The sequence below is a fragment of the Benincasa hispida genome, chromosome 2, assembly GCF_027475165.1.
Source record: "Benincasa hispida cultivar pf3 chromosome 2, pf3_genome.v1.1, whole genome shotgun sequence".
Classification (NCBI taxonomy): Eukaryota; Viridiplantae; Streptophyta; class Magnoliopsida; order Cucurbitales; family Cucurbitaceae; genus Benincasa; species Benincasa hispida.
Genome location: NC_143479.1, coordinates 41,477,745 through 41,621,923, shown reverse-complemented (window position 1 = coordinate 41,621,923; position 144,179 = coordinate 41,477,745). Strand labels below are relative to the sequence as shown.

General features: G+C 35.2%; 3 protein-coding genes, 2 long non-coding RNA genes and 3 pseudogenes across 7 annotated transcripts; 3 read left to right on the top strand and 5 right to left on the bottom strand.

Annotated features, from left to right (window-relative positions):
* Window positions 1–30,123: 30,123 nt before the first annotated feature.
* On the top strand, window positions 30,124–31,141 carry LOC150037899 (uncharacterized). The gene is made up of 2 exons (XR_016527555.1): window positions 30,124–30,381; window positions 30,668–31,141. It is a non-coding gene; the product is annotated as an uncharacterized LOC150037899 (long non-coding RNA).
* Window positions 31,142–44,036: 12,895 nt separating this feature from the next.
* Window positions 44,037–52,966, top strand: LOC120069163 (pentatricopeptide repeat-containing protein At4g32450, mitochondrial-like). Of its 2 annotated transcripts, none has more exons than XM_039020838.2 (3): window positions 44,037–44,243; window positions 44,684–47,056; window positions 52,723–52,966. In XM_039020838.2, the coding sequence occupies exon 2, from the start codon at window positions 44,802–44,804 to the stop codon at window positions 47,037–47,039; it is 2,238 nt and encodes a 745-aa protein (XP_038876766.1). In that variant the 5' UTR covers window positions 44,037–44,243; window positions 44,684–44,801; the 3' UTR covers window positions 47,040–47,056; window positions 52,723–52,966. The 2 variants fall into 2 exon arrangements, with proteins under 2 accessions (XP_038876766.1, XP_038876765.1); XM_039020837.2 differs by lacking the exon at window positions 52,723–52,966 and adding an exon at window positions 52,310–52,632.
* LOC120069164 (uncharacterized) lies at window positions 48,978–52,310 on the bottom strand. The gene is made up of 2 exons (XR_005479458.2): window positions 49,401–52,310; window positions 48,978–49,303 (listed from the first exon to the last, which is right to left on the bottom strand). It is a non-coding gene; the product is annotated as an uncharacterized LOC120069164 (long non-coding RNA).
* Window positions 52,967–62,493: 9,527 nt separating the features above from the next.
* ABCI13 (non-intrinsic ABC protein 11) lies at window positions 62,494–79,121 on the top strand. 2 transcript variants are annotated; one of them, XM_039020839.2, is made up of 10 exons: window positions 62,494–63,107; window positions 63,731–63,859; window positions 71,748–71,843; window positions 71,961–72,038; window positions 75,394–75,455; window positions 75,614–75,689; window positions 76,306–76,413; window positions 77,215–77,390; window positions 77,491–77,575; window positions 78,692–79,121. In XM_039020839.2, the coding sequence occupies exons 1-10, from the start codon at window positions 62,910–62,912 to the stop codon at window positions 78,728–78,730; spliced, it is 1,047 nt and encodes a 348-aa protein (XP_038876767.1). In that variant the 5' UTR covers window positions 62,494–62,909; the 3' UTR covers window positions 78,731–79,121. The 2 variants fall into 2 exon arrangements, with proteins under 2 accessions (XP_038876767.1, XP_038876768.1); XM_039020840.2 differs by lacking the exons at window positions 75,394–75,455; window positions 75,614–75,689.
* LOC150037898 (uncharacterized) lies at window positions 78,850–83,179 on the bottom strand (annotated as a pseudogene).
* A 1,043-nt stretch (window positions 83,180–84,222) lies between these two features.
* LOC150037897 (uncharacterized) lies at window positions 84,223–86,923 on the bottom strand (annotated as a pseudogene).
* Window positions 86,924–87,177: 254 nt separating this feature from the next.
* LOC150037896 (uncharacterized) lies at window positions 87,178–90,664 on the bottom strand (annotated as a pseudogene).
* Window positions 90,665–138,475: 47,811 nt separating this feature from the next.
* On the bottom strand, window positions 138,476–141,440 carry CLV2 (Leucine-rich repeat (LRR) family protein). Its single transcript, XM_039020844.2, has 2 exons — window positions 141,103–141,440; window positions 138,476–140,967 (listed from the first exon to the last, which is right to left on the bottom strand). Exon 2 carries the CDS (start codon window positions 140,934–140,936, stop codon window positions 138,672–138,674), a length of 2,265 nt encoding a protein of 754 aa, XP_038876772.1. The 5' UTR covers window positions 140,937–140,967; window positions 141,103–141,440; the 3' UTR covers window positions 138,476–138,671.
* Between the last annotated feature and the right edge of the window lie 2,739 nt (window positions 141,441–144,179).

The following is a 144,179-nucleotide window of genomic DNA, read 5'->3' as shown; positions in this document are numbered from 1 at the left end:
TCAAATCATTTTTACTAAATACAAAGTGGGCCGCATCCACTCTTATGTCTCCACATAAAGTTCAAATGCTCATGTAATAGCTATGGATCTTAGTTTATTGGATTTAGGTTCTTTCTAAAACAAAATTATCAATTCATACATTCAATAACAACTTTAGTAAATAAACCTTAATAACATCTTTATTGATAATCGAATAAGTTTATAGTTTACAAACCACGAGTTTTGGGATATAAAATCCAACAAACTCCTACTTGGACTAAAACTTCAGTGGGTTTACATATATACAAATATATATAATGTTGAGTATGAGAGAATAAATACAATAAACTAGGGTATCAGATACCCATTAATTCTCACACTTGCCCTAGATTTATCTATCTCGTAGTCCTAATCCGACTAAGTGATCCTCAAACACTTTAGCTGTGAGGGCCTTTGTAAAGGGATCAACTAAATTGTCTTCTGGGGCTATCTGTGTGACGATCACATCTTGAGGTCTCACAGCATATGTCATGGCATGTACACAACATGGCATACATCAAAATTCCAACTACGGATGCATAGGGAATTTGTTTCATAACCTCAACCTCTTGAGGTCTCTTAGGACATTGTTCCTTAGGAAAATGAATTCCATGCCTCAAAGGTAATATACCTCTCTTGAAATTTTTCATTTTGTATCTAGACAACATCTTATCTATATGAAATTCCTGAGATAATGCTAGCGTTCTATTCTTGCGATTTCGAACTATTTGGATTCATATAACATATTGTGCATCTCTTAAATCTTTCATTTGGAATTGCGATACCAGACACCTCTTAATGTCAGCCAAGAACCCTACCTCATTTCCAATGAGTAGAATATCATCAATATATAAAACCAAAAAAAAAACTATAGTCTTGCTGACAATCTTCTTGTAAACACAAGATCTGTCAACATTCTGTTCAAAGCCATAAGATTTAATCACAGTGTCAAATCTCATATTCCAAGATTGAAATGCTTGTTTTAACCCATAAATGGATCTTTTAAGCTTGCAAACCTTTTGCTCTTGACTCTGCTCTATAAACCCCTATGGTTGAGACATATAGATACTCTCTTCAAGATAGCCATTTAGAAAGGTTGTCTTGACATCCATTTTAACTTGTCGATTAATGTGTATGACCATCAAGGAACGTTTTCTACTGATTTCTCTTATTCCAATCAAGTTTTGACGACTTGTTTTAGCATTGTAAGGAGTTATAATTGCATCGAGTAAAAAGTTTAAAAATTTTATTCGATCTTCTGACTCAATTTTATCTTCAATTTGTGGGTAATTAGTATTAATAAAGATAGCATGAATTGTAACCTTCCCATGACATATAAGCTACTAATACATTTTTTCCCAAAGCAAGTTTGCCACCAACTGTAGCAACACTATTCACTAAAATTTTCCCTTTTTAATGCATTTACCTTGGTGAACTTGGGATTTTTGTTGTAAACAAGTATTTTTTGTTAGAACGTTGATACGCAACTAATGGAATTCTTTGAGTATACCCATTGCCTGAAAAAATGATCTTCCTGAAGGAAATCGAAATCGAGATTTCCATGAGCAGCGGAACAAGACTATTTCAAATTACAATCATGTAAACAATCATTTACAGTCGACTTAAAAAAAATGGTTATACAAATCATACAGAAATTACAGCATGAAAGTCTTAAAAGCACAAAGGGAAAACTATACAAACAATGGCAGAAGCATCTCTACGCTCTGATGCGCACGAACGCTCGAACAACAGCGACCACGAATTCTCGATCTACACGACCGCAACACCGCACTAACACTTTGCACTCATCTTCAATGATCTCCTTGGTCACGAACTCTTCCGCAACACGAACGGCCTCCACAGCACCATGAACGGCCTCTAGAAAACCTCGACGATGTCGAGTTGAGTCTGACACCACCAACAAGGCGATCTTGGTATTCTCGGTGTGAGAATCTAGAGGGTGGGCTCTATTCGAACTTGGTATGAAGCAGACGAACGGAGGAAACAATGATCGCATACACGACTGGACAAGTGGGAGATAGTGGAGACCTATCGTATAGGTCGAGTTTAGATAAAGCTATGCGATCGTCTAGAAAAAGCTATGCGATCGTTTAGCTCAATATGTCACCTGTAGACTCTACACGATCATTTACCTTAGGCCAGCGATCATCTAGCAAAGCTATGCGATCGTTTAATAAACACTACACGATCGTTTAACTCGTCCAGCCGTCGTTTAGTAAATCCGAATTTACTTGACGACTTCGTGAGTTTCTTTTGCGCAGAGAGAAAACTCAAAATCCTTTTCAATCTTTTGTAAAACCTCTTTTTCAAATAGGAAAACCAATTTTCCTTTTAAACTCATGGTTACATGATCCAATAACCACCCACTACTTTGGTTATTTAAAAGAAAAAGAATTAATTATCTAATAATTAATATTATTATAAACATAAATGATAACCAACTTATCATACTATATTTATAACCTATAGTTTTAATATTTCATCTCATGAAACATATAAACCATAGTTCTTTTTCTATTCCATGGTACTTAATGTAAATCTCATTTACATCAATCCTCCACTAGATGTATCTTATACATCATACCGATTATATCATATATAATCAAAATACCTCTTGTCAATTTGAACATTTCAAATCAACACCAAGAACTGATCTTCAACTGAATCCAAGCTACCAAGGGGACCTCATGGACCTGTAGCTCGAAGCTCCAACGGTACGTGAATAACTGACTAAACTCTTTAGTCACGGGATCTACCATCCGTTAACTGCCAAGCACTCCACTAAAGACCGACAGATGAACTCTCCTTACTACAGATATATTATGTGTCCATCTTAACCAATCAGCAGTGCGACAACCCTTCACAAATCGCTTGTAAGTACAGTTGGGCCAATAACCATTATGCCCCTGTAGTTACATCTGTCTCCTTAAGTACCACTCATCCCTCTAATGAACATAAGTCATAGTCCTACTATGACTGAGTCTTCTCTTCCAAAGAGAAGTTGTGGCCACTATGTTCAAGCCCCGAAATCAGCTGTTAAGGGAGCAATCTTTCTACTTATCCCTGCTTCGGGAAAGGAGTGAATTCCATCTTGTGGATTGAGTTCCTAGCTCCCAGATCAGACAAGTCCCCAAAAAGATAGGCATGTTGAGTTGGCAATCTGGCCACTCTCACCCATACTAATCAAAGGACCGCGCTCAAAGGAAGGAGTTCCCAAAACACTCAGGATTGAGGTCGTGTCACCTATGGTCATTTAGGTGAAATGTAAGTCTCTAGTATCAACGACGTTATATACAGAGTCTATTCATCTTGTGGTCCAGGTCTTATACAAACTCTTTGTATAGGACACCCTCGCTCCACGTCTCCACATGAATGATTAGGATCTACCATCGTAGTAGTTTACAATACTTGCAAACCTCTACTAAGCAAGCCGTATCTGTAGTGTTACCAGGATCAGGTATCCCAACTTAATCCTTATACTATAGATCGATTTAGGTTATCACTTAAGGCATGATCCACTTGTATATCACATATACATGCTTAAGTTCACATAAGATAACCAAGGAGCTTTGTTTATTGGATATGAGTAAATGCCAGAATTAAATAACAATTATTTTATCCATTGAACAATGTGTATCTTTACAAAACAACGAGACTCCGGGAGAATTAGGACACCAATCCCAACACTTCCCATATTTCATAATCATAAAAGGCAGCAATGGATAAAAGTATTCTAATTGACTTGATCATGGCAATCGGAGAGAAGGTTTTTCATAGTCCACCCCTTCTCTTTGGGTAAATCCTTTTGCCACGAGTCTAGCTTTGTAGGTTGATACTTTACCAATTTGGTCTCATTTTCTCTTATAGATCCATTTGTAACCAATAGGTTTTACTTCTTCTAGTTGATCTACAAGTTGCCAGACTTAATTGAAGTACATAGACTCCATTTCGATGTCCATGGCTTTTATCTATTGGTTACTATCCACATCTTCCATTGCCTGTTTAAAGGTTAATAGATCCTCTAAGCCATCATTAGGTATGACGACCTTAGTTTCTATCAAACCCATGTAACGGTCAGGCTATTGAACGACCCTCCCACTACGTTGAGGCACTCTCAATTGTTGAGAAGGATGTGAAGTACCAGTTCTATCAACAAGTTTTGTTGAAGGACCAGGTCGATCAACAACCCTTATTGATTTATCTATAGCTTCTGTGGATATTTCACTTAATACTAGCTTACTGCGAGGTTGATGATTTTTTATGTGGTCTTCCTCTAAGAATGTTACATTTGTCGATACAAATACTTTTTCATCTTGAGAATCATAAAATAGACCACTTTTTGTCTCTTTGGGGTAGCTTACAAATAGGCATACTTTTGAATGATGTTCCAGTTTCTTTGTGTTCTATACCAGTATATGTGTTGGACATTCCCAAATCTTGAAGTGACGTAAACTACTTTTACGTCCTCTCCATAACTCATAAGGTGTTTCTGAAATACTTTTCGAGGGAACCATGTTCAAAATATGCACAACAGTCTCTACTGATGTCCCCAAAAAGAATTAAGCAATCGAGCATAACTCATCATCGAACAAACCATGTCCAAAATGGCTATATTTCTCCTTTCCACCACCCCATTCTTTTTAGGTGTACTGGGTGCTATGAGTTGAGACTGAATTTCGTCTTCTATCACATAGTCTTGAAATTTTAAGTCCATATACACACCACCTCGATTGATCGAAGTATTTTAATGTTTTTACCTAATTGGTTCTCAACCTCTGCCTTAGATTCCTTGAACTTTTCAAGGGTTTCGGACTTATAATGTATTAGGTAAATATAGTCATATCTAGAATAATCATTAATAAAACTAATGAAATATTCATACCCTCCTCGTGCTCTGATATTCATCAGACCATAGAGGTTTGAATGTACGAGCTCTAAGGGTTCTTTGGCTATAAGACCTTTTTTCGTAAAAGATCTTTTGGTCATTTTACCCTTAAGATAAGATTCACATGGTGATAGAGAGTTGTCTTCTAACTGATTTAGGACTCCACTCTTAACCAACCTCCCAATCCTATTGAGATTAATGTGACCTAGTCTTAAGTGCCAAATGTAGGCATTAGGAGAAACTTTTTGTTCCTTATTCTAAGTTTCAGCTGTTTTCAACATCTCTACATTCCAAACAGCTTTTACCTCAGTTAATTTTAACACATATAAGTTATTTTCCAGTTTTACAGAACATATTTTAATATCTTTTGAAATAGTGAACACTTCATTATCTATAAAAGAGATATTATACTTTTGTTCTAGCAAACATGAAATAGATATTAAATTCCTCCTTATGGCAGGAATGTAATAAACATTTTAAAGTAAAATGAATCTATCTTCAATAAATAACTTTATATCTCCTAATCTTTTAGTTGAGACAACCTCCCCAGTCCTTACCTTAAAGGTTGTTTCGCTTTCTGTAAGCTGCCTCCAGGAACTAGTTCCTGAGCAAAAGCGTAAATGATTAGTGGCACCTAAATCTAAGATCCAGGTTAACTTATCATTTTCCACTAAACATGTCCTCAAACAAGTAAATCATATTTACTTTGTTGTGCTTTCTTGGTTTCCTCATGTATGACATTCGTGTTTATTACTTTTAACATATCCAAAACATGTTCATTAACAGAGGTTCTATCCTTTATGTCATGGTTATAAACTTCTTCGAGAATATCATTGCTGACAAATTGTCCAAATAATGTCTATAACGAATCCATGATTTCTTTAGCATAAACCATGTTCTCGAATTTCTTAGCTAGTATATCAGATATATTTGCTAAGATATGAATTCGAGCCTTTTCATTTGCCTTAATACACATGTAATATGCATTCCAAACTCTTTCATTTGTAGATGAGTTGAGAGATGGATGATATCCCTCTGTTAAAACAAATGTTAAATCACCATCTACTAGTATTGTGTTTATATCTGATTCCATGTTGAAAAATTAATACCATTAAATTTATCAGAAGTGAGTAATTTAGAAAAATTCAACATGTTAAAAATATAAATAAATTCTGATCAATATATTGTTTTTAAATCCAATCAAATTTTAGCAAAAGTAGTAATGTACACAAATTTCATTATTTATTTCCAACGATACTTTAATGAGTCAGAATAGATGCTACCAAGGGGCAGTCAAATACTCCTTCATTGAAGCAAGACATTCTTGACTAAATACTAATTCTAGAATAACTCTTATTCCTATAGTCATTTAGTTACCATTTTTAATCAAGAACTTACTAACTCTTAGTAACGCTTGTAAGTGTAACCCTCCATTTTTAGACCTCAAAGATCGGCCCCTAAGATGCTTCTGAATTGGAGAATCAAGGTTGGAAATGGACGTAAGAAATCCTATCCATTTCTGAAGTTTGAATTGTTCTAAACCCTATGTTACATCCCTCCGAAGGGTAATCACCGAAAAAATGACTGGCTTATATTGCCAGGCACAAGCAGGCACAACACAGGAATCTCAGGGTCTAAACTAATGGAAGAGAGCGCAGGATATGTTGACACACATCCTTCACCCACTTACTATGAACTACTTCCCCTATTCACCTTGTTATGACCTATGCAAACACTTTCTGAATGGAGGTTACTTCCAAGGTGACACGAAGCCGAGCATGAATCTCACGGTGTATGAAACCCGGATTTCCATTTTCCCTACTTAAGCAAGTGGTTAAGGAAATTAACTAAGTGAAAGTTAAATCCTATATTGAAGTGAAGGAAATTTCTAGTGTTGAATAGATTTTTCTTGAGTAGCTTTGAGTTAAGCTTTAATTGATAAAAATTGACTAAGTGTTGGACTAGGCATTGCTATGCATTGGCCATAAGATCTTGGAAAGATTACTTGGGCAAAGGGAGAAGTTGAAGTAGGAGTGACGCATGCGCTGCTCTTAGAGATTAAACCAACACATAGCCTTGATGGATGTGTTGCATATGTTGGACGCGGTGGAATACGTCCCTACGGCTGAAGGAAGATAGCCAAGGGTGGTGCATTGGTATGGCATATGGGCATGCGAGGGCACGAGGATGTGCCCGGACATGACGGTCGCGTTGGCCTCGATGGACGCGTTAATCCAACCGAGCGACCCATGCATCGATGCCTTGCAGCCGAGCACTCTTGCGTCGATGCCTTGCTGTCGAGAGTCCTATGCATCAATGCTACCAAGCGACCTATGAGTTGATGATGAGCGAGCTATGCGTTGATGCTAAGCAACCGTTCTATACGTCGAGGCCGTGCGACCATGCTATGCGTTAGAAGTTGACGATGGCATGCACGATGGATACGTTGGACATAGGCCATGCGATGGGCTAGGTTGGACGCATGGTGGTTGGCTCTTACGATGGTTAAGGCTTGTGATGACTGATAAGTTGGGTTGCGATGGTGCTGTGTTGAAAACCAAGGGGAACCAAGGGTTGCTATACGTTGACTGCATACTATGTGTTGATGACCCACTATGCGTTGATGATTACATTATGTGTTGATGGCCAACTATGCATTAATGGCATACTATGCGTTGAACATGCAAGGGTTTGTGGATGCATATGAAGGATGAGCTCATATGGAGGACGTCATCAGACATGTGTCTTGCTAGGAAGGAGTCTTAAGCCTTAAGGATTTGAGGTGGGTGCATGAGAAGACATGCAAAATTAAGCCCCATGCGTTGGCTATGTAGGAGAAGGACACCCAAAGTTGTGTTGATCAAAAGTTGCATTGATGGTGTGAGGTGAAGACACCTCAAGCAGGAGGTGGAAAAGGCTGGAAGTTGGCAATTGCTAAGGAAAACACTTAGATGAGGAGGTGTCGACCTTGGAGAGCCTTTGGACGCCTATAAATAGGGCTAAGGACTTCATATGAGAACTCAACTCTCTTTAAAGGACATAAAGAAGAGTTTATTTGGAGGAGGCTATGCGTTTATGGTAAGACCATGCGTTGGTCAAGAGGTTCCAAGAGGGGAGATGTTGTCGGACAGAAAGGTCAGAAAGTAGCATCAAATTAGGAAGAAGTGTTCACCCAGAATACTCGTGCGTTTGGAGTGATTCTAAATCCATATGAAAGCTAGGAGAGTCTAGTTTTTAGGGATGGTCTTCTGGATAAGAAGCTTCAAGTAATCAGGCTGGAGAATGACGACAAGATAGAGGGGTCGAGCTATCGGGTAAGCTGGGCCAGTCTTGATTTTTTTATGTTTCTGGCCAAATCAAGAGAAGTTATGAGCTAAGATTTTGAGGTAACCTTCCTGAGATATTTTAGAGCACATTTGTAGAAGGAAGTAACTCGAGATAAATCCTTTAACTATGAGTAGTTTGAGCTTTAATTTGAATCTAGAATTTAGGGTTCAAAAGAGGAGCCCGGGAAGATCAAGGAACTTCTAGAAAGAAAGGTTCCTAAATGACCGAGGTGAGTGGTTTTCTTACTTTTTTTATTTTGAGCATATTGTAAATTAATATGTTGTAGGATATGTATGATGTTAGGATAGTCAGGGGGTCTAAGGACCTAAAGCCTAAGCCCAAAGTGAATCCTCACAAGATAGTCAGGGGACCGAGGAGTCTAGTGCCTGAGCCTGTGGGATAGAGAATCCTTGAAATGGGATAGTCAAGGGGTCTAAGGACCTGGAACCTGAGCCCAAAGTGGATCCTTACAAGATGGTTAGGGGACCGAAGGGTCTAGTGCCCGAGCCTGTGGGATAGAGAATCCTTGAAAGGGGATGGTCAGAGGGCCGACGGGCCTAGTTTCTAAGCCCATGATAGGATCCTCGTATGGGATGGTCAGAGGTCCGATGGGCCTAGCTTCTAAGCCCATGAGCGGGGAGCTATGTGCACATAGGAGACAGAGAGAACGTAAAGAGTACGCGTTGTATTTAGTAGCAGTTATCTATCTATCGTGTGTGTAGGTAGACAGCATACTCATTCTAAGTAGTTATCGGTTTAGCTATCTACCGTGCATGTAGATAGAGTTGAGAACAGACTCACTCAAGGCAGAGGTTTAGATGTAACCTCATATTTATTATATGCTCGTTACTTATGAGTTGGAATAGACTCTAGAAGTTGCTTACCACTCACTGAGCTTTGTGAAGCTCATTCTGTTATTTCATATTTCTCTTCCCAGGTAGCGTAAGGTGAGAAGTTCCAGGGTGCTGCTAAGGTCAAGGTCTGCCACATGCCACAGTTACACTTCCAGAGGGTTTTACAGTTGTTGTAAACTTGTAATTAAGTCTTGGAGTTGTATAAACGTTACATTATTGTAATATAAAATGGGCCTACTTAATCAATTGTTGTTTGCCTCCTTGACATAATCAGTTGATTGTTGAATTTGTTCATTGGTATCAAAGTTATTTCCGCAAGAGTTTTTAGGCAGTAAGTGTCAACAAAAGGGTTGATAACTGCTGCAGTCATGCCTTTTCCTAGGCTCAGAAGGTAGTCTGGGACGGGATGTGACACGGTGTGAATTCTTAGGGATGTGAGAGCTAAGAACAAATATCGTATATATTATTAATCTCCCACTGAAGTGTTCTATTTATTTTGTGTAAATATTTCATAGGTATATTCTGGCTAATAAACAACCTAATTCTAGATGATTATCAAAGTATAACATTTATATTTGGATTTATCCTACGATGTCTAGATGATAAACATTACCTCATATTGCTCACACATGCTCATAAAAATCTGGTTAACAATGCTCAAGAACCTGCTAAAATCTCCAGGTAGTAGGTGATTCATAAACAGTCAACTTAAGTACCTCCAGCCTTGGACAGGATTTTAGCCCAAGTGAGTTTGCAACCAAAGTTTTACAAGATAACGACCTATTTTAACTACTTAAAACAAATTGTTATTTGTTAACCCTACGTGAGCATACATCTTATCTTTGTTATAGATTTTAAATGTCTAATCCATTTTTATAACAAAATATAAAACTATAGACATGTTTTTTTATCCATAACATACATCAAACATTTCACAATTTAATATAACACTTTATATTAAACATGAAACCCTAATACATACATACTATATATTATAACCATTTATAACATACTTTCAATGCATGCTCATGTTTTCTATGGTGGGATTTTAAATCTACATGGCATACTATATGCACATACAAGATTTATTTAGTTATAACATACATTCGTAATGAATAAATAATGAAACACACACTGATATGGACCAGTTTTGGCATCATAAGCAAGCAAATAGCCTAAATTATTACAATAATAAGGGGCTCTCTAAGTTTTTGATAGGCTTGAGGCCTGAGTTCGAGAATGTTAGATCCTCAATTCAACATTGAGTTACTCCACCAGACATTGAGAGAGCTGTTTTTTATGCGAGATCCGAGGAGACTCGACTTGAGCCCTCAAACTAGGTTGGGTGCAGGGGGTCGATCTTGATTTTATTACTTAGGGTGCTTCAGATCAGGTTCTTGCAACTGAACATGCTTCAGGACATCAACCCTATGGTTAGAATCTTCAATCTAGAAGCAAGGCTGGTGCATCAAGCCAACAAGACATGTCCAAGATCATATGCCAGTAATAAAACTAGGTATGTAAATACCTCATGGGTAACTGGAAAACAACTTTAAACTACCACTGTACCGCACGAACCGACTCGAACTAGACCCAAACCACCAGAATAGGACCTTCAAGGCTCCAAAATGGGTTGAACCAGTCTAAAACTGGCTTAACTGGAACTTCTTGACCCAAACTGACTAAATCGGTCCAGTTGAACCATCGGTCCGTTCGTACACGTGCTGGGCTAAGCGAAGCACGACGTTACAACACTTCAAAGTAGCATTGCAATGTTGCGAGGCAGTAGCTTCAAATGCTACAGAGCTTGCTTCTTTCTTGTTTCAGTTACAACCTAATTGCAACTCTATTGACTCTAACAAATTTACCCAGTCTTAATCACACATTAAGGCCCACAAACAAAGAGCCAATTACAACAATTATCATTGAATTGAAAAGGAATCTAATGCCAAAATTGAAATTATCCATATTAGCATCCACTTTCATACAACTTTTGAAAAACAACCACCATGCTAAAATTAACGAAATTGAGTGCTTAAAACATGCTCTGATACCAGTTGTTGGTGTTGACAATCAACAAGCGGAAGCAATTTGGATATTAAGCACTCTAATTCCATCAATTTTAGCAATGAAGCAAGCATGTTCAGATCAAAGAAATAGTTTTTATAAAATACCTCTGAAGAATTCTACAATTACTTCAATTCCAGCTTGAAATCTTCACTCTAATTAGTTGTAGACCACCACCTGATCTTCTCTACTATCCTTTAGGTCCTTAGACTGGATTGTAGGATCCAAAATGAGAATGTATATGGGAATATTGGAGAGAGAGTTTTGATTTGGTGTTCAATGGTCGAAGAGAAAAACTCAGCCCTTTTCTTTTCAGTAGCATGTCCTCATCTCTCAACAGATTAAGCTGATTTTTTCGTTCAATCATTTCATGCAATCAGATTGTATGATCACTTGACACCATACATGTTAACATTTAGTGGGAATGCTGATGTCCAAAGTGGGAAAAACTCACTATGGTTTTATTTTTCAATTTAATTGATTTAAAATCAAATTTCAAATTTTGAAATTCAAATTTCAATTTAATTTATTTTTAATTAAAAATAATTTGAAATACAATTTCAAGAAATTGGAAAAATTTATAAAATTAATTTTAACCAACAATTAATTCCAATTAATTAAACTATTTTAATTAATTAAAATTTGATATCAATATCAAATTACTAAACCATCAATTTCTAATACATGAATCCCTATTCATGTAATTAATATTTAAATCATTTTTAAATATTATCCAGTTCTCCAATTTCGTTTAATTCGATAATTAAATGTTAATTATATCACATATAATTAATAATACCCTTAATTCAAATTTCAAGGTTTCAAATTTTATAATCACACTATTCTAAGGTTTAATCTATTTGTGAGCTAGTAGGGGGACCTAATGGACCTACAGATCATGAGGTCCAACGATCCGAGGTTAATTGGTCAAACTGTTTAAACCAAATTAATCAACATTCATTAACTACTGAGTCACTCCACTAAAGTCCGATAATTGCACTCTCCTCACTGTAGATATATTTATGTTCACTTGATTTAACCATGATCAGTATGTCAACCCTTCACAGGTTATTTGTAATAACAGTTGAGTTAAAAGTTATTTTACCCGTGAGATTACATCTTGCTCCTTAAATCCTACCGATCCTCTAATGAACCATTGGTTTATGATCTAATCATTAAACAAGTCCTTGTCAGGACAATGAGAGGGTGTGGAGCCTTGTTCAAGACCCAAAGTCAGCACTTAAGGGAACAACCTCTCTACTATCCTTAAAAACAGGTAGGAGTGAATTTGGTCTTGCACCCTATGTCCTCAGCTATCTACCCAATCTTTCCCTTGGAATGAGGGCCTTATTAAGCCGACGCTTTTGGGCCAACCTTCAACCATTCAAATCTAAGGATAATTCTGAATAAACAAGAGTTCGTAGTTAGCTCAGGATTAAGCTCAAGTTACCCAGGTCATCGCTTTGAAATAGTCAGTCTTATACAATAAACAACGTTGTAAAGTAAGAGTGACGTATTTCTTGGTCCGGTCTAATACATACTCTTTGCACAGGACACACCCACTCATATGTCTCCACATGAATGATTCAAGATCACATTAATTGTACTAAATATAAAGTGGGCCGCATCTGATAGTATTTCCAAACTAAGGTACCTAGCCTGATCTGTATACTATAGACCGTTTTGGTTATCTACTTGAACTTGCTCTACTCTTATGTCTCCACATAAAGTCCAAATGCTCATGTAATAGCCATGGATCTTAGTTCATTGGATTTAGGTTCTTTGTAAACGAAATGGGCAATTCATACATTCAATAACAACTTTATAGAATAAACTTTAATAACATCTTTATTGATAACAAAATAAGTTTATAGTTTACAAACCACGAGTTTTAGGACATAAAACCAAACACAAACAATGCATGTTCATGGATTCTGTCCTTGGAAGTAGGAAGAGCAACCCATAACGGATATAAAAGTGGTTGTCTTTAAAAGATTATCCATTAGAGATTAGGAAGAAGGAATTTCGTGAAGAGAAAGAAGTTCCAAAAAATAAAGAAAACAATGTAAACCTATAGTAAATAAGAACTGGAACTATAAATGACTTGTGAAACTACCTTGTGAATAAATAACAGGGACTTTGTGTAACTTATTGTTCATTAGGTGTGAATGAATGAAATAAGATTTATATTATTTAACCAATATTTAAATACCTTGTAGGTAACCATGCTTAGAAGCGGAAAATATTAGAATCCACCCAATGTCAGTAGATCTAATGAGGAGAATGAGAGAGAGTCTGGCCATCCATAAAAGATGGTCAGACAGGAAGAAAGATTTTTAGATAAGTTCGTCCGTCAACTATAAGAAAGCTTAAGAACATACAACTTGATCTGAAAAAAGAAGTATGGAATAGAGTGCTTAAGATCATTGGGAAATATCGTGTTTGAAGGGACCACCGACCTCACTGATGTTGAAGTGTGGATCACTCAGCTAGAAAAATACATCAGGGTAATGCGATGCCTCGAAGATCAAAAAGTAATTCTTGCAACTTTCCTATTACAAAAAAGGGCAGAGGACAAGTGGAGAGTAGTTGAGGATAGAAGAAGGGAAAGAAGTTAACCAACCTGGGAGGAGTTTATCCTCGATCATTCTATGATGCAAAATGGAATGAGTTCCTATAACTCATCCAAGGTTGTATGACGGTAGCAAAGTATGAATTGAAATACACTGAACTCTCAAGGTATGCCTTGAACATCATCGAGGAAGAGAGTGAACGGTGTAAGAGATTGAAGTAGGATTAAGGAAAGATATTAGGACTCTTGTGACAGCTTGAGGTGACCATGAGAATAGAAAGAAGTATGATGGTTGAGGAACAAGGGGCAGAAGGTAATCCATCGGTAAACAAGGTGAATCAAGTGGGAAGTAAGAAGTTTGCTCCCGGGGTGGAAACTAAAGGATTTTTCAAATAGGAACATCAAAATCTGGATCAGGTTCAGGAGGAATGAGTCAATCGGGGAATTCTTTTGGAAAAACCTAACCAAAATAACTAAATGAATCTGTATCAAGTGCTAAGCAAAGGCCTTGGTGTTCGGATTATGGCAAATACCATTAGGCAAGATGTCCGGAAAAAGCTCACACCTGTTATAAGTTTGGATAAGTTGGACATTTTAAAAGGGAATGTCCCCAATTAGTGTCTAAAGAAGAAGGGAACGCTTCATAAACTGTCAACCAAAGGTTGAGACCTTCTGTCTCCAGGAGAAGATAATCGAGTGGGGAAAAGCAGAAGAAAGCAAATGGACAAAATCGACCCCAGAGTAGTTTGTATGCCTTGATCCAATCAGAAGACAAAGGGATACCGAAAGCCATGAGTCAAGGGTAAAACCCTAGAAATATAAAATGTAAAGTTAATCTTATAAATGACCCTTATCTATTAATAAAGCTAAGTAGATGTTGTAAGTCTATATACATGTGCTAGAAGTAGTAGTTGAATTTTGAGGACAAAATTTCTTAAAGGGGATGGATTTGTAACACTTGAACCTTCACAGGATTCCTTAGGCAGAGAGAGGAGCTCAAAATTCAAGCCTTAGAAGGAGAAGGTACCTAAGTATGTAGAACTATGCCTTGGAAGAAGTAAAAGTGCTTAAGAAAATTTCTAAGTATTGGAGATATAGTAGTTTCAAGTAGGATTTTGGCTAAGTATGTAAACTATGCTATGAACTCATGGCATAGTAGGAAATTTAGCTAAATGTTCAAACTATTTTGTGAACCTAGCTATGTTGTGAACTTGGAGGAACTCTAAGTTCATCTAGGGAAGTGAAAAATTGACTAAGTATCAAGGATATGAAGAGTAGGGGTTTAACCTCGGATAAGACATTTCAAGTGGAACATAATTTGGGAAAAGAAGGAAGACTTAGACACATACTAGAGTAGGATTGGACATGATGGACGCATACCAAGGGGCTTTGGATGCATGTGAAGTGTTATTGGGAGATGTTTAGAATTAAGTGGAAACAGGAGGAAAGAATTAATTTAGTATTGGAAGACTATGCATTGAATTATACATCACCAAGGGAGAAAATTAGGGTTAAAACACATAGGGGAATATTGGTGGGCGCATAGGGGATTCAAGGGAGAGAAGTTAGTTAAGCGTGGGACAACCTATGACATTATAAGATGAGGAAACCCTAAAGAATGTAGTGTTTGATGCATAGAGGGCCATGTGGACACATAGATGGGCGAATTCTTGGAGGAAAGTAAGAGAAGGAGGACACATGGTGATGCCTTTGAGTGTGAAAGGAAGCTATGCTTTGAGATGAAGATAGAAACCAAGGAAAAAGGAAGAAAAAGAAAGTTGGATGCATGGGGTTAGGGTTAGCACATAGAAGGCCTTGTGGATTCCATTTTCTGGGTCTATGAGAAGCAAGATGGAAGCACAAGATAAACCTTTAAGAAGAAGTTACACCAAGGAAGCTCAAGAACCCTAGTGGGGCGCATACCTAGGAGGAGAATTGTAGGTTCGACACATATCCTAGTTATGAGCCAAAGGAAGAAGCTATGCTATAAGATGAGAGGCAAGTTGGGAACATAGCTAAGAAACCATGCATTGATCACCTCATGGACGCATAGGAGAAGTTTATTGGATGCATATAGGGTGGTTGGTGAAGCAACCATGCGCCCGCATAGCTAGCATGCATTTTTTTTTAGTAAACTTGGGGAGCAAGGTTGTTTTGACAATAAAGTGAGGTACATGGCTCAACCAAGTGAAGTCTTGGCCGAGCCAAGGATGAGGTGGGTACATAGGAGGAATGAAACCTCCAAGGTAGCTATGTATTAGCATATGCATGATGAAGACACTTAAGCTCTGCATGCAAGGAGGAGATGTCAAGGGGGATGTATTGGAACCTCGCATGCTGTTAACACATAGACTTATCATGCAATTGAGGTGTCATGTGTTGGGAGCATTGAAAGGATGCCTATAAATACCCAAGGAGATTGCATTTCATTTCAAAACTAAAATTTCCTCAAGAAGACTTAAAAAGAGAGAGAGTTAGAGAGAATTAAGGAGCCCAGGCAGGGGTCTATACATTGATAAGGGGCTACTATGCACTGATTAGGCTTGCCTTGCATTGAAGGAGAGTTCCATGCGCCAACCAGTCTGTAGAAAAGTACCCTTGCGTCCACAACTATCTTGGTTTGTTCTAAAGTGTAGATTAGTGTCTGGTGGAGTTGGTAAGATAGGGCTAAGGCCAAAATTGTTGGGAAAGAGAAACTCTTACGATTGAACTATGAATGGTTTTATTTTTAAGTGCTTTGGTTGTACCTATATACATATATGTTAGGATATATATACATATATGTATGCATCATTTGGTAAGATTGGCATGCTAAAAAAATGTGTCTTTTCGAACTTAAGTTACCGATTTTCCATTGTATTGCATGAATGATTGTGTAACTTTTCTTTTGCTTGATAGCATGCTGATAAAAGGCAGAAATGCACGTTATCATAGTACTAAGTTCTTAAAAAATGTTGGCTTGCGTTGATAAAATGTGTTAGATTGCGTCCAAAAAGCATTAAGTTTATTACATTGCGGTCGCATGCATTCATCGCATAGAAACAGTGGATTTTTTTATTTACTGTAAGACTTTGCAGTGATTGTGTTCGCAAATATTTGCTCAAGAAGGATTGCCGCAACTTGGTGGGCGCATCTGGGTGAAAGGCATAATTAATCACGATGGGACAAAAAGCCGATGACGGTCGAATCCGAATTAAGTTGACAACCGCTAACGATAACAAGTACATTCAGCTTTTCGGTGAAAAATATTCGGCGCATCAGTCAGGGAATTAAAGCCATCCCATATGTGCAATCATAAGAGAGAAGCCGCCCTTTACCCGGAAGCTCTATAAATACCAAAGGCATCCTTCAGAAGGGGTTCACCTGTTCATCAATTTAAGAGCTTTAGTCATGTTCATAGTTTCCTTTTTATTTTAAGGAAGAGCAAGAGAAGAGTAGAGACGTCGGAAGATCGCTTAGGGAAACTCGAGAGAGAACCAAGAGGTGTAGAAGCAGAGAGTGGGCCGACTCTCGCGAGAGCGAGATTATCTTTTGAACACGAGTAGAAAAGACAATGTAAAAGCCTGGGAAGCAAGAGATTGCTACCAGGCTCTTTATTCTATTCTTGCATTGTTATTTTGTACTTCATCTTTATATTTATACAATGGAAGTTCTTATTTTACATCTGTTCACTTTCTTAGCACGCATGAGTAGCTAAACTTGTTGAATGGGTGAGAAGAACTAAGCTAATATGACCTAGGATGTTCATTTCTTGCGATTATCTTGTTTTATGTTGTGCCAAACATCCCTTTAGAGCTACTTGAGAGAGAGTCTAAAGAAATAACCTAAGAATTGAGAGAGCTAGGTTAGAATCTAAACTCGAGAAAGCAAGATTAGAACTGCATAAACAAGAGATAGGGACTTAGAGATAAGCTCTATTTGCCAACCTGCATCGCATGCACCCTAGAGATAGGTATGATATTATGTGGTCACCTTATTTGTGTGTGTGTTATTTCGTCATCGCATAAATAAGAATAGAGGCTTATATGTAGGTTCTATAGACTTATCGCATATTTCGCATGCATTCTAACATTAGAAGCCATAGAATTCGCATCGAGAGATGGTTTACTATTGTATGTGTGTTGCATGATCGCATAGCATGAACGCATCCTAGAGAGTGTTAGCCAAAACCCTTCTCAACCCGTTCACAGCATACTTATCGCATTTTTCGTTTGTCAAATCTCTTTTCGAACTCTGCCGCATTTGTTTATTTTTCATTACCACAATCAACAAAACCAAACAGCTATTGACGCATCTGGTTACCGCAAAGTTTTCTAAAAATTACCACTGCAATCTGTTTTCCCAAGTCCCTGAGTTCGACCCTGAACTTATCAGGAAACTCAGTGAGGTTTACACTTGGATTCCACTGAGAAAACTTGAGTGCTCAACGCAATTCTATCACCGCATTTCCTCTATAATTTTGCATCATAAAATAATGCATCAAGTTTTTGGCACCGTTGCTAGGGACTTCGGCAAAATAGTGTGCTAACGGTAATTTTTCTGATTTCTTTGCAGACTCTTAATCTCTAGCGAATTACGACTCAGAGATTGAGAGGACGTTCAGACGAAGACTGAGACAACCACCAACAACAAGACAGAACTCCAAGAATGGCGGAACAACCGGTAGAAAGGGCTGCGAACACGAACAATATAATGGCCAACTCCATCCTTCTGGTGAATGACCGCAATAAACCCATTCAGGACTATGCGTCGCCCAGCCTCCATGATTTCTCTCCAGGAATCATGAGGCCAGCGTTAGATGGATTGAGGTTTGAAATGAAGCCGGTAATGTTGCAGATGATCCAGGCTGCTGGGCAGTTTGGAGGAAGGCGTGGCGGAGACCTGCACGCTCACCTCCGAAGCTTTATAGAAATCTGCAACAGTTTTATGTTCCCGAATATCTCTACCGAAGAAGTTCAACTAACCCTGTTTCCATTTTCTTTGTGTGATCAGGCAAGAAAATGGGCAAATTCTCTCAAACCGAGGGAGATAACTTCATAGGAATAAATGGTGGAAAAGTTTATGAAGACGTATTTCCCACCAACTAAGAATGCTAGGAGAAGGAAATTAATAACAAATTTTGAACAAGAAGATGGCGAATCGCTCAGCAATGCTTGGGTGACATTTAAGCGGCTAGTAAGAGAGTGTCCACATAATGGCTTACCAGATTGCCTGCAGATGGAGATATATTATCAAGGACTGAATCCCTCTTCGTAGACCACTGCCAATGCGGCAGCAGCTGATGGTCTGCTTGACAAAGTATATGAGAAGGCAAAGAGTATACTTGATTTCATTTCCAAAAATCACGAAGATTGGCGGGAAAGCGATCAAAAATTAAGAATTAAAGATAATGACGCAAACAACGGGGCCATCGCATCCCTGCAAAACCAGATGACTGCGATGATGAGTTTGATTCAAGGCATTGCAATTAATAACACGAGAGCGAAGAAAGGGCAGGTCAACACAATTACTCAAACGACTGCAAGTTGTGTCATTTACAGAGATGCTCATTCGATGGAAGAGTGCCCAGAAAATCCGCAGTCGATATGCTTCATGAAAACTAATCCCTACTCTGATACATACAACCCCGGGTGGAGAAACCACCCAAATTTCGCGTGGAAAAATCAGCAACAAAGCTTTCAACTTGTGGCACAAAAAGGAGGGCCACCCGGATTTTTCTCACGAAATGAAGGTCATATGAGAAATCATGCCAGTAGTTCGCAATCATCGCAATCTTCGTCCTTAGAGAGCTTGTTGAAGCAGTACATTGAGAAAAATGAATCAGTGCTTCAGAAACAGGCAACATCCATTCGGAATCTCGAAATTCAGCTGGGACAAATTGCGGGCGAGCTAAAAAATAGACCGCAAGGAGCGTTGCCGAGCTCAACTGAGCTTCCTCGCAATGTTGGGGGTACCAGGAAGGGACAATGCTTAGCAGTCTCTGTGCTAAGCGACAAAATGACTGCGGAAGAAAGGGAGGAACCCATCATGACCAATTTGAATGCAGTGACAACCGAGGACCCGTTGACCTATAGTTCAGAAAAGCCCGAGAAAATGAACCTTGAAGTTTCATCCACCCTCAAGCCTCTAGATCTTGAGACAGAAGAAGTCTAACCACCAGCAACTCCATAAAGATTGAAAGAAAAACAAAATGATGAAGAAAATATCGTAATAGTGTCCGCAACGTAAAATGCTATGATTCCCACCAAAAATGTGCAACCCACGAAATCTTCACGATACCATGCTCCATTGGAGGAGTCTACAGTGGCCAAGCACTATGTGATCTTGGAGAAAGTATAAACACGATGTCACTATCAATCTTCAAACAATTGAATGCTGGCACACTTACGCCCACAAAGGAAACTCTCCTGCTCGCGGACAGATCTCGAATACACCCTGAAGGAGAGTTGAAAAATGCCGCAATCTCAATTGATAAATTCATCTTGCCGGCAGACTTCCTCATTTTGGATTATAAAGAAGACGAAGATGTGCCCATCATATTGGGACGACCATTCCTTTCGACTAGTCGTGCTTAAATTGATGTGCACAAGGGGGAGATTGTAATGAACATTCATAGGGAAAAGCTTCGAATTAAGGCAGTCAAGATCTCAGAGGACAAAGAAAAGAGGGAAAAGCCACCATGGACATGAAAAGACCAACTTGGAATAAGTAGTCCTTGAGTTACTATATAACCCAACCTCATCAGGGATGCAACTCTTTTGAATATCCTTTTTCCTACATCATTACTTCATGAACTTTCATCATACTCGTTATTATCTATTATTGCAATTACTTTGTTGTTATTGATTATCTATCTACACTTTTCTTCATTCTAAAAAAAAAAAAAAAAGATTGCGGTAAAAGAATGTTGTTTTGTTTAAAATTATTTGACCCTCTCTCTATTTTTCTTGCAACAATCGGGGCGCTGGATTGTGGAGGTGTTACACGATGAAGCAACTTATCTTATTCTGTCACCGCAATCCAAAGAAGATAGATCGCCGCAAAGAAGGATGCATCAATACACAATGCGAGCGACAGCGCAAATTTGGGGGTTGTATTCTTCCTTCACTTTATTTTAAATTTTGCACTATCGCATCGCATTTTAGTTTTAAAAGTTTTATCACCGCATCCTCTTTGATTACTGCAATCATTTGACATGGATAAATTTAGTAAGATACCACATACTGTCTCTTTTCCAAATATGATTTCAATGATGAAAAACATACTTCTTCCTTTCGTATATACTAGAGTCAATTTAATTTTAAGATAGTCACCTCATGAAATATTTCTAGAAGTTAGGGGTCTACTAGCTTTCTTTCAAACTCTCTTCACGAAACTTTCTAAGAACATCGCATGACTTCTTTCAATCTTTTGGCAATGAGGACATTGCCGCATTTTAAATTTGGGGATGAGGTATTTATTTTCGACTTTGCAATTCTGAAGGAAAAAAAAAAAAAGAGGAAAATTTTGAGAATAACAACTCCACTGTCAACGCAATGGGGAAACCCATGTTGATAAGAGTTTAGTTGTGAAGGGCACTTACCCGTAGTTGGATGTCCGCATGACACAAATGGGGGCAAGCCAAAACGAAAGTAGGTCGCCAGGATCAACGCATAAATATAATGACTGCAACTCTGCTGCCAAAAAGGTATGAGTTTAGTCTGAGAAAGAGCACATTGCTCTTAGTTGGATGTCCGTATGACACATGTGGGGGCAAGCCAAAACGAAGGCAAGGCACTTGGATTAACGAAAGGTCAGAAAAAATAATAATGTCAAGAAATATACAAGGATAAAATCATTTAACACCCCGGTGGAAAAGATTTCTTTTTGAAATAAATCATGTGATGTCCCGGAATTTAGTAAAGTCCTTTTGAAGGTTAAGCTTGCGGTCCCTAGGTCTTAGAAATATTTTAAGAAGAGACTTGAATAAGACTTAAGGAAATTTTGGTGTATAAGAGATGAATGAGGTATCCTTGAGAAATCTAGGAAAAGAACATTGCAGTCGACTTTCTAAAGGAAACCTTTAGCTTATGCTTGAGGACAAGCATTGTTTAAATTTGCGGGTGTGATAACGGGCAGAAATGCACGTTATCATAGTGCTAAGTTCTTAAACAATGTTGGCTTGCGTTGATAAAATGTGTTAGATTGCGTCCAAAAAGCATTAAGTTTATTACATTGCAGTCGCATGCATTCATCGCATAGAAACAGTGGATTTTTGTATTTTTATGCAGAATATGCATTGACGCAAAACGGAAATAGCGATCACAGAAAATCATTGGTCGAGTGCAGCATTACCGCAAGGCTTTACGGTGATTGTGTTCGCAAACATTTTCTCAAGAAGGATTGCCGCAACTTGGTGGGTGCAACTTGGTGGGCGCAACTGGGTGAAAGGCATAATTAATCATGATGGGACAGAAAGCTGATGACGGTCGAATCCGAATTAAGTTGATAGCCGCTAACGATAACAAGTACATTCAGCTTTTCGGTGACAAATATTTGGCGTATCAGTCAGGGAATTAAAGCCATCCCATCTATGCAATCATAAGAGAGAAGCCGCCCTTCACCCCGAAGCTCTATAAATACCAAAGGCATCCTTCAGAAAAGGGGTTCACCTGTTCATCAATTTAAGAGCTTTAGCCGTGTTCATAGTTTCCTTTTTATTTTAAGGCGGAGCAAGAGAAGAGTATAGACGCCGGAAGATCGCTTAAGGAAACTCGAGAGAGAACCCAGAGAAGCAGAGAGCGAGCCGACTCTCGCGAGAGCGAGATTATCTTTTGAACACGAGTAGGAAAGATAGTGTAAAAGCCTAGGAAGTAAGAGATTGCTACCAGGCTCTTTATTCTATTCTTGCATTGTTATTTTGTACTTCATCTTTATATTTATACAATGGAAGTTCTTATTCTACATCTGTTCACTCTCTTAGCACGCATGAGTAGCTAGACTTGTCGAATGGGTTGAGAAGAACTAAGCTAACATGACCTAAGATGTTCATTGCTTGTGATTATCTTGTTTATGTTGTGCCAAACATCCCTTTAGAGCTACTCGAGAGAGAGTCTAAAGAAAGAACCTAAGACTTGAGAGAGCTAGGTTAGAATCTAGACTCGAGAAAGCAAGTTTAGAACTGCATAAACAAGAGATAGGGACTTAGACATAAGCTCTGTTTGCCAACCTGCATCGCATGCACCCTAGAGATAGGTATGATATTATGTGGTCGCTTTATTTGTGTGTGTGTCATTTCGTCATCGCATAAATAAGAATAGAGGCTTATGTGTAGGTCCTATAGATTTATCGCATATTTCGCATGTGTTCTAACATTAGAAGCCGTAGCATTCACATCGAAAGATGGTTTACTATTGTATGTGTGTTGCATGATCGCATAGCATGAACACATCCTAGGGAGTATTAGCCAAAACCCTTCTCAACCCGTTCACCGCATACTCATCACATTTTCCGTTTGTCAACTCTCTTTATAAACTCCGCCGCATTTGTTTATTTTTCATTACCGCAATCAACAAAACCAAACAACTATTGACGCATCCGATTACCGCAAAGTTTTCTAAAAATTACCACTGCAACCTGTTTTCCCAAGTCCCTCAATTCGACCTTGGACTTACCAGGAAACTCAGTGGGGTTTACACTTGGATTCCACTGAGAAAACTTGAGTGCTCAACGTAATTCCATCACCGTATTTCCTCCATAATTTCGCATCATAAAATAACGCATCACATGCTTATAAGGATTTTTTTTGGAAACCAGAATTGTACCCGAGGTAAATGTTAGCATGTCTCTAACACGTCTAATGGGATTTTTTCGACATGTGCACATTCAGCAGACCATATTGGGTACTGGGATTGTTTCCAAGTTGGATTGGATTACATGGAAATCACATGATCATGCTAGTATTATCTCAACTATCAGGCTGGGTGGTTATGTCTTATTTCTTGACATTATTTATGATTATTGCTTGTGAAATTATTTCAACCAAGAGGATCTTATGGACCTATAGCTTGAAGCTCTAACGATACGTGAATAACTTACTAAACTCTTTAATCACGATATCCACCATCAGTTAACTGTCGAACGTTCCACTAAATATCGACAACTACACTCTTCGCGCTATAGATATATTTCCATGTCCATTGGATATAACCAATCAACAGTACGATGGCCCTTCACAAATCGTTTGTAAGTACAGTCGGTCCAATTTACCGTTTTGCCCTTGTATTTACATCTAACTCCTTAAGTACCATTGATTCCTCTAATGAACAATACATCATAGTGCTATTATGATTAAAATCTTCTCGGGCCAAGAGAAGATGTGGCACCACATTGTTCAAGTCCTGGAATCAGTCCTTAAGGGAGCAATTTATTTACTTACCCCTAAATCGAGGAAGAAGTGAATTTCGTCTTGTGTAGCTAAGTTCCCAACTCCTCAATCAGACGAATCCCCAAAGTGGTAAGTTTGAGTTGGCGATCTAGCCACTCGCATCCATACAAATCAAAGGACCGCCCTCATAGGCAGGAGTTCTCAACTCACTCAGGATTAAGGTCATGTTACCTATGGTCATCCTAGTGAAATGAAAGTCTCTGCCATGAACGACGTTATATAACAAGACTAAACATTTTGTGGTCCGATCTTATACAAACACTTTTGTATAGAGCATCCCCGATCGCATGTCTAATACATGAATGGTCAGGATCAGACCATTTGTAGCACTTTACAACACTTGTAATATCTACTAGGTGGGCCACACTCGTAGCGTCAACAGGATAAGGTTTCCTTCTTTAATTCATATACTACAAACCATTTAGGTTATCACTTAAAGCACGATCTAATTGTATGTCATCACATACATGCTTAAGTTACAACGATAACCAGGGATCTTAGTTTATTGGTTTGTCGTTAATGCAACTAAAATATCTCATATTTCAAAGACAATAGTGAAGAAAATATTTCATATTATTACATCACAAATGTTTGTCCATACACGTGTTTACAAACTACTGGACCCTACGAGATTTAAGGTATCAACCCCAACATCAACAACGGGTAAATCATATTTACCTTGTTTTTCTTTCTCAACTTTCTTATCTATGACAACACCGTTTACTTCTACTCTGATATCCAGAACATGTTCTCTAATAGAAGTTCCTTCCTTTATACAATAGTTGTAAGCCTTCTTGAGAGTATCATGCCTGATAGATGAGGATGGTTGTCCAAATATTGCTTGCAATGAATCCATGATCCCCTTAGCAGTGACCATGCTCTCATGTTTCTTAGTCAAAACATCTGATATTCTTGCTAAGATATAGGCTCGGACCTTTTCATTTGCCCTAACCCATTTTCATAGGCATCCCGAACATTTTAGTTTGCTGATGAGCTGGGAGTTAGAGGACATTTCTTTGTTAAAACGAACCTAAAGATCATCGATCACCAGTATCATGTTCAAATTAGATTTCCATGTTGTGTGGTTGTTTTCGTTTAATTTATTAGAAGCGAGTAGTTGAATGATTGAGCTAGACATGCTGAAAAATTAAACAAGTTCTATTAGTGAAATGCTTTTAAATCCAAGCAAGTTTTAGCAATAATAATAGGGTACCCATATCTCATTAATTTGCAACAATACTTCTGTGAGTCAAAATAACCACTACACAGGGGCAGTGAATTACTCCTTCAGTGAACCCAGACATTCTTGACCAAATACTAATACCATAATAAATATTATTCCTATAGTGTTTAGTTATCACTCTTTAGTCAAGAACTTACTAACACTTAGTAATTCTTGTAAGTATAACCCGCTATTAGATCCCAGAGATCAGTTTCAACAAGCTACCAGGGTGAAGACAATGTTGAAGATGAACCTAAGAGGTCCTATCCATTTTTGGAGTTTTCCTTGTTCGGATCCCCAAGTCACAACCCTCCGAATGTGTGGTTGCGTTAAAATGACACGAAGGCGAAACATGAAAATCTCACAGTGCAACCTAATGGAGAAGACCACAGGATATGTTGACACACTTCCTTCTCCCACTTACTATGAACAACTTCCCCTTTCACCTTGCTATTGACCATGAAAACATTTTCCGAATGGAGGTTGCACCCAAGGCTACAAAAAGTCGAGCATGAATTTCATGATGTGTACTCTTAGGGACGTGAGAGCTAGAAATAATATATCATATATGTCATTAATCTCTCACTTAAGTGTTCTAGACGGTTTAGGTAAACTTTTACTTAGGTATCTTCTGACTAATTAAATACAACATAATTCTAGGTATTTATCTAAGTATAACTTTTATACTGGATTTAACCTATGATGTCTAAGTGATAAATATTTTATCACATTGCTCATGCATGCTCATAAAATCGATTAACAAAACTAAAGAACCGGCTCGATCCCCAGGTTGCAGGTATTTCCTAAACCGTTAACTTAAGTACCTCCAGCTTTAGATAGGATCTTGTCAGGTGAGCTTGTAACTGAAGTTTTACAAGATAACAACCTATTTTAACTATCATTTATTAACCCTAGGTGAACATGCATTTATCTTTGTTATAGATTTTAAATGTCTAATTCATTTTATAACACTTATAACCTAGACATAATCCATAACATACATTATACAATTCATAATTTAATACAACAACTTATATTAAAACTTATGAAATCTTACACATGCATATTACATATTATAACACTTATAACATACTTTCAAAGTATGCAACATGCTTTCCTATGGTAGGATTTTAAATCTACATGGCATACTTTATGCACAAACAAGATTTAGTTTAATTAAAACATACATTCAAAATGCAAAATTAATAAACACACATTGAAGTGGATCGGTTCTGGCATCCTAAATAAGCAAATAACTAAATTATTACAATAATAACTCAGAATCAGCTCTAAACCACTCCCGAATGCTTTGAGCCGGCTCGAATAGGTTGAAAAAGAGCTTAATCGGACTCCAACGCACCAAAACTGGCTGAACCGGACCAGAATGGGCTGAACCGAGCCAAATTGGTCCTGCTAGATCGCTTCTCCTCGTGTGCATGTTTCTAGAAAAGTTGAAGAATAATGCCACGATGCTGTTGAAGGAGCGCTGCGACGTCACTTGGCAGAAGCAGCAACCTGCTGCTTTTCTTGTTGCGCCTTGCTTCGATTTCTTCCAATTACAACCTAATTTCGACTCTAATATCTCTAACAAATTTATAGACTCTTATTCACACATTAAAGCCCATACACAAAAGGTGAAAGCTCAATGAGCATGTTACTTACGAGAATGCATTCTAATGGTTTGTCAATTACAACAATTACAATAGAATTGAAGGTAAAACTATATGCCAAATCTGTAATATATCCACTTCAGCCACCACAACATTCATCACATGAATTAACACCCACCAAACTAAAATTAATGCAAATTGAGTGCTTAAAACATACTTTGATACCAATTATAAGAGTCTACAACGCGCATGTGGAAGCAATTAGGATCTTAAATACTCTAATTGCATTAATTTTATGATTAAAGCATGCATGTTCATTTATAGAAATTAGGGTTTGAATATAAAACTTTCAAAGAACTTCCAAATTTCAGTAATTTCTTGCTTGAATCTGATCACGAACTCATCTTGGACCACTGCTAGACTCTTCCCTACTATTCTCTGGCCTTATAACGAGTTGTGGGGTCCTTATTGTGTCTAAATTTGAAGGGAATTTTGGAGGAATTGAGAGTTTTGGTGTGGAGACTTTTTGAGAGAATAGTTCTCTTCAAATCAACAAGTCGCATGAACTTTACACCAGCCAAAATTTCTTCTATTTATAGAAGAAACCATACAAATAAGATTACATCTCAAGATGACACCAAATCAACTTTAAATAAGTGGGAAATTAGGTGTTTAAATTAATGAAGAAAGTGAGATTTTCCCACTAACCCAAATTTATTTAAAATATTGAATTTCTCAAATTCAATTTGTTAAAATGAATTTTAATAATTAATTCAAATAATTAATTTTAAATAAAATTAATTTCTTTTTAAAAATAACTTTAAATAAAAAGAATTTTAATAATTAATTAAATAATTTAATTAATAAAACACCAATCCCGAACGTGAATCCCCATTCACGTGTACAATATTTAAATCATATTTAAATATTTACAACTCTTCAATTTGTTTAATTCAACAATTGAACTATATATAATTACATCAATTATATCACATATAGTTCAACATTTATTCCCTTAACCGAATTTGAACGTTTCAAATTCTCATCACACTGTCTTAAGGTTTGGTCCAATTTGAGCTAGTAGAGGAGCCTAATGGACCTACAAATCATGAGTTCCAATTATCCGAGATTAACTAGTTAAACTCTTTTACTTAATTAACTAACATTTGTTAATTACTTAGATACTCCACTAAAGCCTAGTAGTTGCACTCTTCTCACTGTAGATATATTTCTTTCCACTTGATTTAGCGATGATTAATAAATCGATCATTCGCAGGTTGTTGCTAATTACAGTTGGGTCCAAATTACCATTTTACCTCTGTCATTAGATCTTGCTTTTTAAGACTCAATGATCCTCTAATGAACAGTTTATGGTTCAACCATCAAACTGTGTCCCTCTCAGACCAATGAGAGGGTGGGGCCCCTTGTCCAAGACTCGGAGCCAACACTTAAGAGAACCTATCTACTATCCCTAGAATCGGGTAGGAGTGAATTTCATTCTTGTAGGACTATGTCCCCAGCTATCTACCTAGTCTTACACTTAAAATGGAAGGCTTATCGAGTTGATGATATTGAGCCACTCTCACCCATGAAGATTAAAGGATAATCTTGAAAAAACAAGAGTTCATAGTTAGCTCAGGATTAAGATCGAGCTACCTAAGTCATCGAATTAAAACAGTTAATCTTATCAGTAAACAACGTTATAAGTAAAAGTGGTTGTTTTGTAGTTCGGTCTTATGCAAACTCATTGCATAGGATTCCTCTACATGCATTTCTCCACATGAAAGATTCATGATCACATCATTTATATCAAAAACAAAGTGAGCCGCATCCATAGTGTCTCAAGGTTAAGGTACCTAGTCTTTTCCTTATACTATAGTCTGTTTTAGCTATATACTCGAACTTGATAAATTTTAATGTTTAATGTTTACAAACACCCAACTTAGGATTGTTCCAAGCTAAGCACGCTTAACTTTAGAGTTCTTATGATTGAGCCATAGAAGAGTAAGATACACCTTGTTGGTATAGGTAGTAACTTTCAATTCTTTTAAGTCTTTCTTAACCATATTTTCATGTCCTCAGAATCCCTTTCATTCGGATGTGGTCTTGGTTCATTCATGTCCCCCTTCTAAACTCGAGTCATTACATGCCCACCATCTTCCACTTGGTTCATCCCCAAATAACATCTTACTAGGAGAGGCTCTGCTCTGGTATCATCTGTAACGTCCCAAGCCCAGGATCCGGAATCTGGATTCGGCATCTGATGGCCCCGACATTCCCCCCTACTTTCCCCTGCATCTTCTACGACCTGGCTATGTCATTCTTACTTGTCTTGTATGGTTACCCAACTTAGGGTTCCTCCAAGCTAAACGTGCTTAACTTTTTCGTTCTTATGATTGTGCCACCGAAAAGGAATGTGCACTTTGTAGTTCTTATGATTGTGCACACAAGTGTACGTGATCAAGTTATAGTAACCAAAATGGCTTAAAAGGTCGAATAACGTCCTCATGGATCAATTTAACAATTATTGTTTATCTATTTCATAATTGTATTAATTTTAGCTAAGGAATCGAAATCAAATTTAAATTTGTGATCAAAACAATAAACGAAAGCACTAAAAGTGTTTTGAAAATCTAAGAATAAAAGTGTTCTAGGGTATTGAATCTATTAATTACTTCATTAAGTACATTCTAGTCAATTCATGGAATCATGCATAAATGTTGTGCCTAAGTCTATAAAATTAATTCAAGATTATTTTCTCTAAAAAACAACTTATCCTCATGTAGCGAGGCATTAAGAATTGTCATTAACAACTTTCACTATTAACCTAATTATATTCATGACATGTTAATAATGATTTAATGATATAGATCTGGTTAAGTATTCAATCTCTCAACTAAACATTCAACCTAACAATCATCGATGGTTAATCAATAAGAATGTAACATCCCAAATTTGAGATAAAATTAAATTAATTACTTTAAATTTATTAGATTTTACGTTCTCTTGAATTTTAGTTTTTAAGCCAAATTTAAGAAGTTAATTAATTTGGACTTATTTAGCTAGAGAATCGAATATTGGGTTTATCTTAAATAATTTGAGATTATTTTCATTTAAATTTGAGAGTTAGGGAAAAATTAAGCTATTTTGGAAAGATAAGTTGAGATGTGAGATAAAAAAAGATAATTGAGTATATATATCTCTCTCCCTCTTCGATTGCTCCCTTCGACATCGTCGGTCACGTTCTGCCTAAGCCATCGGTCAACACCGTTAGTCAAAGCGTGGAGTCGTCGTCGGCCGTCACCAGCACCTCCATCGCATTGCCCACATCTCTACCGATTGCCGCCGCTCCGTGGGTTTCACCTGAATCGATTTTTGGGTTAGTTATCAAGTGTTTTTGGATTATTTTTATTGGTATTTGTTTATCCATTGGTTATTTTGGGTGTTTTTGGAGGTTAATTACCCATTCAATTTTGGCTTGGGATTTCTTTTTCCTTACTCATAATTTTTGGATGTTAGATTTGGAGATTTGAGATTACTAAACCACTGTCTAGTAGATTAAAGATCGGGTCGATGACTTTTTATGAGTTGTTATTTTGGGTCTTCTAAGATTTTGAGTATTAATGGATGGTTTGTCTATTTATTGTTTAATCGTGGTTATGCAGGTTTGATCGGAGGTTTGGAGGAGACTTGGAGCTATTGTCCAGCGAGTTAGTTGGAATCGAACTCATTTAGATTGATTTGTGTTGGATTTTGAGGTGGTTCCAGATTGAAGATACAATTTGAGCATGGTGTTTTGATTTTCTACAATGCATTTAAAGATCGAGGTTTATCAACAAAGACTGAAATTAATTTTAATTGGTTTTAGGTATTGGGGTAAGGAACGTTGTAAGCAAAAATAGTTTAAATTTGCTTCAAGTGCATTGAAATAAGTAATTTTACTACTGGAATTGCCTTCGTATAAGGTGACGTAATTAGAACGTTATTATTTTTGTAAGGTTGTTTGTCTGTTTTGCTTGAAAAGAGAGGATGTATGAGCATGATGTTACATTGTGACATATGTTATGAGGAAGCACGAGCATGATGTTAATTTTATAAGTTATGATATGAAGATGTATAAGCATGATGTTATATTTCTATGTTTTGGAATTCTAATTTATATTCCATGATAAATAAGTTAGTGATAATTACTTCCTAACCGTAGTCATGTACCCACCAGAGATTTGTGTTTCCTTCAGGATTCACCAGAGGTTGTGTTTCTTTTAGGATTAACCAAAGGTTAGTGATCTCTTTCAAGATCACCAGAGGTTTGTGGGCACATCTCACTTACGGTAGGGCGGGTTCAATTAATCATCTGATGACCATCCATTATTCATGGAGATCATTGTATGTCCCATTAGAATATTGCCTTTATTAGACATACATGCATAGCCTGATCCGAAACAAATATTTTAAGTTGTTTTAGTGAAATTTTATTAATTTTATTTGACATACAAAATCATTTTATTTTCTATTTTAGAAAAGGGTTAAAATTTTTATCTAAGGTACGTGTACGTATGTAGTAGTGTTCTATTAGTAAATGTTTAAAAGTCGAGTTGTTACAAAGAATGAAGCACAATATCATTAAAAAGCAATAAGTTCAAAAAAAAATCCAAGACTCAATTTAACCAAAATTCATAATAACTGCATCAACATCCTGAAACTATCAAGTTTAGCAACTCATAGCATGCACAAACATATTTTCATACGTAAATTCAAGCATAAACGTTAAAGAAAAGAAAGGGAACCGAAGAAGAACTCTCTCAAAGGCTTCCTTGATCTTTTGAATCCTCCAAATTCACTTTGATCGTCACCTTGAAAACTCAAACGACCTCCAAAATATCCCTCAAATTCTCTAATTTTGTAGCATAAACTCTCTTTTTAGATCTGAAATTCGTGTCTCCCTCCCCCTTTTTTTTCATCCCTTGAGCATTAAAGAACATCCAAATATATAGAGGAAGCAAACTTGGAGCCCAAGATATTACCAAAAATGCATAATTTTTCAATTTTAGGAAAGGTTGCCGTTGAGTGTTGGGATGCTGGTTTGATTTTTGCTGCAACATAATGCTACGCTTCCTAGGCGGAATTGCAACGTTAGCCTAGCTTAGCAAAGCTCAACTAAAGCATTGCAACGCTCTTCAAAACAATGCTCTCAAGTCTACAGCATAAGGGAACAACATGGCAACACTATGTGTTACTTTGTCCTCCCTTTTGAATTTTGGTCTTTTTCATCTCTTCTCTTCACTCTCTTTGATCCATTGCTCGGTTTTGACCTCATTAAGTATATTTTGGTTCTTTTTGACTCATTTTGACTATAAATTCAATTCTCGATCACAAACTCTGAAAATTACTAGCAAACACATTAAATCTCATAAAATCGCATTAAAAACCATCCTAAATCTAAGATAAATAATGACCATTTTGTGTGAATTAAGATAGAGTGTAAGCTCTTGAGGATTGAGTTTGATTACATTAATTTCAGTGAGAGTGACCCAAGTCGCCGACTCAATAAGCCTACCATTTTGGATATTTGATAGAATAAAGAGGTGGGAATGTAATTTTACAAGACTAAATTCTCTCCTTGCCATTTAGGATAAATAGATGAGTAGTTTCCTTATGTGCTAACTCCGAGACTTGAACAATGTGGCCTCATCCTCTCACTAGCTCGAGAGGGGCTTGGCTTATTGTTAGACCGTGACAAATTATTTATTAGAAGATTAGTGATACTCAAGGATTAAGAGGTAATTATAGGAGAAAAACGGATGCTTGACCTAACTGTAATTACGAAAAATTCGTGAAGGTTTAACTTAAGTATAATGGTTATATCCATGGATGCAACATGTTCTATAGTGCACAAGAGCGCAACTATGGGTCTATACTAGTTTGCCCCATAGTTAATGAATGTTGATGAATCTAATTAAAGAGTTTAATTAACTAATTTTCGATCATTGAAGCTTATAATATGTAGGTTCATTAGGTCCCCTTGCTAGCTCATAATGGATAGACAAGGACCAGTGTTTTGAAAGAATAATTTGAAGTGTTCAAATTAATTTAGGAAATAATATGTTATACAATTAACATAAGATACATAGATACATTATAATAGTTAATCTTGAATTAAACTATATAATATGGAAAATGAAATATATTTAAATGTGATTTAAATAACAAATTAATATGAATAAGATTCATATTAAAACTATAGGTTAAAAGTTGATGGGAATAAGATTCCTACTAAAACATTAGATTATGAGATAAATAAATATTTGAATTTCATTCAAATATTCATTTGATTAAATATAAGATATTAAATTTAATTAATTAAATTAAAATAACTCCCTCAAGAGAATGTTGAGAGAGGGGAAGTGGGATACGTAAAAGACAGAGAGGTTAATTCTTCATTGCAAGTCTTGAATTTTATTCTCTTCTTTAAAAAAGTCTCATAACACAGAGAATAGAATTCTCTAGAAAAAAAAAAAAAAAAACTATTCTCCTCAAAATTCTCTTGGAGAAGATTTAAAGATAGTATTCGAAGGTCCTATTTATGCTTAACCCTAAATTAATTAGGGCATATTGATGTTTGTTTTAATTCTAATTTTTTGTAATTTCATCTTCACAAAATCAAAACAATAGCGGGGATCAGTTCTCATCATTTGTAGCAGAGTCAATTGTTATTTTGATTTTTGGTTTAGATTGAAAATCAGAAAAGTTTGGTGAATTTTAATTTTATCATACATGTGTGATGAATGGTTTATAGATTAAGGTTTCGTATAATAGAACTTTTCAGAATTTGGCATTATATTCATAGAATTTTGTTGATTTGATCAATGTAAGGGCTGTTGTTTTAGACAATATGTATTTTAAATCGAGTATTGTAAGTCTGTATTATTTATGATAAGAAGTTACTATGAAGAGGATAAAATAGAGCAGTAAAATAAATTTCAGAGTGCATACCCCAAAGGTTTATGTGCAAGGCATTGTTGTGCATCATGGTTTGTGCGTCATAAATTCTTCTGACTGTCTGATTCTCATTGTTTGTATTTCATGGATTCCCCTCGAACTGGGCTTTTTTCTGGGCACGAATGATGCAGAAGTTGGCCAAAAATTAGGGGTTTTGAGCCTTAATTTGAGAAATCATGCCAAATAAGTTACTAAGAAGGCCTACTCTTTGGAAAATATTAAAATTATTGTAATTTTATTTATTTTCTATTATTAGAATGTCCTGGTCTATTATGGAATATAGTTTAATAATGCATGTGATGTATATTTTAGATTATATTGATTATATGTTGCATAAAATATACAGTTTAAAATCTCACTATAGGTTAAACATGTCATTCATCATACTTAAATATAAATGTTATATTTAATTTTTAGGATAATGCCTAAAGTATGTGCATGCATGATAACATCTACAAAATTTTCATTCTTATAATATAAAAGTGCTTAGAAATCACTTTTAGTCCCTAAACTTTCATATGAGTAACAATTTAGTCCTTCAACTTTAGTTTGTAACGATTTAGTCCCTATACTTTCAATTTTGTAACAATTTAGTTATGTAACAATCTAGTCCTTGAACTTTAAAATTTGTAATGATTTAGTCCCTATTATAGAAATTAATGTTATGGTTTAATGAAATTTCATGCATAAATAAACCACTAAACTAATTAGAGATTTAATATTTTTACAAAATACAAACTTTACATCATAAGTATTAGAAACTGACATCTAACTTTGATAATTTTTTTTTTATATTAGAAACTAAATTGTTACAATTTTGAAAATACAAGAATTAAATTATTACATACTAAAGTTCAATGACTAAATTGTTACAAAATTAAAATTGCAAGGACTAAATTGTTACAAACCAAAATTCATGGATTCAAAATTGTTACTTTCATATAAGTTTAGGGACCAAAAGTGTTTTTTAACTTAAAATTATATATTATAGTTTTTAATGAATTATTAAATCATGATTACTATATAGATTTCATTAATTATAATATAAGGGTTATATTATGTTTTCAATGAAAGGAATGTACATGTTATATGATAGTTATTAATTAAGAATATAATAGTTATATTTAGTTAATGATAATATCATAGAAATACATAGATAAGTTTTAATTCATTTATATAGATATAAGAGTTATATTATATCATTAATGAACGTGAAACTTAGAATCAGGTTGCATGCTAACCTAATATGTTTAATGTTTTAACAAAGAGAAAATTAATTAATTTCTTTTAAAGAGTTTAAAATAGGGTAACTAAATTTATCTTTGATTTTGTTTCTAATAACATTAGTTTTAAAATAAATCTTCTTTTTTATTCTAAATAGGTTTAAAATGTGAAAATAAAAGATTAATAATAAAATAGTGTTTATCACAAAACTCTGACAAAGGAAAGTTCTGTCTAGGACTAGAGTATTTAAGTTGACTCTTTTGAGAATTGTGGATCGAATATCTAATAAGCATCTTATCAATATACGATACCTGAGATAGGGCCAACATTTTGTTCTTATGATCCCTAATGATATGAATCCCTAGAACAAACTGTGCCTCACCCAAATCTTTTAGTTGGAACTTGATGGCTAGCCATTTCTTTACATCATTAAGCAATTCTACATCATTCCCAATTAATAGGATATCGTCCACTTACAACACAAGGAAAACTACTGAACTATTCATGGTTTTCTTGTAAACACAAGGCTTATCAACATTCTGATCAAAGTCATAAGATTTAATCATAGTATCAAACCTTATATTCCAAAATCGAGATGTTTGTTTCAATCCATAAATTGACCGATTAAGCTTGCAAACTTTTTGCTCTTGATCTTGCTCAATGAATGCCTCTAGTTGATTCATGTAGATTGTCTTTCCAAGATTACCATTCAAAAAAGCAATCTTGACATCCATTTGTCATATCTCATAGTCATAATATGTAGTAGTGGAAAAGAGAATTCTAATAGACTTTAACATGAAAATAAGAGAGAAAGTTTCTTCATAGTTTACTCCCCCAACCTGTGTAACACCTAGATCTTCACAAGATTCTTTAAGAGAGGAACTCAAAATTTAATCCTTCGAAGGAAAGATACCTAAGTATCTAAAACTAGGCATTGGAAGAAGTAGAAGTACTTAAGAAAAATTCTAAATATTGGAGGCACAATAGTATGAGGTAGGATCTTGGCTAAATATGTAAACTATGCTATGAACTAATAGTATAGTAGAAGATATAGCTAAGCGTTCAAACTATGATGAGAACTTTGAGGAACTCCAAATTGGTCTAGGGAAGTGATACATTGGCTAAGTACCAAGGATATGAGGGTTAAAGGCTTAACCTAGGGTAAGATATTTCAAGTGGAACATATTTTGGGAAGGAATGAGGACTTGGACGCATGATAGGGTAGAAATAGACATGATGGTGTTGAAGCGTCCCATCATGCAGCAAAAGTGACCAGGATCTATAAGCACTCTAATTCATTAATTTTGGTAGAAAAGAAAATATGTTTCAACATAAATAAATGGGTTTCATGACATACCTTTGAAGAACTTCCTCTAAGCTCGAATTCAACTGTAAATCTCCTCTGAATCTTGTTGTAGACCACTCCAAGATCTTCCCTACTATCCTCTTGGTGCTCTAGATTGAGTAATGAGACTCAAAATAAGCTCGAATTAAGTGAATTTGGAGAAACTCACAGCAGCAACCCAGTAAAAGAATAGCTTCTTCTCTCGAATTTTTCTGAAAAATTTGTTTGATTACATTACCTTCAAAACACTCCAATCTCTTCAATATATCGTAGACATTCATACAAAGAGATTTGTTGCGTAAGATGCAGCTCATGCTTGGAGTTAATGAAGGTTGAAGAAGTGGGTTATTAGTGAGCTACTACGTGAAGACAATAAAAAAACCCATTTTCCAACTTTGTGATTTTTCATCTTTTTCAATTTTAATAAATTGATTTCATAAATCAATTTTATTTAATAAAATTGAAAAATATTATTAATTTTAAAAATTAATTTTCTTAATAAAAGTAATAAATAATTATTTAAACAATTTAAATAATTCTAGTTAATTTAATATCAATTATTAAATTAATTTTTACACAATTCCATCTTCAAATATTTAAATCATATTTAAATATTATTTCTCCAAGTTCATTTAATTCTAATTTGAACACTTCAAATTAACTTATCACGCTATTCTAGAGCTAATCCATTTACGAGCTAGTAGGGGGAGCTCGCGGACCTACAGATCATGGGCTTCAATGATCTAAGATTAATCGGCTAAACTCATTAGACCGATCTAACCCCATTCGTTAACTAATGGGTAATGCCATTAAAGCTCATAGTTGAACTCCCCTTTACTGTAGATATATTATGTCCACTAGATATAACCATGATTAGTAAGTTAACCCTTCACTGGTTGCTCGTAATAACGGTTAGGTCGAATATCTGTTTTACCCCCAAAATTACCTCTTCTTCCTTAAGTCTAGCTGATCCCCTAATGAACAATTGATTTGTGATCCAATCAATAAATTGAATCACTTTCAGGCCAATGAGAGGGTGAGGTCTCTTGTTCAAGACCTAGAATCAACATTTGAAGGGAACAACCTCTCTACTATCCCTAATTGGGTAGGAGTGAATTCCATCTTGCACCCTATGTCCCTAGTTATTCATCCGGTCTTATCCTCAAAATGGTAAGCTTATTAAGCAGAGGCAGTTAGTCTACTTTCACCGTTCGCAGATCAAAGGATAATCTCGAACAAACAGGAGTTCATAGTTAGCTCAGGATTAAGATCAAGTTATCTAGGTTATCACTTTGAAATAGTCAGTCTTAAACAGTAAACAACGTTATAAAGTAAGAGTGACTAGTTTCATAGTCCGATCTTGCACAAAACTCATTTGCACAAGACACCCTCACTCCTCATGTTCCAACATGAACGAATTAGGATCACTTCGTTTGTATCACTTTACAACTCTTTGTAACAACTACAGAGTATGCCACATCCAATAGTGTTACCAGAATAACGCACCCAACCTTATTCATATATTATAGATCATTTTGACTATTTACTCGAACTTGATCCACTTGTATGTCTCCACATAAAGTTCATGTACTCATATAATAGTCAAAGGACTTAAGTTTATTGGATTTCTAAAAACAATATATTCAATAACTGTTGGGGTTGATGCCCTAAAGTCTCGTGTCCTGTAGTTTGTAAACAGTTTGTATGGACGCTTGTGTTGTTAATATATGATATTTACTTCACATCTTGTATTTTGCTCAGTTGCTTGTTTTATTTGCTTTACCACAAACCAATAAACATAAAATCCCTGGTTATCTGTATGTGACTCAAGCATGTATGTGGTGACATACAAGTGGATCATGTTTTGAGTGATAACCAAAATGGTCTGTAGTATATGGATTAGAAGGGAAACCTTATCCTGGTAACGCTACAGATGCGGCCCGCTTTGTGGAATGGTCACAAGTGTTGTGACTTGTTACAGATAGTCTGATCCTGATCATTCGTGTTAGGGACATGCGAGCGAGAGCGTCCTATATAAAGAGTTTGTATAAGACCTGACCACGAAGTGTTAACATCTCGTTATATAACACTGTTCATGATAGAGACTTCATTTCACTAGGATGACCATAAGTAACATGACCTCAATCCAAGTGAGTTGAGAACTCCTGCCATTGAAGGTGTGGTCCTTTGATTTGTATAGGTACGAGTGGCCAGGTCGCCAACTCGAACCTACCATTTTAGGGATTCATTTGATTTGGGAGCTGAGAACTCAGCTACACAAGATGGAATTCATTCCTTCCCCGAGGCAGGGGTAAGTAGATAGATAGCTCTCTTAAGGGCTGATTCCAGGGCTTGAACGATATGGCACCACACACCTTCTCTTAGCCCAAGAGGTGTTCACACATAGTTGGACTATGTTGTATTGTTCATTAGAGGAATCAGTGGTACTTAAGGAGTGAGATGTAACTATAGGGGTAAAACGGTAATTTGGCCCAACTGTACTTACGAGCATCTGTGAAAGGTCATTATACTCATAATTGGTTATATCCGATGGACACAGAAATACATCTGTGGTAAGAAGAGTTTAGCTATTGGTCTTTAGTGGAATGTCTGACAGTTAACGGATGGTGGATCTCGTGGCTAAAGAGTTTAGTCAGCTATTCACGGACCGTTGAAGCTTTGAGCCACAGGTCCATTAGGTCCCCTGCGTAACTTGGATAAAGTCGAGAACCAGTGTTTTGGTTAATTTGAAATGTTCAAATTGACAAGAGGAAGTTCAATTATATATCATATAATTGGACTAGTTAATTACATATGATATAATTGGCTAAATGTATGAGATACATTATTTTGGAGAAAATTAGATATAAATATGATTTATATCAAGTAAAGGAGAAAATACTATAGTAGATATGTGATATCAAACTATAGGATAAAAATATAATATGATTATATTTATTAATTAATTAATTGATTAATTATATGATAATTAAGCCAAAAAATCATATTCGGACGTGGGTTAATGGGAATGAGTCAGTTATTGTAACCAATAAAATAAAAATGAAATTGTTTCATTTTGAATCATTCGTCAAATCGTCCAAAAGAAAAAAAGAGAGCGCGTTGGTGAAATCCTAATCGATCGCTTAAGTATTTCGAGAGCCTATACGATAGTCACTCTCTGCCTAAACGATCATTCACCTCGCATCTAAACGATCGCACACTAGTTCCTACACGATCACATAGCTTCCCTAAACGATCGTAGTATGTGTCGAGTTTTCTAAATGATCGTATACCATTTCCTAAACGATCGTTCAGTAAAATCTACATGATCGTTTAGTTTCTCCTAAACGATAAGCAGCGTGCTATACGATAGCACCTTTTTTCCTTCCACTTGTTTATCACCTACAGGATTTGGTCTTTCTTCTTCCTCTACCGAATTCACCAAAGACCACGCTTTGGGTTCTCACTCCAAGAATACCTGGGGCTCTTTTCTGGTGGTGTCGTCCCCGCGACGTTTGTGTTCATGCGGTTGTTCGTGTTGCTGTAGTCGATGATGCTGCTGGGCGTTGGTTGATCGTGTGGAGGTTTCCGCTACGTTGAGTTCCGAAGTTTGAAGAACGTCTTCAACTGGTATAGCAACTCTCTTCCTCGTTTATTTTTTTCATAGCATGCCTTTAATTATTGGTTGTTTGCATAACTGTGCGTTTGAATGTATATTGTTGTATTTCGGTCACTGTGAAATTGAAGCGATCCGAACGCGCTCATGAATTCTTCAGTAAAAGACCCTTCAAATAACAACTTATTGAATTTTCAGAATAAGTTCTACTGTTCACAAACCACGAGTTTTACGACATAAAGCCCAACAGATGGGTGGATACCAAGGAATTTTGGATGCATATGAGGTGTTATGGTAAGATGTTTTGGATCAAGTGGAAACCTAACAAAAGAAGTGGTTGTGTTGGAAAATCATGAGTTGAACTATGCACCATCAAGGGAGGAAATTTGGAATTAATGCATGAGGAATGAGTGGTGGGCGCATAGGGGTTTCAAGGGGGAAAAGTTGGCTAAGTATTGGACAACATAAGACATCACAAGTGGAAAAAACCCTAAAAAAAGAAGGGTTGTACGCATAAATGAAACCTTGGTCGCATCAATAGTCATGTGAACGCATGTTTTGAAGGAAAAGTAGGACAAAAGGACATATGACTAAGTCTTGGAGTTGGGGGAAGCAAGTTATGTGTTGTGGAGGAAATAGAAACCAAGGGAGAAGGAAGAAGAGAGATGGGCGCACGAAGGAGGGATTGGCGCATAGGACCTAGGGTTGATGCATGAGGAGGTCTTGTAAACTTCATTTGGACTTTAAGAGGAGCAAGATGGAAGCATAAGACACATCTTTGGGAGAAAAATACACCAAAGAAGCAAAAAACCCTAGTTGGATGCATGTTTGAGGATGTTGGACGCTGCTTGAGGGTTTTGGGCGCAGACTTGAGAGAGATGGGCACATGCTTGAAGTAGTTGGGCACAAGCTTGAGGTAGTTGGGCGCATGCTCTTGCCTAAGACCTAGGAGGAAGATATAAGGTTATTAAAAGCCAAGTTGAGGAACCATACATCCAAACCTAAGCGAGCATGCGTTGGAGGCACCATCATGGACGCATAAAGGAGATGTTGAACGCATGGAAGTGGGTTGATGAAGCCACCATGCACCCAACCTAGGTTAGTATGCATTAATTGGATAACTTAGCAAGCAAGGTCAGATTGACAACAATATGAGGTACGTGGCTCAACCAAGCGAAGTCTTGGCCAAGCTAAGGAGAAGGTGGATGCATAATAGGATATGAAGAAGGGTGGAATGACACCTCAAAAATGGTCATGTGTTGGCCTAGGCAAGATGAAGACACTTAAGCTTTGCATGCAAGGAGGAGGTGTCAAGGAGAATGCGTTGGACTTTACATGAGGTTGACACATAAAATTGCCCTACAAGTAAGGTGTCATGCGTTGGAGCGTAGGAATGGTGACAAGGATCACCTTAGAATGCATATAAATACCCGAGGAGACTCCATTTTACTTCACAACTCAAATACCTTGAAGGAGACTTAAAAAGAGAGAAAGTTGGAGAGTATTGAGGAGCTCAGGTAGGGGAACCAATAAAATCCAGAAAACACAATTCCCGATCATGCTAATTTCCAAACTCTACACATATATTTAATAACATATATATATATATAGAATTCAACATAGCAAAATAATAAAAACCACTCACAGTCCTCTTATTTATCCTTCAAGATTTTGCCTAGCACAACTCCTAATCTGAGTTTTCTTAAATTTCACTTCTTTTCAAGAAATCCCAAATTAGTCCAACAATTCCTCCAATAATTCTATTTTAATCCAAAAATAACTTAAAGGTAAAATAACCAGCCTACCCCCTTTAAGAATACCAAAATAGGTGTAACTTTCCCAAAAAACAGCCTTCGGAGGTTATTTGGTGGGCTGATGGGCGCTGAGGGCTGCTAGAGGGTGTTGACGTGCGCAGCTGGGCGTCAGGCATCGAACAGGGTGGGCAAGGCGTTGCGTGCACCTGGGCGATCGCGCGCACAAGGTTGATGGTGGAATGCGCGCAAGCGTGCGCTGGGGCATTCAACTGTATGGTCAAGCGTGCGTTGTGCATCTGCGCACCTTGCGTTAGGCATTCGCGCACACCTGGCGTAGAGCATCTGCATGCTGGTGATGACGCACGGGCAAGGATGGGTGTGTGCGCGCAAGCACAGGCGATAGGCGATGAACGTTGTGTTGTGCTATGTGTTTGACTTGGCCTTCAGCCTTCCAATCTTGATTTCTCTTTCCTCACAACTCAAACTCAAACGGCAGCCTAGAACCTCTCAGTTAACTTCCTTCTAGACACTCTCACACTAGAACCATATAAAAGGCATAAGTGAATTGTGATACCTAAACTCCCCTAACTGCCTATTTATAGGCATCCGAAGCTCCACTCTATTTGACACCTCCACCTCCATTGCATGTCCAAGTGCCCTTCCCTCAAGCTGTCAACGTCTACCCTAAAGTGTCTTCATCTCCATTGGCCAACGCAGAGCCTCCCCTTTGCATGTCTTCTCATGCTTCAACCTAGCCTTGGTTTAATCCTAACTTTCCCTTGCTCAGCCACTTGTCCTGATGAGTTGCCAACTTATCCTTGCTCTCCAAGACACACCTTGTCAACGTATGCTTCATCCCTATAGCCACATGCCTCTCATGGATGCGTAGCATTGACCAATACTTGGCTTCTTCTTATGCTCATACTAAAGACCATCACATATTTCTTCCTTTTGCCATACACTTCTTCCCACACATGGCTTACCCTTGGCGTATAACCTCTTAGGCCAATGCATCCTCATGTGCTCATCCTATTGGCCATCGCATGCTTCTCCAAAGCGTACAACCCAACTAACACATGCAAACCTCCTCGCCTAGACCAATCTTGTCACATGCGTCCATGAGGCCTTCTCTAACCTCACAATGACTTAGCCATCGCATGGCTTCAACGCATAAGCATTGCCTTGCTCCCTCATGTGATCAACTAACCTCTAATTACCTTGGCCAAAGCCTTGTCCTTACTCTCGGCCACCCACACTATGTGTCTACCTTAGTCTTGCTAAGCACAACACTCCTTGCTTAGTGTCTTGGCCGCAAGCTTCACATCAGCGCTTGGTGTTCTTAGCTTTCCACACTTAATGAGCTTACTTAACCTCTAATGATAATGTTAAAATGCCTACACTTCAAATGGCAAGACCATTGTTTTGCACTCCCTCATCCTAATGCTTGGTATCAACACATTCCTTCCATACTTAACCAAGATTTTGTCACCTAAAACCTCACTTAACCACAACTTAAGTTTTAGCCTTTAAGGTCTAGTTTCAACACTCCTCTTTTATCCTTCTTCAAGTTTTCTTACAAACCAAATTTTAACCTAATTCACTTAGGTGAAATTCAAGGTTTTAAATCAATATGACATAAGTTTCTTTCAAATTTTTTCATTTGAGATAATATTATATATAATTGAAGGGTTAATGCCTTAGAATTTTTTATGTGGGATTTCCCACCTACCTAGCAATGGTGTTGATGTAATTCTTTTCACTAGTTTGAATTATTAGATTAGATTATGTATTTTTCCTTATCTAGTCTGAATTTTTAAATTAGATTATGCATTTAAATATTGTGTAATTCTATTGATGGGAGAAATGATATATCTATCTACATTTTAAAATAATTATTGTGTATTTTAATTTAAGCATTTTTGTGATAGAGCTTAGGTTCAAACATTTTTTAAAGTTACCTTTTAAAATGAAATAATCAAATGCAAATAATCCATTGAGGAAATGGGCCTCAACAAAGATTAAATATTGGAGGCCCATCCAAAAGTAATTGTTTTAGCCCATACCCAAACACCAACAAACTTACTTTTACATTCTTATTTCTTCTGCAATTCACGTGACCACTCTATCCTGCGTAAGCCCTGCACTTCCCGCCGGCGACCGCCGCCCTCAGACGATACGCCTTCTCTCCAGCTTCACGGCTACTGAACCCTCTCCCTTTCCATCTCTTTACTGCCCCACCACTTCCTTTTCTCTCACCATATCAACAATCGTCGGTGCCTTCCCCGATCGCGTCCACGTTTCCGGTATCGAACTTTCCGTTTTCTTTTCTTATGATTTCATTCAGGATCTCCAATTGAATACATAAGTTTTTTTATCCGAACAAAGTATTCTTCAAAGATTACTAACTCCCTTGGGAGTGAATTAGCAAACTAACAACCTATAAAGTGAAAACTTATGTCCCCAATTCTTACAAATGTCATTGTAAGGCTAACTTGTATTATTTCTGGTCTTTTTGGGTTCAAAGGTTTGAGATATTGCCCTTAATTTTGTAATTCTCAGTTCGTGAAGTGCTATTCTTCTTTGGATGTTGATATTTGTAATCAATTTGTTTACTTTCTTTTTTTTTTTGTGTTTTGTTTCTCTTTTCCTTCTGTTAGTTGAAAATTACAATTATGTTACTGTTCCTGTTCTAATGTTTATGTAATGCTTTATTGATTTTCCCCCCTTCATTTTTAACATTCAGGTTGTCTTTGGCCTGCTTATGTTGGTATAACGTTCGATCAAGCTATATTCTCTTTGGATTTTCTCCTCCATAGTTTCTCATACATTATCCTTATTTCTCTTTAACAATAGAACAATTAATGTGTAAGAAAAGAGCTGCAATTATTGCTAGACGCTCCTTAGTAGCACTGTGCACTGCAGGATCTTCATGTAGCTCCTCAGCCTCAAACAAAGTCCTCAATCTAGTAAGAAATTTAAGTGTTGCTTCTGAAAGAGAGGAATGTCAGAACGATAATGGATATCATGCAGATACTTCTTTGCAGAGTTACCAAACCCATGGTGGATTTAGCAGTGATAACCAAAACTCTGGCTACTATCAGCATTATTCCCAAAGTGCTAGTTTGCAATCGAGGCCTTATGAAGACAATATAGATTCGTTTGATGCAGAAAACTCCATGCAGGGTCAGCACAAGCTATCCACTAGCTCGGTTTATGGGCAACGACCTGGGAGTAGTTTTGCAAATACTTCTCCTATGCATGAAACTGCTAGTAGATCTTATGGACAAAACTATGGTGGAATGCCTCCTAATTCTTATGGCTTTAACCAGAACCATGATGAGGCTTATAGAGAAACCTATCAAAATACTCATCATGCCAACCCAGTGTCTCTGAATGGTAATTTTGTTGAAAATGGCTATAATGGAGTGGTGGCTCAAGATCATAATAGTTACAATGGAAATAATCGAAGAAATTTTGTACATATAAGTAATAATGAGCTTTGTGGAGTTGATAGATCTATGTCTCAGAATATTCAACTTGAGCGTAGAGAAATTTTTTCTGCATACAATGGATATAACAATGAAGAACTGCAGCAGAACAATTATGGGGTTTCCGGACAGAATTCATGGGGCACATGGACAGAATCCAAACAATATGTACATGGCACTGGCCTAAATTACCACAATCCTATATCAGGACTAAACAATCATATTCCCCTCTCAAGACATTATGAGCAAAACTCTATTTCTCAGCAACATCCACAGGGACAATATCAACAAGGTGCCAGTGTAGAACAATATAAGCCAAACCCAGATACTAATCAGAGTAACATGATTGGTACTCAGGTAGTAAACAATGCTAATGGTGAGGGGGAAATTGGAATGGCTAAGGATCGCCCACATGGTGCTACCCTTGAGGAGCTTGATGAATTTTGCAGGGAAGGCAAGTTGAAGGAGGCTGTGCAAATATTGGAAGTGTTAGAGAAACAGCACATTCCCATCAATCTATCTCGGTATTTAGATTTGATGAATGCATGTGGGGAAGCAAGGTCCCTAGAAGAAGCCAAAGTTGTTTGTAATTACGTTATAAAATCTCAAACCCCTCTAAAAGTTAGCACCTATAACAAAATTTTGGAGATGTACTCTAAATGTGGTTCCATGGATGACGCCTATACAATATTCAATAAAATGCCTAGTCGCAACCTAACATCATGGGATACTATGATTACATGGCTTGCCAAGAATGGCCTAGGGGAAGATGCTATTGATCTTTTTTACGAGTTCAAAAAAGCTGGGTTGAGACCTGATGGAAAAATGTTCATTGGAGTTTTCTCCGCATGTAGTGTCTTGGGAGATGTTGATGAGGGGATGTTACACTTTGAATCAATGACTAAGAATTATGGCATTACTCCTTCCATGCATCATTATGTTAGTATAGTAGACATGCTGGGAAGTATAGGATATGTAGATGAAGCTTTGGAGTTCATTGAAAAGATGCCATTGGAGCCTGGGGTAGACATTTGGGAAACGATGATGAATATCTCTAGAGCTCATGGGTTGATGGACCTTGGAGATCGTTGTTGTGAGCTTGTTGAGCATCTTGATTCTTCTCGCTTAAATGAGCAGTCAAAAGCTGGCCTTCTACCGATAAAAGCTTCTGACCTTGAAAAAGAGAGAGAGAAGAAAAAATTAGCTAATCGGAATCTTTTAGAAGTGAGGAGCCGAGTACATGAATATCGAGCTGGAGATACTTCTCATCCTGAGAATGACAGGATCTATACCTTGCTTAGGGGTTTGAGGGAACAAATGAAGGAGGCTGGTTACATACCAGAGACTCGATTTGTACTCCATGATATAGATCAGGAAGGCAAATATGATGCTCTACTTGGTCATAGTGAGAGACTTGCTGTTGCATATGGCCTAATTAGTAGTTCAGCCCGCTCGCCCATAAGAGTAATTAAGAACCTTCGTGTTTGTGGTGATTGCCATAGTGCACTTAAGATAATTTCAAAAATTGTGGGTCGAGAACTAATCATCCGTGATGCTAAGAGATTTCACCATTTTAAAGATGGATTATGCTCCTGCCGTGATTACTGGTGAAGAAAATGAAACTTGAGGTATGTCTATTTTTTTTGGAAAAACGGTAGAAACCACCCCTGAATTATGGGGTTGGTTACAATCACATCCATGAACTTTCAATTTGATCAATTAAACCCTTATGGTTTTTAAATGGTTGCAATCAACCTGTTTTATTAAATTATTTTTTTTTTTTGTTGAATTTTTTCTTGTTTCCTTCTCCTTCTTCATCATCCTCTCTCCTCCCTCTTCATCAAAAGCCAAAGATTTCATTCGGTAACCATTAATTCATTATAGCCTCTACAAAACGTTGGGATTGATTTGAACCCACCATGATTTCCTATCTATTCTCTCTCTCTAAATCCTCAAGGCTGTGCTGTTGGCTTGGTGGGTTTTGAGGGTTCGCCATAGCTTTTTAGCTAAATGGTTTGAAGCATTGCTTTGTCTCAGACTGCCTTGTGACACGACATCTTTTGCCGTGAACGGCCATGTGTTAGATTGAATCCCTCTGAAATCCACCGTGCCTGAACCTCTGCAACTTCCTCTTTAAATCTTCCTTCTTCCATTAACTGTACTATCTAGAAATGTCAAACTGTTACTATTGGTATTAGTAGTACCTGCATTGTGGTGGAGGAAAAAACTAACATCAAAATTCAAGTGGGTTTGCAAACCATTGAAGGAGATGACACCACAAATAACCAAAAGTTAATTTGATAAAAGGGGCTGATTTCTACCATTAAGCAACCACGAGGATATAATTGATCAAATTGAAGGTTAGGGGTGTGATTGTAACTAACCATATAGTTTAGGGGTGGTTTTTGCAATTTTCCCTTTTTTTCTCTTCATTTGCTTTCTTTGAATATTTAAGCTTTTGTCTGGTTTGGACATGGTTCATAAATTGCTTTAATTTATATACCTCATTCCGTCAAAAATTGAATTCCAAATGACATTCCTGTTGAATTATATGTTGTATGTTGTAATGTAATGAAAATTGTCCCTTATATTCCTGGCCTTCATTTTTGTTGTATTTAAATTCATGGACTTTGTTCTCATTTCATTGTTGCATTTAAGACCTCACTTGAACAAGATCTGCTCTATAGATTGTACAACTGTATCCTTGAGTTCTAAAAGTTTTATTGTTGGATTTGTAGCTTATTCAAAGTTTGGCTAGACATTGAATAATTTCTTGTTTATAGGAGTCCAAAATTTTCTTTTAGAAGTTAGCAAATCCATGTTTAAACTTTGGCTAGACATTGAATAACCTCTTGCTCGTTGAGCTCAAAATTTCTGAATATAGTACAGAACAGACGAGAAAAAATCCTTGATCTCCTAGTCAAAACCTACGTGTCTACTTGATCGTAAGTGTCATTTTCAGTTCAATGTTCAAACTGAAAGCTGGTTGCCATCCACTCATTTTCAAATTACTGAGATGATTAGTGGTCCCCAAGGGGGCAGCCCCGCTGGCAAGGGCTTGCTCTATAGGTCATCCCAGCTTAGAGGTTCCAAGTTTGCACCAAGTCACATCTTCAGGTGAGCTTAATACCAAGAAAATCGTTGATGTTTCTCTAGTCCAGTGGGACTGCATGGGAATCCCTTGGGTATAGGCGAGCAATGCTTCAACTCCCTCGTGAAGGTATTGATCGGCAATGATGTGTTGTCTAAAGTGGCATTTCAAAAGTTTTTAAAAAAATCCAGTTTAGTGACATTTTGATTTAGGTATTTTGTATAGGATCCAGGATTTTGAAAAAGTACAAACTTTCTATGGTAAGGTAATAAATTGTCGATATTCCTTCATGGTGGATTTGTCCTTCTAAAGGCTTCATCGAGGTGAAACATGACCGCTGCTTCTATTCTTTCTGTTTGGTGAAGTTCTCAGCCATACTGATAAGGATATGTTTAATGGCAGTTTTAAAGGCTTTTTTATTGGCAAAGATTGGATTTCTTTTTTACAGAAGAAAAGGAAACAATTTTTTTCATCAATTAAATGAAAAATCACAGAGAAGTATCAAACAAATTACACACATGAAGTACCAACAGAACTATATAAAAATCTTACAGCACTGACCATAGCAAGCCATGCTAACACTTGATTGTGCAGAAAACTTAACAAAGACTAGGCCAGCACATTATGATGTCAACAATTGAAAATTTCAAACTCTTAAACCCCCAACAGCAGCTTTCTTTTGAGCTCCCACATAAGTCAAAACAAACTGCCGAGAGCAAAAACTTGGCACACAATTTAGTCCTCCCATAACAAACGGTTCAGACATTGCAACTTCAGCAGCTACCTTTGGAACCAACAACACAACAAATAGACAACACCAAACTTGAAGAACTCTCCAGGAATGTCTGAACCACAAAAACTCTAAATGAAAGAGAGAATACCTTGAAACAAGCTGTTCCTTTGCCTCCAGAAACTGCGAAACAATTTTGTTGTACAAAACCAAAACTTTATTGGATTGGAGCAGCATTTCAATCCACAATTTTGTACAAAACCATACGGTCCATACATGCATAAACTTCAGCCCACAAAAAGCGGCAACATTTCAGAATTTGTAAGACTTGATAACTAAGGGCATCGTTCGAAGTAATTTTAAAAAGGTTAAAAATCACTTTTTTCATATTCAAAATCACTCCCTTCAAAATTATTTGAATGTTCGGTTTTACACTTTTAAACACAGTTTACATACCATCAAATTAAGTTTGAATAATTAAAGGCATGTTTCGGAGGAAACATGAAAAGAAGTTATTGTAACCTTTTCAAAATCACTTCAAATCATGCCCTAAACCAAAGATATTTTTACAGGAGAATTTTTTTTCAGCTCATTGAATAATTCCACAATTTTTGTTTTTGAAAATATACAAATTGTCACTGTCATCCTTTTTTTTCTTTCCCTCGTTCTCTCTTTTCAGTAAGAAACCGAGACTCCAAACTTCTAGTGAGAAAAATGATTAAAAAAATGAGGACATACCAAAAAAAAAAAAACGAGTCCACACATCAACTACAACAAAAGTATCAAACCAATTTTCTCTCTTTTACTAAAGCCGTTCTCCTCCCTCTTTTCTCTCTCTTCTTTATTGCTCCCTTTTTTCCCACTTTTTTCTCTTCTACTTATTTATACGTCTTTCTTTTATCTATGCTTCTTCATTTCTTTTTCGTTCTTTTCCCTTCTTTCTACTTTTGTTTCCCTCTCTTCTTCCTACCCGTTTTTTGTATCTTGACTGAACTCTTTTGGGGCTTTGTTGAGTTTGGAATAGAAGCTGCTTTACCATTGGATGAGTTGCTTTTTTGTTGGCCTTCCTGCACAAGGGCAAAGTCTTGTGCACCCAGATTCTTTGCTATCATTTGGGGTATTTGGCATGAGTGTAATAACAGAATCTTTACACAGGTTAAGAGGTCGTGTGGCAAGGTTTGGGAGTCAGCTAGGTTTAATGCCTCTCTTTGTGTCTGTCACAAGAACTTTTTGTACTTGTGATTTAGGCTTATTCTTGGCTGGAATGGAGCCAGTTTCTTTAGTTTGTTCTTGTGCACCCTCTTTTCAAGGGGCTATTTTTTTTCCCTTGTATCCTTGTAATTCTTTCATTTTCTTCTCAATAAAAATTTGGTTTCTCCTAGACCCTCATGAGGGAAGAAAGAACCCCTCCTACATGTGAAATAACACGTGAAGAAAAAAAAAGTACAAATGCATCAAACAATTCACATAATGAATTATAAATATTCATCTTCCAAAAAATTTCATCTTACCATATCTCGCTCCCTATCTTTTGCACCTAATACTCTTTCATCGTGGAACCCTTTTATCTGTCCTTTATTTTCCTTCTCCTCTTCTGCTTCCCCCTTCTCCTTTTCATTCTTCCTTATTTTTCTGCCTTATTTTATGTCTTTTACTTTCCACCTTTTTTTTTCATTGTTCTTTCTTTGGTTAATCACAGTGGACTTCCGAGTGCTCCTCCAGTTTATCTAGTTCTCTTTCCAAGGAAGAAGTTCTAGTAATAAAGAGATTATAACTACAATCTTTGCTACGTTACCTATTCCTGTTGATGGGAAATTGGCCTTCAGAAACAGAATTCTTCCCCTTCTCTTTCATTAACTCCTGCAAAAACGACCCCACAAAGATGAAGAGAGAAGTATCCTTCTTATTTACTCTGAACTCGAAATTGCATTATAGGGTCCATATTTTACATTTTCAATTTGAGAGCTTTTTGCTTTCTTTCCTTTTCTGTTTTCTTACCCAACGAAAACAAGGATGAAGATTTAAGTGGAACCTAAGAACTTAAAAGGTCTTCTCAATGTAAAGATTTAGAGGAAGTAGAGTAAATATTGAGGAAAAAACTTGTAGAGTAAATATTGAGGAAAGAAGTCGTGATCTCAATTTTTATCCAATTGGCCTCAGCCATTGGAACAATCATTCAACAATAAAGATGCCTTGGTGAAAATTCACCTGATCGATTCGCACAGAGTAAACTTGAGTAACTTCACACTTGAGCTGAGGTAGGGGTGTAAATAGGTTGTGTTGGGTTGCGTTGTGGGGATTTTTTGGACCAACTTGAAAATTTGGGTTGGTCGGATTGGCAACCCAAAAGACTCGAACAGGGTTTCTAACCCAACTCAACTCAACCCTCAAAATATAGGTTGGGTTGAGTTTCGGTTTATTATTTTTTTTTCCTTATTAATTTAAAGTATTTAAATTTATCTACAATAAATGTCTAATAACCAAAATCTCGTAAACTTAAATGTTAAATACTAAATATCCACGATATCTATTACAAACTTTAAACAAAGACATACATTCCTAAAAGAATAACATTAAAAATTCACAAATTCCTCAATTCTAAAAGAAATATATTTTTTTTTTTTACTAATATATATATATTTTGGGTTGGGTTGGGTTGGGTTGGGTTAACTCGAAAAAAAATTTATTCAAACCCGAGACCCAACCTAATCCAAAACAGAAAACTAATCCAACCCAACCCTTACAACTTAGGTTGGATAGTCTAGGTTGTTTGGTTTGTCGGGTTATTTGAATACCCTTAAGATGAGGTGATACAAAAGTAGAAAGAGGATGAAGCTTGAGTGGTTAATAAGCTTGATAGAAAAGATTTTTTTTTTTTTTTTTTGAGTTGTTAATAAGCTTTCTAATCTTCAAATTGATCATACTTTGACAAAAGTGGCCTCTAAGCTTTCTAATCATCTCATTGATCTTGTTTGGAATACATGCATTCTTGTTCACAACCTGTTTTAGTAGGCACTTTCCATGTCTCTTGACTTTTCTCACCGTCCTCTGGTATTGTAGAATCACCATTCCCAGGCAAACTCACCAAAGTCTTTCACACTTGGAGGAGATGAATGTTTGAGAATATGTGGAACAAACCACTGATGGCTTGTGCTTAGATCTGATCAAAGCTAATTTAATCTTCATGAATTCAGCTATTATTTCTCGACATCTCTTTGTTTGACAATATCTCCAATTTTGGTGTAGAAGCTAGCAAGAGAAATAGGGATATACAAAATTGAACCAAACCAGTAGTCCTAACTCAATTAAGAACTGAAAGATCTGTATTTTCTTTTGCCAACGATTTGTTGGTTCAATTCTATTTAGTTCTGTTTTTATTTATTTATTTGGATTGATTCTATCAAATTTTTATTGAGTCAAAACAAATGTGTACACGTATGTTAGACTGTTAATGAGCAAAACATATCACACAGGTCATCATTACCATTTCTCCAAGCAGTTCGATACAACTTCGGAAGAAAAATCTTTTGGTGGGAAAGTTTGTGCACTCTTACTTGGTTGAACAATGAAAAAGGGGCTACGAAAACGAAGAGAAACGACATAATTGCATTTTTGTTCATTATTGTAAGTAATTATATCTATCATTTTATCATATGTTATGATATTTTATTTAAATTATCTCAATTTTAGCTCCAAAATTTAAAATTTTAGAGGGAACTGGGACCCAAGGATATAAGATAATCAGTATTTTTTGAAAAAAAAAACATGAGGCTCAGGATGTTACAATCTTCCCTTTTAACTGTCATTCTTGAAAGTTCTAATTTTGAAAAAACTTTAGCGACTTCATTTTTATAACGTCCTCACGTTGTTAAGTTGCTTCTTTAGATTGATGAATCTGCTAGAAAAAACTTTAACTAGGGTTATTTTTTTTTTATTGTGTCTTACCTTTCTTGCAAGAATTTGCTTAGGTTTTTCCTCATAACTCAAGTTTTCATTCAAATGCAAAGGCTCAAAGTCTATCACATGAGATAGATCTGTCATATGCTTTTTCAACATAAAAACACGGAAAATGTTGGGAATTGTCGAGAGCAACAATAGCAAAGTCAAACGATAAGTTAATGGACCAACTCTCTCTAGAATTTCAAACGACCAAATAAATCATGGGCATAGTTTTTCCTTCTTTTCAAACTTCAAAACACCTTTCATGGATGTTACTTTCCAGAACACTTTATTACATGCAACAAACCCCAAGTCTCTTTGCCTAGTATCAACTTAATTTTTCTATCCACGTAGTGGATTTTTGCTCTAATCTTCTAGATAGCTACATTTATAGCCTACAATAACTTAAGGCCCAACATTTCTGTTTTATTTCATCCTAATAGAAGACTTGCATGGCTTTCCATAAAGACTCTCAATTGGCATCATGTCAATTATGGTCTGATAACTATTATCATAAGTAAACTTCATAAAAGACAAGAATCCAACATCTTGCAAAATCTAATGTGCACGCACGTAATATGTTCCCTAAGTTTTGATTCGACCATTCTGTTTAACCAATGATCTATGGGTGAAATGATGTACTAAAATTTAACTGAGTACCTAATACTTTTTGGAGACTTTGCCAAGTTAAATGTGAAATAAGATCTCTATTTGACACAAATGAAACTGGTACCCTATGAAGTGTGAAACCTCTTTCATATAAAACTACAAAGCTTGAAAAGTTGAAAAATCAATGGTACTTTAAAACGTTCACTTTGAAAACTGTCATGTGATTATGAAGTCTTGTTTTCTAAAACATGTGTTTGAGCTACTTGTATAGACATAGAGAAAGCTTCATATGCTCGATAGAGCATCTAGTTGTCCTAGATATGGAGGAACTCAACGTATATGGTAAAACAACTAGTCATACTATGTATAGATACACAGTAGAGTAGATCTAGTCAACTTTAATATTATAAACTTCCCTTGACCACCTTGTCATACCCCTTCTCGAGTTCACCCCAACCTAAAAGGAGACGTCAAGTCAACAAACAACACCTTACACCTACTGTCCATCCTTAAAGCAACTAATCGGATAACACCTATGTACATTACAATTACTTTTAATGTCAATTTCAAGAGTTCATACTTAAACATTCCTGCTCCTAGCTAGCCCTAATGACTTCTAGTAATGACCAGACTCCATGTTAACAACATATTTATAGGAAAATATTTGAAAAACGTGAGCTTAAAGCCCAACGAGTGGCATAATTTATAGGAAAATAAGTTTGCTTGAAAATTCTTTTTTTTTTTTTTAAACAAATTCCACAATCAAGCATTACAACACACGACATATGACCTTCTCAGTCTGCTGATCGGCTCTTCCTAGCATGATCATGTGTTTTCCAAGTAATCTTGTTTATTCCCAAAATGCAAGTTGAGAAAATAATTTACAAGTTCGAGAAAACAATTCCAGTACCCACTTAGCCAGCCGAATGTGCACATGTCGACAATATCCCGTTAGTCATGCTTTGAGACACGCTAACAATTTTCCAAGGTATCCTATTTTCCCATCAATTCATGTTATCAAGGTAAAACAATCATTCTAACAAAACAATAGAACCCAATCAACAATGGAATTAATGCATCAAAAGCCAGAAAAACACATTTCCTGATCATGCCCATTTCCAAACCTTACATATATATGTAGAATGACATTGAACACATAATTCACAAATCATGTAAAAGTAGGAATCACTCACAGTTTTTGTTGTGAATTTTCCTATTGTTTCTCCGAACGACTCTTGATCCTATTTTCTTGAATTCTACTTAATTCAAGGAAATTCTAAATTAGCCCAATTTCTCAAATAAAGTAACCTTAAATTGAATATTTTGACTAACCCACCTCAACTTAATCAAAAATAGGATTAACTTTTAGAAATACACCTTTTTAGGTGAATTGTATAGGCTGGTAGGTGGTGTGAGCAGTCAATGTGCAGGATGGGCGCAAGGCTGTGCGTAGGTGGGCGGTACTCCTTGCACAGGCACGGCATGACACAAGCATGGAGTGGGTGAGCGCGTGCGCAAGGGCTAGGCAGTGTAGCACGTGTAGGCATGCACTCAATCGTGCACTGTGCGGGTGTCCATGTCGTCTTGCGATGGGCGTGTGCGTTGTGTGCTGTGCGCCAGGTGATGACGTGGGCGATGAACGCCTATCTATGCGACCAGTTGATCTTTCTGCCTTTTAACGCAATTTTCCCACTCCTCACTTCACCAAATCAAATGGCAACCTAGGATCACCTAATACACTCCTCTTTCAAAACCTTCACACCAATTTAACTTGATTTGCACGAATGAATTGTTTGAACTAACGTCCCCTAGCTGCTCTATTTATATTGGTCCCAAAATCACCAATGTTTGACACTTCATTCTTGCATGTCCAGTTGTCCTCAGCATGTATGTGCCAACGCATCTCCCTTGACACCTCATTGCATGTTGGCTAAAGTGTCTTCAATTTTCATAGGCCAACGCATAGCCTCCTTTCTGAGGTGTCCTTCCCAACCTTGAATGTCTTACCACGTGCCCATCTCATCCTACAAGCTTCACTTAGTTTAGCCACATGTCCCAATTTGCTGTCAACCCAAACCTGTTCCCCAAGCTTACCTACTCAATGCATCCATCCTCCTTTGGCAGCATACCTTACCCAACGCCTACCTCACTTGGCCGTATAACCCTTCCCTTGGTTGCATAGCCTCACTTGGTCGCATACCCTGCTCGGACACACAACCCTTCCCTTGGCCGCGTAACCTCACTTGGCCACATACTTCACTTGGCCGCATAGCCTTGCCTCAACGCTTCCCTTGTGACTAACGTCTAGCCTCACGGTTGGCACATAGCCCTACTCCTAGCCAACACATCTCAAAGCATGCTCAAGCCTCCTTGCCTAAGGTCACGTAGCCCTTTTTCGTGCGTGTCACCTTGTCTTCCTAACCTGTAAACCTCGAATTCTGCGTTTCCTATATTAGTATGTTTAGCCATGAGGATGTTATATTAATTATTTAATAAGTGTAAAACTTATGGTGTAGTTACAGGGAATTACGAATGAAGAGGAAAAAAAGAGAAAGAAGAAGAAATAAAAAGACTAAAGGGATTTGGTAGCTGAGTTTGGCCAGAAACACTAAATTAGTGCTAGATGAGGTGGCGGTTTGACCTTTAAACATGAGAGGCGGTAGGAAGTATAAAAGAAAGAAGAACTTCAGAAGCTCAGTTTTAGCAAATGACTTGAGCAAATTAAGTGAGATCGGTGCCATTCGAAAGTTGGGAGAATCTAGTTTTTGAGGTTGGTCTACCAGAGAAAGATCTCATAGGAAGAAGAGCAAAAAGTAAAGAATGTGCAGAAGGGGTAGATTCTCAGATTAATCAAGGCCAGGGGTGAAGATTGGAAGCTTCAGGACAAATTATAAGAAATTTAGGGCTGGGATTTTTAAGGTAAGAACGTTAACGCAATTCTAAACAAGTTTGCAGAAGGAAGTTTCTTGAAAAGAGTTCTGGATTTTGAGTTATGAATTTTTGAAATTGAAATAGGAAGTTGGTGCGTAAGGAGGTAGCTGCTTGGGAAGATCAAGCAAGCAGCTCACCATGGAGAGCAAGAGCGAGATAAGGAAGATGAGAATCTCACTCAGGATGAGAATCTCACTGGTTTTGTGTTGCATCTCACTCAAGAAGGAAATCTCGTTGAAAATTTTGGACTGAATCTCGCTGGTGAAGACACAAATCTCGCTGGAAGTGGTAAATCTCGCTCATGAGGATCTCGCTCATAATGATCATCTCGCTAGTAATGTTGATTTTGTTGATGAAAGTTTCATTCAAACAAACTATTTGAATCATTTTGATGGGAATCCTAAGGAATCTAACCATGAATTATGTCCTTTCAGGTCAAGATGAGCTAGGAGAGGCATATAACCCTGAAAACTAGACTCTCAAAGCTTTTAGGTGGCTTTGGAATCACTCCAAATGCACGAGTATTCTGGGAGATATTCTCGCCTCAAGTTGATGCTACTTCTAGACTTCACTGTCCGACAGCATTTCCTCCTCTTGGAACTTCATGACCGACGCCTAGCTATCTCCGAAACTGCTCTTAAACACTCTTCCTATTGTATTTCAAGGGGATTTCGGATTATGTACTCAAAAGAAGGCTTGTGGTGGTATTTATAAGCTTAAGGAAATTATCCTTCTCATCTTTACCAAGCCTCCAATGCAAGACACCTCTTACTCTTGAAGTGTTCGCACCATGTTTTACCACCACCTACTCCCTTGACATTCACCTACTTCCATGCCACATACCTACTTGAGTTATTCTCCTCATGCATAAGACTTCCTTTGCATGCAACTGAATTCGTCCAGCTCCTACTAACTCAAGCTACAATTTTCTCTCGACATAGCCATTTGTCCGGATGAGCTCACCAATCTTGCGTAACGCAAGCCTCAGCACCGCCCCATCGCTTAGCTCTTACACATATCGCTTAGCTCCTGCATCTATCGCTTAGCTCCAACGACCCATCGTGTAGCTTAATCGTTTAGTAAAACGATCTCGCCCTCAACGATCTTGCTCTCTACGATCTCGCGCATAGCCTATCGCTTAGCTACCACACCCATCGTTTAGCGCTAACGCCTTATCATCTAACGCATCCGCCTATCGCTTAGCGTCTATCGCCCAACGCCCATCGCTTAGTATTCCGCCTATCGTGTAGCGCTTCCACTCATCATCTAGTGTAACACGGCTATCGTCTAGCGCCCACACCCATCGCGTAACGCTATCATGTAGTCTATCACTTAGCATCCGCACATCGTTTAACGCTTAACGCTATCGTCTAGTACTATCGTTTAGCGCTATCATCCAGCTTCTACGCTTATCGTCTAGCGTTTACACTGATCCTGCAGTACTTTGTCTATCGTATAGCCCGATCATCTAGCGCGTCACTCCTCATCGCTTAACGGCACACACGTCTACACGATCGTCTAACGCATCGCTTAGCTCCGCACATCTGCTATATGATCGCCTACCTCATTGTTTAACTCCCCACGTTGCTATACAATCATCCAGTGCCCACCTACACGATCACCTACCTCATCGTGTAGCGCCGCTCACTTACTATACGATCGTCTACCTCATCGTGTAGCACTACTCAATTGCTACACGATCGTTTGTCCAGTGCCTTGCACTCAACATTTCGCTCTCTACTCCTTCTCACACATGAGCAACTCTTGGCAATGCCTCTTGCCAATACTTCGGCCAATCATGCGTCCAACCTTACAAACACAAGGTTGCCTTCTCATCTTATGCGTTAACGTCTCCTCATTCAACGCATGGTTCCTTTTTTATTTACACTTAGCCAAATTTCACCAATTAAGGCTTAACTCAAAACTAATTCAAGAAAAATCTATTTGACACTTAGAAATTTTCTTCTCTTCGACATAGGATTTAACTTTCACTTAATTAATTCCTGCTTGGAAATCTGGGTTTCACACATAAAGACCTCCAAAACTCACCCGAAAGAACCCAACTTACCCAAAATTTCACCCAACTCCAGGATTCGGCGAAAATCCAAAGGGATGGCGACGGTTGATGAAGAAATCGATGGATCTGGTGGAGTCAAGTGACTGGCCGGATCTGGGACAGGGGCGGTGCGGCTGGCTGGACGACATCGACCGGCACAGCGCGAGGGCTGGGCAACTCAACGGCGGGAGGTGGTTGGGGGCACGAGGGTTGGCTCGAACAAAACGGATCCGACGAGCGGACAACCACGACATCACTGGGCGAACAGTCACAGATTTGGTGGCTTGGCTTTCGGAGCTACACGCAGAGGCTTGGCGGCCAATGACTTAACTGGAGAAGAGCTACCTACGAACGGAGCGACGAGCGACGGCGTTTGGTCGACGCGGACGGCTGGTGTCGACGGCGAGGGAGAGGGGAGGCTGGCGGCACAACTCAAAACGAGAGATGGGGGTTGTCGCTCGTGACGAGAGAGAGATGGATTGACTTTTAAAAGAAAAGAAAAATATGTAAAAATATTTTATTTAAACTTTTCTTTAATTAATTTAATTTTATTTTATTCTATATATTTTATTCATTCTTATTTTATTCTTTCCTTCAACACACGTATTTAAAATCCTTTTCTTTTCCTTTTCAAAACTCAAATTTCAAAATAAAATAATTCTCCCATTATAACTTCAATTTCCGACATTAACTTAAAAATTAAATTAATTCGACATAATTCACAAATTTTCCTTTAAACAAAACTAAATTTCAAAATTAACAAAAATGTCCTCAAATATTATAAAAATACTGAATTTAAGTTACGAACAACTCGGATTGTTACATTAATGTAATTAGACTGCTTAATGATTCTTTTAACTTCCGTATTTTGCATGTTTACTCTATCAGTCTGTAATAGATGGATAAGGATGAGTATCTTATTCTGGTGACACTACGAATACGACCCGCTTTGTAGATGTTACAATTGTTGTAAAGTTCTATAAATAATGTGATTCTGATCATTCATGTAGAGACATGTGAGTGGGAGTGTTCTATACAAAAGGGTTTGTATAAGACTGGACCATGAAATGAATATAGTCTTATTATATAACGCTGTTAATAATAAAGACTTACATTTCACCAGGATGATTATAAGTGACATGACCTGAATCCTGAGTAAACTGTGAACTGCCTGTGTATGGGTAAGAGTGACCAGATCCCTGAATCAATAAGCCTACCATTTTGGAGATTCATCTGATTGGAGTTGGGAACACAACTACACAAGAAGGAATTCACTCATTCCCCAACATCAGGGTAAGTAGATAAATTGATCCCTTAAGGGCTGATTCTGGGGCTTGAACAAAGTGGCACCACACTTTCTCCTGGCTCAAGAGGGATTGTTCATAGTTGGACTATGATTTATTGTTCATTAGAGAAATCAATGGTACTTAAGGAGTTAGATGCGACTATAGGGACAAAACGATAATTTTGGCCTAAGTGTACTTATAGACAATTTGTGAAAGGTCAGTGCACTATTGACTGGTTATATCTAATAGACACATAAATATATCTGTAGTGCAAAGAGTGTAGTTGTCAGTCTTTAGTTGAGTGACCAACAGTTAATGGATGTTGAGTAATTTAATTAAAGGAGTTTAATTAATTATTCAAGTACCATTGGAGCTTCAATCTATAAGTCCATAAGGTTCCATTTGTAGCTCATCAGAGATTATTGAGAATTAATTTTGAATTAATTTGTATTGTTCAATTTTTTCGAGGAATTAATTATATATGATATAATTAATTTAGGATCCATCTGTAGTTGATCAGGGATTATTGAGAATTAATTTTGGATTAATTTGAATTGTTCAATTTATTCGAGGGATTAATTATATGTGATATAATTACTATAATGTATTTGATACATTATAATATAATGTTTATTTGAGAGGAATTAAATATTTGAATATGATTCAAATATTAATTGTATGGATGAGATTCATATAATTAAATTTGATATAAATTTGATTTATATTAAATGCTATGAATAATTGAGAGTTTTAAAACTATAGATTATATTACATTTGATATAATGTAAACTATAAACTATGTGTTATATTTGATGTAATAAGTTAGTTATTATATATATATATATATATATTAATTTTATTTTAATTTAAAGGGAGGGAGTTACAACTTCCCTTCCCTTATTGCTATCAAGAAAAGACGTGTGGTTGTGGGAAATGGTTAATCGATTTTCTTCACATAAGTTTTTATAGAAACTCTCTGAGCTCTGGCTTCTTGATCTCCCAGTAAGTACACACAACCCTCTCATCCAAAAATCTCTCCCTCTCCCAAAATTAATAGAGCCCACACAACTCTGCTAATTCAAATCCTAAGGAGAATACATAAGGCTCACTGTTGGTGATGTCCACTTTGGGATTGCTATATTTTTTGTTTGAGGAGATTTGAATTGTTCGTGATTGGATCGAGGAGGAATTTGTGAAGAATCGGTTCTTCAAGAGTAAGTGTTATTTCTAACCTTAATTCCTTCTTTAGAAGCATGCTGTAAAATATTATCTGTAATTTACATAATTTGAGATCTCTATATTTTTAATTCTGTGAGATTTGAGAATTGGGATCGATCCCCGCTTCTGCTGCGGACCTCACATTCCTTCAGCTAGGACCTGAGTTAGTGCAGACCATAAATGAGGCAATATAGAAGATCAGAGCACGTATGCAAATAATTTAGAGTAGACAAAAAAGCTACGCCGCTGTTAGGCTTAAAGACCTGGAATTTGATGCTGGTGATAGGATGTTTTCTAAAGCAACTCCTATGAAAGGTGTCTAAAATTTGGAAGAAAGGGAAAGCTAAGTATACGATTTATGGGGCCTTTTGAGGTTTTGGAGCGAATTGGCCCTGTAACTTATCGGTTGGTGTTGCCACCATCTCTTAATGTATACCCTGACCCTAGTATGTATTGGTGTTACTTACTGGATATTTTGTACTCATTCTTTATTATGTTTCTTTTTCAAGTAAAGGTAAGAACACACCGACGAATGATAGGCGGAATACGTGATCGTGCCATTGGGACCAGTCAAATACTTTTGCTCATGTATTTTTCTATGTTTTCATCTTTTAAACTTAGTCCGTTGATGAATTTAGAGAATTTTCAGTTTTTATACTTTTGGCTATTTTAGATAATATTTATTGGTGATGTTTTATTTTCTTTTATTTAATTAAGGGTATCATGTTAAATGAATTTTAGTTTTTTTACTTTTAATAAAAGTTAATTATGTTATAGCATTTACTTGGTTTTTGTCGATTCATGAAAAGTGTCGTTTTGAGGAGAATGCATATGTATAGTAATAACCTAGCATAAGTCTTAGGGGATCGGGTCGTTACATATAAACCTGGAAATATCGATTGAAAAGATTTAATAGTATAAATAAAATTTTTAAAACTAAAAAAACCAAAAAAAAGAAAAGGAGAATTTTCAAAAATAGAAAAATAAAGTAAACTATTTACACAAAATAACAAATTATGAAGTCAATCAATGTCTATTTGTGATAGAAGAGATAAAAGTTTATCACTAATACTATGTGATAGATACCATTAGAAATTTATCAGTGTTTTAATTTTTTTTATTATTTTTATAAATAATTTGACATTTTTTAATTTCTTAAAAAAGAAAAAATGAACTGATGAAGTGAAAGAGGAAACAAGGCTAACGTCTCATCACAAACCCAGTTAATCACGTCACCGCCGTAAGCATACGACGGGGAATTAATCAGCAAACAAACGTTTTCAAATTCTTTGTGGGTTTCTTTCAATTCGTTAAGTTTCTGTACATTCCAATCTCTTTTCTTTCATTTCCCAAATCGTTTTCCGTATGAGTTCTGCCTCATTTCGAGTTCATTCTTAAGCTCAAGTTCGTTAAACTATCTTTAGCTTGAGTTGCAGGATTAAATCGAGTTTTGAGGGGGGGTTTTTGCTCATAACCCTATTTGGGTTTCTTTAAATTTGTGAAGTTCCGATTGCATTGAAACTACTAAGTTAGTTGGAGGCTGATTTTAGACTGGTTGAATCGTGGGTCAGCTTCAAAATCTCAAAATTCATCTACCCTTTAACGGGTCAATCCTGGTAATATGGTTTCTATATCGGGTTCCGTGTTCTTTCCATTAACTGTACCCAATTGTTCCGCTCGATCGCGTAAAGTAGCTGTTCTCGATGCGCACAATTCGTTTTGTTGTAAGAAAAAGGACCAGAGAAGGATTGTTGTATGTAATTGCATTGCGCCTCCGCCTTACTTCAAGAGTGATGGATCATCTGCTGTGAATTCCAATGTACATCATTAACTTTTTTTATTTATTTCTTTGTGTTTTTTCTATTAGCTGCGCCCTGTGTATTTGATGGATACTTTCGTGCTTATGATTGTTCCTTGAATTGGTCGCATCGCTGAATTTTAATTGCTGTGATTGTGTTCAATACGCGTTATTGAACTGGGATGCTGTTGTTCTCTCTAATCGATGTTTTAATGTGTCTTGAAACTCTATGATTTTCCCAATATTGTGCACTTTCTTTCTGTTTAATTGCTTCTTCTGTGGTCCCTGCTCGTCTTGGCCACAGTTTATATAGGTTCAGTAGTCCAGTTTATATATGATTGTTCATAGTGTTTTTTTCTCCCTTTTTATTTTATTGCCATCTCAGCTGTCAGTTTAAGCATCCATAATCAGCGATTAGATAGTTACTTTCTAGCTTTGTTTACTTTGACTATGCACTTGCCTTCAGTGAGTATATCTTTTTCCCAACTTCAGTTGAAATTTTTGTTCGTTTAATATTTTTGTACTGTCGTTATGTCCATTGCCAGAAATAAGTATCTCCTTACTTTATGAATACAATTTTACTTTTCTGATTTATTTATCATTTGTATATTATGGTTCATATTTAACAAGGATTATATTTTCAGGACTCATTTAGATCAGAACATTTAAGCCCAGATAATGAGGACAAGGATGAGTCTGATGTTCTTATTGAGTGTAGAAATGTCTACAAATCATTTGGAGAAAAACATATATTGAGAGGTGTGAGCTTCAAGGTGATTCTCATTTCTGTATATGTAGTTCATTTCCTTTTTCAGTTTTATTCAATTTCTTTCTTTTGGTATATAGATATAAGCGATTTCTTTTTGGCTCATAAAATAAGGTATTATAGGAACATTTTAGTTCTTTAGTAAAACGGGGATATCTAAGTACAAGTGTTCTATGTAGACTAATCATTTACTGTTCTTTTCTGCTTATATATGTGTCTTAATGTGCTAATTTTAATTATTATTTAATAAATTTTGTTTAATCTTATCATGGTTTATGAGTTACACTGTTAGAAAATGAATGTGTTTGTACTGTTTTTTTTTACCGGATTATCAAATAAATTGTTGTCATTGATAAGAGTTTTAATCTCATGTAAAACTTATAAAATAATTCTTATCCTCTCTATCCCATGCATATGGTAATCAAACATAACCTTGTAGGTTCTGGTTAGTCATTCAGTGGAATGAGGTGGAAGGGTTGTGATTATTGTAGTTCCAAATACATTTTTCTGCTATTAGTGAACTTCTTTTAAGCCTTCATGGATGTTCCTTTTCCTCTTTTCTTTGGTCTTTTATTATATATTCATCTCAATGAACATAACTTTGGAAATACTCTAGTTGTTTAGTCATATTTTCTACAATGTCCAATAATTAATGTTGGAAATAAGGGACTTAGTTGATTGTTTATAGTCTCGGGGGTATTATAGTTATTTACTTGACCCTATTTTTCTTTCCTTTTTTGTATTTAGGCTTGTTTGAGCCTAAAAATAAGAATCCTCTTGTATCTCTCACATTATGAAAAAATTAATAAAACGGAAATTCTATCGTGGTTTTTTCTCCCTGTTCTAGGGTTTTCCACGTAAACCTTGTGTCTCCTCTTTCTCCCTTTCTCTCGTTTAACATGGTATCAAAGCATGTTGACGAAATCCTAGCTGCCATCGGCGAAGACCAACTGGTGCAAGATAACCTTAGTGCTGCACCAACACCGCTTCCGTCACGGCCGCTGATGGAGCCTTCGACCGCCGCTGCCATTGCCATTCACACTGCCGTTGATTGGTATCTTCGATCGCTGAAAATACATCCTCAACAACAGCAAATTGGGAATCCTAGCGTCGCCAACTTTACTCCTAGCGTTGCCGTCGCCACCTCTAGTCCTGCCACTGCTGCCTTTGGTCCCATTGCCTCCAGCCACTTCATCCAGTCACCGGAATCTGAAGCCGGTGCTACTGGATCTTCCACGCATCACCGAGACAAGTCCGTAATCGAGAGTGATGTGCCACCAGCCGCCTATAACAGCTTGCTGCCGCCTGGGTTCCCCCATCCGCCGCCGTCAAGCTATGAACATCACGGGTCCATGGGTCTTTCCCTGGAAAAGGTTCAACAATAGTTAGCTGATCTTCAAGCGAGTTTTTTACAACAAATTGCCGCTCTTGGGGCAACCCTAGGTGCTTTCACAACCACAAACTTAAATTCAATAATTCAAGTGTATTGAATTTAGATGTTCCTTCCGGTTTATCGATGTATCCAAAGAATCAGATAACCTCTTTTCCTCCTTTAACTACTACAAATTATTTGTCTGGTTCTATGGGAAATTCCACAGGCTTAACTGCAGGAGAAAATTTAAACGGCTAGAATTATTTCTCCTGGTCTCAGTCTATTAAAATAGCCCTTGAAGGGCATCACAAGTTCGGTTATTTGACTAGCGAGATACCCAGACCTAGACCAGGAGATCCTCGAGAGCGCATTTGGAAAGGAGGACTCCTTACTACGATCACTACTAATTAATAGTATGGAGTCTCAGATAGGGAAACCATTGTTGTATGCTACCACCGCTCGAGATATCTGGGAATGTTAAGAAATTATATTAAAAAATGCAGAATGCATCTCGCCTTTACACTATGTGCAAACAAGTTCATGAGTGCAAATAGGGGACGATGGATGTCACTTCGTACTTTAATAGACTATCCCTAATCTAGCAGGAGATGGACTTATGTCACGAAATTATTTGGGATTGTCCGTGTGGAGGTGTAGTATTCCAAAATTGAGGAAGTAGATTGGATATATAATTTTATAGTTGGTTCGAACTCCTAATTCGATGCAATGCGAGGCCGTATACTGGGCTAGAGACTTATACCCTCTCTTATGGAAGTGTGCTTTGAGGTTCGCCTTGAGGAAGATAAATCTAGTGCTATGAACATCACTACTGTGTCACCTATTAATTCTGCTGCTTTTAGTGCGAAATTATCTGGTAATGATGGTGACAAGCACAATGAGAAACATACTCCAGTGTGTGAATATTGCAAAAAACCCTGACATACAAAGGAACAATGTCGGAAATTACATGGTAGACCACCGAATGGTAGAAGATGCCCTCCGAATGACAAGTCCAATTCCGACCACGCACTTGTGAGTGAATCTGCGAATGCTTTTCAGTCACAACCTCAGGTGAATTGTCAAAGTGACTTTACTGTCCCTTCTCTTGGGGCAATTGCTCAATTAGTTACATCACAACCCTCAAGTCTCCTAAGTATAAATGACACTAAACCATGGATACTTGATTCAGGGGCTATGACACTAAACCATGGATACTTGATTCAGGGGTTACAAATCATGTAACCAGGTCATTTGATAACTTCCTATCGTATCTTCCAAGTTCTGGTAATGAAAAGATCAGAATTGCATATTGGTCTTTTGCTCCTATTGCAGGCAATGGTCATATTTCTCCATTCCATGGTTTAACTTTATAGAATGTGTTGCATGTACCTAAAATATCTTACAATTTGCTATTTATTAGTAAGATAACCTGAGATCTAAATTGTCAAGTTGCCTTTTCACTGAATAATGTTTTCTTTTAGAACTTGAGCTCGGGAAAGATGATTGGCACTGCCTGGCACAATAGAGGACTTTACTTCCTTGATAATGATGCTTCTTCTAGGAACAACTATAGGACTAGTTTGTTATCTTCATATTTTCAACTTCAGAAAAAGATTGTATGTTGTGGTATTTTCACCTTGGTCATTCAAATTTTCAATATATGAAATTTTTATTTTCTTATTTATTTCATAAAGTTGATGTCTCTTCTCTTTCTTGTGATGTGTGCATTCATGCAAAACAACATGGGGTCACCTTTCCTCTCAGCCCTACAGACCTTTTAAGCCCTTTAATCTTATTCATAGTGATGTTTGGGATCCCTCTAGTGTTACCATCTCTTCAGGAAAATGTTGGTTTGTGACATTTATCGATGATCATACCCGTCTTACGTGGGTCTTTCTTCTCATTGACAAATCAGAGGTTTCGTCGATCTTTTAACAACTTTACACCACTATTGAGACTTAGTTCATTACTAAAATTGCTATTCTTTGAAGTGATAATGGTCCTGAATTTCTCAATAATACTCTTCATGAATTTTTGTCTTCCAAAGGCATTGTTCGCCAAAGTTTGTGTACCTATACACCTTAACAGAATGAAGTGGCTGAGAGGAAAAATCGTCACCTCCTTGAGGTTACTCAGTCTCTCATGCTATATATCTCTCTTCCATCTTATTTGTGGGGAGATGCTATTCTTACTGCAGCTCATCTTATTAACCAAATGCCTTCTCGTGTTCTCCAACTCCAAACCCCTCTTGATTGCATCAAGGAGTCGTACCCGACCACACGACTCATTCCTGATGTTCCTCTCCGGGTTTTTGGATGTTCTGCCCTTGTCCATAGTCATGGCCCTAACCAAACTAAGTTTACCCCTCGTGCTAAAAAATGTGTCTTCCTTGGATATCCTCTTCACCAACGAGGTTATAAATGCTTCTATCCTTCTTCCCAGAAATACTTTATCTCCATGGATGTCACATTCCTTGAGGATAAACCCTTCTTCCCTGTTAGCATCTTCATGAGGAGAGTACTAGTGAAGAGACTAACTGGTCAACATCTTGATTCCCTATTGATCTTCCTGAGCCCATCTTGAGTTCCAATGACACTGTTCTACCTACTAAACAGGCCCCTTGCTAACATACTACAGGAAGAATCTCATAAAGGAAATTGTGTCCCCTACTGTTCCACCGGCTCCAGTCCATGAATTTGAACCAACAAAAGCTCAAGGTACTATTGAATGTGTCCATAATAATAACGATTTGTGTGTTGAGGATGATATTGTGGATGTAACTGAAAATGACAGGACTGATGTGTTAGTTCAAGAGAATAACAGGGTGGCAGACAGTGATGAGACTACAATAGAAACACAAGAGAGTGAAATTCTACCCCAGCCTGAAACATGTGATCATAATTCTACTGTAGGTGGGAAAGTAGATGAGAAGTCAAACAAACTTGGAGATTATGATGCTTCTCTTAACATGCCAATTGCCTTGAGAAAGGGCACCAAGTCTTGCACTAAGTATCCTATGTATAACTTTCTATCTTACAGTAATCTGTCTTCTAAGTTCAGGGTTTTCACTGCCAGTCTTGACACAACAACAATACCAAAAAACGTACATGTGGCTATGGATATTCTAGAGTGGAAGACTACTGCTATGGAAAAAATGAGAGCTCTTGAAAAGAATAATACGTGGGACCTTGTTACTCTCTCAATAGGACAAAACAGTTGGATGCAAGTGGGTGCTCACTCTGAAGTATAAATCTGATGGTACTTTAGATAGGTACAAGGCCAGACTTGTAGTGAAAGGATTTACTTAGACTTATGGGGTAGACTATTCAGAAATTTTCTCTCCTGTAGTGAAGTTAAACACGATTTGGGTTCTTCTCTCTGTTGCAGTAAATAAAGATTGGCCTCTCCACCAACTTGATGTGAAAAATGCCTTTCTAAATGGTGATTTAGAAGAAGAAGAAGTGTATATGAGCCATCCTCCAGGCTTTGAAGCTCAGTTTGATCATCAGGTGTGTAAACTTAGGAAGTCCTTGTATGGTTTGAAACAGTCCCCGAGAGCTTGGTTTGAAAGGTTTACTACTTTTGTTAAGTCCCAAGGGTTCACTCAAGGACACTCTGACCATACATTGTTCAAAAAAAGGTCAGTGTCTGGAAAAATTGTTGTCCTAATCGTGTATGTGGATGATATTGTCTTGTCAGGAGATGATATTGATGAGATCACTAAACTAAAAAAGAAAATGGCGGATGAGTTTGAAATCAAAGACCTCGGAAATCTAAAGTACTTCTTTGGAATGGAAGTGGCCAGATCAAGGGAAGGAATCTCTGTCTCACAACGAAAGTATAATCTTGACTTGTTAAAGGAAACAGGTATGACTGGATGTAGACCTGTTGACACTTCTATAGAATTCAAAGCTAAACTGGGAGATTTTGTTAACAAAGTTTAAGTTGATAAAGAAAGGTATCAACGTCTAGTGGGAAAGTTAATTTACTTATCACATACCAGACCAGACATTTTCTATGCTGTCAGTGTTGTCAGTCAGTTTATGCAAGCACCTTATGAAGAACATATGGAAGTTAATCGAATTCTGAGATATTTGAAAAGCACTCCTGGTAAAGGTCTAATGTTAAGAAAAACTGATAGGAAATGCATTAAGGCCTATACGGACTCTGACTGGGCAAGATCAATGGTTGACAAAAAGTCTACCTCAGGGTACTGTACCTATGTGTAGGGTAACCTAAGTATAGTTGCTAGAAGTAGTGTAGAGTCTGAATACAGAGCTATGAGTTTGGGAATTTGTGAAGAAATCTGGTTGAAGAAAGTATTGTCTGATCTTCATCAAGATGGTGTCTTACCTATGAATCTCTATTGTGATAATAAAGCTGCTATAAGCATCGCCAATAATCCAGTACAACATGATCGAATGAAACATGTGGAGATTGACAAACACTTTATCAAAGAGAAACTGGACAATAGCAGTATATGTATTCCATATATTCCATCAAATCAACAAGTTGCAGATGTTCTCACTAAAGGGTTACTCAGGTAAAATTTTGACTTTGCGTTAGCAAGTTGGGTTTGATTGATATCTACGCCCCAACTTGAGGGGGAGTGTTGTAAATAAGGGACTTAGTTGTGTTTATAGTCCCGAGGGTATTATAGTTATTTACTTTACCATATTTTTCTTTCCTTTTTTGTATTTAGGCATGTTGGAGCTAAATAAGAATCCTCTTGTATCTCTCATATTATGAAAAAATTAATAAAATGAAGATTTTTTATCGTGGTTTTTTCTCCCTGTTCTAGGGTTTTCCACGTAAACTTTGTGTTTCCTCCGTTGAATAGTATGGCAGATAGTGAAAAATGCAGTAACGAAGACTTATTCAATGCGTCAAGTGGTTATTGGATGCTTAATTATTAGAGAAGTCCATTACATGACACAAAGTTTGTAGAGAGACGTTCATGTGACGATCGAGGAGTTCCTCCTCTATCCGCTAGAGAGAAAGACTCCTTTTTGTGGTTTGCTGGGGTGTGTGCGGTTGTTTGAGATTTTGGAGGGAGAAGAATGATAGAGTGTGTAGAGGTAGGGACAGGGGCCTTGTGAGGTATGGTCTTTGGTGAATTTCATTTGTCCCTTTGGGTTGAAGCTTTTTTGTAACTATTCTTTAGGAAACTTTTTACTTAACTGGAACCCCTTCCTTTAGATTGGGTGTTTTATTGGGAAGGTTTTTGTACGCCCCTGTATTCTTTTGTTTTTTCTCAATGAAAGCAGTTTATATTAAAAAAAAGCTCTACTGATATCGACTCAAGAATACAGTAGTTGGATAGGTTGGGTTAAATTTTTTTTGTTAGATCTCTATTGATTTTTTGGTGTCTGTGGATAGCCATAACTCTTGACTGTAAGGTTATGTGGAAGAAAGGTTTCTAGTAAGTCAAGTCCATTACCCTTGGTGGTATTATTACTAAGGATGGGTTAATTAGAGAAATTTGATGAGGTTAATTAGAGAAGTCTACTTGTCAATTGTTATGTTCTGTGCAGAAATTAGGAGGAATTTGATCGGTTACTCCCTCTGTGCCCCTCTTCTATGAGATTATGGTGGAATATGTTTGAGTAATTATTCTTAGATCTTATTTGTTAGACTGGGACCCTTTCACTAGGGTGCTCTGCTCTATGGACTTGGTTTTTTGTGTGCCTTTATATTCTTTCATTTTCCTTGAATGAAAGTTGGTCTCTTATAAAAAAGAATGGTGGAATATGTTCGATGTTTTTCACTTCTTAGTGGGTATTCAGAGGAACAGGGAAAAAATCAAGGGTAAAAGGAAGTACAGCTGTGTTTTATCTTGCAGTTCTTTTTGGAAAATTTTGATTGAGAGATGAATTCCATGACAGTGAGAGGGCTGGAGGATGTTTGAGATGTTATCATTTGCTTTACCTCCTTTTGGTGTATTCTACTTCTATCCAATTTTTTCCAGTTCTATAACTTCTTTTATCATTGCAAACGAGTAAATTTTCATGCAATCCCCATACCTCTACTTCAATGCTTTTCATCTTTTTTGTATTCCAACAAAATGTGGTTCCTAGTTTAAAAAGGAAAAAAAGAAAAAGGAAAAAAAGAAAAAAAAATCAGCTAACTTTGGAGAGCTTAGCAACGTGAAGGAAGAAACAACCTTGGAAGGGGATAAATGGTCTGCTTGTTGTTAGTGGAAAAGTACGTACGCACATATCATATATTCTCTCTTTTATCTGAATTTGCTTCCAAAGACATTTTTGGGTTTTATAAATGGTTATTTCCAGGGTTGTCACCCTTCTCTGTCTTGACTATTAATTGCATCTCATACAATGGTATAGTGTTGTACTGTTTCCTAACTATTCTTCAGCTTCGTATCCCACACTACAGAAAAGGACACTAGTCACCCCACATCAAGATTCTCACAGCTCTTCTATCAGCTTTATCTCTGTTTTTATATTTATTAATTTTTATTATCTTTAAAAATATTATACTTCCTCTCTTATTTCTATTTGTATAGATTAGACATGGAGAAGCCGTGGGAGTCATTGGGCCTTCTGGTACTGGAAAGTCTACGATACTGAAAATCATTGCAGGTCTTCTTTCTCCAGACAAGGTAAATAATTGTCTTTGATTTCACATTGCATTTTGCTTATGTTCAGTTGGACCATATATATTCCAGATTTCCAGGTATTTATGGTTCTCATAATTCGATTTCTGGTATTGTGAACAGGGAGAGGTATATATTCGAGGTAGAAAACGATTTGGTTTGATCGATGATGAGGAGCTATCTGGTCTTCGAATTGGATTGGTTAGAATTGTCTTTAACTTGAATATAATTCTAGAAGTTACATGAAAAATGACTTTTTTTTTTTTTCATAGAAATATACCGTGAGAACGGAGAGTATACCTGACTTAATCTAAAAATTGTGAAAAGGTTATTAGGTTCAATTTTACAAATCAAAGAATTGTAGAAAGCTTTAATAGGTTACCTTTTTGGTGTTTCAAGTTCCATTTCTTTCTAGGAATAACTTTCTTTTTTGAATTTCATTATTAAGCAGATGTGATATTAAGGTTAAAATACTATTTTGATTCTTGTACTTTGATGCTTGTTCTATTTTGGTCCCTATACTTCCAAATGTTCAATTTTGGTCACTATACTTCGAATGAAGCTTGAAATTGGTCCCTGCCATTAAATTAGAATAAAAAAGCAGGTGAGTTGCCAAACAAAAATAATAAAATAATGTAATTTTTTTTTTTTGAACTTTTCAATTCCTCTCTTTTCCCCTCCCATCCTCTCCTCCTTCTCCATTTTCATCTTCTCCCTCACTCTTTCTCCTTTCCCTTTCTTTTTCTACTTTTTCTCTTTGTTTTTCTTCTTCTCTGGCACCGACAAAGCCGTGTTGAAGTCATTGTTGGCTTGGATGCTCGCCGTCGACAAGAAATTTTTGATTGATGCCGTCGTCGAGTAGCTATATACATAGCTTGAATGGAGATCTCTTTCTTTTAACTATATATGGTACTAAATAGAGAGAAATCATGCTAAAAATGAAAACCAATGTGTTTGCCTTCTACTGAGGTATTATGAACCTAAAAGTTATTCTCTGAGTTTGTTAAGTGAAAACAAATTTCCGGATGGTAATTTGGTAGAAAGAAGATTTCAATTCATTCTTTTTTTCTCAAATAAACTCGAAAAATCTAACAAACCCATTGAATCTCACACTTAAAATCATACAATTTTTTATTAGCACAAGGTTTCTTGAGATCCATCTCAAATTCCTTTCTCTATTTTAAACTTGTTTTCTTTCTTTACCCATTTGAATTTCTTGAGATTCATTTCAAATTCCTCTACGATGCCAATATGGCTTGCCAGTACTGGAGAATAAGAAAGAAAAGGAGAAAAGAAAAAGAAAGAAAGAAAGAAAGAAGTGGAAGTGAGAAAGAGTGAGAGACAAGATGAAGATGGAGAAGGAGGGATGGGAGGGGAAAAGAGAGAGGAATTGAAAAGTTCTTTAAAAAAATTGATTTTTTAAGTCTACTATGAAATTTTCTATCATGTTTTACATTATCTTATTATTTTTGTTTGCCATTGCAGCTAGTTTCTTATTTCATTTTAATGGTAGGGACCAAATTTAAGCTTTGTTCAGAATACAAGGACCAAAATTGAACATTTAGAAGTATAGGACCCAAAATAGAAAAAGCATCAAAGTACAGGGATCAAAATGGTATTTTAACCTATTATTAGCTGACTTGCTAAAGAATAAATAATTTTAACTATTGAACTACAATTATGGATTAATGTCGTTTCCTGCTGAATTATGGTTTGAAAGAAACCAAAAGGTGTTCCATGATAAATTCCTTCAGTGGTCAGACCGATTTGAAATTGCAAGGATCAGTGCCTCTACCTTGTGTCTTCTTTCCAAGGTGTTTGGGAATTTTTCCATCTAAGATATTTGTTTGAATTCGGGGGCGTTTGTCTTTTCAGCTTTGCTTATTTTATGTCTTAGGTTAGTGTTCTTGTTATTATGTTTGTCTCATCATTTTCTTTGAATATTTTTTTTCTTGTATTTGGAGCATTAGTCTCATTTCATTAAATCAATGAAAAGTTATGTTTCCTTAAAAAAAAAAAAAAAACTATTTAACTATAATTTTTTCTTTGAGAAACCCAACTTTCATTTGAGTACAAGGCACACAAAAGGACAACCCAACCAGAGAGGCCAAGCATCTAGGTATACAAAAAGGGGCCTCCAATTCAACATAATAATGCAAGGGTACTTACAAACATCATTCTGTTACCATATCTCAAATTGATGTCTTCAACCTAGTTAACAACCACGCCTCCTCCTAAGGTCTCTCCTGATCCTTGAAGTTTCTATTATTCCCCTCCATCCAAATACTTCAATGGACAACAAAGAAACAAGCCTGCCACAGAAACCAACCCTGAAAAGGCTAATATGTTGAAGAATCTCCTTTACCATAGAGTTACAACCTCTGCTCCTATTTAAACGTAAATATAAAAATCATTCTATTTAAAAATGTAGATTTTCTTTAATTAATTGAAAATATGGTACATGAATCAGGCGAACAAGTAAACTTTCATATATGAATATCTAAAATTTTCTGAAGAACTACTTTGACACTATTATGTCATAAGAATACTATGAAGATACTAGCTTGGTATTGATATAAATTAGATCCATACCCCATCAAGTTATGTTCTTGGGATTAGTGGTGATTTAACATGGTATCAAAAGAGGTCCTAGTTATGCTGTTATTTTCTCCCCTAACTCATCTTGATAGAATCACATCAAGCATCACTCATTGGTTCTTTCTTTTGGTGATAGCATCTGGGAACCACGCCCTTTACGGTTTGAAAATTCTTGGCTTCATATTACATCTTTTTGTGTGATAGTTGAGGACTGGTGGAACCCAAATCCTTTAGTTGGTTGGCCTGGACATGGTGTAATGATGAAACTGAGAGGTTTGAAAATTGGGAATGAAACAAAACACATCGTCTTGAAGTTTCAAAGTTACATTACCTTTGTCTCAACTTCATTTTTTTAGACAACATTGAAGATGAGTCCCTTAACTGATAATCAGATTGTTTCTCGTTGGTTGCTCTGGAACAGATTGAATTGTTGATTGTGATTCTGAGTCAAATAATACTTTCTCATTTACTCTAGAGAGCCATTGGCCTTTTAAAGATGAAGATTAGGGTAAACTAGAGTGAGCTAAAGATAGGAATAAGATCTAAAATGGAATCTAAATAATGAAATTGTTTCTTGGTCTAATAAAAATCAATGTCATTTTCTCTCCTATATTAATTGGGAACCACTCATTAGGCATTGTATGAATTTTCAAGCCCACAATTAAGGAGTAGTGTTAAATTATTGATGCAAATTAAATTTATAATGGCTTATCATCTTAAGCTTTTAGGTTACTTTGTGATTTAAAAATTCTTGATTTACAGAAGTTTCATATTTAAGTGAGTAAGTAGAATGGGGTTAAATTGGGTAATTGGGTTAAATTGGCTATTACCTAATTAACCCTATATTCCTTGTTTATCATGACTCTAAAAGCTTATTTTTGGATGGTAAATCACATACCCTTAAGTTTCTTTTTACTCCTTAAAATGTTTGTTCGTTCATTTTTTTTTTTGCCTGTAGGTTTTTCAGAGTGCGGCACTTTTTGACTCGTTAACTGTTCGACAAAATGTTGGTTTTCTTTTGTAAGAGACTTATTTCATTAAAAAGTTCTTGACAGTTGTCACAATTTCATTATTTTTTTCACGAACATAGTGCCTGTAAAGTTTTTCAGCATTAACCGCTGAAGGGTGGTTCAATAGAATAAGGTTTCATTTCATTTGTATTCTTGTCTACTGCTTAGGTATGAAAATTCGAGCTTGTCTGAAGAACAAATTTCAGAATTGGTAACTGAGAACTTAGCTGCTGTTGGGCTGAAGGTTTGCCTCTCATGTATTTATATGATGATGCATGCTTAGCAAATGATAGTCATCTTGTAGCTTCCAAGTTCCCTTGCTATTAAACATCCTACTAAGATACAAACATAAGTATCTCCATCAATGTAACCCACTGACATGTCTTGTTCCTTTTTTTTCTTTAATAAAAAAATGGAAACAACCACTTTCATTGAGGACAAAAATGAAAGAATACAAAGGTATACAAAAAACCAGTCCACAAAAGAAAAGCACTCCCTCTACAAGAAGGGACTCGAACTATGCAAAATAGCTCCTATGGAGTAATTATCGCCTTCGAATCTGAAGCCCACAAAAAAACATGAAAATGAACGAGGGACCGAACCTAACAAGGGTCCTCGACCCTTCTAAAGACCCTACCGTTACACTCACCCCAAAGAACCCACAAAATAGCGCACACCCCATTTCACCACAGAAAGCAACTCCTCTCTGTGGGGGGGGGGGGGGGGGGGGGTGGTCTTCAAAGCACAGACTGACATCTGACATGTCTTGCATACACTTCCTCAAATCTCCAGTATGTTTGGATATAGGCTGTGCTTCAAAATTTTCTGATATTTCATTTTTTAACCTTTTATTTTGTTAGGGAGTTGAAGATCGGTTACCTTCTGAATTATCAGGTGGAATGAAGAAACGAGTTGCTTTAGCTAGGTCTATAATTTTTGATAACACAAGGAAAGAAATTGAGCCAGAGGTATCTCCTTTATTTCTGTATGGTTATATAATATATTATTAAGTTATTGAGGTATTTCAATGTTTTATGTGTTTCTTCACATTATACAGCCTTGTCCAACTTTTGATGAAAATGGAACTAAACATCTTATGGCATTTTAAATTTTTTCTGGTGATGTCTGACTTGATGGTTGGCAGACTTAGCTCTAAGGTGCAAAATAGGAAGTAAATATTATTGTTAATCCGGCTGGTTTTAGAAATCTCAGAATATTTTTAATCTGGTTCCTTTATTATGCTGGGGGTTGCTTTTATATGGTTTCATTTAATTTGCAGTCAAACTTGGTTAGAGAAGTTGTAATCATATTATTGAATTCTCCTTCTAATTCCTCTCTCCTGTTCTCTCCTTCGCTCTACTCCTATTTATTGCATCCACTCTATTTTCTTAGGCCTAACGTCACTGGATTATTATAAGAATGTTTGCAGGTTCTTCAGGTCAGTTTGGTCAGACTTTTGGATGGTGAAAAGCGTTTTTAAGCCTTATTAAAAACACTTTAAAATTTTCATAGTATTAACCAAAAGCGATTCTGAAAATTCTATAATAATTTAAAACACATTTCAAGTGTTCTTTTAGTGAGTGCTTTCTTCCATAAGTAATTATAAAGGGATGCTAGAGATGCTTTCGGTATTAGTTGGACCTTTCCTTTGTGAACAATATCATAAACTAAAATAACTTTTTTTCATGACACGCAATATTGTTCTCATTTTCCAACGGCGAAAAGCTTGCTTCATGACACTGACTGTGATTACAATCACTTGGAATCAGGTGCTCTTGTATGATGAACCAACTGCTGGACTGGACCCAATTGCATCAACTGTTGTTGAAGATCTTATACGTTCTGTACATATTAAGGGTGAGGATGCTAGTGGGAAACCTGGGAAGATTGCATCTTATATTGTAGTCACCCACCAACACAGTACCATCAGGAGAGCTGTTGACAGGTTACAATTTTAACTGTTGTTTTACAAGCTCTTGCTGCTTATAAGATATAAATGATTTTACTGGCAAGTCCTTGAAAGAACAAAATTTGATATTTTGTAGGTTATTATTTTTATATGAGGGAAAGGTGGTCTGGCAAGGAATGACCGATGAATTTACAACATCTACAAATCCAATCGTTCAACAGGTACAGAAAAAAAGGTCTTGATTGACATATTTTTAGTGGCTTAAATTTTAGAGGTAAGAATGGCTACCACAGTCCTTTCAACTGCTTCGTTGAGTGCCAGAATAATGAGACTTTATGGTATGGGACCTCTGGGTGTTTATGTCTGTTTAAGTAATGTGATTGTGTATTTCATATCACATGTAGTCAAGGCGCAAGATCAAGTTGCTGAACTACAGAAAAGCATTGAAAAATAACTTGGAAGTTAAAATTATGGAAGTATAGCTTAATGAGTTGTTTGAATATAAGCTACATATATTAGAGTAACCACTCGCTGTATTTTTAGATACATGGGCCTTTCAAGGTACATGAAGGTTAGATACATAGGAATTAATACCCTGGGCCGTATTCAGAGACGGTTTCCTTTGGTTCGGGCTGTCTCCTTTAGGCCTGCAGAGGTGCATTATGTGTAGGTGGCACGAGGAGGATATGGACCACTTGTTGTGGGGGTGTTAGTTTGCTCTTACTCTGTGGAGAAATTGCTTTATTTCGTTTGGATAATGTTCGGCTTAAGCTAGGGTTGCAGTGCTACGATTGTGAAGGTGTTCAGTTTTTTCATCGTGCTTTTGTACTCACACCTTGAAGACAATGCTGTCTTTGAAGGGTGGAGTAAAGTAAGGTACTTAATTAGGGATACTAGTACGGTACTAAAAAGGGCATAAGGGTAACTAGTTAGGGAGTAAGTGTATTTTGTTATAAATAGGAGGGTGAGTGAGGGAAAGTGATCCAGGGCTTGGGTTAGCATATTCAAGAGGGGAACATCCAAGTGCCTTTATATTTTGGTTATTTTGTAGTTCTTTATCTTTTATATTTCAACATAATTCAGGTCTTATTGTAGTAAGGAGGTATCTTAATATGCTCCTTAATCACCTGTATCAAGATAAGGGCAGAGTTTGTGGAAGACTTGTTCCTTTGCCATATTATAGGGAATTTGGATAGAGAGACAATAGAATTGGTAAGGAGGTTGCTAGGTTTATCGCGTCTTATGGGTGTCTGTTACCCTCTTTTTGTGTAATTATGAGTCTGGTTTATTATTTTAGTCTATTCTAATTCATATTACAATTTTCTTCTTATTTTCAGTTCGCATCGGGAAGCTTGGATGGTCCGATTAGGTACTAGCAGATACACTCTAATGATCATGTACTTTTAGATTAGACATAGCATGATTCCTAATTCTTTGGAGACAACAGAGTTTAGTTATGGAGAAGACAGGGAGAGAAGTTCTAATGGACTAATTCTTACACATTGCTGAGAAAGAAAACTGGTAGATTAAAGCCCATTCTGTAGTTCTGTTTCCTTGAGAAGGCTTTATATGTCTGTATACTCTCTCTGTTAACATATGCCTTTTTCTTTTGCCTGTCTAGTGTTTCTGTAATCATGGGATATGTGGGGATCATTTTTAATCTTCTGCAAAAGCAAACGAAGAATCTGTAGGCTTGATTGTTTTGGTTTTATCTTTTACCAAATGACAAAGTACAGTGTGAAGGGAATTAAAATATTATTTAACTTACCCATGTTTCATCCAAATATGTACTAACAAAATATATAATCACTTGTCACTTGTCTATAAGAATATGGAAAATATTTATTGATATCTCTAGGACTTCATTTGGTAAGCATGATTTTGGTTTATGAAAATTGTGCTTATTTTCTATTTCTTACTCATGGTTTTGGCATTTCATAGGTAAGCATTTGATTTCTTAGTCAATTTCTAAAAACAAAATTAATTTTTTTTTTTTTTGAAGACTATCAAGTTTTTGAAAATTACTTTCTTAGATTTCAAAATCTGGCTTCGATTTTGAAAAAAAGTTTTGAAGTGTAGACAAAAAATCGTAGAAACTACTAGATGGAAGTGATGTCTATAGGTTTAATTTAAAAAAAAAAAATCAAAAATAAAATTTTATTTGGTAATTATTTGTTTTTTGGTTTTTGCTATTGAATATTATGCTTAGACACTACTTCCCTTTCTAAATTTATTGTTTTATTATCTACTTTTTACTCGTGGTTTAAAAAATCAAGTCAAATTTTGAAAACTAAAAAAATAACTTTTAAAAACTTGTATTTATGTTTTGGTTTTGGCTAAGAATACAACCATTGTATTTGAAGGTTTAATTTTTTTAAGAAAAGAAACGAAATGGTTACCATACCAGGTCTTAACTTTTGGGTTGTCACAACTAAATTTCTTAATTAATAATTATATTAATTTAGATCTTGAAATTTTGTAAGTATATCAATTTACACTATCCTTTAGATTTTATTTAAAAAATATTTTGTGAGACTTATGATTATTTCAATCAAACTTCTAAATTGTCATAAGTGACACAATTTATAGATCATTTATTAATATTGCTTTTGAACATAGTTAATGTATCAATTCTTACACGTGTGTAGACTTCTCTAAATGTCGGATTAATAAAATGGACAATTAAGATTAATGCATGGACAATTTCAAGGAAAATTTTAATTAAGGATTTATTTGTGAAATTTAGAGGTTTAATTCATAAAATTATATTTCACACGATGTTTATCCCAGTAAAACCCAACAGATAGTAGAAATTGTATAATTGTTAGTTCATAATTTTCATTGATTTACCCTAAGTTTAAAGGGTATAAATTGTTATTTTCCCTTAAAACTATTCATGCTTAATTATGTATGATGGGGATGCTATATTTCATTTGCAGGACTAAAAATATCTTCTTGTAATGATTTTTGTATAAAGTGCCAATTTTTAAGAATAACTTCTTCAGAAACAAAAAATTCAAGAACAATATGAAGGTTAGAATATAAATATTCACTTGAGCATAATTCAACTATTCAACTAGTCCTTTAGATTTTTTTTTTTTTTTTAATTTTTAATTTTTAAAGTAATGTTATTTTAATAAATAATGACAAAATAGAGTGAAATGGATAAATACTAAAAAAATAAGTGAAGTACTCATATGTATTTCATGCATCCCACATGGAGACAATCAATCTAAATGACTGAGTACACATTGTAATAGTGTACTTGGTCCATGACTAGCTTAAGAAATCATGGACTGAGCACACGATTTACCTAGCACGTATCATTTAGACGACAACTTTAGTCGATGAAGTTATTGAGTACTTTATTTTGTAATATTAATAGATTATGAATGAAAGTTATTAGTATTTATTGTGCTATGAAGTATTTTATGTGTGTAAATTTTAACTAAACTTGAGTACTTGAACTAAAATTTGTCAAAAACTAATTAATTCAAAATTTATTTTTGAGAAAAAGTTACTTTTTTTTATAGCCATGAGGTAAAGCTATGGAAAGGTTTATATAACAAAAATGAAATGTTATGAAAAGGTTATTATAACAATTAGAAAATATTAAATAACATTACTATAGTATACAATTACAACTATAAATACTATATATAGAGTTGAAAAAAGGCTATTGTATGTTAAAGATAACACATTATTTTAGCTATATAAACATATTATAGCTTTAATAAAAAAATATTATCAAATGTTTTTATAGCAACGTATATAAGCTATTTTTTCATACTATAATAGCATCCATTATAGCTTTAGAAAAACACTATAGAAAGTCCCAGACTTTTAATAACATGGGCTGTCAGGACCTTCGAAAAAAACGATTATATTATCATGTAGTTGAGTGTCATTGTTAGTTCTTTTTTCCTCTGGTAAGACATCATTTCATTCACCTACATAAATTTATAATATATATATATATACCAACAAATATATATATTTTTAGAAACCAACAATAGTGAATATTAAGCAAATATAGAAAATGTTTAATAGATATAGATAAATAAGCTTGGCAAATAACATACCAATGGTCACTTTATCAAATGACCATGCTACTGTAGTCCCAAAAGTTTCTTCAAAACACGTCATTTCTGATGTAGGCCTCCACAAATATGCGTTGGGTTTCTTTAATACACCAACCCATACTCTAACTACATGTGTACCGATATGAATGTGATGAACAAGAGTAATTGGATCATTGGAAAACCATTTATATTAGCATTTGAAAGTTCCTCACTTGGTACAACCTATGATAATTTCATAGGAAAAAAAAAGTGAAGTTAACTAATAATAGAAAAAATAAATGTAAGTTGCTTAATGAAAAAAGATTACCTGTTTCTCTATTAAACATGACATAATTGCTTATTTCTATCATTTCATCTTTCACTGCTTTCATTTCTATCATTTCCTCCTTCATCTGCAAATATTCTTTTTCAAGAATCTTATATTTGTTATCTTTTTGAGACAAGATAGATAGTTTTGTATGAGTCAAACCAAACCCAAGTCCTCTTACATGTCCATGATTAGAGCCAAGAACTTTACTCAAAGCGTCATCAACCGTGTTATTTGTTGAAGTTATCGTATCAGCCTCAGTTTGTTCAATGCGCTCCTAGCAACTAGTATGTGCAAAATTACACAATACAAATCCCACATTTCTGCCTATCCTTTAGCAACAAATTCACAAGGACAACTCTTCCAAGATTTGAACTAAGTAAACATAGTTATAAGCTAATCCCCCAATAGAAAAAGAACATAGTATAGTCTAATACCATTTTCAACTAAATTTCACATATTCTATAAGTATAATATCTTAAGAAAGTCAATACTTATAAACTTTTTCAAGTCCCCCCCCAAAAAAAAAAAAAAAAAACAATATGGTACAATTCAATCCAGTTATTCTTCAACAAAAATCCACAAACTCTATAAGTTCTTAATTAAAACATTTTAAGAAAAAGAACATAGTATAATAATTATGATTTTCAACCAAATTTCATATACTCTATAAGCATAATATTCCAACAAAGTCAATGCTTAATAGTCCCCCTCTCCTCCCCCTTCCAAGAAAAAAACATAATACAATTCAATCAAGTCATTCTTGAACGAAAGTCCAGAAACTCTATAAGCTGATTATCCCAACAAAGTCAATTCTTAATTGACAATTTTTTAAGAAAAAGAACATAGTAAAGTCTAAATAAAAACGTACGAGTGTCTCAGCAACTTGTACATTCACCAATTGTCCATCATTCTTTTGTGTACTTTTGTCCATAACGCAATCCTTGTGACTGAAGTTGGATCTGAACTATTTTTTTCTACAAAATAAGATTAAAAAAATGAACTCACATACAATATTAAAGCAAGATTGAAGTATAGTAAGAATGATCTTTACCATATCTTTAGCTAAACGAGCATACCCTTTCATACTACATGTATGTAGGAGTTGTTTCTTCTTCATAGCTTTGTATTTTTTTTTTTCAACTACTGAAATAAAAGACATCCAACATTTATATTAAAGTAATAATAAGAAAATGTACGTACATGTTTTTGATGTAGAGATTTTCATACCATGAAGTTTGTACTAGTCTTTTCACTCACAAAGTTCATCCAGTCATTTACAGATTGTAAATTATTAGGCGTAAGCTTCAAAAGTGCATCATTTTTTGGGGCATCTCGAATTTATTTTACAAGACATGATTTTTCAGTCCTTATAATCTACCCATCTTCTGGAAAAAAAACTTTTTTTTTTTTTTTGCCAATCTTCATCTACATTGTACCTTGACTAAAGTATAAAATAATTAGAAATAAATCATAACAAAAGTATTGGAGAAAATGATATGTGCCTTCAATTTAAAATATGTACATGAAATAAAGTAACTTTATACCTTGATAGACTTCCACAACACAAATTTCAACCTTGTAGGTAGTTTCTTCCAATTCTCTAAATTCACTGATACAACCTCTCTTACTAGTGGACCAAGAAAAGAAGCTAATCCAACTGATTCATCCCCAATAGGTTGTCCATATTCATTGAAAATAAGGTTCACACTAGATTGTTTATCAACAGCTATTGTCTTCATCTTTGTAAGACCTTTTGTTCTTTTTGACAGAATTATTGTTTCAAATGGGGGTTTATTGACTATATGATCTTCATTTTCAAGTCTGTTTGCATTAAAAGTTGTTGCTTGCCTACGAAGTGCTAATCTTGTTCAAGTAGTAGGTGAGTCTAATATAGGATTTGAAATAGGGTTACCTTTAACGACCTTCTCATTAGGATTTGAGAAATTTTCAGGGTGGACATTAATAAGAGATTTTTCCATGTTTTGGTCATTTGGACGAGGCAAACTATCTTTATCATGGTTAGACACATTTTATTTTTTCTTTTGGACGCTTACCTCTTCTATTTGGTGGTCATGTAACATTTCATCACTACAAATCTTCCTTCGTAGTGACTCTTTTTTTCCGTGACTTTTTGTTTCAACTTATCTTGTATGTGTTGTATAGTTTGAGGTAGTAGCATATTTCCTTCCATCTCAACCTAAAAAGCATCATTAGTAAATAATCAATAGGCACCAATGACATACACCTAGATATTGATACAAAATTATGAAGAAGAATTTATGAACAAAATTAATTGATATAAGAAAATAACTAATATCAATATGATATTCACCAAAGTGGTGAAAAAGTCTTTACAAAACAAATTTTAGTTCATGATTGAGGGTGACTTCATATAATCAAAGTACCTTTACAAAATAAATACTATAAAGTTTAATACAATCACAAAAAACATTTATACAATGCATCAAACTACTTCTCAAATCAAAACACCCTCACAATCTTGTCTTGCAAAAGTAAGCTCATCACTTTCATCAACGTCTTCAACCGCACTATGAATTTTTTCCTTACTAACCACAATACTATCATAGTTCTCATCATATATCTCTTTAAGTCATGAAATCCTCTTGATGGTGCTTTTAATAAGACATACCAATTTGAGGTGTCATGTTCTCTAACATAAAACACTTGTTTGGCTTACGAGGCAAAGATGAAAGGCTCTTGTATAAATATACTTTAACTTTGATGTAAGTTAACAAGAGTGAATCCTTCCTCAACTTTTAACCATTACAAAAATTTGCCCAGATGCACCTAAAGATTGGAAGTTGGTAGGAATCTAACAAGATGATTTTTTGTAATACCCCATAATAAGCAACTAGGTTCACAACTTGAGCTCTTTGGAACTGAATCTACATAATGTTGTAGCGTCTATAGAAGCACCACTGTTTTGGGTTGATTTTTCAACACTCTTTATGTGAAATCGTTGCCCATTTATGATGTATCCAGTGTAAGACATTCATGTTTTCTTGGCCCTTTTTCAAGCCATATTAATAAGTCAGAGTAACCTTCAGCAGATGAATCTAATACAATCTAATAAAACCAAACATACCTACTTGTTATTTAAAGTATATTATAGTTTTATATATTCATTGTTTGATAGAACATTTATGAAATAGTTAGTATCACCTCAGATTTCAACCATGATGAAAATTATTCTATATGAATCCTCCAAAGTAGATTAGAATCTTTTGTTAGCCATCTATCTTGGTCATGAGTTAACTCATATGCATTCTACCCAAATAAGTTGTCATAAATAATAGTCTTAAATTAAACAAAGTAATATGGTTACACAAATTAACTTACTCGATAAATGGTTCCACTTCTACTATGTTGAATATGTTGGGATTGGTGTCCTAATTCTCCAAGAGTCTCGTAGTTTGTAAACTTTGTACACATTGTTATTAATAAAATAATAGTTATTTTATTTGCATTTACTTATATCCAATAAACAAAGATCTGTGGTTTTTGTATGTAAACTTAAGCATGTATATGAGATATACAAGTGAATTATGCCTTAAGTAATAACCTAAAAGGTCTGTAGTGTACGGATAAAGGAGGGATACCTTATCCTGGTGACATTACGGATATGACCCATTTTGTAGAGGTTTACAAATGTTGTGAACTACTACAGATAGTCTGATCCTAGCTATTCATGTGGATACATGCGAGTGGGGGTGTCCTATACAAAGAGTTTGTATAAGACCAGACCACGAGATGATTAGTCTCTTTATATAATACTGTTGATACTTGAGACTTACGTCTCACTTAAACGACCGTAGGTGATATGACCTTAATCCTGAGTGTTTTGGGAACTCCTGCCTATAAGGGTGGTCCTTTGATTAGTATGAGTGAGAGTGGTTAGATTGCCAACTCAACAAGCTTACCTTTTTGGAGATTTGTCTGATTGGGGAGCTGGGAACTCAATTACACAAGATGAAATTCACTCCTTCCCTAAAGTAGGGGTAAGTAGATAGATTGCTCCCTTAAGAGCTGATTCCGGGTCTTGAACATAGTGGTCACATCCCCTCTTTGTAAGAGAGGACTTAGTCATAGTAGGACTATGACTTATGTTGATTAGAAGAATCAGTGGTACTTAAGGAGTTAGATGTAACTACAGGGGCAAAACGGTAAATTGGTCTATCTGTACATACGAGCAATCTGTGAAGGGTTACCGCACTGTTGATTGGTTGATATGGACACAAAAATATATCTGTAGTGAGAAGAGTGCAGCTGTCGGTCTTTAGTGGAGTGCCTGATAGTTAACAGATTGTGGATCTCGTGACTAAAAAGTTTAGTCAGCTATTCACGTACCGTTGGAGCTTCAAGTTACAGGTCCATAAGATCCCCTTGGTAGCTCAATGGATTCAATTTAAGAATCAATTATTGAGGTTAGTTTGTAGTGTTCAAATTAACAAGAGAAAATTCAATTATATATGATATAATTGGTGTGATGTATGAGATACATCAAGTGGAGGATTAATGTAAATATGATTTACATTAAGTACAATCAAATATAAAAAGAACTATGGTTTGTATGTTTTATGAGATGAAATATTAAAACTATAGGTTATAAATATAATATGGTAAGTTGGTTATCATATTTATTTATAATATACTAATTATATGATAATTAATTCTTTTTCTCTATTAATTGATTGAGTGGGAGGTTATTGGTAGTTTTATGGTAACCGCGAGATAAAAAAAAATTGTTTTCCTAAAATTTGAAGTTGCCTAATTTGGAAAGTGACTCACGGATTAAGCTATCAAGTGAAAGTGTTTCACTAAGCGATAGCTATGCAGAGACTAAACGATCATGGAGCTTTGACTATACAATAGTCTTTCAGCTAATCGTAGCTAAACGATCGCGTGGCTAAGTTTATACGATAGGCTGCCATTTACTACATGATTGGGCACATCGTCTATACGATAGACAACTTCATATCTCCCACTTGCTCGATCATCTACACGATCGTTGTCCTCCAGTCTCTTCCTCAAGACAAGTTCATACAGAGCCCACAACTCCTGGATTCTTACACCGAGAATATCAAGGTAACCATTGTGGTGGTGTTCTTACTCGCTTCGTGTATCGAATTGGACTCGATTGTCTTTGTGGAGGCCATTCGTTGTGTTCGTGTTGTTCCGGTCGTTGTCGAGTGCTGTCTTGGACACTTATAACTGTTCGAGGGATTCTTGAAGAATGTTTCTTCAAAGGTATGCATACTCTATCCCTTGATTCTATTGAAGCATGCTGTAATTTCTTGTGTGCATGACCTGTTTATTTTCGTTCTTGTACTGTAATTGTATATGTTCAATTTCGAATGAAATTTGGAACGATCCTTCCATTGCTCATGGAAATCCTCATACTTGATTTCCTTCAGAATAAGACATATCGATGTGCATTCTCAAGTACATCATCAAATAATGTAATTGGAGTTCCAGAAGATATTGGACGACCCTCTATGATGACATCATTCTAGTATTCTTCATTCTGATGTTGATTATTCACTGCCTCAACTGACTGCTTAAGAACCTTATTTGAAAAGTCTACGCATTCATCAGCTAAGTAGCATGCTGCAATACACCCTTCCAGTCGTGCTTTGTTTCGTACATAACCTTTCAATATCTTCATATATCTAGATTAAATATTATTAGTACAAGAAGGATCACAATTATCACTAAAAGAAGGATCACAATTATCACTATATCAAAAGTAAGGCATTTACCTTTCGAACGGGTATATCCAACGGAATTGAACAGGTCCACATATACGAGCTTCGCGACCTAAATGAATAACCAAATGTGTCATTATATCAAAAAATGAAAGTAAAAAGTATCTTTCAAGAAGACATAAAATGTCCACCACTTCTTTTTCAAGCTTTAACATAATCTCTCTATCAATTATATGTTGGCAAAGTCTATTGAAATATGAATATAGCCTATATATTGCATGTTTTGGACCTTTCGGGAGCAAGCCTCTAAGCACCACGGGTAAAAATTGTTGCATGAACACATGATAATCATGAAACTTTGTTCGCCTCGTGATTTTGATTCTAAAAGTGCTTAAAATGATGAAGGAGAATGGCGACAAATAATTATAATGGATGGAGTTGGTTGATGGATTGATTTCTCTCTTGACAAAAAAATCAGGCGATGCGTTGGTAGTGGATGCGTGCACACCTTGTGAATGCATACAAGTTTTCTTAAGTTAGACCCAAGTATAAATCCAACCTAAGTTTCTTGGTAAGTTCAGCGTCGAACGCAGGGACTATAGAATGTTCTAACGCAGACCTTGTTTTTGGATTTGATGCAGATTTTTCCTAATTAACTTGAGAAATGTTGGTTATTTACACTAAGCTAATTGCATGCATGCAAGAAAAAATAGAAGTTCAAAGGGAGAAAGGGATTTATGGATGAATTGTTTTAAGTGTAAGTGGTATGCATTGATTTCCTAGCAAGTTTAGGAGGCCTATGTGAGCATAATGAAGATGAGATGAAGATGATATAGATGCTTGTTTACAATCTAAATGTATGTGCTATGCATTGGAAATTCTATTCTTTAGTTCCTGCTAAGTTCAACATCTCTTTATGTGAAAGCCACATTTAATCCTATCTCTAGGGTGCATGCGTTGGTCATAAAGAAAGGCAAAAAACTTGAGAAACTCAATCTCTAAACTTACTTCACGCCCTAACTTAATGCGTTCAATATTTCAATTGCTCTCTTGAGTGACTTGACTTGTTAATCATTTTAATCAACTGATCAGGGAGATTTAAGCTATAGATTTCATGCTCTCATTAAGTCAAAAAATTCACAAACACACACAATTTCAAAGGTAAATAGATAGAAAAGTGATAAATGGCCAAAGATGAGATTGAATTAAAGATAATAAGTATTTATACAAACAATCTCAACTTAATGAAATAAAATGGTGAACAGAAATGAAGTGTAAAAAGAAGTCAAGCTGCAGAGTTCAATCTCTTATCCTCTTTAGCTTGTTTTTAATGCTTGCTACACCCAATGTGGTAGAAGAGTTGAAAAAGATATCTTCTTAAACTTCTCTCCAACAACACCTCTTGATCAATGGTGAAATGGTGTCTTCCCTCCTACTTCTTGCTTGCAAACGACAGATTTTATCTACTGGTGCTGAAGAAAGTTTCTAACCGTTTGGCTCTAAGGTATCTTACCTTTGATTCTAAAGGTGGCTTCTTCTTTTATAGGAAAATCTTGACAACTTGGTGATTGGACTTGCATTAAATTTCATATCCTGGAATAGCTGTTGCCACTTCTAAAATGTTTAGACACCACCAGTCAGATGCCCATGCCTGGAAATGGTGATTTGACATGAAATGCACGAGCCAATGTATCCTTCATGCGTCGAATATTCTTGGACGCATACCTTTTGCATTGGCCTTGGTTGCAACACTTAGTAAATTTCTTTGATTCCTGCGTTGAAATGCATTAGTGAAGTAGCTTTTTACTAAAAAGGATACTTTTGTATGTGTTTATCACATGTGTGGAATTTCATGCATTTTCTCTCATAATGAGTGTGTTTATATCACTAAAGATCTTAATTATTCTAACTTTGAGAGAAGAATAACTTGTATTTCTACAAGTTATCAGACTTCAACCCCATCACTTTCCATTCATCTAATGATACATGCTTTACAATGTTTGAACTATATCCATCAGACAACTTTAGCTTGTACAACCTTGAACAAAATAATTTCTTCTCAAACTTCAACAAGTGTGTAGAGCAAGAGGTAAGTAAGTTCTCCCTCCTCGTTCTTGAGGATATAGGTCATGGCGAATTTTAAAAAGTTATAAATCTTTTCTTGCATTAATTCCATCTTTTGATTTTCCATTTATATCTAATATTGTACCTACAATACTTTCATATACATTTTTCTCCACGTGCATGACATCCAAGTTGTGGCATATTGGTATTTCCTACACAATCAAAGTTTCAAATCGTTAATGGCCTTGTTTGAACCTCAATAGTTTGAAACTCAATAAAATATGCCATAGCTTAGAATTCATTAACCTTCCAATATGGTAGATCGAAGAAAATTGATTGCTTCTTCCACCTTTGATTTGACGATTCTTTATGACTCTTGCTCTTTCTATTTCCACATTTCCCCCCAACAATTATCAAAATCTTCGAGTTGGGTATAAATTGCACTACTTGTTGTAATTTTGGGAGGCAACTCTTCTTCTACTTTCCCATAAAACCATGCTTTTTTCTTCGATATGGGTGTGCCCTTGATAAGAATCGTCTATGGTCCATAATGCAAATTATTTACTATATTTCAACCAATAAGAATGGGCACCTAGTCTCCTACTCAAAATTCAAAAGGGCAACCCTTCTTGTCTGCCCACTTCTTCATACGCTTGGAGGGTTTCTCTAAGTATGCCCAAGCGATGTTGGTGGTCTGCTTCCACTCTTTGGTAAAGTTGTGGGCTTGAGAACTTCTCCCTGCATAAGAATGATCAATAATATGACACAACAAGGGTTGTCTCCCACTTATAACTTCAAAAGGCTCTTTCCTATCAACAAGCTCGTTTGACAGTTGAAACAAAATTGGGTTATGTCAAGTAACCGGACCCAATTCTTCTGGTGGGCATCGACCAAGTGGCATTAATATTCCTCTAGCAGGCAATTGAATCTATTTATTTGGCTGTCAGTTTGTGGATGGTAACTTAAGGATATGTTCATACTCGTCCCCAAGAAAGAAAAAAATTCAATCCAAAACGTGCCAATGAATTAACCATCCTTGTCGCTAACAATACTCGTTGGAACTCCCCACAACTTCACTATATGCTTGAAGAATAGTTGGGCTGTCAACTCAGTGGAACATTGCTCCATAGTGGATATGAAAGTAGCATATTTCGAGAATTGGTCAATGATAATCAAGATTGCCTCATTATCGGTCACCTTTGAGAGATGGGTAAGGAAATAAATGGATATACTTTCCCATGGTCTGGCTGGTACAGGCAGGGGTTCGAGGAGCCAAAAAAATTTCTCTTTCTCGACCTTGTCTTGTTGGCAGATAAGATAAGTCTTGGTATATTGCATGACATTTTCTCTCATGTCGGGCCAGAAATAGTGCTTCTTCAATAATGCATAAGTTCTCTGCCAACCCAGATGACTGGCCCACTGGGTATCATGGTACTATTGTAGCCATTTCTTCTTTAAGTCTCACAGCCTGGGAACATACAATCAATTCCTTTTTGTCAACAACAAATCTCTTTCAACCTAGAACTGCTTGGTCTTGCCAGCTTTAGCTAGAGCAATGGCAGCTTAGGTAGAGGAGTCTTTCCATAAGAACTCTTTGATGATGTCGTGCATCAACCCATTGACCTTGTTTTTGTGAATGTAGGCTAACATGCAAAGGGCCACATGCTTACCCTTCCTACTCAGAGCGTCGATCGCTTGATTACTTGTCCCTTTCTTGTGTTTAAACTTGAAATTGAATTCAGCTAAGAATTCTTGCCATCGTGCCTGTTTAAAAGTCAACTTATGCTGATCAAAGAAGTGACATATGGCACTGTTATTGGTCTTTACTACAAACAAAGACCCCAATAGATATTTGTTGGGACGTATGCCCTAAAGTCTCATAGTTATATGTAACTTAAACATGTATGTGGTTGACATACAGGTGGATCATGTTTAAGTAATAACCTAATGGTCTGTAGTGTTTAGAAAAAGTTGGGTGTCTTATCCTGGTGACATCATGGATACAACCCCACTTTGTAATTTCTATAAAAGTTGTAAAGTGTTGCAAACGATTTGATCCTAATCGTTCATGTGGAGACATACGAAGTTATCCTATACAAAGAGTTTGTATATGACTGGACCACAAAATGATCAATCTCTTTTTATAACACTGTTGATTGAAGAGATTAATATTTCATAGGATGACCATAGGTGACTCGACCTTGATCTTGAGTGAGTTATGAACTCTTGTCAATGAGGATAGTCTTGTGATCTATATGGATGAGAGTGGCCAGATTCGCCGAGTCAATAAGCCTCCATTTTGGGGATTTGTCCAAGTAGGGAGCTGAAAACATAACTACACAAGATGGAATTCGCTCATTCTCGTCTTTAGGATAAATGGATGAATTGCTCCCTTAAGTGTTGACTCTGGGTCTTAAACAATGGACCCCCTTCCTCTCACTAGCTAGGGAGGATTTTGTTTATGGTAGGACCATAAACAAGTTGTTCATTAAAGGATCAATGGGACTTAAAGAGTTAAATGTAATTACAAGGGTAAAATACTAATTTGACCTAGTTGTAATTACGAACGATTCGTGAAGGGTCGACTTACTATTGATTGGTTATAACCATGAATACAAAAATATATCTACAGTATCAAGAGTGCAGTTCTGGGTCTCTTGTGGAGTGACCTACAGTTAATGTATGTTGATTAATTTAATTAAAGAGTTTAATTAATTAATCACGTATCATTGAAGCTTCTAATATGTAGGTTCATTAGGTCTTCTTGCTAGCTCACTAAGGATAAAATAAGGAATAAATTGGTTTGGAATAATTTGAATTGTTTAATGGGAAATAAAGATATAATTTATATAAATGTGATTAATATAAAGTATAATGTATATTGATACATTATAATATATAGTTAATTATAAATATGATTTATAAGTAATACTATATATGAGAGATAAATATTTGAATAAGATTCAAATTCATATAATGTATATAGATACATTATAAAATAAAGTTTATTTTGTATAAGATTCGAATATTAATTGTATGAATGAGATTCATATAATTACTATAGGTTATAATGAATGAGATTCATATTAAATTTATACGTTACGTGAGAGATATATATTTGAATAAGAATCAAATATTAAATTAATATGAATAAGATTTATATTAAATTATAAGTTAAAATTAATATGAATGAGATTCGTATTAAAACCATAGGTTATGTGTGAGAGGATGTTATTTGAATATGATTCAAATTAAATAAATATATGATATCTATTAATTAATTAATTAATTGTGAATTATTTAATATTATTATTTAATTACATATTAAGTTAGATTTAATATATCATTTAAATAATATAAAAATCAAAATAGCTTTTCCAAAATGGAGGGGAGTTATAACTCCTTCTCCATACATCATCTCTCTTATTTGATCTGTAAAAAAAGAAAAAGAACAACAAATCTCTTAGTAGAAAAAGAAATTCTAAAAAATTTCTCTCATTTCTTCCCTTTCATCTTCAGATCAAGAAGGATCCCACTATTATGTTCCTTATCATGAGAATAGTGAGGAAGGCCTAGTGGTGTTTTGATGATTGGTCGTGATTTTGGAAAGAGCTTCAAGCTTGAGGTAGATTTTCACTGTACGAAGAGTTCATGATATGGGAGTTTGTTGTAGAAGAAAGCATTGAAGATTGTCTTCAAGGGTATGTTCCTCTTCTTCTGTAACAGTATGCTTATATATATGTATGTTTATCCCATACTATTCTGTATGTTTCTGTAAAACCGGAACCCTAATTACTTTAAGTAAGAGTAAGTAATATGATGTCTTCTAATGAGTTAAATGAAGCCATGTTTTAGGAGGGATAGAGGATGGAAGCAAGAAGAAATAAGCTCTTGTGTAGCTAAGTGTAAACCCCGAATTCTAAGTTTCCTAAACAAGCATGTTTAGCCAAAGGAATGATATATTAAATATCTAATAAGTGGAAAATCATGTTATTTATAAGAGTTGTTGAGAAAGAAAAAGAAAAACACAAAATAAGAAAGCTCACTTATTGGTTTGGCACGTGGTGGCTAATCCTTGAATTCGGGAGGCGACAGGAAGATTAAAAAGAAGAGGAATTTCGAAAGCTTGGTTTTGGTAATCTACATGAGCAAATTTAGTGAAATCAGTGCTATTTGAAAGCTGAGAGAATCTAGTTTTTGAGATTGTCTTGCCGAAGAAAGATTGCAGAAGAAGAAGAACAAAAGTGAGGAATTTGCAGAAGAGGCAGAATTACAGATTAAGCAGGGCTCGAGGTGAAGATTGGAATCTCTAGGACAAACTATAAGGAAGTTTGGCAAAAATTGTAAGGTAAGAAACTAACTCAATTCTAAACATATTTGTAGAAGGAAGTTTCTTCAAAAGGGGTCTGGATTTTGAGTTATGAATTTTTGAAGTTGTAATAGAGAATCTGTGCATAAGCAGACAGCAGCATGGGAAGAACAAGCAAACAGCTCACCATGGAGAGTTATAGCGAGATATGGGGATGAGGATCTTGCTTATGAAGGAAATATCGCTAATATTGTTCTGAGGATCTCGCTCTAGAGACAAATCTCGCTGGAAATTGGTCTGAGTATCGTTGGTAAGGTTAGTATCGCTAGGATGGAAGTTTGCCAGGAAAAGCTTGATCTCGCTCATGAGGATCTCGCTGATCTCGCTCATGAGGAGGATCTTGCTAGTAAAGCTATCTTTGATGATGAAAGTTCCATTAGTAAATGAACTATTTGAGGTATTTTGCTAAGAATTCTAAGTAGTTAATCGGGAATTATGTCCTTTCAGGCCAAGAAGAGCTAGAAGAGGCGTATAACCAGTTAAGAGGCCAACGAGCTGTGAGTGACTGTGATGATTTAATGTTTTAATGAGTTAGAAACCATGATTTCCTTGAAGTTATTTCTCATGCTAAGTGTTTATATGAAGTGCCAAGAAACCTATGTTTGAAGCTATTTCTCATGCTAAGTAAAGCATGTTTTCCATGGAAATTGACATGATTTAAGTATGTTATCTTGTCCAAATACTTCCAGCATGTTTTAGTAACTCCATTTTCATGATGTTTACTAATGTATGAGTGTTCAAGTATGTTATCCGGTCTAACGCATGCTAATGGATTTTACGAGCTAGTTCAACATGATTTAAGCCAACTTCTTTTACAAAGTGTGAAGCATGCGATAGAGTAAGCTAAGGTCGAATGAAGCTTGATGTATTATGTCTTAAATAATTAAGGTTGTCAAAGTACAGACGTTGGTAATACGACATCGTGGGATTGAGTAAAAGGGTTCTCCCCGACTAAGGTTGACGTTGAGGGATTGAGCAAAAGGGTTCTCCCTAACTAAGGTTGACGTTGAGAGATTGAGCAAAAGGGTTCTCCCCGACTAAGGTTGACATCGAGGGTTAGATCTAGTAGTTCACTCTCAACTAAGGATAAAGGGTGATCGAAGTATGGGTCTCCTAGGCCATATACCAGCAAAGGGAGGTTAAAGTATGGATCTCCTAGGCCATATACCAGCAAAGGGAGGTCGAAGTATAGATCTCCTAGGCTATATACCAGCAAAGGGAGGTCGAAATATGGGTCTCTTGGCCGGTAATAGACGTTAGGAGCTAGAGTGGTGTATGCTCGTTCTCAACTAAGGAATAATGATGTTTAATGGTGGTTTTAAAGGTTTTATGTACATGTTTGCTTGGTATATTTTAGTTCCAGTATTATGTTTTCGAGCTTTCAGTTTAAGCATGAAATTTATATTTTTATTAAGTCACTCACTGGGCTTCTAGCTCAAGTTTTCAAATGTTTTCCTTTTCAGGTAGCGGTCAGATTCCTCAAGGTTGATCCTGCTACTGCTTGCCACTGAAAAGCCTGGCTTGTTCATAAGAACTTAGGTTGATGGCTTGTTTGTGTACACATGTTTTGAAAGGGACTAGGGCTTTGTTAGGAATTTTTTAGGCCATTTGTGAATATTTTTCCGTAGATGTTAAGTCATGGTTGTATGCATGTGTTTATGTATCTTTGTAGAACCTTAAGGGAGGCTTGCTGTATGCGTATACTACTAATTTGTTGAATAGGTTGGTATTTAGAATAGAAGGCTTTGGTGGTGGGTACTAGCAGTAGGGTTAGTAACTACCACGGTCATATCCTCATCCAGATTCAAAGGGTAATCTAGGAGGGGGTGTGATAGTTTCTTTGCTTTCATGATTTTCCAAAATGAATTTCGAAAGCACACATTCAGGCACTTCCGTTGAGGAATTCGATTCCTTCAATATTTCCTCTAAGCCTTCAGACAATGGACCATGAGCAGTATTTCCTTCTCGAAGACTGTATATCTCCTCTCGGCATTGTTGAGTTTCTGGCTTTCTTAGGCCACAAGATGGCCTTCTTGCATTTGGACGCCCCCAAGGGCATACTTTGATGCATTTGTCTCAACTTCAAAGGCTTTGACACTTCAACTAGAATAAGAACAAAACCCCTTATCATGGTCGCCTTTAATTCTTCAAAGGCATTCGGGCATTCTGTCGACAGTTACCAAATCGTGCCTTTCTTCAATAGCTCAGTCAGTAGAGTGGCTCTTCTTAAAAATCCTTCAATGAATCGACGATAATAATTAGCCAACCCTAAGAAAGAATGCAACTCGATCATAGAGGTGGGGGTTCGCCACTCCTGTATAGCTTGTAACTTATCGCCATCCATTCCAATCCTCCCGTATTCAATTACATATCTTAGGAAGTTTATTCGCTTTTGCACAAAAGTACATTTATCTTTCTTGACATACAACTAACTCTGCCATAACTTATCATAGACTAATGGGAGATGAACCTGATGTTCTTCTAGAGTAGGACTGTAAACAACTATGTCAGTGTAAGATTGGAATTTTGATTTGCGCAAACATTTGTTGAATGAATTTTAATTGTGGTGGAACGTGATGCGTAATGCAACGTAATGTAATGCCACCGCAAATATGGTAAGAAAGGATGGATGATGATGTGTATGCACTCTCAATAATAAATGTGATACTACGTTCTAAAATAATGTATGCGATGATGCTAATATGCGTTTGTAGTATGCGTCTTGTAGTACGCGCATGTCACAAGTTTTCTTGCACTGAAACCAAGTATAATTTGAACGCAAGTTTCTCAGAGTGATCTGAGGTCGAACACAGGGATTGTGATGATCAATGTGATACTAATGTGATATATGCGACCGGAAACAAAATAATAATGAATTGTTTTGGGAAAAGTAAAATACGGTGAAAAGTAAAATGTGATAATAAAATAACATGCGATGATAAAATAAAATGTAGTGATAAAGAAAGTGCGATGATAAAATAAAATGTGGTGATAAATAAAGTGAGATGATAAAATAAAATGTGGTGATAAATAAAAAAAATAAACAAATAGAGGACTGTTTGTGAAGATGTGCAAGGATCTGATGGAATGCGGTGACAAGTCTTGTGAAATGTGTCAGAAAGAGACTGGGTTGAGGGAAAGGACATCACAAATTCGTTAATCCTGTTGAGGATGTAACTAAGGTTCCGCTTTCCCTTGGCTTACACCTCTCAGTGATTGGTCGCGTTCCCATATGTCTATGGTGAATTAGGGATGAACGTTGTGAATGCAAGGTTGTTTCTATCTCTGAAAATACTTCTCGCTTTAGTTAACGCATTCTTCCAACCTTTTTTCAAGAGGTGGAATAACATCTTCACTTCTGCTCTCACAGGTAAAGATGCCATTGAGCACTCATTAGCTAAACTTAGCCGATTTCTTCAACAAGGATTAACTTACTCGCTTAATCTTTCCCTTTTACCCTGAGGGATTAGTTACACATAGTGAAAGAAATGGACAATGAATGTATGGTGAAGACAGATAGATGACGATGAATATGATAATGATATTAAAAGATAATGATAAAGCGTTTGTTACAGATGGATGAATGAAAGATTAGAAATGAACACAGTTGATGAATAGAAAGTAAGAACAAATAAGGAAAGCATGTCAATGTCTTGACATGGATCTCGATCGGAGACAATTTTCTTGCCCGCGTGTGGGAGGAATGTGGTGGAGAACTTCCTTCTCAGGTTTGTTTTCCAGGTAGAAGTGATCTCTGCATAGAGCTTCTCTTCGGAATGTGAATGAATTTCTTGCTCCCGAGACTTCCCTTTCGGTCTTGTCTAATCTTTCTCCTCGGATTTTTTCTAAGTTGTCTCTTCAGACCAGCCTTCTTTCTTTGGAATTGATGTAGCTATTTATAGACCTTGGCATCTCCTGCGTCAGTGGTCCCGCTCTGAAAAGCTGCTTTTTTTGCCATGGCTTGGTGGAAACGTCCGCTCTGCTCCACATTCAATTTGTCAGATCGTACAATAGAAAAGCTGTAGAATTTCAGAAATCCCTGCGAATGCATCGCTCTTTTCATCTACGATCGATCGCCGCATGAGATGCAAATGCGTTGATCTTTTTATCCAGGATCGATCGCCGCATGCAGTACAAATGCGATGATCGTTTGCATCCATAATCGATCGTCGTATGCTCTGCAATTGCGTTGCTCTTTTTCATTTTCGATTGACCGTCGCATGCAGTGCGAATGCGTTGCTCTTTTTGTCCTTGAGCGATTGTCGCATGCGGTGACTTGTTTCCTGCAAAAGGACTTGGACATTCCATTTTGCCATCGCAATAGGGTTAGCGGGGTGTGCTTTTGACACTTTACAATTTTTGCGTTTCTAAGCCAATTTTTATAAGTTCGATGCAAAATTTTCCTTCTTTTTGCCGCATAATCTAAATAAGATAGTATAAATAACTTGTATTTCTATAAGTTATCAATCAATCATCAAGATAAACCACCATAAACTAGTCAAGGTACTCGTGAAATACTTGGTTCATCATGGTACAAAATGTTGCAGGGGCATTCATCAGACCAAAGGGCATCACAAGGAATTCGAAGGCTCCATATCTTGTCACATAAGTGGTCTTCTATCTGTCACCTTATGCTATGAAAATTTGATAATATCCAAATTAGAGGTCGAGCTTCATAAAGTATCGAGCTCCATTCAACTGATCGAACAAATCATATATGATCAACAAGGGATACATGTTATGAATCCTGACTTTGTTCAAATTCCTGTAATCGATACACAAATGTAGCAGTCCATCTTTCTTCTTCAGAAATAAGACAGGTGTGAGAACCCAATTGATTTTTCTTGATTAAAAACTAAATTAAATTGAATTTAAAGTAAATGAAATGTAAGAAGAAATAATGGGAATTGGTTAAGGGAAAAAAGGGTGAAAATTATGTTATAAGGGCATGTTGTTATTTTCCCCCTTCAATAGTTGCACAGTTAAATTAAATACAGAAAAAAAAGAAAAAAAAGGGTCGGAATATTGGACGAAGAGGGACTAGTAACATGTGTGAAGGAACCGGTGAAGGTTCGCAGCAGAAGGGTATCGGTCCTAATTTTAATTTTCACAGAATCCCAATTTACCGAACAAAAAATTATGCATAGTTAAATTTACAACATGCTTTGAGAAATAAGAAGGAATTAGGGAAGAAGGACGCTTACCCTTATAGCCAATCTTCTTTGCGAAATCCTTCGATTTGGTCATGAATGCTTCAAAACTTGAACCAAAAAAAAAAAAAAAAAGGCAATCCAAATGACCACTACCACAAGAGAACTTTTTGTATTCTCGTTTAAGGTTTGAGAATAAGCAGGAGTTGTGAGATCTGCTAAAATTTGGGAAGAGGGAGGAGAGGATTTGAAAGGGAGAAGAAAAGTAACTTTTCTTCTCTGTGTGATCTCTTGAAGAGATAGCCAGAGAGAAAATCTCTGCATCAAAATACAAGAGGAAGACCAATCTCATACACCTTCAACACCACGATTAATGGAGAGGAAAAGTAGGGAGGGAATTATTTCATAACTCCCTCATTTAATTTAATTAAAAATTAAATTAAATAAAAAATATATAAATATAATAACTAACTTATTATATGTATATATATAAGTATATGTTATATCAAATATCACATATAACCTATAGTTTTTATATTGTATAAAATACAATATAAACTATAGTTTGTATTTCTCTCAATTAATCATGGTTTTTAGTATAAATCACATTTATACTAAATTATATAAATCTCATCCAATTAGTATTTGAATCACATTCAAATATTTAATTCCTCTCAAAACAAACATTATTTTATAATAGATCAAATATATTATATTAATTATATCACATATAATCAATTTAATTAATTATATCACATATAATCAATTTAATTAATTATATCACATATAATCAATTTAATTAATTATATCATATATAATTAATTCCCTCAACTAATTTGAACAATTCAAATTAATCCAAAATTAATTCTCAATAAACCCTGTTGAGCTACAGAGGGGTACCTTATGGACCTGTAGATTGAAGCTCTAATGGTATTTGGATAATTAATTAAAATTTTTAATTAAATCATCCATCTATTAACCGTCGATCATTCCACTAAAGATCGATAACTGCACTCTTTGCACTACAAATATATTTCTGTGTCCATTGGATATAGCCAGTCAACAGCGCGACGACCCTTCACAAATTGCTCGTAAGTACAGCTAGGCCAAAATTACCATTTTGCCCCTATAGTTACATCTAACTCCTTAAGTACCACCTATCCCTTTAGTGAACAATAAGTCATAGTCCAACTGTGACCAAATCCCTCCTAGGCCAAGAGAGGGTGTGGCTACATTGTTTAAGCCCCAGAATCAGTCCTTAAGGGAGCAATTTATCTACTTACTCTGACATCAGAGAAGAAATTCGTCTTGTGTAACTATGTTCTCAGCTCCCCAATCAGACAAATCCCCAAAATGGTAGGCTTATTGAGTTGGCGATCTGGTCACTCTCACCCATACAAATCAAAGGATTGCCTTTATAGGCACGAGTTCACAACTCACTCAGGGTTCAGGTCATGTTATTTATGGTTATCCTGGTGAAATGCAAGTCTCTATTATTAACTGTGTTATATAATGTGACTAATCATTTCGTAGTCCGGTCTTATACGAACTCTTTGTATAGGATACCTCCGCTCTATGTCTCCACATGAATGATCAGGATCAAATCATTTGTAGAATTTTACAATACTTGTAACATCTACAAAGTGGGCCGTATCCGTAGTATCACTAGGATAAGGTACCCAACTTTGTTCATTTACTACATACCATTTAGGTTATCATTTAAACATGATGCACCTATATATCTCTACATACATGTTTAAGTTATATAAAATAACCTATGATCTTAGTTTATTGGATTGAATAAATGCTCATAAAATAACAATTATTTTATTAATAACAACTTGTTCATACAAGAGAGATTTAGGACACCAATCCCAATAATTTGTTGATAATGTGTCGTGTTTATGGTTTACATGTGGAAAAAAGTGCATTTAAATTGATTTTTCTAAAAATCTCCATCTTAAGAGTTCAGACCATGAAAACTAATTATTTGGAAAATACAAAGTGAATGGAAGATAAAAAGTACCGAGAAGATGTAGAACTTTGTTGAACAAAGTAAGTTGTGGGATTGAAGCGGAAGGAAGAAGGATGTTGAGGAAAGAAGGATTCTGTAATGGACTATGGGACAATATCTCATTTTGGTAAGTTTTCTTAAGGAAATTTACGAAAATAATGGGTTGAAATTAAAGAACATTAAGTTTTATGGGATTTCTAGCTAGTTTGATTTGAAAATTTCCATGTGCTAGTGGAATTGTTAATTGTCGTTTCAAGTGTGAAATGGGGATTGAGTTTTAAGAAACCTTGAATGTTTTGCTTGAATTTCAAATTGTGGAAGGAAAGAGTTTTATTATTCTTAATGAAAGAGTGGGTATGTTTATAAATTCATAAATTAAAACAATTAAGAGGTTAATATTGAAAAATGAAACAGTGAGTTTTGTATTTTAGTTGTAAAAAAAAAAAAAAAATTAACAAAAATAAAAATACTTGCAAAGCTTTCAACCATTTTATTTCTAATGTTTTACTAATAGTTATGTATTATGAAATTTTATGATTATGTATGGTTTTAGAAGAATTGCTCAATGGTTTCAAGAAACATTTATGAAATTCCAGTAATGTGATATTTTTAGCTGAAGTTATATGTTTAAGGATGTTAAAGTATGTTTTATTCTAAATGATTTCAGAATGGGAAACATGTTTATGTATGATTAAAGGTTATGAGTTATGAGATTTATGATAAAGAGATTTTAAATGCTTTGGATCTTGTACCCATATGATTACCCGATACATCTCATGAATGTGTTTCAATGGTGTAAATGACAAGGTTATATTTGTCGATGCACCTAGAGAATGTGTTTCTAAGGTGTAAATGATGTGGTTATGTTTTCCCGATACATCTTGAGAATGTGTTTCTAAGGTGTAAATGTTATAGATTATGTTCCCGATACACTACCAGAATATATTTTGGTGGTGTAAATGTTAACCTACGTGCACGTATGGAAAGGAAAAGTTGATTTTGCATATTGGATCTACACCAATATGATTAAGTTGGGGTACAAATTTGATGAAGATTTCTACAAGTACACATTTACGTTTGCAATTGATTATGATTTTCTCTTTATGATAACTTTCTCAAGATTTTGAATTGCTCACGTTTTACATTGATTTATAGAGCTTGAATTTCTATTTAGTATGATTATAATTCTCTCAAGTTATATTCCTATAAAATTTCGCAACTCACTAGGGATTTCTACCTCAACCTTTTCAAAATATTTTTCTCCATTAGGTTACTCTTGAGTTTAAATCGTGATTAACATATCAGAAGTTGCCACCTGACCCATCAATTGGTTGCTACATGTAGCCTAGCATGGAAGTCTAATAAGATAATAGTTGTGTAAGTAATGTTTTTAATTCAAGTTTAAGTTTCAAGTTCAAAGGAAGTTTGGTGGTAGGCTCCAGTGCTCACTTGGGATCTACTGTTGTTACAGCTCGTCCTAGGTCCAAGTAGAGAAATCTATGGCGAGGTGTGATAACAGGGGCCCTATAGGGTGTTTTTGCTGAGCAGATGAATGCAACGTTCAATAACTCGTCTAGTTTTTTTCTTGAGTTTAGTGAGTTCAGGAGAAGCCATTTGGTAAGCATTTTTCATCGGCGGTTTTGCTCTTGGTACAAGTCAATTTCATGATCGATCCCATGTCAGGGTGGTAATGTCTTTTGCAAGCTTTGCACCATGATATCGACATATTCTTTCAAGACTTCCTGAATTTCAATGGGAACAGGTTGTGTCCTATTAGGCTCATCAATAATCGAAATAGCCATAAAGGTGACCTCTTCTCTACTGAGTCCCTTTTTTAGTTGTAGGGTAGAGATCATCATCACCACACTAGGTTGCTTGATGTTAGTTGGGATCACCGCAGGGTTGCTGCTTGTAATGATTAGACCCTTGGCCAACGACATAGGGATGAATTCATGTTCCAAGAGGAACTCCATACCAAGCACAACGTCAAAATCATCCACGCGCACCATAACCAAATCAACATTTCTAGACCATTCGCTCAGTTTCAGAGATATCCTTTTTGATATCCCCACAATTGGTGGGGCTTCAGAGTTAACATCTTTCATCTTTCCCGTGTATCTTTTAATCTTTAACTCCAGGCATCGAACCTCTTGCTTTGAAATGAAGTTATGAGTTGCACCTAAGTCTATGATGATCCTTTTCCAGGCTTGGAGTAGATGATTGCACCATAACACCACTATTATCGCAATAAAAGGTGACGAACATTGACATGTTTGGAACAACTTCTAAGTTTGCTAGAAACTTCTTAAGCCAGACAACTTCCTTTGCGGCTTACGCTGCCTCCATGGTAGAGTCAGCAATACAACCTTGCTTGATGCTAGCCATACTATAGTCCCTCCGTTAATGATGAACACTAATCCTGATGAGGATTTCTTGGAATTTGTATTAGTATGAAAATATAAGTCAGTGTATCATGTAAGAATTAAATCCTTAGCACCATACACAAGCATATAGTTTCTCGTTTTCCTAAGATACTTGAGAATGGTTTTACCCGCCGTTCAGTTATCAAATCCTGTATTGGATTGATATCTACTGATTATCCACACTACATAGCAAATGTCCAACTAGTACACGACATGGCATACATCAGGCTACCCATTGCAGATGCATAGGGAATTTGTATCATCTCCTCAATTGTCTGAGGTGTCTTAGGACATTATTCATTAGACATGATAATTCCATGCATGAAAGGTAACAAACCTTTCTTGGAATTTTGCATTGAATACCTAACAAGCATTTTGTCGATATACGATGCTTGGGACAAAGCCGGTATTTTGTGTTGGGTTTTATGTCCTAAAACTTGTAGATAGTAAACGTTATCAATAGACCGTCATCAATAAAGAGTTATAGATGTTAATTTAAAAATGTTATTGTTTATGTTGTTTGTCTATTTTTGTCTTAATACTCATAAATTCAATAAATTAACATCCAAGGCTGCCTTATGGGTCTTGAACTATATGCGAAAACATACAGAGATCAGTGTTCAAGATACAGGCTGAAGGGTGTATAGTATAGGGATAAGGTTGGGTACCTTATCCCGGTAACACTATGGATACGACCCACTTTGTATTGATGCAAACACAATGATCCAACGCGTTTGTGTAGTTGACATGCGAATGAGAGTATCCTATGCAATGAGTTTGCATAAGAAGAAGAAAAGTTGGCTAAGTGTAAAAGAAGGTGGAAAACTCTGAGATGAAGAAACATTAGGACTTGACACTTAGGAGCATGAGTTGGTGCATACAATTTAGGTGGCTAACTCTGAGGTGAAGATACTTTAGAAGTTGACACTTGTTCAAAATTTGAAGGAGGTGTTGTTAAATAGAGAGGTGGAATGAGGAGCCTATAAATACCATGAGAGAAGTTCATGTCACCTCATAATTTTGTGAAACTCTCAAAGAAAACTCAAGAGGGAGGTATGAGAGGAAAAGCTTAGAAGGTTGAGGTAAGAAAAAGGAGGCCGATTGATAGGTCTTGAAAAGAACTATATTTTACATGTTAACTCCCTTAATTTTATTTTATTAATTTGCTTAATATGTAAATTTTCTAGGTAAAATAGTCCCAAGATCACCTTCGAGCAATTGGAAGAAGTTTGGAGCTAAAAGGAGCAAAAAGGAGCCAAAAATCACCTAATTGAAAGAAGTCAAGATATTTACCATTTTGCCATCATCGAAGCAACGTTGAAACGTTATAAAAATACATAGGCTCAACGCTGCCTCCACACTAGAAAACAAAACGTAAAAAATTTTTGAAAAATAGGGTAGTTTTGCAACACTCTCCTTCAGCGTTGCAACGCTATGAACATTGACGGAAAAATAAAAATTTGCATGCGCGCCTTTGCACAAGCAAGTGCTGTAACGCTTCTTATCAGCGTTGCAACGCTACGACCTACATCTATTAAAATCAATTTTTTCAAAAATTGAAGGGAGAATAATTTTATGATTTTGAGATCAAATTTCACGATTGTGAGAGAGAATTTTGTAATTTCTTCATTCTTGTATCATTTTCTTGCAAGATTCAATGGATTTCTTGAAGATTTTACTATTTCATGAGTAGGTAAGTTTTCTTTCTTGGGGATTATGTTAAGTTTTCTTTCTTGGGGATTATGTTAGATAATCAATTATTTAGACTTTTCTTCAATTTTCCTCTTGTAATTTGTTCTTGAATGTTCTTGCTCTTAATCTCAATAAAATCTGTTAAAGATGAATTAGCAACTCAAATTTAGTTGATTTTTGTTTGCAAAATTATATGTTTGGACTTCTTTTCCTATTTTCTTGAAAAGATTTACTAGTTATAACATTCATAATAATCATGCTTGATTTTAGTCTTTTTAATTTAAAGAATGTCATAGTTGAGAAAACCCAAGAAATGCATGCAATTTAGGAATTAATGTGGAATATCTTTAGGAAGCATTTATGAACTAAATTAGGGTTAATTAACCAATTTAGGTTAATTGGCTGATTAGCGCATTAGGGCTTAGCCTTAATGAACTATGAAACAATTGAATTGCTTGAAATCAATTAAGTCTATGATAGAATTAGGTTAATCTACATAAAACCCCAAAGATCCTTTTTCCATTGGAATTCTTATATAATTTCTTTCATACTCTCTCTCATTAATCTCATTACCAAAATTTCATATCAATTCTTGTTTTACTTTTACTTTGTTTCTTTAAACCAACAACTCCTCGCGTGCCCCCCCCCCCCCCCCCCCCCCGTCCCCCCAAACAAAAGTCAGACATGAGGATTTCCATGAGCAGCAGAAGGATCATTCCAAATTCCATTTGAAATTGAACACTAAAAATTACAGTCAATAAACGGATACTAACAGGTCATGCATAACATGAAATTACAGCATGCTAACAAGAGAGTCAGGGGATAGAGTATGCATACCTTTGAAGAAACATTCTTCAAACTCCCTCGATTAGTCTCCAAATGTCTAAGAACAGTAACGCTTAAACACAACGACCGATACAACAGCACGATCAACAGCAAACAACACGAACAACTAAAAGCTCCTCGAACACAGTCGAGTTGAGTGAGGACACCACCACAATGGTTACCTTGGTATTCTCGGTATGAGAATCTAGGGGTTGTGGACTTTGTATGAACTTGGCTTGAGGAAGAGACTGGAGGACAACAATCATGTAGACGATCGAGCAAGTGGGAGATAGAAAGCTGTCTATCGTATAGATGATACGCTCGATCATGTAGTAAATTGCAGCCTATCGTATAGACAATGCCACACGATCGTTTAGCTACGATCAGCTGATGAACTATCGTGTAGTCAAACTCTATGATCGTCTAGTCTCCGTGAGCTATCGCTTAGTGAAACAATTTCACTTGATAGCTTTATCCGTGAGTAACTTTCTGAAAGTAGCAACTCTACCAAATTTAGGAAAATATTTTTTCTTTTATCTCATGGTTACCATAAAACCATCAATAACCTCCCACTCAATTGGTTATTAGAGAAAAAGAGATAATTATTAAATAATTAATATTATTATAAATAAATATGATAACCAACTTACCAAATTATTTTTATAACTTATAGTTTTAATATTTCATCTCATGAAACATATAAAACATAGTTTTTTTTGTATTTTATGGTACTTGATGTAAATATGATTTACATTAATCCTCCGCTTGATGTATCTCATACATCACACCAATTATATTATATATAATTGAATTTTCTCATGTTAATTTGAACATTTCAAATCAACCCCAAAAACTGATTCTCAACTTGAATCCATTGAGCTACCAAGGGGATCTTATGGACCTGTAGCTTGAAACTACAACGGTACATGAATAACTGACTAAACTCTTTAATCACGAGATCCATCATCCCTTAACTATCAGGCATTCCACTAAAGACCAACAACTGCACTCTTCTCACTATAGATATATTTCTGTGTCCATATCAACCAATCAACAGTGTGATAACCCTTCACAGATCGCTCGTAAGTACAGCTGGGCTAATTTTCCGTTTTGCCTCTGTAGTTACATCTAACTCTTTAAGTACCACTGATTCCTCTAATGAACATAAGTCATAGTCCTACTATGACTAAGTCCTCTCTTCCAAAGAGAGGATGTGGCCACTATGTTCAAGACCCGGAATCAGCCCTTAAGGGAGCAATCTATCTACTTACCCCTGCTTCGGGGAAGGAGTGAATTCCGTCTTGTGTAACTGAGTTCCCACCTCCCCAATAAGAAAAATCCCAAAAAAGGTAGGCTTGTTGAGTTAGAAATCTAGCCACTCTCACTCATACTAATCAAAGGACCACCCTCAAAGGTAGAAGTTCCCAAAACACTCAGGATTAAGGTCATGTCATCTATGATCGTTTAAGTGAAATGTAAATCTCTAGTATCAACGACGTTATATAAAGAGACTAATCATCTCGTGGTCAGTCTTATACAAACTCTTTGTATAGGACACCCCCACTCGTATGTCTCCACATGAATGGTTAGGATCAGACCATCTGTAGTAGTTCACAAACTTGTAAACCTCTACAAAGCGGGTTGTATCCATAATGTCACAAGGATAAGGTATCCCTCCTTTATCCGTATACTACAGACCTTTCAGGTTATTACTTAAGGCATGATCCATTTGTATATCTCATATACATGCTTAAGTTTACATACAATAACCATAGAGTTTTGTTTATTGGATATGAGTAAATGCAAATAAAATAACTCTTATTTTATTCATAACAATGTGTACAAAGTTTACAAACTACGAGACTCTGAGAGAATTAGGACACCAATCCCAACACCCTCAATTTGGATTTCAAAACTCAATTTTGCCAATTAATAAAGGTTCTTTGTGGATCAACCTCATACTTCCACTATTACTACATGTTAGTATTAGTAGTTGTGCGTGGTCTACAAATTTTATTTGTTTTGGGTTAAATTGAATTAATGATATCATTTTTAGCTCGAACATCAACCGTCGTCGACATACTAGGCATTCAATAGAGTAGAGGGAGGTATCCAACAAGCTGGGTAGGTGCTGAAAAGACCAACCATATGTCCAACTAGATGGAACATGCGTCCAACATGGTTGGAAAGCCTAAATCTACGTCCAACAATTTGAGGAGGTTCATCTCTATACCCACTTTTGCTGTTGGTTATCGAAAGCCTAGTTTTACATCTATTCTAATTTGAACCTAAAATTAGGGCCAAGAAGGTAGCCTAAGGTTATTTTAGCCTTAATTTGGGATTCTAAGCTAAACTCTGAAAATTTCAAGGCAAGTTGGTGTTTGGAGGAAACTGGGAATCCAAGAAGAGATTAGGAAGCAGGGGAGGCTTGGAGAAAAAGGAATCCTTGCCGATGAATAGTGAGTGATTTTATTTTCAATTGTTTAATCTATAGTCTATGTATATGCAATTATAGTATATATGTTTGAGGAAAAATTTTGGCATGATCTATTTTACATGTTTCAGTTGAAAAATATGTTTTATCCTTGAATATGCAAAAAAACATGTTTAACAACGGAATTTATCTACTATTTCCACTTAATTTCTTGAAAATAACTAAGAAAAGAATATCTAGACGTAGTTTGGAAACTTGTATTTATGGTGGTTTTGATGTAAGTGGATTTCAAACCACTAAAATGTAAAAATGGTTGTCAAACTGTGTACCCTGAATAAACATTCCCTATACTCAAGGATAAAGAGAAGGTACATGGGAAATTCATGGCTTCCGATACTCAAGGAGATGAAGATATCAGGGAAGTACAATACAGGTCTTTGAGACCCACCTTGGCATACACGTATGCTTTGAGCCATGTGCAAGGGTGTATAACGCTTTGGGGTAGGATTGCATGCATGTAAATCAAGACATTGATATTGGTGTGGTGGATCCATTCTACTCCAACTAAAGTTTAGATACAAGGTTTGTTATGTTTTTTCATATCCTATATGGGGTTATGTGGATTTTATTCTTGAATATGTTTGAGTAAAGTTACGATCATGCCATTTCTCTGTTTGCAATGTCTTATATGTTGATGCTCGTGTTTTGGAAATTTATCTGGCTATTTCAATACAAGGTTGTTGTTTTTAAGTTAAAAATGAATTTATAAAAGATTTCCAAAAGAAACCTATGTTCATATTAAAATCACCACTCATTAGGCTTCCTAGCTCACGTTTTCAAAATGTTTTATACCCCCTCCAAATAGCGAAGAGAGTTGAGTTCTAGGTTTCCACTAGAAGACAGGGTCTGCCACACCACACCACAGGATTAGTTCTCTTTTCATAGGTTTCAACTCTAGGAGTTTGGGGAGTTCGAAGTTAGGGATGAGTATGTAAAACAAATTACATGAACATTAAGTTGTATAACTTTGAGTTGTGTTGTAATGAAATCAATTATTTTTAAGCAAGTTGTATAATTGGTTTAAAAGTGATTAGGCAAAACAGGTCAAGGTGGGCAGTAAGTATCACAAAAGGTGATATTTGCTATCTTCACCCCTCATTTCAGGCGAAAAAGGTAGATCTGAGAGGGGTGTGACAGTACAGGTGCTGAGAGTTAAGATGTGATTCCATGTTCTATCAAATAATTCTGGAATCGCATATCCATATACTCTCCACCTCGATCTAATCAAAGTATTTTTTTAAAATCTTTTTTACCTAATAAATTCTCAACTTTAGCATTGTACTCCTTGAACTTTTCAAGTGTATTCATACCTATATCTAGAATAATCATCTACAAAATTGATGAAGTATTTATACTCTCCTCTCGCCTTAACATTTATCTGACCACAAAGATTTGAATGTACAAGTTCTAAGGCTTTTTTGGTTCTATTACCTTTTCCAGTAAAAGACCGTTTTGTCATTTTTCCTTCTAGACAAGATTCATATACTGGTAAAGAATTTTCTTCTAACTTTAGAAATTTACTCTTAACTAACCTCTCAATTCTATTTAATTAAAGTGACCTAGTCTTAGATGCCAAAGATGGGTATTTTTTTTTTGGAGAAACTTTTAGTTTTTTATTTTGTGTAGTTTTAATGTTAAACATTTCAATATTGTGGAGCATTTTTTTTTATACTAACAGCCTTAGTACGTATAAGTTATTTTTGTTTATAGTTGAACAAATATCAATAACATTTTTTGAAATAAACACTTTATCAAGAATGAATGATATATTATATGAATGTTCCAATAAACTAGATACAGAAATTAAATTCATCTTCAAATGAGGAACAAAAAATACGTTGTCCAATAATATAAATTTTGAGTTAAAAAAATAACTTTAAGCTCCCAACTACAACTTTCGAGACAACCTATTCTTTCCCAACCCGCAGAGTCATGTCTCCAGCCACCAACTGTTGCCAGTAGTTCCCTATAATGAATGTGGTTAGTGGCCCTTGAATCAAGTATCCAAGCAGAATCGTCATTTTTCACTAAACAAATTTCTAAAACCAGTAAATAATATTTACCTTTTTCTGCCTTATTCTTCTTAGCCAAGTATTTTGGGCAATTTTTCTTTCAATGCCCATCCTGGTTGAAATGAAAACTGATTCCCTTGCAACCTTGGTTTTTTTGCCATTTTGGGTGACAACAACAGAAGTAGGGTTAGCTTTATTCCCCTAGCCACCTTTCTTCTTCTTCCATTTTTTTTAGCCTGAGGAAGAAAGCGTAGACTTAGTCCTAGAGGTAGAACCCTTATAGAAATTTTTCAAAGAACTGGTAACATTTGCCCCGCCGTATTGTCCGTTGACTCTCAATAAGGACTCATAAGTCTACAGCTCATTGAGAAGGGTGGTACAATTGTATTTTATTTTGTTGATTACAACATTATCGTGAAGCTGTAGGAAACACTTCGGAAGAGTCTCTAGAATAAAGCTTACTTGGCTGAACTTGTCTATGATAACTCTATTCATCTCTACCATGTTGAAGTGGACCATCATATTAAGGACATACTCCCTAACAGATGATCTCTCGTTTATCCTGACGTTGAAGATGAACTTGGGAGCGTCATGCTTGAGATGTGTAGACGGTTGACCGGACATCTCATACAAAGACTCCATGATATCGCATGCATTGACCATGGTCTCATGCTTTTTGGCCAATTTAGCTTACCAAAATGCAGACTTGGGCCTTATCATTGGCATTTGTCCACCTGTCATGAGCATCATGAACATTTCATGATGCATTAGGTCCAGGGGCTGGAGGACATTCCTCCTTTAGAACAAATTTGATGTCATAGATGACCAAGGCAATGTTAATTGTATTTTTCCAACTTGTGTAATTTTTGCTAGTTAACTTATCGGCACCAAGTAAAGTGATTACAACACTAGCCATGATTATAAATTACTGAAACAAAACAAATTATTTATATTAGATATCTTTTCAAAAATTCATTTAATCCAATCAGATTTAGCAAATTTCTTAATGAACCCTAATATCATTTAATTTTGCAGTGATACTTCGGTGATTTAGAATAAATGCAATCTCGGGGTGTACGGTCATTTCTTCACTGAATTTAGAAATTTTTAATTAAACATTACAACAGAAGAACTCTTATTCCCATAATATTTAATTACCATTGATTTGGTCAAGAAATCATGAACTTAATGTTTTCTTGTAAGTGTAACCCTTCATTTTCAACCCTATAGCCCCGCCCCAATTAGCTTGCCTCAGAAAAGAACATAATTAGTGTAGTTGACTATAGTGATCCTATCCATTTTTGGAGTTTACTCTGCCCCTTTCCATGCAAACACCTTCTTAAGGGGACACTCCCAGGGCGCCACGAGACCAGTATAGAAAAACATTAAAAACTAATGATGGAGATCGTATGGAAAAATATTAAAAAGTAATGAAGAAGATCGTAGGATGTGTTGACACACGTCCTTCTCCCACTTACTATAAACACTTTCTTCATTCACCTTGAGATTATCTCATGATAATATAACATTTATATTGAATAGTTTAACGATATAAGATTTCCAATTATTAAACATTTCAACAAATGTGATCATGCTTATAAAATTCTTGTCTAATTCACCTTCTAGATTGGTTCCCAAGTAGAGATGTTCCGTTTTCATGAGCTTAAATATCCCAATCCCAGACATAACTTTCCTTGGACAAAGGTCCCTTATAGACAATAATTTTATAGATTTAATATTTTATTCTTTCTAATTAATCCTATTAAAAGAAAAATAAAAGACTAGCCTATTTCTAATCATATTAGAAATATTTTAACATAAGTCTAGGTGAATTAACTTTGAGCCATTTAAAAATAGATTAAGGCTTATGTTTGCATGCAACTATTGATTATTATAGATTTTAATCTAACTAATTAAACTTATAACCTTTTATAAATTAATGAAATTATTAAAGCCTATAACTGCATCTAATGACATTAATCAAATATAACAATTATATTTACTAAGTAATGTCATGTTCAATGCAATTATTTTCATCATATAATAACATTTATATTATTCGCTAATGAAAATAAAAGCATTCCATCATATATATATGTCAATTATATTAAAGTATGATGCATGGATATGCTTAATAATACATGCAATCATATAATATAACATTTATATTAATTATGATGCATGAACATGCTTATAATATCATGCAACTATATAATATAACATTTATATTAAATATAATGCATGATAAATGTTCATCCTAAGGTGGGATTTTAAAAACTATATGGCATACATTATGCAACATATAAAATTTAATCATATACCAAAAGTAAAATTAAATAAATAGCTAAAATTGTCCAAATTTTGGCACCTTAAAAATTACTAAAATCAATATAACTAATATTATATCAATTTAATTAATTAAATAAATAAAATTACAAAATTCAAATTAAAAAACAGGTAACAACAACCACTAGGCTCGGACCCACGATCTGAAACAGCCTTGCATGTGCGCAACAATTCCTCGGAGCGTTTCAACGCTGGTCTGGGTATAAGGCGTAGTGTAATGCTACGTTGCTTGCAGCATTGTAATACTATTGCTAAGTGTCGCAATGTTGGGCCTTTTGTGCCACAGTGTAAAGCACAGTATTGCAATGTTGTGTCCATATGCTGTAACATAGAATGCATGTCTTTGCTTCGTTTTGAGTTCATTAAGCTCCTATCTTGATCTCTTCTCCTCAGCAACACTTGCGAAAGCCTTGAGACACGAAATTATAGACTCGATTGCATAAAACAAATGCCCAAAAAACGAGCTCTTACAACTTTTATCGAATTAAAGCAGTAAACAAGTGCCAAAATTTGAAATATTTATTCAGCAAAACCCAACATTCACAATGCAGAAGAATGCCCACTAATACTCTAATTTTTGTTTCAAATTGAAGAATAAATTGCAGGATTTGGCTCTGATACTAATTGAAGGAATCGAATTCCTCGCGGAAGTGCATGAACGTAGTGCAATTGAAATTCAATTTAAAAAACGCTTAAATACAGAGCAGCTAATATGCTACTACAGGATAAATACAAGAATTCTAAGCATGTGTTCTATTGAGCATTTGAAGAGGAGAAAACTTACACTTGACGAATTCTTTCTTCACAAAATTCCTTTTGTAGTGTCATAAACACATGAACTCTCTTCTCCCCTCGACAAACAGTGAAAACCTTCAGCAAGTAGGGATACTACCAATTAATCTTCTTCACTAATCTCAGGATAAGAACCAAAGGAAGCATGTGCTCTTCAAATTTTGTAAGGAAATGAAGAGTTTGTCAAAGAGTATAAATGTTTGTAGAGATTTTTTTGAGAGAAAAACCACTATTTTCATCTTATTGCAAAAACACACTGACTTGATATGTGAGAGGTGGGAAGGGGGGAGTGTTCGTGTTAAAAAATTGATGTCATTAATTTGACTTTGAACTGAAAAAAAAATTAATATTTATAAATCACCAAAACCTACTTCTTATACTAACAAGTAGCATAAGCGGCAAGTATGGGGTTGAACCACAGGGAGGTCAGGATTTAATATCTTAAGCTAAATGCGGAAATTAAAATGCAGGAAAGTAAGATAGATTGAGAAAGAAAAAAATCGAACACAAGATTACCATCACTGGTATAGAGATCGTAGGATTTTCTATGAATCTAATAATCGATTAATTATGAAAACATGCTTCAATTAACTATTTCTTAAGCCTAATCGAATGTAGGGACAACCCATACAAACTATCTAATGAGAACCAATAAGTCGTTAATCCCTAAATTAACTAAGCTCGTTACAAAGGCAATTTACTTAGCTAATTGCATTACATTCTTGGATTGATTAAGAAATTAAGCAACAATGGCCAATTCTATCCTAATTCATTTCCAATCTTTAGGTTTTGTTATCAATTAGGTGATCCTAGATAGCTAGACATCATGTCATAAATCAAACTAAAACCTATTACTAGTGAAATAAGCATGCTTTTAATGCAATTATGGACATAAAAAACACACATAGAAAGACAAACATACAAGAAATTGAGTCGTTAGTTCATCAATCCTAAATGTTTGTACTAGAAATTGAATCAAAGAATGGGAATCATAAAGAATCATAAACATCCAATAAAAAATCCATAAAAAAATCTCAAAGAGTTCAAGAAAATCCCTACAAACCTCAATAATCAACGTCGTCGCCTTCAATCATTCATCAAATACGACTCACGATGCCAATATATATAAATACAACTCAAAATGAAAGGAAATCTCATGAGTTTTGGCTTAGAATGACCAAAACCAAGCAACATGCTCTCTAAGACAGCCTAACTCTTCTCCTCCCTTTACCTACATCGGAAAGAACACTTTTATACAATAAGCACAATGTTGCAATGCTCTTGTCGATCCAGCCCTTAAGCGTTGGAGTGACATTGCAATGTTACTGTGATGCTTGCTTGTGATAGGCAGGCACTCACGGATGCATTGGCATTCCATTAATTTTTGCAATGTTGCAACGCTAAGGATAAGATTATGACGTTGCCCTATATACAAGCATACTGAGTAAATTAAGTTAGGAATTATAGCTACAATCAGGGGCGTTGCGTTAAAGCGTTGAGGATTGAGACGTTACAATCAAGGGCACTTTAGTCATTACTCCTTCTTTGAAGCCTTGATGCTCAAATTACCTCCAATTTGCTTCAAATTAATTCTGCTTCTCATCAATTGGTCAATTCTACCTCTTGGTTACTCGGTTCCTACAAAATAGGATAACTAACATGTCAAATCCATTAACAAGCCTAAATTAAGCTAGAAATTATGGCTCTTTTTTAGAGCTATCAAACACCCCAACTTAATTTTTTACTCGTCCGGAAATAGGTAGAAGCATACGTTCAAACAAATATATTCATTCATTCAAAAACTTACTCAAGTTACAAAAGCTGTTACTCTAGTCTCAACAGTCAATTCGAATAAAATTTGTAATCAAGAATGAAATTCAATTACAATAAATCACTGAAGCACATGTTTAAGAATGATTATAAATCTATTCATGCATGAGTGAGCCTAGAGTCTTGCTAGTTAAGTTTTCACAACCAGAAAAGGTTTTTATAAGGTGCTCAATCCGTTTTTCCCCTACTCTGGCTCGGTTATCGACTTCAGGCATACCAAACTTGCAAAAAAGGGCAACACTAAGACAAGGGTGCCTAAAGTTATGTACACAAAACATAGAAGACATTTATTTTACCTAGAGGGCTAGCTTTCACTCAACTGCTAAGAACCTATCTACTATTTTCTCATGGGGCCCTAACTAGCCATGGCAGAGGTAGCTATTTTCACCTCTATCCATGCACTCACACACACTACCTTTTTTTTTTTTTTTATTCACACTAGGTCCTTTTTTATCCATTTTGTCTAATTTTTCTCTAAAACAAGGGAGGTGTTGGGTTGTATGTCCTAAAACTCGCAGTTTGTAAAATTAAATATATTCGATTTTCAATAAAGAACTTATTGAGTTTTATTCAATAGAATTGTTATTGAATATGTAAATTGCTCTTATAAAAACTAAATCCAATAAACTAAGATCCATAGCTATTACATGAGTACTTGAACTTTATGTGGATACATAAGAGTGGATCAAGTTTGAGTAGATAGCCAAAACGGTCTTAGTAGGGAACATACCCAACCTACTCACTGTACTAGTCTCAGTAGGGAACATACACAAGCAGAGGAATTAAGGCTCAAGGTTTACATATATGCTTGTGTATGGTGCTAAGGATATGATCCTTACTGGATACACTGATTCCGACTTTCAGACCGATATAGATTCTAGGAAATCTACTCCAGGGTCAGTATTCACTCTGAATAGAGGAGCTATAGTATGGAGAAGTATCAAGCAAAGTTGTATTGCTGACTCCATTGTGGAAGCTGAGTATGTAGCTGCCAATGAAGCAGCTAAAGAAGCAGTATGACTCAGAAAGTTCTTGACTGATTTGGAAGTTGTTCCAAATATGCATCTGCCTATCACTCTTTATTGTGAAAATAGTGGTGCAGTTGCTAACTCAAAGGAACATAGAAGCCATAAGCGCAGAAAACATATCGAGCACAAGTACTATCTCATCGGGGAGATCGCACACCGAGGAGATGTGATTGTCACGCAGATAGCCTCTGATGACAACTTGGGTGATCAATTTACAAAGGCTCTCTCGGCTAAAATGTTCGAGGGTCATCTAGTGGGACTAGGACTATGGAATATGTAGAATTAAGGCAAGTGGGAGAAGTAGTGGGTGTTGGCTTTTTGGCCCTTAATCTCAAATTAATTAATTTTAATTAATTAATTAATTAATGTTTTGATGATAACAAACTCAATTTTTAATTACTGAAAATTTTAGTGTTTTAATATGTCCATAGTGTAGAGCTCGGAACAACGATTCCAACACCTCTTCAATCACTCAAATCGGAGCTAAAACGAAGACGATATTACCAAAACAAGTCTATAGAGAAAATACCGTGGTGGATGACGTGACATAACCAGACCATTTGCATGTAGACATGTGGCAATATATTGGTTAAATGGTGGATCATTAAGAGATTAACATATGATGGACTTTTGATTTTTGGATTCTTTAAAAAGAATCAATTTAAAAAGAAAATGAATTAAAAGGAAAATAAATTTAATATTATCTTATGTTTGTGTCTAACGGCTATTTTTTACACATGGTATATTTTTTTATTTTTGGATTGACTTTAAAAAGAATCAATTTAAAAAGAAAATGAATTTAATATTATTTTGTGTTTGTGTCTAACGGCTAGTTTTTGACACATGGTATGTTTTTTTATTTTTTGGATTAATTTTAAAAAGAAAATGAACTAAAAAAAAATGAATTTAATATTATATTTTGTTTGTATCTAATGACTAGTTTAGTTTAAAATTTAATTTTCTTTTCCAAAATCCAATGGTCCAAATTAATTGTGGTTTCTAAAAATTTTTCTATCTCTATATAAACCATCTTCCTCTCCAAATTTTGTACTAATAAATTTTACATTTCATAATCCTCCAAAACTCAAAAGTTTCCATGGTTGCTCTCTCTAAGCTCCCAATTTTTTTCTTTTCATCTTATTCTTGAGAGAGTGTTATTGTATTGTTAAGCTAAATTTGTTGAGTGCTTAAACTTGTAAATCCACTCTAGTGAAAATTGTATTGTGTTTTTAAAAAATTCCAACATTTGTAACGGTTTGATCCTAAACCGTGAAAAGGATCGGGTTTACTCTTGAACGCATAAAAGGAGCGGTGGTGTAACGGTTGGGCTCTAATCCGTGGAAAGAGTTGAAAAGATTTTATTTAAATTCCCAAGAGACGCTTGGGGAGTGGAGTAGGTCAAGTTTGACTGAACCACTATAAAAATTACGGTGTCTTCTTCTTTAACGCTTTCATTTTTATTTTTGCAATTAATTTATTGTATGTTTTAGTTTGTTCTTATTTATTTTCTAAAATTTAATAGGATTAAATTATCACACTTTTTGTCATCTTATTTGTTGCATAAATTGAATTTTTCTTATTATTTATAAAAAGTTTATTAATTAGTTTAATTGGGTTAATTTAAAAAAAAAATTAATTAAACCCTATTCACCCCCTCCTAGGGTTGCCATATCGATTCAACAATTGGTATCAGAGCGAGTTGCTCTTCTTGAAATATTTATTTCTTGATAAACATAATTGTTTTTTAGCTATGGCAACTTTAGGTTTTATGTCTTTTACCGATAGTCAATCTATTACAAAGCCTTCTTTCTTTAATGGTACTAATTATAGTTATTGGAAAAATAGAATGAGATTTTTCTTGCTTTCTATTGATTATGATTTATGGGATATTGTTGAGGAAGGTTTTAAAATTCCAACAAAAGATGTTGATGGTGTTAGCACTATAACACCTAAGGAAGAATGGTCAATAAATGAAAAGAAAGCATGCTCTTTAAATGCCAAAGCTATTAATTGCTTATTTTGTGCTTTGAATGAAGTTGAGTATAATAGAGTGTTTATTGGCAAAACCGCTAAAGAGATATGGGATAAATTAGAAATTACTCATGAAGGAACTAGTCAAGTAAAAGAAACAAAGATTGACATGTTAGTTCATCAATATGAAATGTTTAAAATTGATGAAAATGAAGCTATTTCCGATATGTTTATTAGATTTACTAACATTGTCAATGCTTTAGAAGGACTTGGGAAAAAGTACTCAAATCTTGAGAAGATAAAGAAGCTATTGTGGTCTTTGCCTAAACAATGGGAGCCTAAAGTCACTGCCATTCAAGAGGCAAAGGATCTCAGATCTCTCTCCATTGATGAACTCATGGGCTCGTTGTTGACGCATGAGATAAAGATCAAGAAAAACATGGAGGATGAGAAGAAAAAGAAAGAAAAGAGTATAGCTTTAAAGACCATCTCTTTAGAAGTTGACTCCCAAGATGAAGATGATGTTGCCTATCTTTCACGTAAGTATAAGAACTTAATTAAGAGAAAGAAGCAATTGAAGAAGCATCTCTCCAACCAAAAAGAGTCAAAAGGTGAAAAGAGAAAAAAGGATGAGGTAATATGCTATGAATGCAAGAAGCCGGGTCATATTAAAACCGATTGCCCTCTTCTCAAATCATCCAAGAAATCCAAGAAGAAAGCAATGAAAGCTACTTGGGATGATAGCGATGAAAGCGAAAGTGGGAGTGATAATGAAGAAGTGGCCAATTTTTACTTCATGGCTCATAGTGACAAAAAGGATGAACAAAATGAGGAGGTAACTCTAGAACCTCTTTCTTATAATGAATTGTTTGAAGCTTTTGAAAATATGCAAAATGATTTAGAAAAACTTAGTTCTAAGTATGTTGTGCTTAAAAAGAAATACAATGTTTTATCTAATAAAAATAAGTCTTTACTTGAAGAAATTGCTTGCTTAAAAGAGAATGAGCATGGTGCTATGCATATTGATGAAATGAATCTCTTGTGACAAGCATGCTTTTGATTGTGATGAGAAAAATGCCTTGCTTGATAAAGTTAAATTTCTTGAGCATGATAGTAGTGAAAAAGATAATTTGATTAAATTACTCAAAGAAAAGGAATTTAGTGCTTTGCAAGAACTTGATAAGGCTAAAAAATCTATTAAAAAATTGACAAATTTAGTGCTTTGCAAGAACTTGATAAGGCTAAAGAATCTATTAAAAAATTGACAATAGGTGCTCAAAGATTAGACAAGATAATTGAAGTAGGCAAGCCTTTTGATGATAAAAGAGGTTTAGGCTATATTGATGAATGTTCTAATCCTTCAAGTTCTAAAACTATCTTTGTTAAAGCATCTCATAATATGTCTAAGCTTAATATGCCTAAGGTTGTGTCTAAGCATGTTAAATCTAACTTTGTGCCTATATGTCATTATTGTGGTGTTGAAGGCCATATTAGACCTAAGTGTTTTAAATTGAAATATGCTCATACTACTTCTCCAAGAAGAAATTTTTCTCAAAGGGCAAAGTTTCACAATGGTTCAAGGAATAATTTCTCCAAGAAAAATAGAGTGCATAAATTTATTGTAAGAGATAAATCTTTGCATAATGTTGTTTGTTTCTCATGTGGAAAATTTGGACATACAACTTATTCTTGTTACTTGTCTAAATCCATTGCCTTAAATGTCTATGCAAAAATGAAATGGATTCCCAAGTTTGTCAATGCTAACCATCTAGGACCCAAACAAGTGTGGGTACCAAATAATCAAACTTGAACATTTGTGTTTGTAGGTTTGTTTGAAAGCCTCTAAGAAAAACAAGTGGTACTTGGATAGTGGTTGCTCGAGGCACATGACGGGAGACCCATCCAAGTTTGTCTCTCTCTCCAAAAAGGATGGAGGTCTTGTAATGACAACAAGAAAGGTAAAATAATTGGTAAAGGTAGTATAGATAATGAATCTTCTATTTTAATTGAAAATGTACTTTTGGTTGATGATTTGAAGTATGATTTACTTAGTATTAGTCAATTGTGTGATAAAGGCTTTAGAGTTGTGTTTGATAAAAAGAATTGCATCATTGAAAATGCTAGTGATAGAAAAGTTATATTTGTTGGAAATAGAGATGAAAATGTTTATACTATTGATTTGAATGATTGTCCTATTAATGATAAATGTTAATCGGCTTTGCATAATGATTCTTGGTTATGGCATAGAAGACTAAGACATGCTAGCATGCACTTAATTTCAAATATTTCCAAGAATTCTTTGGTTAGAGGTCTTTCCAAATTTAAATTTGAAAAAGACAAACTTTGTGATGCTTGTCAAATGTGTAAACAAACTATTATGCCTTTGTGATAGTTGATGATTTTTCAAGATTTACTTGGGTTTTGATGTTAAAACATAAGGATGATGCTTTGAAAAGCTTTTCTAGTTTTGCAAAAAGAGTTCAAAATGAAAAATATTTTTTTATTTCTAAAATTAGGAGTGATCATGGAGGAGAATTTGATAGCAATGCTTTTGAAACTTTTTGTGAAGAAAATGGTTTTTCTCATAATTTCTCCGCTCCATGAACTCCTCAACAAAACGGTGTAGTTGAAAGAAAAAATCGTACTTTGCAAGAATTTACTAAATCAATTTAAAAAGAAAATGAATTAAAAGGAAAATAAATTTAATATTGTTTTATGTTTGTGTCTAACGGCTAGTTTTTTACATATGGTATGTTTTTTTTTTTTTTGGATTGACTTTAAAAAGAATCAATTTAAAAATAAAATGAATTAAAAGGAAAATGAATTTAATATTATTTTATATTTGTGTCTAACGGCTAGTTTTTGATACATGATATGTTTTTTTTTTAATTTTTTGGATTAATTTTAAAAAGAAAATGAATTTAATATTTTGTTTGTATCTAACGACTAGTTTAGTTTAAAATCTCTACCATTGATTTTTCTTTTCCAAAATCTAATGGTCCAAATTAATTGTGGTTTCTAAAAATTTTTCCATCTCTATATAAACCATCTTTCTCTCCAAATTTTGTACTAATAAATTTTACATTTCATAATTCTCTAAAACTCAAAAGTTTCAATTATTGCTCTCTCTAAGCTCCCAATTTTTTTTTTTCTTTTCATCTTATTCTTGAGAGAGTGTTATTGTATTATGAGGATAAATTTGTTAAGTGCTTAAACTTGTAAATCCACTCTAGTGAGAGTTGTATTGTGTTCTTAAAAAATTCCAACATTTGTAACGGTTTGATCCTAAATCGTGGAAAGGATCGGGTTTGCTCTTGAACCCGTAAAAGGAGCGGTGGTGTAATGGTTGGGCTCTAATCCGTGGAAAGAGTCAGAAAGATTTTATTCAAATTCCCAAGAGGCGCTTAGGGAGTGAAGAGGTCGAGTTTGACTGAACCACTATAAAAATTACGGTGTCTTATTCTCTAACTCTTTCCTTTTTATTTTTGCAATTGATTTAAGTAATTTATTGTATGTTTTAGTTTGTTCTTATTTATTTGCTAAAATTTGATAGAATTAAATTATCACACTTTTTGTCATCTTATTTGTTGCATAAATTGAAATTTTCTTGTTATTTATAAAAAGTATATTAATTAGTTTAATTGGGTTAATTTAAAAAAAAAGTTTAATTAAACCCTATTCACCCCCCTCTAGGGTTACCATATCGATCAAACAGTGGGTATCTGATGCCCTAGCTTATTGTATTTATTCTCTCATTACTCAACATTGTATATATATTTGTATATATGTGTAAAATCCATTGGAGCTTTAGTCCAAGTGGGAGTTTGTTAGGTTGTATGTCCTAAAACTCGCAGTTTATCATATTAAACATATTATATTATCAATAAATATGTTATTGACATTTATTCAATAAAACTGATATTGAATATGTGAACTGCACTTGTAAAGTCTAAATCCAATAAACTAAAGATCCATGGCTATTATATGAATACATGAACTTTATGTGGAGACATAAGAGTGGATCAAGTTCAGTAAATAGCCAAAATGGTCTATAGTATACGAATAAGGCTGGGTACCTTATTTTAGTAACACTATCGGATGCGGCCCAGACTGTAGTTGTTACAATTTGTTGTAAAGTGTTACAAACGAATTGATCCTGATTCATTCATGTATTAACATGAGGAACGGGGGCGTCCTATGCAATGGGTTTGCATAAGATCGGACCAAGAATCAAGTCACTCTTACTTTATAATGTTGTTTACTGTTTAAGACTAACTATTTCAAAGTGATGACCTAGGTAACTTGACCTTAATCCTGAGCTATCTATAAACCCCTGTTTATTCGGAATTATCCTTAGATTTGCATGGGTGAGGGTTGACTCAATAAACCTCCCATTTAAGGGGTAAGACCGGGTAGATAGTTAGGGACATAGGATGCAAGAGGAAATTCACTCTTACCCGCTTATAAAGATAGTAGAGAGGTTATTCCCTTAAGTGCTGACTCCGGGTCTTGAACAAGAAGCCCCACCCTCTTATTGGCCTGAGAGGGACTTGGTTTAGTGATTGGATCACAAACCAATTGTTCATTAGATGATCGGTGGGACTTAATGAGCAAGATGTAATCTTAGGGGTAGAACAACTTTTGACCCAGCCATTATTATGAACAACTTATGAAGAGTTGACTTACTTATCATGGTTATATCAAATGGACACATAATATATCTACAATGATGGGAGTTCAACTACCGGCTATAGTGGACAGTCCGTTAATGAATGTTGATTGACTAGGTTAAAGAGTTTGGTTGGTTAGTCTCGAATCGTTGGAGCCTATGATCTGTAGGTCCAACGGGTCTCCTTGCAAGTTCACTACGGACAAAATTGAAGAACTAGGTGAAGTAAGAATTTGAAATGTTCAAATTCGGGCTTAAAAAAAATTGTATTTTATATGAGATATAATTTACAATTAAATAATTAATTTATTAATTATTTATTTTTTAGAGTGTCCTTGAACATTAGCATGAAAGTATTTTTTAAACTTGATTAATATGATTAATAAAATTTAGGTGTCGAAAACAATTTAATATGTGATATTAAATTTGTTTTTAAATAGTTTCTAAATTATGAAAAAGTTTTTCATAAAAAATTGATTTATTGATCTTTTAAATTAGGGAAAAAATCCAATTGTTGGATTTTCTCACTAACTAAGTGGACTTTGAAGTGGCACTTCCCAAGCTTGACACCTAAATATTACATGCTAGTGGATTTTGAGGTGGAAGACATACAAAATAGGATTTTGCATGATTTTTTTCTTTAAATAGTTTGGTTTTGCAAATGTAAAAAAATAATAATAATAATTCTTCTTTGACTTTTCACTTGACTCTTCCACTAAAATCTCTTTACTATCCACTTTTCTAGAGTGAAATTCCCTTGTCTTCACTCACAAAACGATCCCACCACCGTGTTCTTCAATCGGAGAATAGTGAGGATTTGCTGTTGGTGGTGTCGATTGAGCTTGGGAGAGGAAGATTGCTATGGATTGTAATTAGAACGTTATTGATCCTTCGTTTTCACTATTACATGCTTTCTTTTTGTTCCAACAGTTTGAGCATTATAAATTTCATTTGTCTTGGGTTAAATTGAATTGACGACACGGATTTTATCTCGAACACTTTTGTTCTCTTCGCTGAGACGATTTAGAGATCGTAGGACTTTTTATGAATCTAACCATCGATTAATTTTTATGAACAAACCCTCTAATGAGAACCAACATTCCATTCATTCCTAAATTAACTAAGCTCATTACAAAGGCAATTTACTTAGCTAATTACATTATGTTCTTGGATTGATTAAGACATTAAGCAAGAATGGCCAGTTCTATCCTAATGCATTTCCAATCTTCAAATTTTGTTATCAATTAGGTGATCCTAGATAGCCTAAACATGATGTCATAAATCAAACTAAAACCTATTGCTATTGAATTAAGCATGCTTTCAATGCAATTACGAACATAAAAAATACACATAGCAAAGACAAAAATACAAGAAATCGAGTCGTCAGTTCATCAATTCTATATACTTGTACTAGAAATTGAATTAAAGAATGAAAATCATAAAGAAACAGAAATATCCAATAAAAAATCCATAGGAAATCTCAAAGAGTTCAACAAAATCCCTACAAACTTAAAAAACCGACGTCCTAGCCTTTAATCATCCATCGAATCTGAATCACGATGCCAAGATATACAAATGCAACTCAAAATGAAAAGAAATCTCATGAGTTTTGGCTTGGAATGGCCAAAATCGAGCAACATGCTCTCTAAGATGACCTAACTCCCCTCCTCCTTTTACCTAATTCAGACACTTTTATACAATAGGCGTAAAGTTGCAACGCTAGGAAGAGCATCGCAATGCTCTTGTTGATCCAACCCTCAAGCGTTGGAGTGGCGTTGCAATGTTATTATGACGCTTGCTTGTGATGGGCACGCGTGTGGATGTGTTGGCATTCCGTTAATCTTTGTAGTGTTCTAATGCTAAGGGCAGTATTGCGACGCTACCTTGTATGTGAGCATACTGCCTTACAACGTTGCATTAGAGCGTTGAGTGAGGGTTGTGAGTCTACAATCAGGGGCACTTTGGTCATTACTCTTCCTTTGAAGCCCAAATGCTCAAATTACCTCCAAATTGCTTCAAATTAACCCCGCTTCTCATCAGTTGGTCAATTCTACCTCTTGGTTGTTCGGTATTTACAAAATAGGATAATTTTACATGTAAATCCATTAACGAACCTAAATTAAGCTAGAAATTATAGCTCTTTTTTAGAGCTATCAGGGAGCTATTTCTCAATAACTTCCCACTCTAACGTAAACAATAACTCCCTGAAATTTATTCTTAATAATTTAATTTAAGATTATTAAATCTAATTTAATATAATTAAATTAATAATATTAATTTAATTATACTATATATCAAATCATATTTAATATATAATTAAATAAATAAGATTAATTAATAAATAAATTAAATATCACATATTTACTTTAATTTGAATCATATTCAAATAATATTCTCTCATATAACCTATATTTTAAATGAATCTTATTCATATTAATTTTAAACTATAATTTTATATGAATCATATTCATATAAATAATATTTGAATCTTATTCAAATATTCATCTCTCTTATATAATAAAGTACAATTTTGAATCTCATTCATTAACTTTATATTATAATGTATCTATATACATCACATTAATTGTATCTTATACAACTTATTTATTTATTTAATTTGAACAATTCAAATTAATCCAAAATTAATTGGTTCTTGTTTGACCGTTAATGAGCTAGCAAGAGGACTTCATTCAAAGTTATACTTTATTATATAATGTATCTATATACATTACATAATTGTATCTTATACAATTGATTTCCTTATTTAATTTGAAAAATTCAAATCAGTCTAAAATTTTTTGGTTCTTATTTAACTGTTAATGAGCTAGCAAGGGGACTTCATTCAAAGTTATACTTTATTATATAGTGTCTCTATATACATTACACTAATTGTATCTTATACAATTAATTACCTTATTTAATTTGAACAATTAAAACTAATCCAAAATTAATTGATTCTTATTTAACCCTTAATGAGCTAGCAAGGGGACATCATTCAAAATTATACTTTATTATATAATGTATCTATATACATTACATTAATTGTATCTTATATAATTAATTCCCTTATTTAATTTGAATAATTCAAACTAATCCAAAATTAGTTGATTTTTATTTAATCCTTAATGAGCTAGCAAGGGACCTTATGGACCTACAGATTAGAAGCCTAATGATATGAGATTAATTAATTAAACTCTTTAACTAAACTAATCAATATTTATTAAGTGCAAGTCATTCTACTGAAGACCCACAACTACACTTTTTACACTGTAGATATATTTTTGTATCCATGGATATAACCAATCAACAATAAGTTGGCACTTCATGAATTGCTCATAACTGCAACTGGGTCAAATTACCGTTTTACCCTGTAGTCACACCTAACTCCTTAAGTGCTCTGATCCACTAATGAACAAACAGTGTATAGTCCAACTTCCAACTATAAACTAACCCCTCTCAAGCCAATGAGAGGGTGAGGCCTCATTATTCAATACTTGAAATCAGCTATTAAGGTAACAATTCATCTACTTTCCCTAACTACGAGGATGAGTGAATTCCATCTTGTATAGTTGTGTTTCCAACTATCCGCTCAAACAAATCTCTAAAATGGTAGGATTATTAAGTCAGCAAAACTGGCCATTCTCACCCATACAAATCAAATAATTTTCCTCATAGATAGAAGTTCACAACTCACTCAGGATTAGATTAAATCACGTATGATCATCATAGTGAAATGTTAGTCTTTTCAAGTAATGGTGTAATAAAGAGAAATCAATCATTTCGTGGTAAGGTCTTATATAAACTCTTTATATAGGATACTTTCACTCACATGTCTCCACATGAACAATATGGATCATATCGTTTGTAACACTTAGAACTCTTGTAACATTTTCAAAGTGGGTCGTATCTGCAGTGTCACTAGGATAAGGCACTCAATCTTATCTATATACTGCAGACCATTTAGATTATTACTTGAACATGATCCATTTGTATGTCTCCTGCATACTGTTCAAGTTTCATTAAATAACCATGGTCTTGTTTATTGGATCGAGTTAATGCAAAATCTAAATGTCGGATAAATACTTTTTATTTTATTAAATAAAAATTTATATTTACAAATTACAAACTATGAGATCCACAAGATCTATGACATTAAATGTAACACAATGAACATAAGTCCCTTTTCTAAAGCGTCATTACTTATGACAGAAGGCTTTCTTTTGGACTGCTGACAAGAATTTTAACGCTTCCATTTGAGGAGTTTCCCATATTCTTCCTTTTCAACTTCAGTTTCTGCCTCTGGTTCATTACAACATTGTATTGAGGCTTGTAAGGCTATCAGGTCAACTTGGTTTGGACACTCGGCTACTCGATGAGGGCCCTTGCACAAAAAGCAAGAGAGAGACCTTTATTGATTTGTGTTTGCTTGATAGGACCCTTGGGAGGCCTTTTTCATTCCTGAAGTTCTTTTGGGAATTAGGCTTGGGAGCCTTATTCCCTTGATTTAGTGATTGTACATTTTTTTAGGAGCTTATTCACCACTATAGTCAAGTAATCTATCTGCTGCGGCTAGGGTGAAAGCAAGATCCTGAACTTTCTATTTGTATAATTTAGTTCTCGCCCATGGCTTTAATCCTCTGACAAAGCAAAACTCTTTATCCTTCTCGGGCATGTCCTTGATGTCTAACATAACAGTCAAAAACTCTTTCACGTACTCCCTGATAGTCCTTGTATGTTTAAGTTCTCATAGTTTCTTTCTTGTAATAAACTCGACATTCTCTGGGAAGAATTGAGCCTTTAGTTCTTTCTTGAGATCTTCCCATTTATTGATGGTGAATAGACCATTCTGAATGTTGTTCATTTTGGACCTCCACCATAACCTTGCATCATCAAATAGATATATAGAGGCCAATGTCACCTTTTTTTCCTCGGTGACAGTTCCACTTCCTTTGAAATATTGTTCCATGTGAAAGATGAAATTCTCAAGTTCTTTGGCATCACAGTTCCCGTTGAAAACTTTTGAGTCCCGAGATCTTAAACTTTCTTGACACAATGCATGTCTAGTTTGGGGTTTGGTTCCCTATCGCCCACATTGTCAAATTCACTTGTATCTTCATCTCGGCCATCTCAATTTTGATGGCATCTATTGTTGTTCTAAAGTCGTCAGTCAAGTCATTGAACAACTTTAGCATGGACTTTTGTGAACTATCAAGCTCTTTGACACACTCCTCTATGTGTGCGACAGAGCTCGTAGAGTTATCCCCACTTTCAGAACTACTAGGTCATGTATGTTTATGTTCCAAGGAATTAAACCTCAATGTCATTTCTTGTATTGGTAGCCCATCTATTCAGACATTCCGTGCCTTAATTTCTTCAACCCTTTCTTCTAACTCATCAAGGTGGGTTTGAATATATCTCACTTCATCGATAATTCCCTCGGATGCAAAAATTGCTCGTCAATCTCAATAAGTCGCTCAGACTACGACTTTGACAATTGCTTCGTTGCAGATATGGCTGCAATCTTTACTAGCCAAGGAGCTAACTAAGCTCTGATACCATTTGTCACAATCGTAAACTTTCAATTACAGGATGGTCGATTGTATGGCACTTGCTCTAGTCCGACGAGCAAGTTAGTTGTGTAAAAATCGAAAGTCGCATATAACATCAGTGGATGATGTAGCCTTCACTCATGGTTCGAGAGAAAATTTTTCCATAGATCATGAGATAGAAAAAAACATTAAAAGCATCATTAAAGAATGCATTGAAGACTGGCAGTTGCAAGAAAGCTTTAATTGCAAAGAATACATCAATACATTAGTCGGAGATTTGACTAGTGGGTTTTCCTTATAATGCATTCTAAGCAATCTCCAACATTCTTAGCTTGCATATCAAAAGTAGCAAGCGTTCATGCGCATGAAAAATGACATGAAATCAAAAAGAACTTGCTAAGTTAATTACAAGACTTAAATATAGGATGTTGAGGATGATTTAGACATGCGGCCATGGGCGAACATACCTTATACGAGCATGCCCAAGACAACCTAGCACCCCACAAAGCCGCCCCCAATATATATATATATATACATACATGTAACTAATTTTTTGTAGGTTAAAGTAACATTAAAAAGGAAAAATAAAGACAAACAAAGAAACCTAAGTTTCTACGGTATTGTTGAGAATCCCACATTAGAAAAATCAAAAGACGCTCACACTTCAAATAAGATAGATGAGCTACTCTTCCCATTGCTAATTGGTTTTAAGAACCTCATACTATCAAATATGGTATCAGATCCCATAAAGCCCAAACGGGTATTTGGTCCAATAAAAAGAATTGTGATCCGATCAAGAATGGTGAACCCAAAAGAGGCACCATCTTGATGGGGGCATGTAGAGAATCCCATATTAAAAAAATCAATGGACTTCACACTCCAAATAAGATAGATGAGCCACTCCTCTCATTGCCAATTCGTTTTGAGATGGAACCTCATACTATCAAATAGGTACCACACAAAGTTGCCCACTCTTCCTTTACGAGCTTCCTCTTTCGCGTGAGGAGCAACACCATCGTCTATGCCACTTTACTCGATTGCAGTCTACCTCGAGGCATTTTGGCCGCCTTTCGTAGTATCGATAAGTGTCATGGATCTTCCTCTCTCATTCATTCTCTCCTCGTTTTTTCTTGATATCTTTTTCTCCTTTATTTACCAGATACCATTGCCATTGTCGTCGTGTGGTCGTAAGAGGAATCGGTCAATAATCTTTAGATGAGTATCGAGGTTGTTTTGTGGGTTTTTGTTAAAGTTTTGGTTTTCTGTTATATGGTTAGCTTCAAGCAAATTAAGGATTGTTTTGGAGTTTGATGGGAATTTTAGTTGCTATCAAGCAAGTGGTGCTTGACGATGTTCGATTTAAATATAATGCAATAGTACAGTGTATTTATGTAATAATACAATGTATTTGTGCTTTTCTAGATTTGTTTTAGTTTTTTATGTTTGGTTTTATCAATTTTAGTATGTAGAGGTAGTTTGGACATTTGTCAATTAGTTTTTTTTTTCCTAATTTTAAAAATCGTTTTTCTATTTTTACGATTTTGAAATATTTTTCTAATTTTTCAAATAAAACCTTTTGATGTTTGTCTTGTAAGCCCAAAATTATATCTTCCTATAGTTTGAATTTCATGAATTTAAACTTCTAAGCTTCAATAATTATTTCAATCATATTTAACGCAACGTCTGTTAACATTATTGAATGTTACTTTTTTTAAAAAAATAAAATAAAATAAATTAGTTTTACAGATTTTACTGTGTTAAATTACTTTAAAATAATATCAATTGTGTAATTTGCACCTTATTTAGGTTAAATAATAAATTTAGTCTCTAAAATTTTGAAGGTGGTGTCCGGGTGGCCAGTGGATTTGGCTAGCGATGGTCGCCAAAGGTGATGTCCAGATGTTGACCGATGTACTTCCTAGATTAAATTATAAAAAGAAAAGGGAATTGGTAACCCATGGATTTGAATAGTGTTTACTATTCATACACATGGAAAAAGGATGTAAGAAGTCAAGACTTCTTAAATCCATGCCCTAAATAAGGGTTAGGCTTAGGATGTTTAACTCATTCAATCCCAACCCTTGAAACAAACACCTCTTAGAAGTATCAATGTGATATGAATGAAGCAACTATCACACATTCTTGATTCCAACAAATGAAATTACATTAAATGCACTCGAGCAACACTTACCCCATACATAAGTTAAACTTAAGTAACAATAAATCAAGTCAAGTCAGACTCAAATTGCCGAATTTTTTTTTAAAATAATGTTATTTTAATAATTATTAACAAAAATAGGGTTGGGTAGAAAATATTTACAAAAATAGGTGTTTTAATCATATACCCCGTACACGATTACCACTAAATCGTGTACACGGTACACGACTACCTGTGACCTGGCACGCGTAGACTGCCACATGGACAGTCATGCAACATTGACCAGGTAATCGTGGACGGGGTCCACGATTACCCTAAGTCGTGTACCGAGTACACGACTTAGTAGTCCTTTAAACCACCAGTGGCCCTTCCTCTTCTTCCTCCCATCTGAAACATTTCTCATTTTCTTCCTCCTCACTACTGTCGGTCGTCAACTCTGTCGCCGTCCGCTAACTCCGCTACTGTCCGCTGTCTCCGTTCTTGTTACTGTTGCCACCGTGAGCCAATCTACCATCTGCCGTCTCCAATCTTTGTTGCCGATCTACCATCTGCCGTCTCCAATCTTTGTTGCCGATCTATCATCTTCCGTCTCCAATCTTTATTTTTTTTCTAATATATGAATTTGTATACTTGGGCTTTTATAGATTTGTTTATTTGGGTTGATTTATAGATTTATTTATATGATTTTTTATGATTTTTTGTATATTTGTATACTGGGTTGATTTATATATTTAGGCTGATTTAAATGTATTAGATTTGGGTTGACTTTTTTTTTTTTTTTTTTTTTTTTTTGTAATTGTACTGTTGAATTTTTGTATTGTATACTTTATAGATTTTGTTGGGCTATTTGTTGAGTTGATTTAAGAAAATATTTGGATTTCTTTAAAAAGAAGAAATAATTTTTTTTCTCGTATTAACATATTTTTCGTCAACTATAACCGTTCAAAAAGTTTGAATAAATATGTCGATGCGTTCTGAAGATTTAGTTATTCTTGAACCTGGAAATGACGGAGATAGTGATATTGACGTTAAACTTGATGAATTATTTGGAAAAGATAGAAGTGAGGAGCATGATCTTGCGTTGGTACCGTTAGATATTTTCACCCAAATAGATTGGGAAATTACTAATTCAACATGTGAACGAGGGTCAACATTGGAGGAAAGAAGTATATGTGTAGATAATTCTAATTTAATACAGAATGGAATGTTATTTAATACTAAAGAAGATTTACAACTTGCTGTGAAAAAAATACTGCTTGACAGAACACTATGAGATTATTGTAGTGGAATCAAGTCAAAATATTTGGTATGTGAGATGCAAATAGTGGATGGATGGTTGTGATTGAAGGTTACAGGCATGTCGGTGTAAAACTCATGGGATGTTTGAAATCACCAAACTTGAAGGGGAACACTCATGTTTGTATTCAGAATTGACACAGGATCATTCACAGCTTGATTCAAATTTTATGAGTATCGAAATTCAAAATTTGGTTAGAGCTGATCCTAGGTATCATGGCCCTACTCCAAGAAGCAATTAAAAAACAATATGGCTATAATGTTAATTATAGACGAGTGTGGTAAGCCAAGATAAAAGCATTGATTGCTGTGTTTGGTGATTGGGAGAAATCATATTCAGAGCTTCCGTATTGGTTGAGTGCTCTTGTTCATTACAATCCAGGAACATGATCGGATTGGTATTTCCTTCCGTCTAATGTGCCAGGTACGACTATTTTGGGTTGAGTTTTCTGGTCCTTTGGTCCTGCAAGAGAGGTTCAAATATTGTAGACCATTAATCCAGATCGATAGAACTCATCTTTACGTAAAGTATAAGGGAAAATTATTGACTGCCTTATTGATGCAAACGGGCATATATTTCTCCTTGCTTTTGCTATTGTTGAAGGTAAAATTTGTCCAGTTGGTCATGGTTTTTGTGGGCATTGCGTGAATATGTTACCCAACGAGATGGTATTTGCTTGATTTCTGATAGACATAAGGGCATTCTTGCTGCAATCGATATTGTCTTCGCCATATTGCTAGTAATTTCAATACGAAATATAAATCAAAGCAACTAAAAGATTCGAGGTTTAAGGTAGAAAATCAACACCAAAGGCGCAAATTCATTAGGTGCATGAAAGAGTTGAAACAATTGAACCTTGAATGCCTTGAATATTTTTTTGATATTGGCTTGGAAAAATGGACCCAATCACATGACGGTGGGTACCGCTATGGGTGGATGACAAGTAATGCAACTGAATGTATGAATGGTTTTTTAAAGGTCCTAGAATGTTGCCAATTACTTCTTTGGTTAGGCTAACATTCTATCGCACAATATTGTATTTTGAATGTGGAAGACAAGAGATTAGTGGAGCATTCGACCATGGGGACATGTACACAAAATATGCTGTGAGAAAGCTTAAGAGGTGGGGAAAACGAGCATCTACACACATAGTGACATCTATTGACAGGGAAACTCAAACTTCTGAAGTAAAAACTAGCATAAGTATGATTTCTCCCTATAAAGGACAACATACACAAGTTTTGAGTTTGAAAGAAGGAACTTGTTCTTGTAACAAGTGGTAGTCATTCAAGATTTCATGCTCTCATATAATTGCAGTTTGTAATTACATACATTTGACATACATACCTTCTAGTGATGAATGCTACAAGTTGTCCAATTTCAAGTGATGTTATGAAAGTCGGTTCCATCCAATACAACACCCAAATTATTGGCCAGGATTATCATTTATAGAAGTTCGTTTGAATGCAGACTTATTAAGAGAACAAGGTCGGCCAATAGGTACGTGCATTCATAATGAAATGGATTGGAGAGAGGCAAACCAAAAAGTTCAAGGTACAATTTGCAAGGAAGAAGGACATAACAAGCGTACTTGTCCATAATATACATTAGGTGCTTCCTCTTTGGGCCATTGAGTTTTTTATGTAATTGTAATTGTATTTTTTATGTAATTGTGTTTTTTTATGTACTTATTTTTTTAATGTAATTGTATTTTTTTTTTATGTAATTGTATTTTTTATATACTTGTGTTTATAATGTAATTATATTTTTTATGTAATAAAATTTTGTTATGTAATGGATTTTGTTATCTAATGTAATTTGAAATTCTTAGGTAATGGAACCCAGTCCTTCTAATCCTCTACAATATATTAACAAAATACTCATCGTTCACAATCAATATGAGATAGTTCTTCTATTGTAGTTTTGAGTTGTTGGAGAAGGGAGGCATCTGCACAATATACTATCCCATTTGATCCACGTACTATTCCCTATGTTGAGTAGGCTAGTTTTCTTGGGGCTGCACAGATTGAATTTATCTTACTTGATTGGCACCTCATTACTACTTTACTTGAGCATTAGAGACCAGAAACTCACACATTTCACTAGCCTTGTGGGAAATGTACAATTACGTTGCAGGATGTTGCCATTCAGTTTGGGTTACGAGTAGATGGAGAACCTTTGACAGATTCATTACAATATAATTGGAAAACTGTTTGTGATGAGCTCTTGGGCATTATACCAAATGATCTAAAAGGCTTGAGATTGAGTATCCCGTGGTTGATGTCCCAGTTTCCAGAATTACCTCCCGATGTCGATGACATCCGCGTACATAGGTATGCACGAGCATACATTATGCAGCTTATTGGAGGATTTTTATTTACTAACAAGTCGAACAATCTAGTACATCTTATGTTTTTCCTTCTACTGTCTGATTTCAAGGATATTGGTACATACTCGTGGGGTGGTGCCTGTCTTGCATGACTTTATAGAGAACTTTGTCAGGCTACCAATGCGCAAACATTGAAAATAGCAGGGTCACTGATACTACTACAAGTATGGGCTTATAATAGATTTCAAATTATAGCATCACAAGTTCAGTTACAGGCCCCAAGTCATCGTCCACCTAGTACCAGGTATTATTTCATTTATATATTTATGTTGTTATAATTTTATGTAAGAATATAAATTAATTATTTTTTTTATAATTTTAGATCGAGTGGTGTATTAACTGCCTCTAAACACTCAACAAATATGTTGCTAGTATACCGAAAAATATTTGACAGACTGATGCACAATCAGGTAACAAATGTATATATAAATGAATATTTAAAACATTTGGTGAGATTAGTTGGGTATATAATCATATTCTTTTTTTTTTTCGTTTTTTGTCAGATTAAGTGAACGTCATACACGCAAGATATTTGGTCATCACTACCTGATTACCGTCGTGATGGTCAAGACATCTGATTGACCATTAGCCCTCTTATATGCTTCCATATAATAGAATGGCATCATTCAGATCATGTGTTGAGACAATTCGGTCTGCGACAAACGGTGCCTTCGTTGTGCTATACACTTCCAGCGCTACTCCAGATTGATTTGAGAGGTAAGCACGATCAAAACTGGCGTCGAATTCATGCTGAATATATATTCTACTGGCATGCACGACATGATTGTTGTGCACAGGGAGAAATAAAAAATAGACCAGCTGTATCAGACGACGGTTCCTAGTATGATTCAATCATGGGACAATTTATCACACCTAACGGCGCTTACTATTACTACATGGTAAGAGATTTAAAATCAAACATTTCCTAAATATATGATATGAATATTGTTTAATATTATTTTTTTCATCGTACAAAATAATTTTATTAAAGAAGTACAACAATATTCAGTACAACACGATTTACTAGAGTTGGGTTCAATATGTGACCAAACATGGTCAACATAGAAACTACTATTCAACAATAAGACGACTCAATGTTGCTGACACTGATCGAAGACATATTCGTTGTAGACGATAACGACAACATGACGAAGCTAATTTATAGGCACACGAAGACAACCCCATGTGGGGTAAGGGTCAGGGGGTCATCTTTAAATTTCATGTAAATTTCTATTTTCAAGTTAATGAACTAATTATAAATCTTCTTTAGTATCAAGAGATCTTTATTTATTTATTTATTTGTAGAGAGATGTACTACTTACTGAAGTCACAATTTTTTTTAATATGAATACAGAATAATTAAGTTTTCATTGAAAATTAAATATATAATTAAGTTTAGTAATGAAGAAATTTATTACTTAAATACTAGAAAATAAATAGTTAAATTGATTAAAAAAGAAAAGAAAAAGTAATCGTGGAAATCGTGGACCCAATCCACAAGTACGTGCTTGACCAGTCCACAAACTGTGTTGACGTGGTGCTAACTTGATTAAAGCCTAATCGTGTACCAGGTACACGATTTCCCTTCTCCATCAAAACTACCCTATTTTTGTCAATACTTTCCGCTCCCATCTATTTTTAAAAATACTTTCCCATATACCCCATTTTTGTCATTATTTTAAAAATTCACTATATTCTTGAACTTAGTCCCAAATTGGGATTAATGAACTCAAGTGCAGAGTATGAAGGTTCCGACTCTTGAAATGTTTTAAGAAGGTCAAAGGGTTTCATTTGGAGGTTATAAGAAACCGAGATTTTTCCATGAAAAATCCTTTCTATTCCATATATTTTATAAATGTCCTAGATTTTAAAATATTTTGTTAAGAACTTTTAGCTTTAATTTGGACCAATTTAATATTTTCACTATTATTTCAAAAATATTGAAAATTTTATTTCTTTCTATGTAAACATCATTTTCGAATTTTGACTTATTGTGTTATTTATTAATTTCGGTTGATATTCATTCTATACAAAATATTTCAAATTAATTTTTCTTTCATTTTAAGAGATTTTATTTATTTTCATTTCATATTTTTAAATGAGAATCAATCACATCTCCATTGGGATCTCAAGTATATGTCAAATAAACTGGTATATTAATATAGATCACATACACCATGGTTTATTTTTTGGTGAGTTTACAAGTATATTGAAAAATGTAAATATAATTGTTTTGTTCAAGCACTTATCAAATGTATCCTAGTTTTTTTTCTATAAAATTCAAATATATAACAAATATATTGTGTTGTATATATCAAATATACCTTGTTTTCTCCAAAACTTCTTGTCCCTTCTTACTTTCATTTGAGAGAAACAATTTTCAAATTTTTAGAGAAACTTTTCTTGTGTAAATTTTGAAAGGAATACCATTTTAGTAAAATTCAAAACCATGAGAAACTTCCCTTATATGTGTCTTTTTGTATTATTATTATTATTATTATTATTATTATTATTATTATTATTATGTACGAAAAAGAATGTTTGGTTCCACGTTCCACTTTGTAATTCAATAATTAAGGCTTCATTTGATAACTATTTCGTTTTTTATTTTTGGTTTTTGAAAAATCAAGTTTATTTCCTCCTCATTTCTTACAATGTTTTGCATCTTTCTTAAGTACAATGGTCGAATTCTTAGCTAAATTCCAAAAATAAAAACAAGTTTTTAAAATCTATGAGCCCATTTCTTAAGTATTTGGTTTTTTGTTTTTTGTTTTTGTATTTTAAAGTTAAGTCTATATACACTACTTCCACCTCCAATTTTTTTTTCTTTATTATCTACTTTTTACCAATAGTTTAAAAAAACAAGTCATTTTTTTTATAAAAAAAATATATATAGCTTTTAAAAACTTGTTTTTGTTTTTAGAATTTATAAATCATTGTAAGAAATGAGGAGAAAATAAACTTAATTTTCAAAAACAAAAAATGAAATGATTAGAAAACGGGACCTATGAAGTTGCTTATAAGGTTCAAAATATCAATGTTGATGAAAATATCGATATCGATAGAAATTTCGAGAAAAATTATGGAATGAAAATTATTATAACTAGTTAATGAAACTTTCATTGTGGTTTAATTAGACTATAATTGACCTTTTTCAATCACAATTTATATAAAGTAAGAAAGCATTTAAATGTTTATTGTAAATATATGTGTAAATGTTGATGCTATAGCATAAATTTAAAAAAGAAATGAAAAACTAAAAAAATATAAAGTTTGAAATATTTTGAGGTAAAATGATGTGAAAATTATGAAAATTTTAAATGGTAAAAGAAAAAAGAACTTATATCAATTCAATTTTGGAGTGAAATGGTGTGAAATTTAATGAAAAAAATTGAATGAGGTTAAAATAAATATAAGCTATTTTTGGTGGTTTTTTCAAATTCAATTTCATTTAGAAATGAAAATTTTAGATCGAAAATAAAGCTACAAATTTACAAAAGTTAGAAATTAGAAAACGTAGCACATAAAAAGATTTAATCCCTTATCGAAAAGGACATTGGAGTGTGAAACCATAAAATTGGGTATAATCAGAACTATAAAATTAGAAAACTTGAATTGGGCTAACGTAATTAATTCTAAAAAAAAACAAAATTTTCTCAAAATGTCAAAATTTCTAGAAATCTCGAAATCTCATCGAAATAGATAGAATCGAAATATTCTCGAAATTTTCTTGAAATTTTGAAAATCTCAAAATTTTGTCTAAATTGGGGGAAAACGAAATTTTCGGCGATAAAAAATCCGAACCCTTCAAAATTTCGAGATTTCTTTAAAGTGTGGTTGCATATTCAATATTAAAAAACAAAAGCAAGAAAAAAACAGATGAACTATTACTTCTTTTAGAGAGAGAAAAATTATCTCAAGACAGGAAAAATAAACATGATACACAATATGTTTCATTAATCTAGGAAAGTACTAACTCTGAAATATGTCAAAGGTTACAATGCTCAGAGTTCTTGTCTCATTGGAAGATTTCTCTTCCTTCTATTAAAAAGAGGGAGAAAAAAAAGCTTCAAGAGGTAAAAGGAATATACAAGAGAGCAATATTGCAAAACTCACTCCTAACTTCATCAAGCTTTTGTGTGGAGAAAGTAGTTTCTTGCTCTACCAGAACACAAAAGAGAAACGGTACCAAAGTAGAAACTTACAAATGCACTCAAACAAAAAACCCAGACCGATATCGGCCCCTCTGTTTCGCCATCTGATATCTTCCCCGGAACAGTTGGAATACCGCTGGAGCGACACCCTTCGCCCGAAGACTCCACACACAGGTCTGGATTCCCAGCAAATGCACCTGGAAACCGCCCAAATCCCTGCTTCTCCGAAACCAAACCCGAGAAGCAGTTATACGACAGATCGAGAAGAGTTAAATCCTCAAGGATGGATATATTTCCTGGGATCTCACCAGACAGATAATTGTGGGACAAATCCAAGGCTCTTACACTCTGCATTTTCTCTAGCCCAGGAACCTGACCTTCAAGAGAGTTATATGATAAGTTCAAGTATTGCAGACCCTCGAGTGAAAATAAACCTTCAGGGATCGACCCATGTAGCAAATTATTCGACAAATCGATTCCAACAGCTGAAGACAGATCATAGTTGAATTGTAATTCACTGCCAATATCTACAACGGTAGAAACTTTAAAATTCACCACTTTCTTCGCTGCGAATGGTTCTTTTGATGGCCTACTAATGTCACCACTGTTAAAATTCGAGCTAATGTTAAAGTTGACGTCGGGTATGGAGCCAGAGAATTTGTTGCTTGAGAAGTCCATCAGCTGAATTACTTCAAATGCAAACAACCAACTGGGAAGATTACCTATGAATTTATTGCGAGCGAGGGAGAGATATCTCAGGTTCGACCATTTTGTTATAGCATCGTTCAAATTTCCCGAGAGATTGTTGGAGCTAAAATCAACGATCTCCAATGATTTACATCCTGCCAGAGTCAGTGGGACTTCACCAGAAATCATGTTGTTGCTAATGTCTAATATCTTCAAACTATCCAATGCATCAAGCTCAGGTTGAATCTCACCAGAAAGATTATTGTTGTTAAGTATCAAAGCAAGTAGTTGAAAGCATCCGACAATGTTCAATGGAATCGAGCCCGATAAGTAGTTATATGAGAGATCAATGACTTGGAGATAAGTCAGATTCCCAATCCTTGCAGGAATTTCCCCTACAAGGAGATTGTGTGAAAGGAACAATGCCTGCAAACTTCTCAGTTCTGTGATCTTTGATGGAATTCCACCCGAAAATCGATTGTGAGACAAGTCAAGCAGGACAAGCCCTGATTTCTCTATCGTCTCCACGATCTTGCTCGGAAGAGGACCATATAGATCATTGTTACTCAAGTCCAACACAAGCAGCTGCTCCGAAAACAAGAGTCTAGGCGACATCTTGTATGTTAAATGATTGGATGATAGGTTCAACTGAACCAATGCACGAAGTGACGCAATACACGTGGGCACTCCTCCAAAGATAGAATTGTTAGCTAAATTCAGAACTGTGAGCGAGTCAGTGCAAGCTGAAAAACAAGGTAGAGTTCCAGAAAACCAATTCGACATGAGATTGAGCGAAACTAAAGGCTGATGAAAATCATACACATTTCCCTTCAAATAGTTATTTTGAAGATCCAAATACTTCAGAGACGTCGAATTCAACAAACTCCCAGGCAGTTCACCACTAAAAGAGTTAAAACCCAGGTCAAGTTTCTGTAGCTTTGCAGAGAAGTTCCCAATCCAAGAAGGAATAGGACCCCCCAAGTCTTGGTTCCCAACCAAGACAAGCTCCTCCAAGTTCTCTAGCTTCATCAATGTCTCAGGCACAACGCCTCGAAACCGATTATAACTCAAATCAACAGAACGAAGGTGAATCAAATTGCCCAAGCACGACGGTATGGAGCAAGAAAAGTTGTTCTGAGACAAAACCAGGTGCTCAAGAAATGAGAGGTTACAGAATCCAGGGTTAATTTGACCAGACAAGTTCATATCAATCAGTTCAATGGAAACCACTCTCCCAGTCTTGTTTTCACAAACAATTCCAGTCCAATCTGAACAGTTAGAACCAACCCAGCTTGACAAATTCTTATTAGGGTCTTGAATCGATGATTTGAACGCCAAAAGAGAGGCCCCATCTTCAGAGTCAAGCTCCACTGATTGGGAAGGGTTTAAGCAAAGAATCAACAAGAACAAGAGCAACAAAGCATGGCAATCAAGAAACTTATAAGGAGAGAAAGAAAAACCCCATTTCTGGCCTGACACTGAAGAACGAACCCAAAAAACCCTCAAACAGGAAAAGGGAATCAATTTCCCTAAAGTCCATCTCTGGTCCATCACTGAGAAACAAACCAATTTCCCTAAAACCCTGAAGTAACAGCCACAAGAATCAATTTTCCTAAAACCCCATCTGCCTAAACAAGAGAGAAAGCTCTAAAAAGCAAGCATCAAAGAGATTAAGCAACCTATCACAGAACAAAGAATGAGAAAGAGAGAGACTTACGAGTGGAAATGGAGGGAGATAGGAAGCAGCAGCAAATGGGCTTTTTCTATTTTGGGATTATGGGTATTTGGAGGTCGCAGTAGAACAGAGATTCTCTTATTTACATGTCTTCTTCATCTTCTTTATGAAGGGGAAAAAGAAGAGGCATTAAAGGGAGAAAAGGGGAACTTTGGTTAGGGACGGTAGAGATTTAAAGTGCAAATGTGAGCGAACTTGTTCCCCTGTCTCTCCACTTTCTCTTTTTTTTTTTTTTCTTCAAGCTCCGAGTTTTGGGCACTCTACTGGAGAGGAGATGGCCAAATCCTCCGCGCCCTGTCACCAAAACCCCAATTGAAGTTAAATTTCGTTTGCTTAGAGTTAAATTATAGTTTGTGTCAATTTTTTGTCCTAGTGTTTAATTGGTCGTTTTCAGTCCAATTTCCTAATACTTTGTAGTTGGTTGAATTTTAGTTTTTCTAGTTTCAAATTTGACTCAACAACTTGTTTATAGTTCAATCATAAAAAATTCCTAAAGAGTGGAACCCCATTATTCAAATCTTGATGTCAGTACTTAAAAAAAGAACTATCCATATACTTTCTCTATATGAAAAGGAATGAATTTTATCTTGTGAAATTACGTATTCAACTCCCTATTTGGTGAAGTTTCAAAATAGTAGGCATATTGAGTCAATGACTTGGGTCACTCTCATCCATGCAAATCAAATGACGAGCCAGGAGTTTATAACTCACTCAAAATTAAGATCGAATCACATATGATTGAAATATTAATCTCTTCAATTAACGGATTTATGAATTAAATATTTTGCGGTCCAATCTTATACAAACTCTTTGTATAGAATACTATCACTCAATGTTTTCACATGAACGATTTGGATCGATTCTTTGTAACAATTACAAAAGGGGTGGTATCCATAGTGTTTTACTAGGATAAGACACCAATCTTTAGGTTATTTCTTGAACATGATCCATCCCTATATCAACTACATATTGTTCAAGATTTCAATCAATAACCTTGGTTTTTTACAATAGTGGATAATTTAATATCACATATTTAATAATTAAATTAAATAATTTTTTTAAAATGATAAATTAATTACAAGATTTTAAGGTATAAACACCAACAATCTTTCACTTGCATTAAAGTCAGGAGGACATGTACCATAGAACATACTCTAAGTAGTTACGTTCCTATTTCAATAGGATGACCTAGGCAACTTAGTCTTAATTCTGAGTATATTATGAACTTCTGTTCACGAGGGATTGTCCTTTGATTTGTATGGGTGAGGGTGGCCAGTTTGCTGACTTAATATGCTTACCATTTTGGGGACAAGACCGAGTGGGGAGCTGGAAACATAATAATATAAGATGGTATCAACTCCTTCCTGTCTTTAGGGTAAGTAGATTAGTGTTCCAAGTAGTGTCTCTGGTACTTGAACAAAGAGTCCTACCCTCTCATTGGTCAGAAGAGCTTTCTATTTATTAGTTGGACTATAAACAAGTTTTTCATTAGATGAGCACTGGTACTTAAGAAGTTAGAGGTAATCCAAGGGTAAAATGGTAATTTGATATAGTTGGAGTTACATATACTCGTAAAGGACTAACTTGCCGTTATTGGTTTATATCCGTGAATGCAGAAATATATCTATAGTGAGAAGAGTGCAGCGTGGGTCTTTAATGGAATATACCTACAGTTAACGAGTATTAATTAACTTAGTTAACGAGTTTAGTCAATTAATCTCATATCGTTGAAGCTTCTGATCTACAGGTCTACCAGGTCCTCTTGTTAGCTCACTAAAGGATATTAAAGAAGGATGATTTGAATTGTTCACATAAATTCATGGAAATTATATATTAATATGATTAATGTGTTACTAATTATGGATATGATCTATAATTCAAATTAAATTGAAAATAAACATTGAATAAGATTCAAATAATTAGTTCAAGTGAATTAGATTCACAAAGAATTAATTAATAGAGAGGTGTCATACATATACATATAATATTTATGATAATTTAATATAAATACTTTAAATTGGATTTAATATATAAATAATTATTTAATTAATGTGTTAATTAATTAAGTAAGTGTTATTTAATTAAACATACTAATTAATTAAATAAATGTTATTTAATTAATTGTGCACAACGAAAAATTGGAAAAAGACTAGGAGAAGGGGTTGACCCTTCTCTACATAAAGTCTTTCTTATGACCCTTTTGGGGCCACACAGAATACAATAGAATTGCAAGCATTCATTGTTCAATTTTTTTTTCTAATTCACAAAAGAAATCCTCTCTATTCTGACAGTTAAGGTTTCTTCTTCTTCTTATTTTTTTTTAAGCGAAACAATGAGCTGAAAATGAATAAGACAAAGGGAACAAACTTAAAAAAGATGTAGTCGACCACACCCGATGACAAGCATTGATGTGAGGAAGGATAAGAACGATAAAGAAAAGTAGAGGGAAAGATATATAAACAAATAAATAAAATAAAACAAACAAAATTTACATCAAATTTACATTAGCATTATTGACAGAAAAATTGATAGATGGGCTAAGAATGTTGTAATATGCAATCTAAACTAAATTTAAAGGACCGAAAGTGTAACTTTCTTTTATCGAAAAATTAAATGAACCATCTATACTTGCTATAACATATCAAATCAAATGGAGTAAGTTTGCAAGTTGAGAAAAATTGAAATTGCTTTCATTGAAAGTTGAACTCAAGACCTCCCGCTTACTAATCAAGTGCTCTAACCAATTGAGTTATGAAAGCTTTTATTCTAAAACTAATTTTAGCTATTTAAATTTTTAATCTAAAATAGATTAACATATAAAAACACATGAACTTTGCTCTTAAAGTACCTCTATTCAAAATTTACAAATATAAGCCTTCACTCTGAAACTTATTTTAAGCTATTTTATTTTTTAATATAAATTTAATTAAATTATAAAAGTACACTTGAACTTTGATCTTTGTTTCAAAATACCCCTATTCATTTGAAAGTTACAAATATTACTATTGACCTTTATTAATATTGAGTTTTAAAAAGGTAGCATGTTGTGGTTATTGATC

Coding starts and splice junctions, on each gene's coding strand:
- LOC120069163 (XM_039020838.2), top strand. CDS start 44,802: ATGTGTAAGAAAAGAGCTGCAATTATTGCTAGACGCTCCTTAGTAGCA.
- ABCI13 (XM_039020839.2), top strand. CDS start 62,910: ATGGTTTCTATATCGGGTTCCGTGTTCTTTCCATTAACTGTACCCAAT. Junction 71,844..71,960: donor GTCTTCTTTCTCCAGACAAG/GTAAATAATTGT, acceptor TATTGTGAACAG/GGAGAGGTATATATTCGAGG. Junction 76,414..77,214: donor GGAAAGAAATTGAGCCAGAG/GTATCTCCTTTA, acceptor ACTTGGAATCAG/GTGCTCTTGTATGATGAACC.
- CLV2 (XM_039020844.2), bottom strand. CDS start 140,936: ATGGACCAGAGATGGACTTTAGGGAAATTGATTCCCTTTTCCTGTTTG.